Source organism: Panthera pardus, unplaced genomic scaffold (assembly GCF_024362965.1).
Source record: "Panthera pardus isolate Hobbes unplaced genomic scaffold, ASM2436296v1 HiC_scaffold_23, whole genome shotgun sequence".
NCBI lineage: Eukaryota > Metazoa > Chordata > Mammalia > Carnivora > Felidae > Panthera > Panthera pardus.
In genome coordinates, this window is record NW_026526799.1 from 5,368,907 (window position 1) to 5,492,106 (window position 123,200).

General features: G+C 50.8%; 7 protein-coding genes and 2 long non-coding RNA genes across 32 annotated transcripts; 4 read left to right on the forward strand and 5 right to left on the reverse strand.

Moving 5' to 3' along the window:
• The first annotated feature begins 1,219 nt into the window (after window positions 1-1,219).
• On the forward strand, window positions 1,220-19,951 carry MAN2A2 (mannosidase alpha class 2A member 2). Of its 3 annotated transcripts, XM_053888657.1 has the most exons (25): window positions 1,220-1,427; window positions 1,684-1,885; window positions 2,733-2,882; window positions 3,431-3,688; window positions 3,759-3,903; window positions 4,020-4,191; window positions 4,636-4,763; window positions 4,962-5,135; window positions 5,540-5,726; window positions 7,948-8,125; window positions 8,444-8,646; window positions 8,855-9,037; window positions 9,193-9,307; window positions 9,535-9,602; window positions 9,752-9,917; window positions 10,439-10,675; window positions 10,899-11,021; window positions 11,341-11,455; window positions 11,700-11,833; window positions 12,003-12,144; window positions 13,706-13,839; window positions 14,134-14,208; window positions 16,014-16,208; window positions 16,374-16,484; window positions 17,316-19,951. In XM_053888657.1, the coding sequence occupies exons 3-25, from the start codon at window positions 2,751-2,753 to the stop codon at window positions 17,466-17,468; spliced, it is 3,528 nt and encodes a 1,175-aa protein (XP_053744632.1). In that variant the 5' UTR covers window positions 1,220-1,427; window positions 1,684-1,885; window positions 2,733-2,750; the 3' UTR covers window positions 17,469-19,951. The 3 variants fall into 3 exon arrangements, with proteins under 3 accessions (XP_053744632.1, XP_053744633.1, XP_019315845.2); XM_053888658.1 differs by lacking the exon at window positions 1,684-1,885; XM_019460300.2 differs by lacking the exon at window positions 14,134-14,208 and having other exon boundaries at window positions 1,222-1,427.
• LOC109273472 (uncharacterized) lies at window positions 19,453-25,791 on the reverse strand. The gene is made up of 2 exons (XR_002083069.2): window positions 25,563-25,791; window positions 19,453-23,438 (listed from the first exon to the last, which is right to left on the reverse strand). It is a non-coding gene; the product is annotated as an uncharacterized LOC109273472 (long non-coding RNA).
• Window positions 25,792-26,178: 387 nt separating this feature from the next.
• On the reverse strand, window positions 26,179-27,826 carry HDDC3 (HD domain containing 3). The gene is made up of 4 exons (XM_019460322.2): window positions 27,671-27,826; window positions 27,304-27,359; window positions 26,953-27,193; window positions 26,179-26,646 (listed from the first exon to the last, which is right to left on the reverse strand). Exons 1-4 carry the CDS (start codon window positions 27,780-27,782, stop codon window positions 26,516-26,518), a joined length of 540 nt encoding a protein of 179 aa, XP_019315867.1. The 5' UTR covers window positions 27,783-27,826; the 3' UTR covers window positions 26,179-26,515.
• Window positions 27,827-29,182: 1,356 nt separating this feature from the next.
• Window positions 29,183-30,451, forward strand: LOC109273471 (protein shisa-like-1). Its single transcript, XM_053888581.1, has 3 exons — window positions 29,183-29,367; window positions 29,575-29,785; window positions 30,274-30,451. The coding sequence occupies exons 1-3, from the start codon at window positions 29,265-29,267 to the stop codon at window positions 30,449-30,451; spliced, it is 492 nt and encodes a 163-aa protein (XP_053744556.1). The 5' UTR covers window positions 29,183-29,264.
• A 97-nt stretch (window positions 30,452-30,548) lies between these two features.
• On the forward strand, window positions 30,549-44,586 carry UNC45A (unc-45 myosin chaperone A). Of its 2 annotated transcripts, none has more exons than XM_053888660.1 (20): window positions 30,549-30,654; window positions 30,881-31,042; window positions 31,275-31,311; window positions 31,614-31,789; window positions 34,349-34,441; window positions 34,913-35,080; window positions 36,310-36,478; window positions 36,766-36,936; window positions 38,081-38,252; window positions 38,854-39,154; window positions 39,958-40,052; window positions 40,283-40,424; window positions 40,806-40,946; window positions 41,149-41,276; window positions 41,455-41,521; window positions 41,935-42,048; window positions 42,266-42,381; window positions 43,231-43,348; window positions 43,455-43,610; window positions 43,762-44,586. In XM_053888660.1, the coding sequence occupies exons 1-20, from the start codon at window positions 30,649-30,651 to the stop codon at window positions 44,017-44,019; spliced, it is 2,790 nt and encodes a 929-aa protein (XP_053744635.1). In that variant the 5' UTR covers window positions 30,549-30,648; the 3' UTR covers window positions 44,020-44,586. The 2 variants fall into 2 exon arrangements, with proteins under 2 accessions (XP_053744635.1, XP_053744634.1); XM_053888659.1 differs by having other exon boundaries at window positions 30,583-30,699.
• LOC128772719 (uncharacterized) lies at window positions 37,402-43,304 on the reverse strand. The gene is made up of 2 exons (XR_008416880.1): window positions 43,209-43,304; window positions 37,402-41,792 (listed from the first exon to the last, which is right to left on the reverse strand). It is a non-coding gene; the product is annotated as an uncharacterized LOC128772719 (long non-coding RNA).
• Window positions 44,587-45,094: 508 nt separating the features above from the next.
• RCCD1 (RCC1 domain containing 1) lies at window positions 45,095-79,938 on the forward strand. 10 transcript variants are annotated; one of them, XM_053888662.1, is made up of 10 exons: window positions 45,095-45,197; window positions 46,397-46,601; window positions 46,694-47,090; window positions 47,249-47,370; window positions 49,519-49,617; window positions 49,956-50,123; window positions 50,637-50,666; window positions 51,259-51,344; window positions 70,850-71,080; window positions 77,760-79,938. In XM_053888662.1, exons 2-9 carry the CDS (start codon window positions 46,427-46,429, stop codon window positions 71,045-71,047), a joined length of 1,275 nt encoding a protein of 424 aa, XP_053744637.1. In that variant the 5' UTR covers window positions 45,095-45,197; window positions 46,397-46,426; the 3' UTR covers window positions 71,048-71,080; window positions 77,760-79,938. The 10 variants fall into 10 exon arrangements, with proteins under 10 accessions (XP_053744637.1, XP_053744638.1, XP_019315865.2 ...); XM_053888663.1 differs by having other exon boundaries at window positions 70,850-70,931; XM_019460320.2 differs by having other exon boundaries at window positions 70,869-70,931.
• Window positions 70,922-97,279, reverse strand: PRC1 (protein regulator of cytokinesis 1). Of its 9 annotated transcripts, none has more exons than XM_019460308.2 (15): window positions 97,104-97,279; window positions 87,713-87,845; window positions 87,356-87,478; window positions 85,358-85,591; window positions 85,110-85,280; window positions 84,512-84,661; window positions 83,563-83,710; window positions 82,669-82,805; window positions 80,676-80,771; window positions 78,371-78,517; window positions 78,047-78,157; window positions 74,708-74,818; window positions 73,968-74,144; window positions 73,608-73,646; window positions 70,922-72,064 (listed from the first exon to the last, which is right to left on the reverse strand). In XM_019460308.2, the coding sequence occupies exons 1-15, from the start codon at window positions 97,112-97,114 to the stop codon at window positions 71,993-71,995; spliced, it is 1,860 nt and encodes a 619-aa protein (XP_019315853.1). In that variant the 5' UTR covers window positions 97,115-97,279; the 3' UTR covers window positions 70,922-71,992. The 9 variants fall into 9 exon arrangements, with proteins under 9 accessions (XP_019315853.1, XP_019315854.1, XP_019315852.1 ...); XM_019460309.2 differs by having other exon boundaries at window positions 70,922-71,492; window positions 73,608-73,649; XM_019460307.2 differs by having other exon boundaries at window positions 73,608-73,649.
• A 4,538-nt stretch (window positions 97,280-101,817) lies between these two features.
• VPS33B (VPS33B late endosome and lysosome associated) lies at window positions 101,818-119,407 on the reverse strand. 4 transcript variants are annotated; one of them, XM_053888666.1, is made up of 24 exons: window positions 118,775-119,407; window positions 118,404-118,646; window positions 117,014-117,094; window positions 116,592-116,653; window positions 115,450-115,499; window positions 114,952-115,019; window positions 110,577-110,622; window positions 109,483-109,577; window positions 109,099-109,203; window positions 108,595-108,691; window positions 108,296-108,373; window positions 108,020-108,093; window positions 107,655-107,741; window positions 107,374-107,464; window positions 106,915-106,989; window positions 106,573-106,637; window positions 106,396-106,450; window positions 105,130-105,176; window positions 104,489-104,621; window positions 103,821-103,894; window positions 102,960-103,061; window positions 102,684-102,759; window positions 102,473-102,589; window positions 101,818-102,193 (listed from the first exon to the last, which is right to left on the reverse strand). In XM_053888666.1, exons 2-24 carry the CDS (start codon window positions 118,497-118,499, stop codon window positions 102,114-102,116), a joined length of 1,854 nt encoding a protein of 617 aa, XP_053744641.1. In that variant the 5' UTR covers window positions 118,500-118,646; window positions 118,775-119,407; the 3' UTR covers window positions 101,818-102,113. The 4 variants fall into 4 exon arrangements, with proteins under 4 accessions (XP_053744641.1, XP_053744644.1, XP_053744643.1 ...); XM_053888669.1 differs by lacking the exon at window positions 118,775-119,407 and having other exon boundaries at window positions 117,014-117,168; window positions 118,404-118,518; XM_053888668.1 differs by lacking the exon at window positions 118,775-119,407 and having other exon boundaries at window positions 117,014-117,296; window positions 118,404-118,515.
• Between the last annotated feature and the right edge of the window lie 3,793 nt (window positions 119,408-123,200).

Genomic DNA, 123,200 nt, shown 5'->3' on the forward strand with positions numbered 1-123,200 from the left:
AGAGAAGGAGACCCAGAATCTGAAACAGGCTCCAGGCTCTGAGCTGTCAGTACGAAGCCCGACCTGGGGTTCAGACCCAGAACGGCAAGATCATGACCTAGGCCAAAGTCGGATGCTTAACCTGCTGAGCCACCTAGGCACCCCGGGGAATGTTTTGTCTTGATCTGGGTACTGATTATACTAGTGTATACAATTATCAAAACTTATCCAGCTGTAGACTGAAGACTTGTGCCAGAAACTATAAATTATACATCAATTTTTAAAAAACTCAAAAAAAAATCATTAGAGAACAAACGAACTCTTGAAAGTTATGATTGCCAAAATGAAAAATTCAGTAGTAAGGTTGGGAGAGAAATTTCCCAGAACACAGGGCAAATCACAGAAACACAGGGAATGATGAACCTAGCCTAAGTCTAACACCTGAGAACCAGGGATTCCGGTTCCTAAATAAATCTAGAAAAATGTCTGTGGTAATAAAAGAGACAGGAGTGAAAACAACGAGATGACAGTGTAAATCTGGCTAATCAAACAAAAAATTGTGTAAGCAATATTCACCAGTTTGTAATTGACAGCACAATCCTTTGGGGGAGCAAAAGAATGCCAAGTATCATCAGTCACATGGGTCTTTACCTTTTGCCCAGGAAACCTCACTGCTGGGACTCTGTCCTAAGACAGTTAACATAAAAAGAGAGCAAATGTGGAATTAATGGAGATATTCACTGCGGTAGGGGTTTTGATGCTGCAAAAGTATGACCCACCCAGATGCCAGGTAAAAGGAGAAACACCACGAAAATGATGTCTTTCTCAAGGGGTGGCAAGTACGCATAGGCATCGTGATCGCACCCACGGGCGGCAGCACCCCTTGGCCTGAGAAGCGTAACTGCATCGGATTAAGGGGACGTGGAGCAGAACAGGCGAGTCCGGAGACCGGGCTTCACTGCTCGGCGGATGAAATGGAGGAAGAATGTTTCTACTACTGCTTGGCAATGCGCTTACGCTAGTGAGATCCGGAAAAATGAAGTTACTCGCCCCTCGCGAAGCTGTCGCAGCGAGTCGAGGCCCGGCCCGGGCTGCGGCTGCGCACTGAGGCTCCGCTGCCGGCGCCCGGGGCCGGAGGCGGGGACCACGCTGGAGGGGCCGGCCGGCGGGCGGGGCCGGCGCGGAGGAGGCGGGGCAGCTGTCGGCGCAGCTGTCCCCGCCCCGCGCGCTAGTCGGCGGGAGGCGAGGGGGGCCGGCGCGGGGCGGGCGCAGCAGAGCGCGCGGGCGGCCCCGGCCCCGCGGGAGCGCGGCTACGGCGCGCGGAGCCGGCGGCGACGGCTGGGCGGACGCCCGCCTTCGCCTGCGTCGCTGCCTCCGCGCGGGCCGCCGCCCCCGGGGATGTGAGGGGCGCAGCTCGGCCGGCGGGGCTCGGAGGCCGGCTGCGGACGGTAACGCGCCGGGCGGACCCGTGGTGGAGGAGGGGTTTCCGTCTGACCCCGGGCCGCGGCCGGGGTGGGAGGCAGGAGCGCGAGCGGCGCTTGGGCTCGGAGGCGGCCCGGGGTCCCGCACCCGGCCGTCGTCGTTGCGGTCCCGGGGCTGGGAGGGTCGGAGAGGGCCTCGGCCGGGAGGGCCGGGAGGGGGCTGGGCCGGCGGGACCCGGCGGCAGGTGCCTACCCACCCTGTGACCCAACTCCCTCCCCGCAGCTCCACCCACTCTGGCCTAGACCCAGCCTCCAAGGGCTAAAAATATTGCCCGGAGGCTCCTGTGCGGAATCAGATCGCGCTAAGTAGGGCAGACGGCGCAGAGGCGACAGAGCTCCTCGGCCCCGGGGCCGGAGCAAGTCTCCGGGGCGGCGGTTCCGCCCACGCTCGGCCCAGCAGCTAGCGGCCTCCCTCCACCCAGCAGGCAAGTAGGCTTCCGCGGGCGTTGGTAGCGGGCACTGGTCTCCCGAAGTTGACCCACAGCGGGGCAGCTGTGCCCAGCCTCCCCATAGCCAGGGAACATTCGGCACCAATCACTGCTGGCTTCCCAGGGGGTGCCCCGAGTGCTGTATAAGCAAAGGCCGAAAGTTACCCACTGCAGGAATCCGAACTGGCCGGGAGAAGATGCAGGGCCCTCTTTATGTTAGAAAGACAAGCCACTGCTGCTGCCTTTTAAGCTCATTATGTTTTTCTTAATGAGAGAGGTGCTGTGCCAGGCACTCTTTCTGGTGAGTATCAGTCTGATCCAAGAGGGCAGGGAGAAAGGCTTCCCTGTCCGTTTCTTTAACTGGATGCCCGTTTCTTCCTCGGAAACTAGAAGCACGTGGCCAAGGAACCTGGACACTCACCTCCTTTGATTGGCTGTATCTTTCTGGTAGGCAAGCGATGCAGAAAGCCGGTTAGAATCAGGAGGTTGTGAGGTGAACTCTGGAGGCAGAGCTGGGAAGTTTGTTATCCGGTCGTGTTTTTTATGGCATTAGCCTGGGAGACGGCATCCTCTGTACCCTAGGGGCAGAGCTCCCACCAGGACCAGGCAGGACCAGCTTTACATACTCGTGCTTTCTGTGTCTCAGCTAAGAGAGTAGGATCCCGGTTGGGTCAGGATCCGCAGCCGGTGTTGGGATTTGGGGCTTAGAAACTTGCTTTTCTTTGGAGTCAGGCAAATAGGTGTTCCTTGAGAGTAACACTCAGGCACTCACTGGGGCATTTGGTGGAAAGACCAACAAAGGGATTTTGTCTGCTGGAGCTGCATATGGTGTTCCTCCTGCCAGGTGTGTGTGGAGGCCAGTATGAAGCTGAAAAAGCAGGTGACAGTGTGTGGGGCTGCTATCTTCTGTGTGGCCGTCTTCTCGCTCTACCTCATGTTGGACCGAGTGCAGCATGATCCCACCCGTCACCAGAATGGTGGGAACTTCCCCCGGGTGAGTCATGCCTGGTTGCTAATCTCTTCGTGTACCAGTCCCTGAGCTCAGGCTGAGAGTCCGGGTCAGCCCAGGACAGGAGGGTTTCTTCCCAAAGGGCAGATTTTCCAGAAGCCCAGAGATCAAAAACAGTGATGGCAAAAAGAAAGAAGGAAGGGAAAAGACGAACTGCCGGCTTGTCCTCCTGAATTCTTGGCAGACATTGCTAATGGATTGCAGCATTCGTTCCCACTAAGCCCGGATGCAGTCCTTGTCAGCACAGCGCTCCTGACAGGCCACACTGGTTGTCGAGAAGAGGCACGCAAGATGAAATCTTTGCCGTCCACGAGCCAGGGAGTGGGGGCACTCCCAACCCAAGCGGATCGCAGTTCTCTGTAGTGATTTGCACATCTTTCCTCACCGGACCAGAGCCATCCAGCCCCATAGGCTCGTGGTTCCGCCTTCAGTTGGGGAGGGAAGGACCACAGGCCCTGGGTGATGGGCCCCACGCGGAGATCCTTCCTGTGGCACAAGGGGCCGTGGGTGATTGCTTTCTGGTCTTTCGGCAGAGCCAGATTTCTGTGCTGCAGAACCGCATTGAGCAGCTGGAACAGCTGTTGGAGGAGAACCATGAGATCATCAGCCACATCAAGGACTCTGTGCTGGAGCTGACGGCCAATGCGGAGGGCCCGCCCGCCATGCTGCCCTACTACACGGCCAACGGCTCCTGGGTGGTGCCGCCAGAGCCCCGGCCCAGCTTCTTCTCTGTCTCCCCCCAAGACTGCCAGTTTGCTCTGGGGGGCCGGGGCCAGAAGCCAGAGCTGCAGGTAGGGGTCAGAGCCGGCAGGGACCTCTGGTGGCTGTGGATGGGCACTGAGCTACTCTCTGGCCTGGCAGATGCTGACTATATCGGAGGAGTTGCCGTTTGACAACGTGGATGGCGGCGTGTGGAAGCAAGGCTTCGACATCTCCTACAGCCCCCACGACTGGGACGCCGAAGACTTGCAGGTGTTCGTGGTGCCACACTCTCACAATGACCCAGGTGAGGACCCAGCAGGGCCCCGGGGGCCGGGCTGTGCGGAGAGCTTTGTGATGGCAGAGGTAAGGGAGGGGCAGAAGATGCCGGCATCCTCAGGGTATCCTGTGCTGGTGCCCTAGGCTGGATCAAGACCTTTGACAAGTACTACACTGAGCAGACCCAGCACATCCTCAACAGCATGGTGTCCAAGCTGCAGGAGGACCCCCGGCGGCGCTTCCTCTGGGCGGAAGTCTCCTTCTTTGCCAAGTGGTGGGACAACATCAACGCGCAAAAGAAAGCAGCCGTGCGAAGGCCAGTGCCCGCCGGGGAGGCATGGGAAGGCTGGCCTCTGGGCCCTGGACTGGGTGCCAGAGCAGCTGGGTGCCACACTGTGGGTGGCAGGGGGAGGCAAGGGGAAGCAGGGCCGAGGGGAAAGGGCATGGTGGAGGGGCCGAGAATGAGAAGGCAGGGACTGGTGTGATGGCCACTGGGTCACCGGTGTCGGGAGAAATCAGAGTTAGGTGCAGTCGTACGCACAAGCCAAGAGGGAGCGTGGGGCCTGGTCCGGAGAGAGGCAGGGCCGGGACAGCATGGAGGCTGTATGGAGGGAAAAGAGAGTGCCTGTTTGTTCTGTTGGTCCCGGGTGTGGGTGAGCGGGCTCGGTAAGGCCTGTGCGCACAGGTCCCCGCATCTTCTGGTTGGCGGGACTGGGCAGAGCATCCCTGCCCCACGCTGAGTGTGAGTCCTTCACTCCAGGCTGGTGGGAAACGGGCAGCTGGAGATTGTGACAGGAGGCTGGGTGATGCCGGACGAGGCCAACTCCCATTACTTTGCCCTGATTGACCAGCTCATTGAAGGACACCAATGGCTGGAGAAAAACCTCGGTGAGTCTGGGCTCAGGAAGGAGAGTCTGCCCCTGTAGCTGGACCAGGGAACAGCAGGGGCTGGGCACAGGGATTGGCAGGAGGGTGGTTCCTCTCTAGGCCGATTCCACCAGGCATGGGCTCAGTATGATGGCAGGAAAGGAGCTGGGTCCCCAGGACCTGAACCCCTCAGGACCTCTGGCTTCCGTGCCCTCTCAGGAGCAACCCCACGCTCTGGCTGGGCCGTGGACCCCTTTGGACACAGCCCCACCATTCCTTACCTGCTGCGCCGTGCCAACCTGACCAGCATGCTGATTCAGAGAGTGCACTATGCCATCAAGAAGCACTTTGCTTCCACCCACAGTCTGGAGTTCATGTGGAGACAGAACTGGGGTAAGACCAGGTAGGGTGGAGGGTCACAGGAGTAGTGCTCACTGCGGAAGGGAAGGGCAGGGTATGAGGGTAAGACCCACATCTTTCAGAGCAGACCAGCAAGCACTTACACAGACCACCAGAAGTACTGTCCTCCTTCCGGTTACACTGGGGATCGATCACATTGACCTCTGGCCTCTACAGAGCCCTCGTCTATACTGAGGGTCTGTCCCAGGAACTGTGGGCTCCAGATCCCTCCCTGTGCCCCTTGGCCTGCCCGTCTTCTGCAGCCTTAAGTCTGGTCCAGGCCTCACCTTCTGCCAGAGCTGCACGTGGCTGGAGCAGATCCCCAGTCTCCTGGCATCTCCGTGACCCGCTCCGGAGGCTGCCTGCTGGTGGCCGACTGCCCGGTGTGTCTTCTACAGACTCGGACTCCAGCACAGACCTCTTCTGCCACATGATGCCCTTCTACAGCTACGATGTGCCCCATACCTGTGGCCCGGATCCCAAGATCTGCTGCCAGTTTGATTTCAAACGCTTGCCTGGTGGGCGCATAAACTGCCCCTGGAAGGTGCCGCCCCGGGCGATCACAGAGGCAAACGTGGCTGAGAGGTATTTGCTCCCGGCCTAGGCTGGGCCATTTTCACTCCACAGGGGAGCCAGGAGACCTGGCCTTGGTGTGGGCTCTGCTGCACGGGGGTGCTTCTGGTTGTACGTCTGTAAAATGGCAGGCGGGGGCAGTGGGGCTCAGGTGGTGAGTTCAGGTCCACAGCCGCTAAGGTGGCGGCTCCTTCACTGAGCCTCCCTGGAAAGCTGGAGCAGCTCTAAGGAACCACCTTTGCCAGAATGGTTTTATTTCCCCAAATGAGTGTGTTTCCCAGCGTCCTAACAAACTGCCAGAGCCGGCTGACCGACTCAGAAGTGAATAATTCTCAAAAAAGGTAGTTTCTTGTACCATGTGGCCTAATATGCCTTTGGTTACTGCAGGCGTCTTGCCTTAGCTTGATGCAGGCCAGGACCCCCCAGTGCTTGTGGACCATTCACAAGCACGTTCAGTCCTGCCCAACAGCCCCCAGCATCAGAGAAAGCACACCTGTCCCCCTGGGGGGTTGTTAGGGACCCCTAAAGATGTCCCTGTGGCTGAAGTCTGCCCCCGCCTCCGCCCACTCTGGAAAGAACAGATTACCAGTGACCTGAACCGTGGGTTAGCTAGAACCCACTAGCCTTGACAATATAACAAGTTGAGCTGGTTTTCATGAGGCAATACTCTGATTTCCATGATGTCCACGAGGTGCAGCATGTGACCAAAAGGGAAAGAAAGTGGTCTTTTGTTTCTGAAAGCCAGAAATCTAAATGCAGATTCCAAGCAAGAATCCAGGACTATTAAGGGGTGATTTTTCTTAAAGCAGCAGCTGTGATCAGATGCCAGCCCAGCTTTGCAGAGAGCAAGTCATGAGAGTAACTTCGTTTTCTCCTTTGAAAGGCTTACAAGGCTGATAAATTAGAGGGAAGTGGTATTCTAGGAGTCCTCTCTTGAGAACAAAGTAGGAAAGTACAAGCTGGATCAGCACAGTTAAGTAGCTTAGTGGCAGGCTGACCTACAATACCTATAACATGCCGACGACTGGGTTGGTCTAAATGGAGAAAAAGCTTTAACGATACGCTACAAGGTTTTGGTTTCCTATTGATTTGACCAGTAACTTCGATGAAAAAGAAAGTGATAAACGTGTGTATATAGTTCCTACTGTGTACCAGGCGCTAGTCTGAATTTTATTTATTTATTTATGTTTTTGTTTGTTTTTTTTGAGAGCAAGAGAGAGCACAAGTCGGGGCGGTGCATAGAGAGAGGGAGACACAGAATCCAAAACAGACGTCAGGCTCTGAGCTGTCAGCACAGAACCCGACTTAGGGCTCAAACTCACGGACCGTGAGATCATGACCTGAGCCAAAGTTGGATGCTTACCCCACTGAGCCACTCAGGCGCCCCTACCAGGTGCTGTTCTAAGTATGTAGCAAATAGTAATTTATTTAGTTCATTTTAGCTTTCACAACATTATGATGGTAGGTATTGATGCTATTCTGATAAAAAACCGAGGCCTAGCAAGGTTAAGTAGCTTAACCAGGGTCACTCAGCCAGTACACGTAGAGCTGGTATAGTATGGTTCTGCTTTTAGGTCTTCAGAGCTGTGCTAACTTGTGGGCAAAGTGAAGCTGGGGTGTCAGAATGAGGACCCCCCCCCAACCAAAAGATCTCAGTAGGTTGTGTGTGACGTGGGTCGAATCCAACCAGATAGGATTTATCGGATGTAAATGTAAAGTTCCATCCTTAGTCTCAGGAAAGAGAACAGGAAAGGGTCGGGATGGGGAGAAAGGCCCTTGCTGAACCACACGTGTGGGAAACCCGCGTGGTGGCCGAGGTCGGCACTGGTGTGACCGTGGGGCTGCCGGAGACGCCCCCGTACACGCACGCGGCACACCGGGCTGGCCGAGGTGTGTGTCCTGCCTTCTGTTTGCCGGTCGGCCCACCCCGGAGTCCCGCATCAGCGCCAGGCCCCTCACCCTGAGGGACGTGGGCAGAAGGGCGGCTGGAGAACCGCTGGTGATGCAGGGGTGGGGGGGGGAGGTGTCGGGCCTGTAGAGCCTGAAGGGAGGCACAGGGGAATGCGGGCACGTCTGTGGTGTGTGTGAAGGACCCCGGGGCAGGGGTGTGCTGTCGTGCATGGTGTCGGCCTGGAGTCCGGGAACTGCAGCCGAGCATAGGAAGACCTGGGCCCGCCCGCTCCCTTCCTCTGCGCCGAGCCTCTGTGTCGGGCCCGCGCCCTTCCGCCCGCAGGGCAGCGCTGCTCCTGGACCAGTACCGGAAGAAGTCCCGCCTGTTCCGAAGCAACGTCCTCCTGGTGCCGCTGGGGGATGACTTCCGATACGACAAGCCCCAGGAGTGGGACGCCCAGTTCTTCAACTACCAGCGGCTCTTTGACTTTCTCAACAGCAAACCTGACCTCCACGTGCAGGTGTGGGGGGGCGGGAGGGGGGACGCTGAGCTGGGGAGGGGGGAGGCCCACGGTGCTGCAGCCTGGCCCTTCCCGAAGGCGCCGTGCTCCCCGTTCCCGACTCTCGGGCAGGGTCTCCCTTTGGTGTGAGAATTCCTTGCCAGCCCCCCGGGCTTGGCGTGCGGTGGGAAAGAGTGGGATATAGTGATTGCAGGTGGGGCGCGTAAGCAGAATCCTTGCCCCTGGCACTGGGCTGCAGCATGGTGGCGGGGGAGGGGGAGTTGACAGGTCCCAGAAGACTCCGGAACTGATGGAAGCGGGTTTTTGGGGTCCCCACAGGCCCAGTTTGGCACCCTCTCTGACTATTTTGACGCTCTGTACAAGAGGACAGGGGTAGAGCCAGGAGCACGGCCCCCAGGGTTTCCCGTGCTGAGCGGGGATTTCTTCTCCTATGCCGACCGAGAGGACCATTACTGGACAGGCTATTACACTTCCCGGCCCTTCTACAAGAGCTTGGACCGGGTCCTGGAAGCCCACCTGCGGTGAGACTCCCACCTTCCACCTTCCTGGCTGGAAGGAGTAGAATCGGCTGTGGGATTTAAGGAAGGGCTGGATTGGCTCAGAAGGCCCTAGAAAGGCTTGGAGACCAAGGCAGGCAGAGATGTGGTGGAAAGGAGGGAATGGGGCTTGCTGAGCGAGGGCGGGCCTGGGAGTTGTGTGGGCAGGAGGCTGACCTCTGTCTCTGGGCAGGGGCGCGGAGATCCTGTACAGCCTGGCTGTAGCTCACGCGCGCCGCTCTGGACTGGCTAGCCAGTACCCGCTCTCCAACTTCGCCCTTCTGACGGAAGCTCGGCGCACCCTGGGGCTCTTCCAGCACCACGATGCCATCACCGGCACTGCGAAGGAGGCGGTCGTGGCAGACTACGGCGTCAGGTGGGGGCCCTCTCCTGCTCCCCGTCGGCTCCACACCCTTGCCCGCTGTCCCAAAGAAAGGCCGTGCTGGCGGTCAGGGGGCAGGCCTGCCGGTGAGGTGCACAGTCTGTGGCCATCTTCTCCATGGTCCCTCTCCCACCCCCTGTCCCCCGCAGGCTCCTGCGCTCCCTCGTCAGCCTGAAGCAGGTTATCATCAACGCGGCACACTATCTGGTGCTGGGGGACAAGGAGGCTTACCACTTTGACCCTGAGGCTCCCTTCCTCCAAATGGTGAGCCCCCTCCTCCATCTGCTCTGGGCGCCCTCGGGCGTGTGCGGTCCCATCCAAGAGCAGCGGTGTGAGGGTGTCGCTCTTCTTTTCCTTCCCTGCCCTGGGGTGAAGGATCTGTGCCCAGGGAAGCTGGTGGTCCACATCCGGGACAGGTAGGGGAGGAGGCAAGACTCCGAGCCAGGCCAAGGCCCATGACGGTTCTTCCCTTCCCACCCCCTTAACTCCAGGATGACACCCGCTTAAATCACGATGCCCTGCCGGAGCGCACAGTAATCCAACTGGATTCCTCGCCCAGGTGAGCCAGACCGGGCCAGGCACAGAGGCGAAGCCACTCTGGCTCCCGACACCGTCTCGCCCCCTCGCCTGCCCAGATACTCTTGGCCTCTGTTTCTGCCTCCGTTGCCCAGGAAAAGCCTGCCTGGGTGAGCCTGCCTCTGCCTGCAGGTACGTGGTGCTGTTCAACCCGCTGGAACAGGAGCGGTTCAGTGTGGTGTCCCTGCTGGTCAGCTCGCCCCGGGTGCGTGTCCTTTCTGAGGAGGGTCAGCCCCTGGCCGTGCAGATCAGCGCACACTGGAGCTCTGCCACTGACGTGGTCCCTGATGTCTACCAGGTAAGGTGGGGGCCCGGGAGGTGGGCCCCAGCCCTCCGTGCTCATCCTCGGCCTCTCCCCGGGGCCTCCCTCTGCCTTGTGACACCCGCCTCCCGCCCTCCTGCTTACGCCCCAGGTTGGGGACAGCCGTCTTGGGGAGAGGGGTTGCCCAGAGGACAAGCACTGTTGGCATTTGGGTCTGTCCTCGAAAGGCAGGTGAAGTTTGATAAACTATGATAATAGTGAGAATGGGGGCCAGGGTGTCGTGCTATTCCTTCGTTCATCAAGTGTTTATGGGGAGTTAATGTGCGATTGCCATTTCCTAGTTTCTCAAATAGCATTTGAGACTCCTAAAAGTCTGACCCGAAGCAAGTAATGTCACTTCCACCGTCAGAGGAGGGGACAGAGGCCCCAGCAGGTACAGGGATCTGCTCAGACTTTATCAGTTAGTAAGAAAGCCCCAGGACTAGAATCCCGGGCCTGCATCCAGAACCGGTGCTCGTGCCGTGGGCCGCGCTTCCTCACCCTTCCTGTGCCAGCAGGTGTCTGTGCCCATCCGCCTGCCGGCCCTTGGCCTCGGCGTGCTGCAGCTGCAGCTGGGCCTGGACGGGCACCGCACCCTGCCCTCCTCTGTGCGCATCTACCTGCACGGCCGGCAGCTGTCCGTCAGCAGACAGGACGCCTTCCCTGTACGTGTCATTGACTCTGGCACCGGTGACTTCGCCCTCAGCAACCGCTACATGCAGGTCTGGTTCTCAGGCCTTACCGGGCTCCTCAAGGTAAAGGGCCAGGGCGGGGAGCCGAGGAGGGTGTGCGTGGCGGTGGGGCGGTGCTGAGCCAACACCCGACTGACGGCGGGCCTCGGAGCGGGCCGTCTTGGCTCCGGGCTGACGGCACGGGGAAGCTGGGCTGGCTCCTTGGGGAAGTTCGTCCGTGCCCTCCCAGGGGGCAGGCCTGACATGCTGGTGTGGGGCCAGGGGTCAGGGCTGTGTTTCTTGGCAGAGCATCCGAAGGGTGGACGAGGAGCAGGAGCGGCGGGTGGACGTGGAGTTCCTCGTCTATGGCACCCGCACGTCCAAAGACAAGAGCGGAGCCTACCTCTTCCTGCCTGACGGGGAGGCCCAGGTACCCTAAAGACTCCTCAGAACCCCCGCAGGCCTCGGGAGGCCCCGCCAGCGGAGGGCACGAGGAGCCACGTGACCCGAGGCGGTGAGGCGGAGGGGCACGGGCCTTCCTCCAGGACGGTGCCTGCTGCCAGGGCCCTCGCGGGGGCCGCCTCCGGGAGGCGGGGTGGCCGAGGAACGGCCGCGGGGGCTTGGGCAGGCCCAGCCAGGGGTCTCGGGCGGAGGCCTGCCGGCAGAAGTACTTCCGCCGAGGCCGGGCCGGTGCCCCCAGGCTTTGCCTTCCGTGCTGCGGCTTCAGCTGCCGCCTGCTCTTTCCCCAGCCCTACGTCCCCAGGGACCCCCCCGTGCTGCGTGTCACCGAAGGCCCTTTCTTCTCAGAGGTGGTTGCGTACTACGAGCACGTTCGCCAGGTGGTCCGGCTCTATAACCTGCCAGGTGAGCCCTGCCGCTCGGAAGGTCCGAGGGGAGGCGGGGGCTGCAGAGGTGTGCGCTGCTCTTCCTTTTGCTCACGGCTCATGCGTCTGTTCCCAACAGAGGTATCGTTTGCAATGGGGTCACGGTAATTCTCTGAGAGAGAAGGTCCTCCAGAAATGCGGGGCGTCGCCGGGGGTCTGGGCACAGCCTCTCCCCGCCCAGTCTCTCCGGCCTCTCCATGCTCGCCCTTTGTCTTTGTGCCCAGGGGTGGAGGGGCTGTCTCTGGACATGTCGTCCCTGGTGGACATCCGGGACTACGTCAACAAGGAGCTGGCCCTGCGCATCCACACAGACATTGACAGCCAGGGTGCCTTCTTCACGGACCTCAATGGCTTTCAGGTGATTTTCGGGGCCCCGGAGAGCGCACACAGCAGGCACTGGGAGCGGTCTGCCCTGAGGGAGGAGGAGGAATCAGAGACGAGAGTGATCAGGGACTCCTTCAGACTGGGGACCCGTTGGTCCCACATGGTGCCCGGATGCCTGTGACCTGCTGGCCTTCCCCTCCCAGGTGCAGCCCCGGCGCTATCTGAAGAAGCTACCCCTGCAGGCCAACTTCTACCCGATGCCGGTCATGGCCTACATCCAGGACGCCCAGAACCGCCTCACCCTGCACACTGCGCAGGCCCTGGGTGTCTCCAGCCTGCACGATGGTGAGCGGGGCAGGAGCTGGTGCACAGAGTGATGGGCGGGGTGGAAGCCCATCTGTGCCCCCGGCCTCTCCCCTCAGCGGTCCCCACCCCTCCCCGGTCCACATCACCTCCATGCCTGTAGAACCATCAACAGCAAGCCGTTAACTCCCGCCAGTCACACACGGGCATGGCAGGAGGGCAGGCCACTGCCGTCACCCTCGCCCCTAGCGGAGGCAGCCTTGGAGGTGACGTGGGGTGGGGGGGTGGTGGGTGCCCTATCGGAACCCTTTAAGAAGCATCATGGTATTGAACAGTTACTCTCCTGGTCAGGGATGGGAGTAGGGACAGTTGAAAAAGTGCATATGATGTTATAACAGCAAAGAAGAAAAACATATGCTGTTTTTAAAAGAGAGAATGGCATTTTTAAGAATTCAAACAAGGGCATGAGGAGTGCTGGCCTGGGGCTGGGCACGCCGGGCCAGCTGAGGTGGCTCCTGCGTCCTCAGGGTAAAATGAACACTTTGCTCTTGGTGGCCTCTGAGGCCTTCAGATGGTTCGTGTTAGGGACAGAGCCTTTATGCAGGACTGAGCCGAGAGGCTTCGCCCGGGGGTTGGTGGCTGGGGCAGTGGAGGCCTGACCCCCTGCTGCAGGAGTGTGGCTCTGATCGCCCCGCTATCAGCCTCTGCCACGGTTCTGTCTACGCTGTCAACTGCTAGCTGAACCCCACGGGATTCTCTCTGCTTTTCTGGAAAATAGCGTGCTGAGAGATTATTGTTATATACGCACGGGTCCGTTTTAGGACTTTCGGATATCTTTCCAAAAAAAGATTGCTCAAGATACAAATACGTAGGAACTACAGAAGTCAGAATGTCAGGCTGGGGAGATGGTTAGGGCCATCTGAGTGGACGCTCTCAAGAGATTCTTAGAAAAACAGGTGCTGGGAAAAATCCTCACCCCAACATATGTCTGCTTTGCGGCCAGCCCTTCCCCAAGCTTATTTTACGAAGAAAGCACAGGCGGTCATCCGCCATCCCTTTTCCCCAGGGTGACCACAAACGACACCTGATTGGAGCTTCTGTCTGATTTGCCATCTGCCTGTTCTCTCCGCACTCTCCTTGTGACGGATGAGGCGGCAGAGCTGGAGTCTTTCCCAGCCTAGGAGGAGGGTGGGAGGGTGCGGGTTCTAGTCCCAGCAAGCTCTGCCCCAGCTGCCTGGACCGGGGCCGCTGCAGCAAGCGCTGCTGGCTGGCGATGGCAGTTTTGTGTTCGCTGGTTTACTCTGTTCAAGTGACCAGTGCAGCTAGCGATCGCCGCCCGAGCTCCCAGGTCTGTGCCCCCTCCTCAGGCACGGAGCGTGGGCGGTAAACTGCCAGGGCCTGCTTGCTCCCTCCGGCCTCTTTTGTTTCCTCTTCTGTGATACCGGCCCTTCGCTCGGTCCCCTTCCAGCTCCAGGCCCCCGCTCTTCCTCTCTTGAGTGACTCCGCGTGAGGCTGTAGCTCCCCGGGCTTTTCCCTCGGGGCCTGTGGTTGGGATTCTTCCAAAGCCCAGTATCTGCTTGGGGCTCACGGTGAACTTCCCCAGGCCAGCTGGAGGTGATCCTGGACCGTCGGCTGATGCAGGACGACAACCGGGGTCTGGGCCAAGGGCTCAAGGACAACAAAAGAACCTGCAACCATTTCCGCCTGCTGTTGGAACGGCGAACCCTGGGCAGTGAGGTAAATTCTGGACCTCCCTCCCGGGGAGCCAGGTCAGGCTGGTCCCTTGGGCGGCAGAGCTAGAGGCGGGCGAGGGGTAGCGAGAGTAGTGCTTCTCCTGGGGTGCGGGGGGTCAGTCTGACGCTCTGCTTCTCCATCTCCGGCAGCCTGGCGCCTCCCTTCTCCCACAGCGTCCTGTCGCCCATGCCCCCGAGCCATCTCCCGCCTTCCTCTGTGCCCCCTCCCCGCCGCCATGTTCTCTAACCCTCTCTGCTCCAGCCCCGTTCATCTCATGGCTTTCTTTGCCCCCACCAGCCTGGCTTTTTCTCCAAACTGGCAGCCATGTTTAGGGGCTTGATCTTTCACAGCAGCAGGAGCGATAACCGAGAGGTAAGGGCCAGCCACGGGGGGTCGAATTAGTACTAGCCACCGGTAGCTGGACTCGGAGCCTGCGGAGGATGGAGCCTGCCACCCAGCCTCCCTGTCTGTGGCTCGGTCCTCACCCACCAAGGAACTACTGATCACACGCTGTGCTTTAGGGCCTGAGAGGGACACAGACTCTGACACTGACCCTGCTCTCCAGGACTTCCCTCGGGAGTAGGGGTGGGGGGTAGGCAGAAGTAGCTTGGCTGGTAGTAGTGGGAGAACGTTGTGAGCCAAGGGGATTGAGGACAGTTTCTGGGGGACATGTTGACCAGGTACAGCTGTGATGGATGGGGTCTGATGTAAACACAAGAACTGGGACGCCTGGGTGGCTCAGTCGGTTAAGCGTCCGACTTCGGCTCAGGTCATGATCTCACAGTCTGTGAGTTTGAGCCCCGCGTCGGGCTCTGTGCTGACAGCTCGGAGCCCGGAGCCTGCTTCGGTTCTGTGTCTCCTTTTCTCTTTGTCCCTCCCCCACTCATGCTCTGTTTGTCTTTAAAAAATGAAGAAACCTTTAGAAATTTTTTTTTTAAAAGCACAAACTAAGGCAGAGGGAGACCACGTAAACAGGGAAGAGCAGTGAGTTCACTCAGCTAGACCACACCTGCTAGTCCAGTGTGGTAGCTTCTAGACACATGTGGTTATTTAAGTTAATTAAAATTAAATACAGGGGCACCTGGGTAGCTCAGTGGGTGAAGGATCCTACTAGATTTCAGCTCAGGTCATGATCTCAAAATTGTTGAGTCTGAGCCCTGTGTTGGGCCCCCCTGTGACAGCATGGAGCCTGCTTGGGATTCTCTCTCCCCCCCTCTCTGCTCTTTCACCGCTCACATTCTGTCTCTTTCTCAAAATAGACTTAAAAGAACTAAATAAGTTCAGTTCTTCAGTCATACTGGCCACATTTAAGTGCCCAGTGGCCACAAGTGGCTAGCAGCTACTCTATTAGTGCAGGTATAGCTTATTTCTATCTCTGCAGAAAGTTGTAGTGGCCGTTGCTGGGCTAGCATGGGGTCAGGGTTCGGTTGGGGCAGACTAGTGGGCCCAGAACGGCTGGCTGTGGGGCCTGGACTTTATGTTGGAGGCCAGTGCAGGATCTGAGCACGGAGGGATGCTGTCGGACTCTGCCCTGAGCTTGTCCATCTATCAGTAGGAATAGGGCGGATCTCCAGGGAGCCTGGAGGCAGGTGAGACTTTGCAGGCTGTTCAAGCGGGAAGTGTTGGTGGCTTGAACTGAGCCGCGGGAGGGAAAGGTTGGGGGTGGGTGTGAGGATACTGCCGAGATGGGGAGAGATTCTGGGTGATTGGAAGGAAGGTGGCACTAGGGACAGAAGTCCAGAGTACAGAAAAGTGGCTGCCTTGGGGGAAGTGCAGCTTAGGCCTGTGAGTGTGGCATACAGGGCAGTCACCCAAGCGGCCGCCCCTGGTCGGAACAGCTTGGGGAGCACTGGGCCCGAGGATCGGGGCCGGCGCTATGGGTGTGGGGCTGGACCCGGAACCGCAGGATCACTCAGGGTACTTGCTCCGTCCGTTACGGGCACACATCTGTCTGTCACCCGTTCTCCCGCACTGAGGATCTGTGATGGGAGATGGATGGCACTCACAGGGCGTGTGCTCACATTAGTGTGAAAGCAGAAACCCCCAAGGTAGAGGAGACGTGTCCCTTACAGGTTGTGGGAGATGGGGAGTGACCACACATGGAGGGTGCTGGAGCCTTCCAGACGCTTCGGGGAAAGCTCTCTTCCCCTTCGCCCACATCTCGGCCGACCTTGCAGGACCAGGATGGCCACACTACCAGCTACCCATCCCTCCTCAGCCACCTGACCTCCACGTACCTGAATACCCCAGTGCTTGCCCTGCCTGTAGCCAAGAGGCAGCTCCCGGGCCCCGGTCTGCGCTCGTTTCATCCCCTGGCCTCCTCCCTGCCCTGCGATTTCCACCTGCTTAACCTGCGGACGCTGCAGGCCGAGGTGAGTACCCCGCCCCGCTCTGTACCTCCAGGACTGGATTCTGGCCTTTCCTCACCCACACTCCTCCTGGTCCTGGTCCCGGTGCTGCCTCGAGGGCAGTGCTGTTGCACCCACGAGCGCTGAGCAGCACCCGCCCCCACCACCCCTTATGTGTCTGTCACCCAGGACGATGCCCTGCCCTCGGCAGAAACCGCACTCATCTTACACCGCAAGGGTTTTGACTGCGGCCTTGAGGCCAAGAACTTGGGCTTCAACTGCACCACGAGCCAAGGCAAGGTGAGAGGGGCCTGGTACAAGCAGGAACACGGTGTACCGGGGCATAGCAGGCATGGGGCTTGGGAGACTGCGGTGAGGTGAGCAGCAGAGAGAAAAGGGAGAAGCCGTTGATGAGTGATTTCAAAGCAACTGAGGCCTGGCCAGGGCACATTCTGTACAAGGCATGTGCTCCGTGAGTAGGGGCCACGGCCAGATGCAGTGGAAAACATCAGATATAAAAATCCAGGGGCGCCTGGGTGGCTCAGTCGGTTGAGCGACCGTCTTCGGCTCAGGTCATGATCTCGCGGTCCGTGAGTTCGAGCCCCACGTTGGGCTCTGTGCTGACAGCTCAGAGCTTGGAGCCTGTTTCGGATTCTGTGTCTCCCTTTCTCTCTGAACCTCCCCCGTTCATGCTCTCTCTCTCTGTCTCAAAAATCAATAAAGGTTAAAAAAGTAAAAAAAAAAAAAAAAAAAAAATCCAAAGCCGTCATGCTGCGACTCTGAAAGCTCTGGTCATGGTTCAGGCAGGTGCTGACAGGTGCCCCCACGTGCCACAGCCCATGCTGGGCACTGGCGATTCCGGAGTGGACCTAACACAGTCCCTGTCTTCAAGGAGTTCGCTGCTCAGTGCAGTGGTTCCTACACTGAGGTCTGTGGATGGGCTTTGGGGTTGAGCAGAGTGAGCCCCTGGCCCGAACACAAGCTCTCGTGCACAGCTGGGCACCATGTTGCCCAGAGGGGCCAGAGCCTCTGTGAGGTTCTTAAAGAGGCAGCAAGTCATACAGAGAAAAGAGCTGTGTCACGTAACGTGTGAACACCCAGCACAGCTTGTGCCATGTTTTCTCTCCACAGGTGGCCCTGGGGAGCCTTTTCCACGGCCTGGATGTGGGTTTCCTGCAGCCAACCTCCTTGACATTACTGTACCCTCTGGCCTCCCCCTCCAACAGCACTGACATCTATTTGGAGCCCATGGAGATTGCCACCTTCCGCCTCCGCTTGGGCTAGCACTTCCTGTGGCCTGAAGAGAAAGTTCATCCACAGAGACTGCCTCTTACATAAGGTCGGGTTGGACAAACCAGATGGGTATCCTGTCCCGATCTACCTCTCAGAACTGTGACAGACTGGGCTCTGCCCTCATTTTCTGTTTCTCGTTGCTTCTGTGTTCGGTGGCAACCCCAAACCCGGTGTCGGGTAGACAGGGCAGATGCTAGTGAGATCTTGGCCAGAGGGTCCTTGGTCAGAGTGGGCGGTGCCAGCCTCTGCTTTGGGTTGTGAGCGGCACCCATTGGGCACAGGCTCAAGCACCCACCTTTCTCCCAAAATGGGATGGAGGAGAAGCAGGGTCAGGAAAGATAGGGGAGGCTGAGTGGGTAGGAGCCCAGCGCCAGGGTCACTGGAGGTGGGAGCTGGTTCTGGGTGGGGGGCGTCCTCTGGTTACGTAGGGACTGGATGTCCCGATGTGAGCGGGAACTGAGTGATGGCTGGGAGGAGGGGGTGGGGACCCAGAGTTAGCAGAGTGGAGGAAGAGGAATCTCCACTTTCTGCGATGACTCCACTGGTAGGACTCCACGCGTCGGCTAGCGGCTGTGGTGCGGCAGGAAGAGACCATGCGTCCCTAGAGACCATGTCATGGCTAGACGTCATAGCACGCTTCAGGTACCAAAACCCCCATCTGGCCCCGGGCGCCTGGTCCGTGTGTTGATGTATGAGATGGTGGCAGGGACGTGGGGGCGTCTTCCGTCCTCGCTGACGCCTCTTCTGTTCCTGTACTCTGTACCCCACTGTCCTCGAGCTCCTTCCCACCCTGGGGGCATCTGGTCTGGCATACTTCCTTTCCCTGGAAGGAAAATGAAGCCTCCAGTCCACCTCCCCTCCCCATGAGCGTGAGCAATTTGAGAAGGCTTTCTGCTCCGTCCCTACGGTCAGGCCATGGAGCTTCAGCTGTGGTACATGCTTCTACAGAGGGATTTGGATCCTGGCACAGGGACTAGGGTTATGTAGAGTGAATTAGGAGGCAGTATGTCTGTTCAGCAGCCTTCATTCCACTTCGATTAATAGAGCAAAGGTTTTGACGGTCTCTATAGCTGCCGAAGCAATATTTGGTAAAGTTTAAAATCTATCCCTTGTTAAAAATCTTAGTAAGTTAAGACTACAAAGAAACTCCTAATCTAGATTAAAAATCTCTATCAGAAACCAGCAGTTAATGACATTCGAAAGAGTCAGACACCACAGGCATTCCTATAAAAGAAATTAGCCAAGGACATACTATTATTTAGCAGGGTCCTGGCACCATAATCCCCACAGTAGAGCAGGCGAAGGAGGGGAAGTTACTACTGTCGTTATTTGGAGACAACAGAATGGCAACCTATAAAATCTACGAGAATCAGCTGGAGACCTAAGACCATTCTGTAAGTGGACATAAATGATAGACATCATGCTCCTGTAAGGATTTCGGTTCTCTCCAAATCAGCCCATAAATTCAGTGTGTTCCAGTGTGATTGAATACTTTTGGAATTTTGATGAGTTCTAAAGTTCATTTGGAAGAGTAAATACATGAGAGTACTAACAAATTCTGAATGGTGGTGAGTTGGGGGTGGGGGGGCGCCGAGGGGAGGAAAGGGCACATGTCCCGTGGCATTGCCCCAGGGACTGTCAGGCAACCACACATGGTCCATGTGACCTGGAGTGGGATCGGAAAGACAGGCTGATGGAACCAAAGTCAGAGTCCAGAAGCAGACCCAGGTAGATGGGAATTTAGTGGGATAAAAGGATTATTTGAAGTGGGAAAAAGATGGATTGCTTTAAATAGTACTTGAAGTCACTGGCTATCAAAGTAGGAGATCTGTAGCTCACAGTTTCCACAAAAATTAGTCCCAGAGAAAGGAACAAAAAAATTAAACTACAAAATTACTGAAGAAAATACAGGGTATTATTATACCTCTGGTGTGGAGAGCTGTTCTAAACATAACACAAAACCTGAAAGATGTAATAAGGGAAAAGATTAAACAGATTTTATTACCAAAAAATATTGAAAGTTTTATGTATGGCGGAAAACATCAAGGTTAAAATACAAATGGCAACCTGGGAGAAGATGTTTGCAACACCTCAAAAACCGGTGAGTTAATCATTTTGGGTGAAAGCTTGCTTTGGGGTCCTCAGAGAAGGTCCCCTGGGCCTGCTGGGCCCCTACCTGAATATCAAGAGTCCTTCCAGATCATCCAGGGCTGTTGGCAGCTTCAGGCCAGGGCACACAGAATCCTTTCTGTATCACTGTGGAAGAAATAAGATTATTGATGTGAGGTGCTCAGCAGAGTGTCTGATGCATAGAGGAGCTCAATAAATAGGAGCTATGATCTTACTAGTAAAGGATGCTAAACAGTTATATTATAGCAGGTGTCAATTACTCGTATAAGATGGCTTATAATCACATGATAAGGGAGATTGTGCCTCCTAGGAAATGAGCAAAATAAAGGCTGTTTATCTTTGGATATCTTAGATGTACCATGAAATCATTTATCTGCCAGGAACAATGTTTAATGCTACACACTGGCCTTTTAAAACGACCTAGCGTTGTTCAAGGTGTGGTCCGGGATCACCAGAAATACTTGTTTCAAGTCCGGCTTTTTGGCCTCTCCTCACTAGGGCTGCTCCTTCAGCCTGGACGTAGGACTGAGGGCCTGTGGAGCAGAGACTAAGACTCTCTAAGACAGATCTGTAACAGGAACAAGAAACAAACGTTCCTGTAGAGCGTCGAAGAAAGTAGAAGGAAAAAGCCGATTCCTGGGCACAATCTACCGAACCAATTTCTGGGATGGCAGTCAAAGGATCTTTTTTAACAAGCTTCCAGGTGATTCTTTTGCACACATAATTTAGAAATGGGCCTGTGATTTTAAGGCACGCAGCCATCCTTTACCACCACGTGCTGGCACTGAGGCCTCAGTTCTGAGGGTTGTAATCATCGTTAGAATCCGGATGTGACACAGAAGCAACTCAACCACCGGAAATAGCATTCTGTTCCTCCCGGGAACCCTCCATGCACTTAGAACTTAAAATACAAAGTTCTAGCCCATTTCCACGAAGAGAGGACTGTATGGCCAGTTGGAACCATGGAAGGGAGACTGAAACTAAGAACCCAGTCCTCCCATGCAGGTTGAGGCAGGCGCAGGTGGTGCTCTGATTCAGCTTGCCTAGGAGGTGGGCACAGAGAAACCTGTAGAAAGAGCGACCTCTCTAACCTCCGAGTTCACCTGCCTACCCCACGGTCACCGAGGTCAGCTAACTGCACTCATGTGCTCACAGAGGGGGAAATCCCAGTCTGGGTAGCAGGACTGAAGCTTACCATCCAAAATGGAGCACCCTGAAAAACATGTTTGTTTTTCACTGACAAAAATACGTACAAATAACAAATACCTCAAGGGCGAGAACAGGCAATGGAGGAGGAGACCAGATCCTTCAGAGCAAACCAATTTTACATAAAGTCCGCGGGAAATAATTCAGATCTTAACAGTTACCCGGCCCAAGTGGGTCTGCGAAGAGTCTCTGTCCATTATGGGGCCTGACCTTGCACCTTCCTAACCGAGAATAAACCTGATCTGAAAGTCCACTCTGGGCACAGGAAACCCTAGGGGTTGGAGATGAAGGCTTCCCAGCGTTTGGAATGTGACAGAGTTGAAGATTGAAAACACAGCACCGAGTATGGAAGCCTCGAGAAGCTCTCTCAGTGGAGGAGGAAAGATGGGTCTCCCTGTCAGCCTGCCTGGGGACTTGCACTCAAACCAGAGCAGTGAGTGCACCTACATCTGCCTCCTCAACTCCTAATGCCTACGAATGGCAAGTGAGATATTTACAATGCCAAAGCATAGAGTAAAACAAGAGGAATTCTCCTTTGACCAAGAATGGAGAGAACAGCTACAGGCCTGAGCAGACGGGAAGCTCGCAGCTCGAGACAAAGCCCAGCAAAGGGCAGCAGCACTGGCACAGACAGGGCACCAAGACTGACCCAGGAAGGCCAGAACCAGGCTGAGCAAAGAGCAGAGGAAAGCAAAGCAGAGGCTGCCAGCAAAACATGACAAAATAGAAGCGACCCCAAACAATGCTTTATTGAAATACAGTCTACGTATGGGATAAACACTGGATTCTGTGCAAATGGTATGGAGACTTTGTGGATTTGGAAAACAGAACTAAGGAATCTACTTGACCACACCACAGAGATAAAAGGAAAACCTAAAAGAGAGGTTAAGAAAGATGGCAGATCGGGGCGCCTGGGTGGCTCAGTTGCTTAAGCGTCCGACTTCAGCTCAGGTCATGATCTCACGGTTCGTGAGTTTGAGCCCCGCATCAGGCTCTGTGCTGTCAGCTCAGAGCCTGGAGCCTGCTTCAGATCCTCTGTCTCCCTCTCTGCCTCCCCCATTCTCTCTCTCTCTCAAAAACAAATTAAAAAAAAGAAACATGGCAGATAGATTTAGAAGCATTACCATAATGTTTAGTAGCTCTTTTAGGAGAGACTAGTGAATAGGGAAGAGGAAGCCTTCAAAAGGAAAGTGGAGGCACTCTTCAGACACGAAGACAGGTGTGCGTCCTTGTGAAAGTACTCACCCAAGTTCCAAGAAAGGTACATTAAAAAAAACAATCCTCACCTACATATATTGCAAATAAATCCCTAAAAATCAGCCAGATTTTTAGGAAAGAAACTCCATAAGGAAAGACTATCAGATGACAGCAGACAGTTAGCAACAGTGAACAGGGTACCTGAAGACCAGGAAATAGTACATTCACACTTAGAGAACATAACCACTAACTCTGGATTTGGTATTAGCTACACTGTCATTCAGAGTGAGGGGGAAATGACATTTCAAACATCCAAAGGCTGAGAGTTTGCAGTGTGCAAAACTTCAGTGGAAGAAAAAAGGTGTACTTGGGAAAAAAATCCAGGGTGCATCAACCAAGGGGGGGTATACCTAATAAGCACTGGCTATAAATTATAATATAGCTTAAAAAGAACCAGAATGAGAATTCTAGATAGCAATAATGTTAAGTGTTATTCCAGGGGTCCTTGTTCGGAAGAAATATAAGCACACCTCAAGATTCACACGCACAAAGGAATTTTTGAGGATGAGGATGTTCACTGGAGCATTACATGGTGTAGTGAAAAGCTGAAAACAAAACTTAATTGTCTATCAGAAAGGGGAATGCATAAAAATAAAATACTGTCCATTCATATGGCGAAATACTATAAAGTAGTTCAAAGGAGTGAGCTAAACACTTATGAGCATCAACATGATACACCTCATGAGCATTGCTAAAGGAAAAGAAAGTTACAGGGGTGCCTGGCTGGCTTAGTTGGTAGAGCATGTGACTCTGGGTCTCGGGGTTGTGAGTTCGAGCCCAGCGCTGGGTACAGAGATTGCTTTAAAAAAAAAAAAAAAAAAAATTTACAGAGTGATATATACTTAAGATAAAATACTCCAAGTACTCTAAGGACAGTCTTTTCAACAAATGGTGTTGGAAAAATTGGATAGCCACATACCAAAGAATGAAGTTGGAAGCTTATCTTACACCATATACAAAAATTAAAATGGATCAAAGGCCCAAATGTAACAGCTAAAACTATAAAACTCTTAGAAGAAAATAGGAGGAAATCTTAATGAGGAATCTGGCAGTGATTTCTTAGGACACCAAAAGCACAGGCAATAATCCTTCTGGAAAAGATTCACACCACTCTAGATGCCATTAAGAACATGCAAGGTTCATGGGAAGAAACCAAAATATCAACATTAACAGGATTCCAATTGGGAAATACTGATGCCAAACTCTCGGATGACTTTGAGAGGGTCAAGACTTCCGTGGAGGAAGTCACTGCAGACGCGGTGGAAACAACGGCAAAAGAACTAGGATCAGAAGTGGAGCCTGAAGATGGGCCTGAGTCGTCACTGCAATCTCAGGATCAAACGTGACTGGGCGAGGAGGAGTTGTTTCCTGTGGATAAGCAAAGAAAGTGGTTTCTTGAGATGGAATTTACTAGTGCGATGCCGTGACGACTGTTGAAATGACAACAAAGGATTTGCAATATTACTTAAATCTGGGTTGACTCCCATTTTAAAAGTACTACTGTGGGTAAAATGCTATCACACAGCATTGTCCACTACAGAGAAATCATTAGCAGGGTCAGTCAGTGCGGCAAACTTCACTGTCTTATTTTAAGAAACTGCCGCAGCCACCCCACCTTCAGCAACCAACACCCTGGTCAGCAGCCATCAAGACAGATACTTCACCAGCAAAAAGATTATGACTCACTGAGGGCTCAGATGATGGTTAGCATTTTTTTTGGCAATAAAGTATTTTAAAATTAAGGTACATATACTATTTTCTTAGAGACCTGATGCTGTTGCACACTTAATATGCTGCAGTATAATGTAAACCTAACTTTTATAGGCACTGGGAAACCAGAAAGTACATTTGACTCGCTTTATTGTGATATTCTCTTTATTGTCGTGGTCTGCAACAGAACCCACGATGTCTTCAAGGTATGCCCGTAATCTCAAATGGCTCAGGGGAAAAAGTTCCTTATTCTGTACTTCGAACTTTGAAGTTTCTGGTTGTTTAAAAATACATATTTAACAGATTAAAAAAACAGATACCTACTACATCGGCTCAAATCAAACATCTAGGGAGGCCTTGGACTCATCATCCATCCAGCCCCACTAGCCACTTCAGACCTGATCTTTACCATGTCCAGTAGTTGGAGCTGATCTCAGTGTGGTCACTTTTGTCTGGTTAAAAAGGCCAGGGGCAGAGATGGGGGGGGGGGGGGCGAGGGCCCAGTAGGGGGTGTCTGGCTGGCTCAGTCAGCAGAGCAAGACTCTTGATTTTGGCATGGTGAGTTCCAGCCCCATGTTGGGTGTAGGGATTACTTAAAAATAAATAAATTAATTTAAAAAAATTTTTTAAAGGCCCAGTAGTGTGGCAAAAAGAGAGGGGATTGTGGTCTTCTGTTACTCTCTATTTGATCTCTCTCTCTATTTGATCTCTATTTGGTCTCTCTCTCTATTTGATCGTTAACAAGTCTTCTCACCTCCCTGAGCCTTGCATTTTGTCTCTGTGAAAGGAGAACAGGATCCCTACCCTTCACTGTCTCGTGTGGTTATTATAAAGAACAGATGAAGTAACACAAGTTAAAAGGTGTTTTTGTAAAACAGCAAGCACCTTGTGACAATTTACCCCTGCATTCAGTAGGGTGATTTTTATTGTCCTGAAGGTTTAATTTTAGGTCACTTAAAAACTGTAGATTTATTACATATGCGTGTGTATATATGTGTATGTGTGTGTGTATATATATATATATATAAAGTTTAAGGGAATAAAATTTTTAAAAATCCTGTAATCCTACCCCCCCAAACTAATTTATTAAAAAACTAAAACCAAAATTCTCCAAAACATACCACACCCCAGTCTGCCTTAAGAGGATTACATTGAACTCTGCTGATCTGTTTACCTGGGATGGTCCTGAAACTCGATTCCTTTATACTTTTAAAAAAAATGTTTATTAAAATTTTTTTTTATTTATTTTTGAGAGAGACAGAGTGCGAGCGGGGAGGGGCAGAGAGAGGGAGACACAGAACCCGACTCAGGCTCCAGGCTCTGAGCTGTCGAATTCGGGGCTCGAACTCAAAAACCGTGAGATCATGACCTGAGCGGAAGTGGGAAGCTCAACTGACTGCGCCACCAGGCGCCCCAATAAACTCCTTTCCTTTTATAATTTTTTTTTTAACATTTATTTTCGAGAAACAGAGTCAGACAAAGTGTGAATGGGGGAGGGGCACAGAGAGTAGGAGACAGAATCTGAAGCAGGCTCCAGGCTCTGAGCAAGCGGTCAGCACAGAGCCTGATGCGGGGCTCGAACCCACGAACTGTGAGATCATGACCTGAGCCCGACACTCAACCGACTGAGCCACCCAGGTGCCCCACTCCTTTCCTTTTAAAGGCCACCTTGTTGCCCTTCACCAATGTCCCCCCGACAGACACCGCGATGGGCGTTCGTTGGGTACGTAACCATCGTGGTCTAGCACGAAATGGCCTTTGACCTAACAACGATTTCCTCACCTTCCAGGCGTACCCTTTCCGAGGGGCCAATAAGCCCCAGCTGCTCAGCAGTGACTAAACACCCTTCACCGGAAGACCTCTGCCCGCGGCGCCACGAAGCGGCCCGCCCCCTACCCTAAACTCCGCCCACCCCAGGGCTCGCGGGCTGGGCCGCCCCGACCACTTCCGGAGGTGCCCGGAAGTCCATGTCACTTAGCAACCCAAGGCACTGGCAGAAGGCTAGCGCTGAGACCTGGGACGGGCTGCGGTCTGGGACCCGCAGTCCCCCACCGGCCCTGTCATATTGCTCCTGGGGTCTCTCCAGGGCTCAGCAAGAGCAGCCAGTAAGCAGGTGGCATTCCTTTCCAAAACGTCAGTCATCCCGTCCCGTTTTCTTAAGGAGGACGACGACTACCATTTTTTGAGCGCCTATGTGTCAGGCTCCATCTGAGACGTCACATAATCTAAGCCTAATAATTACACAGCCTGTCTCACTGTTACGGAAACCAGGCTCAGAGGGGTTGAGGCGCTCAACCTGAGGAACCTTTCCCCGGGGGACACACAATTGGAACCCTGCCATGCTGAATCCCGCATCCCAGTTCCCCATTCAGGAGGTTGGGGAAGGAGCAGCAAGAACTTAAACCTTTACCCAAAATGTTTTATTTTCCATAATGACTTATGAACGAGTGTTTATATAAGCCCAAGTCCCTGGGGGGGGGGGGGGGGGCAGGGTTTTGGCCCGTGCAAAATAGCAAAGAGACCCAAGGAGAAGGGGCAGTAAATGCGTTAGAAATGGATGAGCTGCATCTGATTTCCTCAATCCAGGGCTCAGCTTAGTTGGCAGGAAACCTTGAGAGATATCTGGGCTGAATAAATCAGGGAGTGAGATCCAGAGGCACCAAAAGGTTGGAATATGATTCCTTTCTGGCCGGAGGAGGCTGAAGTCTGGGCCACCTGGTGGCTGCAAGCACTGCTCAGAGTGTCAGCCCCCGCTCCTTAAACAGCTGCTTTAGAGCCTCTTCCAGCTGTCGGTTTGTTCCCTGAAGCCCCTTCACCACTTGCGCTGCCCACTCGAAGTATTCCTGGACTCGATGTTCAGACCATCCTGCATGAGAACGGACAGAAAACTGCTCATAGGACATCCAGGACAGTATTGGATTTTGCCCACTTCCTGGAGGGCGTGATGCACGGCCATGAGATGAGTGCCTGATGGGATCTGTCCAGAACACTTGCCCTGGGCCCAGTTACTGTTATTTCTACGGTGTGAGAGGAGACCAGAGTGGTCTAGTATTAGCTTGGGGAGTCAACAAGAAAGCCCAGGCTCTTTTCTTTCCAGGGGAACTGACCAACCTGTGCCTGGGGAAGGTGGGCGTCCCTCCCCTTCCCCTCAGGGCAGGTGGGGGGAGCGTACCCTCTGGGGTGCAGCGATTCAGGTCCCTCAGATTGTACAGCTTGTCTGCCAGCTTCACCAGTTTAGCCCCGGGACTGCTGTGGGGAGCCTGCTCCACCTGCAGCCGCTTTCTCTCCAGCTTGGGCAGAGTCTTGTCATCTGTTACCTCCTCCACCAGGCGTCGCACTTGTGCCCCGAAGTGCAGCTCCACCTCATCCAGGGTGGTGTCTGTGTCCTCCACTGTGTCATGGAGCAGCGCTGCCTGGGGACAGGCTTCCACTTAGCCCTGCGGCTCCAGCCAAGGGGTGCTCAGGGCTGAATGGGGCCCCCGATCCCCACCCTAGCTCCTAGTGGAGGAACGACGAGAGTTACCTGTAACACCACAATGTCAGTGACTCCCGCCTCATGGGTCAGGATCCGAGCCACACCTGACGGGGCAAAGCAGGAAGTCAGAACTGAAGGAGTCCCAGGCTGCGTGTTGTGGATTCTGTAGAGCCAGATGTGGCTTCTCACTAGCCAGATGACCTTGGGCAAGTCCTTTACTCTCTTTGGGTGTCAACTGTGCAGAGGAACAGTGATGCCTACCGCCCCGGGTTGTTGTGAGGCTTAAACACGAAAGGTGCCTGGCACAAAGGCTGGTACAGAGCAGGTGCTCAATGAGGTGTAGGCCCTCCGCGTTCCCGTCCCGGTCCCCACCCCCTAGACGCCGCTGCGGCTGCTCCCGAGGCGGTGCGCCCACCGATAGGGTGGTTGATGTAGGGTGTCCCTTCGGGGTCCTTCCGCCGCTGCAGTCGGTGCTTGCGAGCTGCGAAGTCGGCAGCCTCCACTAGCTGCGTGGCCTCGGAGCCCATCGCCGGGGTGGGGCAGGCGACTGAGGTCCCCAGAGCCCCTGGAGCCCGGGACGGAGCGTTCACAGCGCCCCCTGGCGCCTCGGAGGCCGGGGGGGGGGGATTCTGGCTCAGACTGGTTCTCTGCAGCTAATATCCTGGCGTAGAGAGTAAGGGAGTTTGGGAGCTGCCCTCAGCATCGCAGCCCCTGGCGCAGACGCTCTCCGGAAGGTGCAGGAAGAACATGGCGGGGCTCCCTGGGAGGCCACAGTCTCGGGGAAGGAGGAAGACAAGAAATAAGACAGTGTCCTCACAGTGTGCCACATCCAGGGCTGGAAGACATAGGGGGCTATGGTACCTTGGAGGAAGGGCGGTTCACCTAGCCTCTGGGGTCAAAGACAGCCTCTCCCAGGAGGATCCTCTCCTCCCATGAAAAGACGACCTTCAATCTGTCAATGCTCTGAAAATTCTCAAAGTGGTCCAAAAGTGGTTTTCCCTGCAGGGATGGGACTGGTTGCTATGGGAATGGGAGCCTCACCTTTGGGCCTGATCTTCTGGAAATTAGAGCCTACACTAGAAGCCTGCCCAGTAGACTCACAGGCGGCAGTGATGTTTCTGCAAGAACTGTCTTCTTTGTTCTCAGGTGCCTGGACAAAATGTTTGCATTTCTTTCTTGTGCCATAAGTGTTCCTGCTTCAGTCCCCAGGTACCTGCTGTGGGCCCCTCGGGTGCTAACTGGTGTCTTGCTGTTCTGGGAGCATTGTCAGGCCTCAGTAGGCCCTAGGATAACACTTAACACTGCTGGCTGGTGGCCATCAGCCTCCTAGAGAAATCCCCTGTCACAGCAGATGGTATCTACGAGGTTTAAGGGGCAAGAGAGACCCGGAGACCCTGGAAGAGCTTCTCCTGTGCACTGGGACTGGCTAGTTGTGAGGTACAGCTCTCCAATCAGACTGGTAGCTTTTGTGCTTTGGGCTGGTAGCTGGGGCAGATGAGGGCTCAAGGGAAAAGTTAATGGAAGGACTTGCCCTTGTTTTTCAGCTAGTCTTGGTGGTTGTCATGATGCAGAAGTTAGGGAGGAAAGCTCCAGAGCTGTCACTGAGGTCCCTGGGGCCTGAAATGGAACGATCAGAATTCCCAAGGCTTCCACAACAGCCTGGAAGGTGAGAGTGCGTAGACAGAAACGCTTGTCTGTTCGTCAGGCTCATGGCTCAGCTTCTCTCTCATGCTTGCTTCTGCCCTCTGGTCTTCTGAGGCTTTCCCCCTTCAGCTCAGAAAACCTTAGGCAGCTTGGAGACACAGTCCCCATGTTTTCCATCAGAAGATAGAAACTCAGTCCCTTTCATCTCTCTCTAGAGGTTGGTGACAGAAGAGCTTCAGGTTTGTATTAATGGTGCCCAGGGGCCTTGTGGTTTTGATTTTTATTTCCTTACTGTCTGCAGCCATGGCTTAGAAAGAGAGATGTCGGGGTTCCCACGGCTAGGACCAAGGTGGAGGTGACCGCGCATGGACTTTCAGAGGAGGCTGGGCCTTTTGCTCACAGCCCTCAGCGCGGGGCTACTGCTGCTTTTCAGCTGGGTGACGCTTGCTCAGCCCATCTCTCTTTCAGGTACAGCGCTCTCCTCTCCACTCTGCGCGGTCCCCTCTTCGGATCCCCTGTCATTTCAGCAGGGGTTGGGCTGCTCTGGGGAGCTTGTGGGGAGAAAGGAGTCTGCCCTTTTGAGAACGGTCCTTTTCACTCTCCAGAGCGGTCGAAGTGGGGTGTGGGCAGACCATGCTTGCCCGTCTCCATCCCCCTTGCTCCTCCTCCCTTCAGCACTGGCCCACCACCCCCACTTGTGCCAGACTAGCTGGGATGCTGATGGCCGCCACTACCCCGGTTTTTTCTGTCCTCGGCTGTCGGATACCCCGGAGGAAGCTTACTGCTGTCACCTGCAGGCTGCAGGGGGCTCCTGCTGCACCCGGGCTGAATTTGAGGCCTTGTACCAGGTCAACCTGTCCGCCCTTCCGCCCCCACCCCTCCTCAGGTGAGAACACCAGCCCCAGAGCCACTGGGATCCTGACAGGGTGTTCCAGCATCCGGGGCTCTGTTTTTAAATTCTGGGGCGAAAGGCTTAGTACAGGCTAGTGGAGGGGCCGACTTCGAACAGAAAATCGCGTGAATGCATGATTACAGTTTTGTGGAGGAAGTTCAGGAGGCTGTGTAAGCGGGTAACAGGGAGCCACTGCATGCATCTTGGGGCTGGGGCGGGGTGGGACGGGTGTCTAGACTAAGAGGATTTTGTAGTCCGCGGATTACACCCGTTATGGGTGGGGTTTCCAATCCTGAATCCGTCCATGAATGGTTTCACCGCACCTGCGAGCCCCCTGAATTTCTAGTTAGGAATTCTACATTTATCTGGGGAGAGGGGTGTCCCGAGCTTTCTCCGGACTCTAAGGGGCTCAGTAACCCAAAGGCTGCAGCAGTGAGCGCGCGGCTGGGGCCAGCACCTTGATACTCTCGCCTCTCCCACAGGGGCCGGGGTCCGCTCCTAGCGCTGGGCCTCTATACCCTGCTGCTCGTGGCCCTGATGACCGCCGACCTCGTGCACTTCTGCCGCAGTCGGGCAGGAGGTCGGCGCCCAGGCAGCCTCGGGCCTCCCTCTGGGTCCTCTGCCGCGCGCCCCCTGCGGATCTCTGCTGGAACACACTAGGCGCGCCCACGGCTACTCTGCGCCGCGGACCCGAGCCCCGCCCACTCGCCCGGCGCGCTCTCGCGTTGGCCCCGCCCCTTCCCTGACACCCGCTCTGACGCAGGACCGGGGCGGGGCCGCCGACGCCAGATTCCGGAGCCTGATCCCACCCCGCCCCAGAGACTGCGCTTGCGCGCGCCTTGGACTCTGGCTCCGCGATGACTGTGAGTGGTCCAGGCACCCCCGAGCCCCGGCCGGCTGCCCCCGGGGTGCGTACCCGTCCCGCCCGCGCCATGGCTACTTCCCACCTGTTCTGACCGTTCCCGACCCTCCTTCTCCCCAAGTCTTGGCCCTCCATGGGATTTGCCCCTGACCCCCAGTCTCCTCTCTCCCAGCTCCCCGGCCCTGGCTGGAGCCCACCCCCAGTGTTTCCACCCATTCCCTCCACAGGCCAGCTCAGTGGAGCAGCTGCGGAAGGAGGGCAACGAGTTGTTCAAATGCGGGGACTACGAGGGCGCCCTGACGGCCTACACTCAGGCCCTGGGTCTGGGTGCGACGCCTCAGGACCAGGCGATCCTGCATCGAAACCGGGCCGCCTGCCACCTGAAGCTGGTGAGGGAGCCCACTGCCCTTCCTCTGCCCTGCCACGGCCCGGTTTCCCCGTCTCGCTGCTGCTTGGGCCCCGGTTGGGCATTCACCTTCCCAGGCCACCACACTGGTCTGATGTCTCTTGGGCCAACGGGGGGTGGTGAATCGAGTGGCTCTAGGGAACTACCCTGCTGCCCCGCTAGTGCTGGGAAAGGGAGATGACCAGCCTCTCAAGCCCCTGAACCTCTTCTTGCAGGAAGATTACGACAAAGCCGAAACCGAAGCATCCAAAGGTGGGGGACTGTGGGCGGTGGTGTGGAGCTGTGGGGCTTCTCCTGGGGGGCAGGGATTCTGGGACCACCGCATGTTCACATTCTCCTTTTCCTTTGGCCCCTGAAACACCTCTGCTTTCTTTCTTTCCCACTTCCTTGGGCATTTCCTTTTCAGCAGCTACCCTCACCTTTTCTGAGGCTGGATTACTGAGTCCCACATCTGTCCCCCCACCTTCCTCTGGCCCTCGAGATCTTTCCCCTACTGCTCTTGCCTGGAGATTGGTGGCCTCATGGGTGCTGACGGAGCTCCCGTTTGTACTCAGCCATTGAAAAGGACGGAGGGGATGTCAAAGCACTTTACCGGCGCAGCCAAGCCCTAGAGAAGTTGGGCCGTCTTGACCAGGCTGTCCTTGACCTGCAGAGATGTGTGAGCCTGGAGCCCAAGAACAAAGTTTTCCAGGAGGCCCTGAGAAACATCGGGGGCCAGATTCAGGAGAAGGTATGTAAATGACATGGGGTGGAGGAGAGAGAGGTGGTAGAGGGACATCGGCCAATGGATCTGGGCAAAGGGTGTAAACACAGAGAGGAGATACTGATGGCAAATGAGCTTAGGGAATGAGGCTCAGTCTTGCAAGTATTTAGGGAAAAGCAAACAGAAATAACAGCAACGTGCCGTTTTTTGGTTGTCTCTTTGGCAAGCTTTTTCTTCCTAATGTTTATATATTTTTGAGAGAGAGAGAGCACGCGAGCGAGCGGAGGAGGGGCAGAGAGCGAGCGAGACCCAGAATCTGAAGCAGGCTCTAGGCTCTGAGCTGTCGGCACAGAGCCCGAGGCAGGGCTCGAACTCATGAACCGCGAGATTATGACCTGAGCTGGAGTCAGACGCTTAACCAACTGAACCACCCAGGCACTCGTTTGGCAAACTTTTTAAGCTTTTACACTCTGCTAGAATTAGGGAGGCAGACAATAAGTGGTGGGCTTGCTCACCCACTGCTGGAGTTGGTATAAATTGGTACATCTCCTTAGCATATGTCTTAAAATTTTAAATGAGCATTCTCTGTGATCCAGTATGTTTACTTCTTGTTGCCTTCCCTAGAGAAGCCTTGCCCATGTATGCAAGCAGGCGTGTGTATGTTTATTTCAGACTTGTTTGTAGTAATGAAAAATTAAATTGGAGCTTTGTCTTACCGCCGGCAGTAGGGGAATGGCTAACTAAACTGGGTGCTGCCCTTACTATAGACTCCTATGCCGTCGTCACCAAGAATAGGTAGATCCACGTGTGTAGAGGTGAAAAGAGGCTACTTGTTAAATGAAAAAGCAAAGTGGGCTGTAACACACACCGTATGATACCGTTTATGTCAAAACACTACCCCACATACACCCTCAAAATGATACCATGTTTTTTCTGTGGGTCCGTTTGGGTGTGTAAATATGAAGAAAAATCTTTTTAAAAATATACGTCAGAATGATAACAGCATGACTCCTTGGTAAAGGAGTCGATTGATGTTTTGTTTGAGAGAGTGCGCTCATGCGAGTGGGGGAGGGGCAGAGGGAGTAGGAGTGAGAATCTTAAGCAGGCTCTGTCCACGCTGAGTGTGGAGCTCAAGGTGGGGCTCGATCTCACCACTGTGAGATCATGATCTGGGTTGAAATCAAGAGTCGGACCCTTAAGCGACTGAGCCAGTCAGTTCCCCCCTCCCTCCCGATGGGGTTTTTCAAAGGAGATTTTGCTTCATCCATTACCTTTATGATCTAGGAACAGACATTGTTTGTATAGTACATATGTTTAAAAGTTACCTTAGGAGAAAAAATATCTGAAGACCATCTTGAACAATGTCCAAGCTCGAATTAATCAGATAACGTGATGTTACAACGCTGGCATAGTGAAAGCAGGAAATACCATGGCAGACACCTTACTGAAAGCTTGAGACCTGGGAAGGCACATTATTTCGTCTCCATGACAGCTCTGTGTGGTCAGCAGGAGCTGCCTAGGGCCCTGTGTTGAGAAGGATTAGGAAGCAGATGGCCCGGGGCTAGCAGAATGTGCCATGACAGATCTGTCCGTCTGCCCTGAATGCAAAGGGGGAAGCCGGGAGTGGTGCGCGGGCTAGGTATATGCCCCTGTCCGTAACCCTGGGTGGGGGGAGGGCCTAGGATGGTCTTAATCAGATTATTTTATTATTTCATTTATTATTTTTGAGACAGTGAGCAGGGAAGGAGCAGAAAGAGAGAGGGAGACAGAGGATCTGAAGCGGGCTCTGCACTGACAGCAGAGAGCCCGATGCGGGGCTCGAACTCACGAACCTTGAGATCATGACCTGGGCTGAAGCCCGATGCTTAACTGCCTGAGCCATTCAGGTGCCCCGATTTCTGACAAGTTTTTTTAAATAATCTGATTGAGGGGCACCTGGGTGGCTCAGTCGATTAAACATCGGGCTTCAGCCCAGGTCATGACCTCATGGTTGGTGAGTTCGAGCCCCGCATCAGGCTCTCTGCTGTCAGTGCAGAGCCCGCTTCAGATCCTCTGTCTCCCTCTGTCTCTGTCCCTCACCTGCACCCTCTTTCTCTCAAAAATAAATAAACATTAAAAAAAAAAGAAAGAAGTTGTCAGAGGAGAGTTCTGGAGCCACAGGGAGCATTAGCAACTACCTCCTGATCTCCTGGCTCCCTTGCAGCAGGCGTCAGTGCCGAGTTCTGTGTCGTGGGCAGAGTACCCATGCTGCCACAGCATAGAGGGTAGCAGTGGGAATGGGTTGCCTCATGGCCAACAGGATGCCCGCCCTTCTGAATGGCACTGCCTTCAGCATTGGCGCCACCTGTCCTGCCCAAGCGGGAAGCCGCTCAGAAAGGAAAACAGCCGCGGGAAGTTTGGGTGAAGCTGCCAGGCGAGTCTCTTCCTGCCCAAGGTAGCTTGGTGCCCGCCCTAAACCCAAATGTCCTAGCTGTGCCTCCCGGAGACCGGAGCCAGGCCGTGGGAGGAGCCGAAGAGAACAAATAGGGAATGTGATGTCTCTGGCTAAGAGAGTGATTTCTTCCATGCCTCGTTGGTTTGTCGTAGGTGCGGTACATGTCCTCGACGGACGCCAAAGTGGAACAGATGTTTCAGATACTCTTGGACCCCCAAGAGAAAGGCACCGAGAAAAAGCAGAAGGTATATCCATGTCTGGACTGAGTGAGTGGGGGCTGAACTCCCACTGGAGCTGCCCCTCCCTGTGTGCTGATGTTGGCCCAGAAGCTGCCGCTGTGCCTCTGGCAGCCGAGCTCCCAGAGCCTGAGCGACAGCTTCGGGGCCTGGGGCCTGGGGCCTGGGGCCTGAGTGTGAGGCACGGAGAGGGAACCTGTGTTCATTGAGCGCCTCGTTGCCAGGGGCTAGGGCCATGGAGGTGACTGAGGCGGGCTCTGCCAGGGACTCAGGATTCCGTTTACTCTAACCATCAATCCCGAGAGCAAGCTCTTCCTTCTACTTACAGAGGAGGAAACTGCAGTTCAGAGAGGTTCAGTTTATGGCCAAGGTCACTCAGGTGCTGAGTGGAAGCAGTGAGGCCCAGAGCTCAGGGTCTCTGCTTGCCCTGGCCTGTGCTGCCTGTAGTGTCCACAGTGTGGCGCACTTCCTTTGACACAGGCTTCCCAGAACCTGGTGGTGCTGGCCCGGGAGGATGCCGGGGCGGAGAAGATCTTCCGGAGCAATGGGGTTCAGCTCTTACAACGCCTGCTGGACACGGGTGAGGCCGACCTCATGCTGGCGGCTCTGCGCACGCTGGTCGGCATTTGCTCCGAGCACCAGTCTCGGGTAGGTGGGGCGGAGGGGCGGGGTTGCTACCTCAGTCAATCTGTCTGTCCCTCCCTCCACCCACCCAGCCACCCACCCCTCATCGTATTCCCAGAACTGAAGGCAGAGTTCAAGGAGACCTGTAACAAGAGAGGAAAAATTAAAATAGCTCGAAAAAGCCCAATGTGATTTGGGATGAGCTGGGGCCTGAAAAGAGCAAAAGCAGCCCACCGGTACCCCAAGCCCTTGCTTTTGGTGGGCTTAAAGTGTGCGGCGGGCTCAGAGATGCCTGGCCCCAGACTCACGCACCGTCCACACGGTGAGAGAAGCTTGGTACCAGGAGAAGGGTCCCTGTCCTTCCCTAACCATCAAACTGGCATTTCCCCTGTGGGGCATCCTCCAGCGAATGATGTGGTCAGTGATGTTACCCACAGCATCTGGACCATCGAGACAGTGACCACATATGTGGGGCTTGACCCTGAACGGATTCTCAGCATAGACGGGGCACATCCAGTACAGACAGTTCCACAAGAACGGTCCTACCCCGATGAAGTCTGCGCCCTCGCTCTTGCCTGAGCAGGCTGGACTCAGGGGACAGGGACTGGAGCCTTGGTTCCTTCCAGAGGCACCCGTGATTCCTAGACCAGGGATGGAGCTGTGGGACATTCTGTGAAAGATGTTTGGGCCAAGCTCAGGCTGTATTTCTGGGTCTCCCAAGACTAAGAGTGGTGAAACCATGCGAATTGCATCTACCTCCTTCTGCCTTCCTGCCTGTGCCAGTGTGAATATCCAGCCTAGAAATGGGGTAGAGAGACCTTGCAGTCTGTTCCATGCATGTCCACATGCCCAGACTGTAGACAGAGCCTCACACTTGGCATTGGAAAGGAACTAGGTGTCCCTGGAGCTGAGTCCCAGAGCTTGTCCGGACTTATGTGACTCCTTGCTAGGGAAACACGAACCAAAGCAGCTGTTCTTGGGGCCACAGTGTCCCTTGTCTCCTCTCACTGGAGCCGAGGAGAGGAGAGGTAGTGGTGGATGCCTCTGGAATGCTTTCTTTAGGAAGCCTTTCCAGCAGAATAATCCTGGCATTACCCCTGGTCACACCCTCAGGCCCACTTTGATTCCACTTGGAGCTGGTCCTTCCACCCAGATGTCTTCTCCCCCTCTGGCCACACTCACAACTCACACTTAGGGGTCTCTGTAGCTGCCCTTCACCAACTGGAGGCTCTGTCCCTCTCTGTCCCACACAGACAGTGGCAACCCTGAGCGTGCTGGGAACTCGGCGGGTAGTCTCCATCCTGGGCGTGGAAAACCAGGCCGTGTCCCTGGCTGCCTGCCACCTGCTGCAGGTTATATTTGATGCCCTCAAGGAAGGTGTCAAGAAAGGCTTCAGAGGCAAAGAAGGCGCCATCATTGTGGGTGAGTAGAATCAGGTCCACGGTCCTTTGGGTGTTGCGATCGTGGAGGGGAAGGGGCTCAGCCAAACAAGCCAGCTCTTTGCAGCTGCAGGTTGTTGAGGAATGTGGCTTGGGGACAGTATTTGACTCTAGGTTCTAAGCCAGGGTACCTACAGGGAAGGCTGGAGCCCAGGCCAGAGCCCAGGATGCAGGTCTCCCTTTTCTGTGTCTCCCTGGCCTACTGGGGAAGTTCAGGGGCCGGACAGGGCTGGGCCACTGTGGAGCCCACTAATGTCTTTTCATTGCCAGATCCTGCCCGGGAGCTGAAGATCCTTATCAGTAACCTCTTGGAACTACTGACTGAGGTGGGGGTCTCTGGTCAAGGTCGGGACAACGCTCTGACCCTCCTGATTAAAACAGTGCCCCGGAAGTCTCTTAAGGACCCCAACAACAGCCTCACCCTCTGGGTCATTGACCAAGGTTGGTGATCAGTTTTAAAGAAGGACAAGGACACTGAGCATATGTGTTACATCTTGCTTGGGTGACTGGGCCGAGTTATCCCCAGTGGGGACTGTTCCCTGCCATATGTCTGCACTGAAGTGTACCCTGTGGCTGCGTCGTATCCTTAGAGAACTCAGAGTTAGACTCTTCAGCCGTGAGCATGTGCACATGCTTGTACATCGAGCAGACGTTGCACGCAGGTTAAGGGGGAGGCTGGACCAGCTTTCTGCGTTTGAAGTTTTTTCAGTGAGTGTAAATTACTTCTATACTCAGAGAAAAAATGCTTAGAAGTTTACTATATAAATTCATACTTCTCAGGGCGCCTGGCTGTCTCAGTTGGTGGAACACACCAACTCTTGATCTTGGGGTCATGAGTTCGAGCCTTGCATTGGGCAGAGAGAGTACTTTAAAAGAGTATTACATACGTACGTACATACACGCATATACTCATTAACTAATTCGTACTTCTCTTTTCCCTTAAAACAGAAGTGAGGAAGGTTTGGCAAAGTCCCTGCATGAATACATTTATCGGGGGCTCATCCTTCAGTGTCCCAGTCATGGTGTGAGCCATGGGTGTTATTTTCCCCTTCAGTTTTACAGACCAGGAGCCTCAGAGTCCCCAGAACATTTGGCCCCATGGGTAGGGCCACCATGCAGTCCTCACTTCTTTAGTTTTATTTATTTATTTTTTAATGTTTCTTTTTGAGAGAGGGAAAGGAGAGACAGAGCATGAGTGGGGGAGGGCAGAGAGAAAGGGAGACACAGAATCCAAAGCAGGCTCCAGGTTCTGAGCTGTCAGCACAGAGCCTGACGTGGGACTCGAACTCACGAACCTGAGAGATCATGACCTGAGCCGAAGTCAGATGTGTAACTGACTGAGCCACCCAGGTGCCCCCATGCAGTCCTCACTTCTGAGTTCCTTCCCCGACCCCAGAGCCGCCTCCATAGGCAGTGGTGGTTAGCTGGCCATGCTCTCTGAGCCTGCTTTGCGTGTGGCTGTCCACGCCCTATGCCCTTGTCCCTGAGAGGTCCCTCTTCTCCGTGCCTCTCCCAGGGAGCATCCTCCCTTTGCCGCTAGGGGTTGGAACTAGCATTCTGCTGCCTAAATAGTGTGTCTTTTCAGGCCTGAAAAAGATTCTGGAGGTGGGGGGCTCTGTGCAGGACCCTCCTGGGGAACTCATGGTGACGGCGAACAGCCGCATGAGCGCCTCCGTCCTCCTCAGCAAGCTTTTCGATGACCTGAAGTGTGATGCTGAGAGGGAGAATTTCCACCGACTCTGCGAAAACTACATCAAGTAAGGGAATTGGCCCCTTGTCTCATTGCCGGGGGCTCCGACAGGAGTCCTGACCCCTCAGGGAAGGGTGGCAGGGAAAGGTTTTCGGCAGGGAGAGCAGCCTGGGGGAGGCCCAGCCGGGGACAGGGACACTTCTTTTCCCAAAGTGGCCTCCCCGGGGACGTTCTGTGATCCGTTCTACGATGCAGCAATGTCCTCGAGCACTCCCTGTGCTTCCTGAGCACTTGTGTGTATCCGTTCCCACACGGTGGTGCAGCGTGATAGTCCTCCTACCCTTAAGGAGGCGACAGGTGGGGCTGAAGACACATCGTAAACTACGTAGAACAATTTCAGGTCTTGATGAGTACAGGAAAGGCAATGGACGGTGGTGTGAGCGAGAGTAACCTATGTCAGGCATATAATCAGGGGAGGCCTGGAAGCCCAGAGAGAGAAAATGGGCAGCTGGCCTCCTGGGGAACGTCCTAGTCTGCCCATTGGTGGCTTTTCTTGCTGTTCCCGCCCAAGTAGTGCAGATGCCTGGCCGGTGGACGGGAAGGGCGGGGGGAAGGAGGGTCCCATTACGTCAGCTTTGGTGTGACAGCTATCACCCTGTGCCCCTCAGGAGCTGGTTTGAGGGCCAAGGGCTGGCCGGGAAGCTGCGGGCCATCCAGACGGTGTCCTGCCTCCTGCAGGGCCCATGCGAAGCCGGCAACCGGGCCCTGGAGCTGAGTGGCGTCATGGAGAGCGTGATCGCTCTGTGTGCCTCTGAGCAGGAGGAAGAGCAGCTGGTAGCCGTGGAGGCCCTCATCCACGCGGCCGGCAAGGCCAAGCGGGCCTCGTTCATCACCGCCCACGGCGTCTCGCTGCTGAAGGACCTGTATAAGCGCAGCGAGAAGGACAGCATCCGGATCCGGGCGCTGGTGGTGAGACGTGCCGGCCGGGGCTGGGCACACGGGTGGGTGGGCAGGCGGGGGTATCAGGTGGCCCGTATCTCAGGGTGCGGCTCCGGCACATGCTGGTGAAAATATGGGATGTGCGGGGCCTCGTCGAGGCCGGAGGCATGAGCCCTGGCTCCTTCTACCACGCGGCTCATGGTCCAGTCGGGGAGATGAGCCTTGTCCTGAGAGGACTCATGCCGCCCCCTGGAGGTGGTAGGAGAAGCTCCAGGAGGAGATGGTGGAGGAGGAAGAGGACCGCGGGGCCAGGCTAGTCAAAGGGGCCATGCGGAAAGGCGGGGCCTGCAGGCGGCCCCAGGTGCTGGTGGCTTGAGCACTGGATGGCCTCCATGCAGCTTGGGAGAGCCAGTCCTCCTCCTTGGGGAGGCCTGAAAACCCAGAGAGAGAAAATGAGATTAGTCTCGGACTTCTCCATCCCGGGAGGATGTTGCCTTGGCCGAGGCACCTGTCTTCTCGCCACACGTGTCACAGCTCCACCTGTAAAGAGCTCTTTGTCTGACACGGAAATGAACAGAGCAAGTCCAGGTGTAGATCTGGAGGGGCTGGGATCCAGGCCTGCGCAGGGGACGATACGCCAGTCTCTCCAGATGTGTGTCACGTGGCCACCCCAGTAGCTGATTTGCTGCCGGTGCTGCAGGTGGTAGCCTGGGGTGGATGTGCGTGGCCTCCAGAGGGCCGGGCCGAATGTCAGGGAGAGAGCCGGGCTCAGAGGAGCCCAGCTCTGCCTCCATCCGCGGAGACCGACAGCTGGTTCTCGCCGCCTCCTCCAGGGGCTGTGCAAGCTCGGCTCGGCTGGAGGGACGGACTTCAGCATGAAGCAGTTTGCCGAAGGCTCTACTCTCAAACTCGCCAAGCAGTGTCGAAAGTGAGTTATTTGGTGTTGCCATGGCTTCCCACCTTCGAGAGAAAGGTCTGGGTGGAGGGTGGGACCTCCTCATGACCCTGCTGTCCTCCAGGCAGACCCTCCTGGATCCTGCCACGTGAACTGCTTCGTGCGCGGAGGGGGTGCACAAGCCTGTGGCTTTGCCCGCTCGGTCTTGGCGGCCCCTTCCCCCAGCCCTTCTGATGGTCATCCGCCACCCCACGTGTCCCCAGGTGGCTGTGCAATGACCAGATCGATGCAGGCACCCGGCGCTGGGCAGTGGAGGGCCTGGCCTACCTCACCTTCGACGCCGATGTGAAGGAAGAGTTTGTGGAAGATGAGGCCGCCCTGAAGGCTCTGTTCCAGCTCAGCAGGGTAGCTCGTGGCTTCCCGTAGTCCTCTGGGAACAGCGTCTAGGATTAGAACTTACCGAGCTCTTTTGGCAGGTCTCGGCCAGAGGCTCTTGTGGCCTCGGATGGGTGGGGAGGGCTGGCAGCCCGCGTGGGTGCTCCGTGGCGTAGACCTGCTGGGCTGCACCCGCGGCATCAGACAGGATGGATGGTCTGTTTGGAGGAGTTCGGGGGGTCGGGTGTGTGAGCTCCCAGAGTCTGGGGCCAGCTTGGGCCTGGGAGGTTCCCACGTTCATCCCGGAGCCCGAGCAGTCCTGCTGGGGGTAGAGTCGGTGACCTGGGCAGCATTTGTCCCATGCTCCTTTGCCCCGGGATGGCCGGCTGACCGCCCCTCTGCTGCCGGCAGTCCGAGGAGAGGTCGGTGCTCTTCGCGGTGGCCTCGGCACTGGTGAACTGCACCAATAGCTACGACTATGAGGAGCCGGACCCCAAGATGGTGGAGCTGGCCAAGTACGCCAAGCAGCATGTTCCGGAGCAGCACCCCAAGGTGAGGGAGCCTGAGAGGCTTTGGGGGCCTCTGTGCCTTTGGGACCAGTTGACCTGGGGCATCCACAGCAGCTTAAACGTCCGTGTGAGCAAGTTTCTTTCCCTTTGTACTCCTGTTCATCGGTTTGTGCTGTACGGAGGGTCCCCCTTTTCCTGTCCAGTCAGCCAAGGCTCTTCTGCTAATAAGCTGCCTCCCCACCCAGGACAAAGCAGGTTTCGTGCGGGCTCGGGTGAAGAAGCTGCTGGCGGCGGGCGTGGTGTCGGCCATGACGTGCATGGTGAAGACCGAGAGCCCCGTGCTGACCAATTCCTGCCGAGAGCTGCTCTCCAGGTGAGGCCGCCTCGGCGCAGCCAGAAGCCTCGAGACGGTCCGTGTAACTGCAGAGGAGCAGGTCCCCGGGCCTCTGGGAGTGAGGGGCCACCGCGTAGCTTCCTGCCTTCGCTGAGCCCAGACGGTGCGGTGTGAGCCAGAGCCCCCGCCCCCGCCCACCTTCACCCTCTCCCCGCAGGGTCTTCCTGGCTTTGGTGGACGACGTAGAAGACCGCGGCACTGTGGTTGCTCAGGGAGGGGGCAAGGTAAGCTTGCACGCTCCTTCCTGGTGGTCTGTAAAACGTGACTCAGCGGCCGCCACACTGGAGACGAGGCCGGAAGGCATTACGAATGACCGGCAGGAACATCTTCCTGCCGAGTGAGTGATGCCGACGAGGGCAGGTTTGTGCCCATTCGGGTCCCAAGTTCTCCTCCTTTCCCTCGTGTCACTGACCTGCATGGTCTGGGGCCCAGCACAAGCCGTGGCTGGCCCTTAATAGGTGTTTCCCGAAGTGTTTGGGCAGCTTAAGGGGATGCCTGGGAGACATGAAGAGATCTGAGCAATGTGGTCAAGCCTGGGGGAGGAGAGAGGCGAGCACCCGGTCAGGGCTCAGGGCCTGGTGGTTTGGGCCTGATCTGCTAGGACACATCTCGGACACTCATGGGCTTGTCCCCACAGGCTCTGCTCCCACTGGCCCTGGAAGGCACTGATGTGGGGCAGACAAAGGCTGCCCAGGCTCTTGCCAAGCTCACCATCACCTCCAACCCAGAGATGACTTTTCCTGGAGAGCGGGTATGTGTCCTGCTGCCCCAGCCCTGGCCTCTCCTCCACCTCTCACTGGGTCCTGGTGGCCTCTGACCTGGGCTATGGCTCCTCCTTGAGACTGACAGGACGTGGCAGCTTTGCTGAGCCCTGGTGTGGGGAGGGTGGCCTTCTCTCTGAGGGCGGGCTCTGCCCCTCAGGGCGGTGGGGGCGGGGCGAGTGGCCCTGACAGGTGGATGTATCACAGATCTACGAGGTGGTCCGGCCCCTCGTCTCCCTGTTGCACCTCAACTGCTCAGGCTTGCAGAACTTCGAGGCACTCATGGCTCTGACCAACCTGGCGGGGATCAGTGAGAGGCTCCGGTAAGGTCCCTCGGGACAGGGGGCCTGGGCAGGGAGGGCATTTACCCCAGGACTGCACTTGACAGCGTGAAGGGCACTCTTGGGTCATTGCTTTATTTGAGCCTCGCGGTGACCTCTGTGTATTATGTAGCTGGGGAGACAGGCCAGTTTTGACTAGGCCAGCGTTCCACGAGTGGGCAAGGCATTGGGCAGCGACAGTGCGAGCTCTAGAGTCAGACTGCCCGGGTTTATTAAATCCTGACTTCACTGGTTACCGGTGTGCAACCTTAACCTCAAAGAAGTGCTGCTCTGTGCCTCCGTTTTCCTTCTGGGAAATGGGATGGTTATAGTACCCATAGGTACTACAGGGGTAGTAGCAAGGAGAGGTAAATGAGAAAACGCAGGCAAAAGCACTTCGTACACAGAACGTGGCTCCCAGCAACGTGCCCAGTCAACCTGTGTCAGCTGTTACTACTAATTGTGATATTGGCCCCGTTATCCACTACTCAGCCTTGGTCTCTTCTTGTGCAAAACAGTTGTAATCATACCTGAACCTACACCATAGGGCCGTGGTGAGGACTAAGAAAGATAGTCCAAGTTCGGGGTCAGGGTAGGTGCTTAAATGTTAGCTGTTAGCATCACCATCACCAGCCCCCTGGTCTCTTAACTCCCACTGTAGAGCATTTTCCACGGTCCCATGCTGTCCCCCAGGCCTGCTTAAGAAGCTGGAAAGCAGTGCCATTCATACCTGGTGCAGGAGGGTCTTTGGATACCCCCTGGGAAATCCTTGGCCTGGGGCTCGATTGTGTGGGGACGCTGGGGTGGGGGAGGTGGATGCGGAGGCTCACCTTTCCACCCTCGGCCCTACAGGCAGAAGATCCTGAAGGAGAAGGCCGTGCCCATGATCGAGGGCTATATGTTCGAGGAGCACGAGATGATCCGCCGGGCAGCCACAGAGTGCATGTGTAATTTGGCTATGAGCAAGGAGGTGAGGGCTGGTCCGGGTAGTCCAGACGGGCAGGCATGCAGAAGTACCTGTGTCCCGCCAGGCTTTGCCCCAGCCGACTCCGTCCCCTCCCCTCTTCTGGCTGCAGGTGCAGGACCTGTTTGAAGCCAAGGGCAACGACCGGCTGAAGCTGCTGGTGCTGTATAGCGGGGAGGACGACGAGCTGCTGCGACGGGCAGCTGCTGGGGGCCTGGCCATGCTCACCTCCATGCGGCCCTCCCTCTGCAGCCGCATCCCCCAAGTGGTCAGTGCCTCGGTGCGGGAGGGAAGGTGGGCCAGGAACTCCCTGCATGCTGGCGGTTGGTGGGGTGCGGGGGGGATCCCAGGGCACGCAGATGTGCTTCTGCCAGGGTTGAGCCTGTTGCTCGGTGGTGGCACTGCCCTGTTTCCCGCAGACCACGCACTGGCTGGAGATCCTGCAGGCCTTGCTTCTAAGCTCCAACCAGGAGCTGCAGCACCGGGGTGCCGTGGTGGCACTGAACATGGTGGAGGCCTCGAAAGACATAGCCAGCAGCCTGATGGAGAGCGAAGTGCTGGAGATCCTGTCGGTGCTGGCTAAGGCCAAGGAAAGCCCTGTCACAAGGGCTGCCGCAGCTTGCCTGGCAAAAGCGGTGGAATACGGGCTTATCAAACCCAACCAGGATGGAGAATGAGGGGCTGCCTCACGCACACGTCACCTGTTGCAGCAGAGGAGTGAGGACATACGCAGCTTGGGCTGGTGGGGGCTGGGATGCTGCACACTGGCTTCTCTGTAGCTGCCCTTTGACGTCCTCTGCTAAGTCAGGGATCACCTTCAGTCACACTGCCTCCGGCCTCACGCAGCAGAGCCCTTTTCCTGTACTACTGTAGAGAGCTGGGAATGGGGAAGGTGCATCCTAACCCAGCCTGTGGGTTCCCGGCATTGGGAAAAGGGCGCATCAAGCAGCCTCACCAGCTGGGAGCAACTCCTGAGCCTGCTAGCGGGACTGCCTCGACCCTCTAAGTATAGGAAGTGAAATGTGTGCCCTGTCCCGAGGCAGGGAGGGCTGGCTGTGAGCCAGGCCTGGTTGAGTCTACAGCAGAGCTACACAGCACAGCCCCCGGGACGGAGGGAATCCAATGGCTTCTCCACCCTGGAGCCTGCTGAGTTGCTTTTTAATTCTGCTCGAGGGTCAAGGGGTAAACCTAGGAAGCTAATAAAAATCTGTTCCGTCGCTTGGGAATAAATGGGTTTGGACTCCCAGATGCTGCCCCTTCAATATTTTTGTCTTTGTATTGAAACTTCCCAGTGGCCTCCACTCGGGCCTTGCTCCGGATTTGGGGTGGGTGTGTCCTCGGGGCATGCTCTTCCCTCCTGGAAAAAACCCTCAGCTGAAACAGGTGAGGGCCAGAGCTCCCCGACCTGCCGCCGGGGCGGGGAGTCCGCGAGAAGCCTGCTTCCGTTCTGGGAGCCCAGATTGAGGCTCATTGGTTCACATAGATGAGTGACAGGCCCCGAGCCAATGGAAGGTTAAGCTCGCCGAGGCTCCCGCCTAGTAGGCTGCTTCCTGTCGGGCATCGGTCCCGCGCGTGTGGGTGAGCTGCCGCCGTCCCGGAGTGAGGGGAATGACGGGGAGCACGTGTCTCCGCAGTGGCTCCTCGCCAGCCCTTCGACTTGGATTCTGACCCGAGTTCCGCGGCCCCGCGCGTGGCTGCGTAGGGCGGGGCCGTCCGACCCGACCTCTGCCTCGGGCCCGCGCCCACCGGAAGTTACCTCGTTCACACCGAGGGCGCGGCGGCCCAGCGCAAGCCCCGGGGCCGGCTTGACGGAACTCGAGCAGGACAGACCTCAGCGCTGACCGCGGCGGGCGAGGTGAGCGCCGCCCCAAACGCGACGTCACCTTCATCTCCGGCGATTGGCCGGGGGAGGCTGCGGCAGCCAATGGGCGCCTCGCTCGGGGCGCGGCTCTTCAAAGCTTTCCTCCGCGGCGGCTGTCAGCCGGGTCCTTCCAGGGCCTGGCACGCCGTTCCTGGACGGCTGCCCTGCTCCCCAGCTTTTCCTCCCTCTAGAGTGCTGGTCGGAAGGAGCTGCCCGAGAGGATGGAGGGCACAGGGTCAGGAACGAGGTCAGAGACTCCCTTGGGTTGGGACTACACGGAAGGGATTAGGAGCCCGGGTCCGGGTCAAGGAGGTTTGGTCGCAGGAGGGACCCAATAGCTGACGTACAACGCTTGAAAATGTGAAATTCTGATCAGGCCGAGCATGCTGTACGGAAGAAGCGGCGTTGCTTTTGTAACCACTGAACTGTGGATTTGTCTCCCCTTTATGTGTGAGCTCCTCGGGGACAGACAGCTGTCTTTCTCATCGGCCCCGAGCAAGGAATCAATAAATGCCTGTAGAACGAATACATGACTAGGTGAGGTCCAGTTGAAATTATTTTTATATAGGTCCCTGGAAAACCAGTACCACTCGTCTTTTTTAAATCCACTCTAAGTACTGGATTTAATAAACCAATACTTCCCTTGTGCCTATCGTGATATGTACCAGTACTTAAGCCCGTTTTTCCATCTGTTCCACGCAGACGGGGTAGGTACAGACAGCGCCCTTTCCTACCCCTTGCTTTTGTAAAACTGAAGAAACGGAATCGGACTCAGAGACCTTAACTGGCCAAGGACACAGACACGGCCACCTGCAGAGGCAAACGTGGGAACCCTGGAGCTGGTTGTAACCTGCACAGGGCACTGTCTCCCAAGCGCTCCGCTTTGCGCTGGTGGGAGGAGCACAGTGTGGTTGTAAAGGCTACTTTCTCTGGGAGTCTCCTCTGTCAAATGGGGGGAATTCTGCTTCCCAAGGTTACACGGGATAACGTGCCTGACACTGGGAATTTGGAGCTGGAGGGGCTCAGATCCTAGGTCAACGTCTAAGGGAGAGGCCACTTAAATACCTGGTGCCCACTCTGGGCGACGCCGAGCTTGCTTGAGTCCAAGGGAGGACAGGGAAAGTGCCTCCATTCTAGGCAGCCCCTGAATCTGGTAGGATTCCTAACCCTGTCCCGCCGCCCACCCCATTCAGGTGGCGGCCAGCAGAGGGCGCCGCCCGAGCATGGCCGAGGAGCGCCGAGGATCCTGGTTCGGCTTCGGTTTCTGCGGCTTCGGGCAGGCGCTGGGCTCGGGGCGCGGGCGCCAGGTGCACAGCCCCGAGCCGCTGCAGACCCCGGGCGAGGACGCGGACGTCTGCCGCGTGAGCGCGAGCTGGAGCTACACCGCCTTCGTGACCCGTGAGCGTCCCCCCCCGCCCTGCGCCCCCCATCCGGCCACGACCCCGGGTGAGTGGCCTACCCGCTCCCCAGCCCCCTCTCCGTCCCCACAGGTGGAGGCCGGCTGGAGCTGTCGGGCTCCGCGGGCTGCGCGGCGGGCGGCTGCAGGGACGCGTGGGCCTCGGAGGCGCTCCTCGTGGTGCTGCGCGCCGGGCCGGGACGCGGGGCCGGGACGGAGCTGCAGGCCTGGGCGCCGGGTTCGGCGCTGAGCGGAGAGCCCCTGTGGGCCCACACCGTGGGGCCGGAGGCCGAGGGGGAAGACGCACCGGGCGGTGAGCCCCAGGCCGGGGCCCTGCCCCTGTTGCCCGGCGCGCGGGCCTACGTGAGTCCGCGGCCGCCCTTCTACAGCCCTCTGGCCCCCGAGCTGCGGGCGCGCCGGCTGGAGCTGGGCGCCGAGCACGCGTTGCTGCTGGACGAGGCGGGCCAGGTGTTCTCCTGGGGCCAGGGCCGGTGAGTGGGGGGCGTGGCCGGGCGTGGCCCGTGGGCCTCTTGCGGGGGCGGGCGGGGGCAGATGACCGTGGCTCCGCGAGGGAGGTGACCGTGTGGGGGCAAGCCGAGTGGGATTGCGGTAAGGAAGGGGAGACCTGACCGGGGTCTCCCTTGCTCAGGCATGGACAGCTGGGCCACGGGACTCTGGAGGCCGAGCTGGAGCCGAGGCCGCTGGAGGCGCTGCAGGGCGTACCCATGGCTGAGGTGGCTGCAGGGGGCTGGCACTCCGTGTGTGTGAGTGGTAAGTGACCTAGCGCCTCTCCAGACAAACTCGGGGGCTCCAAGGCTCCAAACCTTTCTTCTTTTCCGGTGTGGGTGGGTGGCCTAGCCGGGCCTCCTTCCAAGTTCATCCTGCCTTAATCAGCTCAGTCATTCGGGACTCCTACATGCCTTTCGAGTTCAGCCCCTCTCGGGCACCTGGGTGGCTCGGTCCGTTAAGCATCTGACTGTTGATATCGGCTCACGTCATGATCTCAGGGTTTGTGAGATGGTGCCCGGCGTCTGGCTCTGTACTGACGGCGTGGAACCTGCTTGGGATTCTCTCACTCTCTCCCCCTCTGCCCCCCCCCCCCCCAGGAGTGCATGCTCAAGCACTCTCTCCCAGAAATAAATAAAACACTAAAAAAAAATTCAGCCCCTCTGCCACAGCCATTACCCACTCACACCTGTACTGTTGTAGTTGTTTTCTACCTTCTGTTGTTGGCCTCCCACCTCTCCCATCCCTCCGCCTCCAGGCAGGGCTGCCTTCCTAAAACACTGCAAGGGTGCGTGAAGGGGTGAGGGGTCAGCTGAGCCAAGGAGAATGGAGAAGAAAGGCTGCAGTGAGTCAGGTGGCCATGACGCGTGGCCCACAGGGGACGCTCAGATGCCCGCAGGGAGGATGAGGGTGGGGAGGGTGAGCCTAGAGTGAGGACCCTCGCTTCAGATTGTAAGTTCGCCGCCCTGGCAGGGCCCTGGCTGCAGCTGATTCCTGGGGTGTTGGGTGGGGCTGGGAGCAGATCTAGTCAAGGGTCTGCATCTGGGGCTCTGGCTGCCACTTACATCTCCGGGGGTCAGGGCAGCTGTAACAACTTATGCCTGCACCTCCGCCCCCATAGTCTCATGTAATGGCCCTGGGTTGGCAGCCAGACCTGAAAACTGCTGGGCCAGAGGGAAGAGAAGAGAGGAGCTGGATGGGAAGTCTCACACTTATGGGTGGGAAGGAGCTGGGAGCCTTGTTTCCTAGAGTGTTTGGAGCACAGGTGCTTCGGAGCAGACATCCTTTTGCCCCCTGTGACCTTGGGCAGGGCACTTAACCCGTCCATGCCGCGTGTCTTCTCGTAAATCAAACAGGATGTGGTCATGTGACCCTCTGTAGGGCTGTCACGAGGAGTGGGTGATTATATTTGAAAAGTGCTTGAAACACTGGCATAGATCGAACGCTTGATAAAAACGAGCTACAGTCGTTAGTGGGTTTTTACAGGAGAGTCATTGCCCCAGCCAACAAACTGTAGTGTTGTGGGAGACGGGGAGGTGAGAGCTTCCAGAAAACGCCTTCAACGGTACCTGGGTGGGGGGAGGGCGGATTAACAAAGGGATGTGGGCTCAGTGGGTTTGAAAGGGAAACGTTGGGAACTTCCAAGGGCACATTTCTGAAGTGTGTGTTGTGGGACGTTCCGTGAAAGGGAAGTTGGTGCAAAATGACCTCCAAAGAAGTTGTGGACCAAAGAAAAGGCCTAGTCCAGCTTGACGAGAAACAGTTTGCTTCCGGACGTGTGTGGTGGGCAGCTGCAAGTCGGCTGCGACCCCACCTCCCACCCCAGCCCTCGAGGCTGGGGAGTCCACGCTGGGGGACCACCTGGAGGAGACTGAGAATAGTTAAGTGTCAGACTCCTTTCCAGAGCGGATCCAAAGACCTTGCGCCCCAAGGCTGTTCTTAAGGGCTTTTGTGTGCACGATCTAAAAAAGAATGTGTCAGGGGGCTGTGCTCAAGAAGGCTTCAGGCCACAGGGCTGTTGTCATGGCAGGTTTGTCCAAGATGGTGTTAGTTCAGGGGCGCCTAGGGGGCTCAGTCAGTCAAGTGTTTGGCTCAGGTCATGATCTTATGGTTCGTGAGAGGGAGCCCCGCGTTGGGCTCTGCACTGACAATGCGGAGCCTGTTTGGGATTCTCTCTCCCCCTCTCCTTGCCCCTCCCCCACTCGTCTCACTCTAAATAGATAAAAAGAAATAAAAGACCAGGAAACTGCTGGGGGCTGAGGGAGGCTCTGCCCCGTGCTAACTTGGGCAGGGCAGGCATTTGTTGTCCCCAGGGAGCTAGAGGGTACAAGGGAGTTTGGATGGATTCAGGGGTCCTTGGAGGTTGTGGGGGTTTACAGTCTATTTGATGGGTCCCCTTTATCTCTTTTTCAGAGACTGGCGATATTTATATCTGGGGCTGGAACGAATCCGGGCAGCTGGCCCTGCCCAGCAGGAGCCTGGCAGAGGTTGGCAAGACCGCTGCAGGGGAAGGTGAGAGTCAGTTCTATGCGTGTTTCTGTCAGTCCGGACTCCTGGCCACGTGCTGGCCTGAGACCCCACGGTGTTCAGAAGGGACACATGACAACGTGGGACCCCAGGCCCCGCTGCAGGACCCTTGGCCCCTAGGGATGGGAGAGCGGTGAGGCTGGTGCGTCAACACCACACTCCCTGCGGACCTGTCGAGCCCAGCACGTCCTGGGGGTGCGGGGGGTGGACAGAAGGTGCTCCGTGGCGCTTTTGTGCCAGAGGAGCTAATGTGTGGGTAAGGGGTAGGTCCATGCTCCCTGTGAACCGCCATTATCCTCATCACGCTCCCTGCTTCCCTGAAGCCAGTGGACCGAAGGAAGACGGTTCTGACGTGAGGACGGCCGAGGGTGAGAGTGGAGGCCTGGCCCCCTTCATAGCCATCCAGCCCTTCCCCGCTTTACTGGATCTCCCCCCGGGCACAGATGCAGTCAAGGCCAGCTGTGGATCCCGGCACACAGCAGTGGTGACCAGTGAGTGGGGCTGGGCGGGCTGGGTCACAATGGAGCAGGAAGTCCCTCTTCCCGGTCCCACACCCGCTCCGGGAAAGAGTGTGATCACCTTAAACACTGCTATTTTCAGGGTCTTCGACGAGTGCTGAGTAGCTGCCTCACTTCAGTGACTGCGGCCCCAGCCCCCACGGGGTGTCAGCAGTAGGTCCCCAGCCGGCAGGCCCCGAAGGTCCCCCCTCCTGGAGGGAGGCTAGTGTTGGCCTCCTTTGTCTGAGAGCAGGGCCTGCCCGGTCCAGCCTCTAAGACTCCTGAACTCGGTGGCTGTGAGATGTAGCCCCTCAGCTGGCAGAAAGGAGGGTAGACTGGTTCAGCCTGCGTCCTTTACCACCCTGAGTGCCATCACACAGTCGTTAGAGAGTATGTTTTGCTGTGCCCAGCAGAGCTCGTGACACGTACAAGGTGCTGGCTGGGGGTTGTGGCGGGCCGTGTAGACAAGTGCCTTGTGACAGCCCCTTCCTGTCTTTCTGGTTGTAGGAACGGGGGAGCTCTACACCTGGGGCTGGGGTAAGTAAGGGCTTGCTCGGGTGACGCTTGAGCCAGTGGAAGGGGAAGGGACTGGGAAGGAGAGGGCAGGAGACGACAGCCATGCAGCCGTGAGGAAGCAGGGGCCTCGGCCTGACCACTGGGGCCACAGGGTCTGAACTGTGTATCCCCTTGTCCAGAACCGGTCCAAGCACACCAAAGCTCAGAGACCAGACAGGAGAAAAAGAGACGCTGTTAGTACTTCCCATTTATCTTTCTGAAAAGTTGTCTTAAGGGAATAGTTCGGCAGCGTTGATGACCCGTCTGTTGGTCTGCACCGGGCAGAAAAAAAGGTTCCAACAGAAATCTCTGCTCCGAGTATCTGGGGTGAGGAGCAGCCTGCCCAGAAGAGCATCTTGCCCGGAATGGCTGGTTGCAGCTGCCCCCTTGGGGGCCTGGGGGTTCGCCTGGCCCTGAGGACTCTGTGGCCCGGTCTCCTGATCTCCCAGAGCAGACCCCAGCGGAGTGGAGGATTAGACCCAGCACTGTGGTGCATGGACTGAATTTCCTTCCTGGAGGGGGGCAGCCCCAAGGTCGAGCGGCGAGGATGGCCAAGGGGCTCGTTTCACTTTAGGTAAATACGGACAGCTTGGCCACGAGGACACGAGCAGCTTGGATCGGCCCCGCCGAGTGGAGTATTTTGTAGACAAGCGGCTCCAGGTAAGGGCTGTGAGCTGTGGGCCCTGGAACACCTACGTGTATGCTGTGGAGAAAGCGGAGGGCTGACGGCTCCAGATAAGGGCATAAGAGAAACGTACGGTAAATTCTACAGTTAACATCTGTGAGACTCCCACCCCCGGCAAGGAAGCCAGCAGCCCAGATGCCCGCACCCGCCCCTCCCGCCTCACCTCAGGGCCGCGCCTTCCACTTTGTCCTCATGTTAGAAACACCTGGGAGCTTTGGAAGCGAAGCCCAAGGCCAGCACTGCAGACGCTGTGGGATCAGACCCTCCACGTGGGGAGCCTAGGCTGGGGTAGATTTTGAAGCTCCCCCACCTGGCCCGAGGTGACTGAAGTTAGGGTGGAGATTGGGTACCACTGGGGGTCATCTTTTGTTACTCCCTCCCCTATTCTCTCTTAGAATTGTGTCACCCTTGCGCGTGTCCTTATAGTTTGTCTGCCTTTGAACTTTATGTAAATGGAACCATTCTGCGTATGTTCCTTTGTGTTTTGTGTTTTCATTGAACGCGGTATGATCCATCCATGTGGTGTCCTGTGTGCGGTTTGTTAATTTGTATTGTTATGCGGGCTTCCATCATGTGAAGCCAACACAGGGCTTGAACAAACCTTGAGATCGTGACCTGAGCCAAAATCAAGAGTCAGACACTTAACTGAGCCACCCAGGTGCCCCAAAACTTTTTACCCTATTGAACAATGAGTCCCTACTCTCCCCTGGAAACTACCATTATACCTTCTGTCTTTCTGATTCCGACTAGTCTAAGTACCTCATATAAATGGGATCTTATATATTTTTTTGTCACTAGCTTCTATTACTTAGTATAATGTCCTCAAGGTTCATCCATGTTATAGCATATTGCAGGATTTCCTTTTTAGGCCAGAAGAGTATTCTATCTCATGTACATACCACATTTTGTTTATCCACTCCTCAGTTGATGGTCGCAGGGTTGCTTCTGTGTTTCAGCTGTTCTGGATAATGCTGCTATGAACATAGGTGTACAAATAGTTCTTTGGGGCTCTGTTTCCGATTCTTTTGGGTGAATACTCAGAAGTGGAATTTCTGGGTCATATGGTAATTCTCTTTTTAATTTTTTGATGAGCCTACATACTGCTTCCCACAGAGGCTATACCATTTCTTTAACTTTTTTTTAAGATTTTATAGATTTTAATATTTATTATTTTGAAAGAGAACAAGCTGGGGAGGGGCAGAGAGAGAGAGAGAGAGGGAGAGAGAGAATCCCAAGTAGGCTCTATGCTGTCAGTGCAGAGCCAGACCCGGGGCTTGAACGCAGGAACTGTGAGATCATGACTTGAGCTGAAACCAAGAGTCGGGTGCTTAGCCACCAGGTGCCCTTAAGATTTTACATATTAAAAAAAAATTTTAATGTTTATTTTTGAGAGAGAGCATGAATGGGGGAGGGGCAAGGATAGGGGGACAGAGGATTGAAGCAGGCTCTGTGCTGACAGTAGCAAGCCCCAAGTGGGACTCGAACTCATGAACCATGAGATCATGACCTGAGCCGCCCAGGTGCCCCAAGATTTTATATATTTTTTAGGGTAATCTCCACTCCCAACGTGGGGCTTGAGCTCACAATCTTGAGATCAAGAGTCGTGCCCTCCGCTGAGTGAGTGAGCCAGGAGCCCCGTATCATTTTTAGTTCCTGCAGCAGTGCACGAGCTTCCATTTTTCCACCTCCTTGCCCGACACTTGTTTTCTGTTGTCCTTGATGATCACCATCCTAATAATGGTGTAAGGTGCGATCTCCTTGTGATACTGATTTGCATTTCCCTAATGATTAGCGATGCAGAGCATCTCATGTGCTTATTGGCCATTCATGTATCTTTGGAAAAAGGTCTATTCAAGTCCTTTGGACATTTTGAATTGCACTATTTGATTTTTGTTGAGTTTTAGGAGTTCCCTATGTATTGTGGATATTAATTCCCCATCAGATATGTGATTTGGAAATATTTTCTCCTGAGGGTTGTTGTTTTACTCTTGTGCATAGGGTCTGGTGATGTGAAAAAAAAAAAAAAAAAAGTTTTAATTTTCATGAAGTCCGACTTGTTTTCCTTTTGTTGCCTGTGCCTTTGGTGTCCTATTAAAGAAATCATCGCCAAATCCAATGTCCTGAAGCTTTTTTCCTGTGTTTTCTTCCAAGAGTTTTATTGTTTTAGGAGCTGCATTTAGGTCCTTTCTTCACTTTGAGTTAATTTACAGGCCTGGTATTAGGTAAGGATCCAACTTCGTTCTTTTGCATGTGATTGTCCAGTTTTCGCGGCACCATTTGTTGAAAAGACTGTTCTTTTCCTATGGGCTGGTCTTGGCACCCTTGTCAAAAATCACTTGCAAGGGTTCACTTCTGGGCTCTCTGTTCTGTTCCATCGATCTCTGTATCTGTCTTTATGCCAGGGCCACACCGTTGTGATGGCTGTAGCTTTGTGTAGTAGCTTTTGAAATCAGGAAGTATGTCCTCCACTTTTGTTTTTCTATTTCAAGAATGTTTTGGGGGTGGGGTGCCTGGGTGGCTCAGTCGGGTAAGCATCTGAGGATTCTTGATTTCAGCTCAGGTCATGACCTCGTGGTTTGTGGGTTTGAGTCCTGCGTTGGGCTCTGCACTGACGGCATGGAGCCTATTTGGGATTCATATTTTCTCTCTCGCTCGCTCTCAAAATAAATTTTTAAAAAGGCGGGGAGAGTGCCTGGGTGGCTCAGTCAGTTAAGCGTCTGACACTTGGTTTCAGCTCAGATCGTGATCTCATGGGCTATTTGCTGACAGTGCGGAGCCTGTGTGGGATTTTGTCTCTCCTCTCTCTCTGTCCCTCCCTTGCTTGTGCCCCCCTCTCCCAAAATAAACTTTGAAATGTTTGGGGAGCACCTGGGTGGCTCAGTTGGTTGAGCATCCAACTCTTGATTTTGGCTCAGGTTATGGTCCCAGGGTCATGGGATGGAGCTCTGGGTCAGGCTCTTAAAAAAAAAAAAAAAAAAAAAAAGAGGAAAAAATAATTTTTTGACTATTCAGGGTCCCTTCAGGAATGCATGTGAATATTAGGATGGTTTTTTTTGTTTTTTGTGTTTTTTTTTGTCTTTTAAAGTTTATTGGGGCCCCTGGGTGGCTCAGTCAGTTAAGCATCTGACTTCGGCCCAGGTCATGATCTCATGGTCCGTGAGTTCGAGCCCGGTGTCAGGCTCTGTGCTGACAGCTCAGAGCCTGGAGCCTGCTTCGGATTCTGTGTCTCCCTCTCTCTCTACCTCTCCCCTGTTCATGCTCTGTCTCTGTCTCAAAAGTAAATAAATGTTAAAAAATAAAATAAAGCTTATGTATTTATTTTGAGAGACAGAGTGCACGTGTATGCACAAGCAGGGGAGGGACTGAGAGAAGGAGGGAGAATCCCAAGCAGGCTCCACACTGTCAGCACAGAGCCAGATGCAGGGCTTGAACTCATGAACTGTCAGATCATGATCTGAGCTGCAATGCAGAGTCAGTTGCTCAACTGAGCCACCCAGGCACCTTGGGTTTTCCTATTTCTGCAAAAACGTCACTGGGCTTTTGATAGGGATTGTATTGAATCTGTAGATCACTTTTGGTAGTATTGACATGTTTGCGATATTAAATCTTTCCATGAACATGGGCTGTATCTCCGTGTATATACGTCTTTTTAAATTATTTTCAGCAGTGTTTTGTAGTTTTCGTTGTACAGGTCTTTCACCTCCTACGTATTTTATTCTTTCTGATTTTATTGTAAACGGAATTGTTTTTAAAAATTTTTTCTTTTTTTAACATTTATTTATTTTTGAGACAGAGAGAGAGCATGAACGGGGCGGGGCAGAGAGAGAGAGGGAGACACAGAATGGGAAGCAGGCTCCAGGCTCTGAGCCATCAGCCCAGAGCCCGACGCGGGGCTCGAACTCACAGACCGCGAGATCGTGACCTGAGCTGAAGTCGGACGCTTAACCGACTGAGCCACCCAGGCGCCCCCGGAATTGTTTTTATAATTTCCTTTTAAGATTATTCATTGTTTGGGTATAGAAATGCAGTTGATTTTTGTGTACAGCTTTGGTATCCTGTTACTCTGCTAAATTCATTTACTCTGATAGTTTCCTTGTGGATTCTAGGGTTTTCTATATAAGATCATATTATCTGCAAACAGATAGTTTTGCTTCTTTTTTTCCAATTTGGATGCCTTTTATTTCTTTTATTGCCTAATGACTCTGACTAGAACCTCCAGTACTGTGTTAAATAGAAGTGGTGAGAGTGGGCATCCTTGCCTTTTTCCTGATCTTAAAGGAAAAACTTTGTCTTTGACCATTTATTCTGTTTGCTGTGGGTTTCTCATATGCAGCTTTTATTACGTGGAGATAGTTTCCTTCTTTTCCCTATTTTATTGAGTGCTTTTATCATGAAAGGGTGTCGGATTTTGTCAAATGCTCTTCATTGATTGAGATGATCATGTGTTTTTTTTCTTCATTTTGTTCATGTGGTGTAATCATCCATCGTCCTTGCATTCCAGGAATAAATCCTACTTGGTCTTGGTGTGTAATCCTTTTTAAATGCTTCTGAATTCTGTTTGCTTGTGTTTTGCTGAGGATTTTTGTGTCAATGTTTAAAAGGGATATTGGTGTGTAGTTTTCTTGTAATGCCTTTGGCTTTGGTGTCACAGTTATGCTGGCTTCATAGAATGAGTTGGGTAGTGTTCTCCCCGCCCCCACTTCATTTTTTTTTGAAAAAGTTTGAGAAGCATTGGTATTAGTTCATCAAATGTTTGGTGGAATTTATGAGTGAAGCCTTCAGGTCCTGGGCTTCTCTTTGTTGGGTGAGATTTGATTACTGATTTAATGTCCTTACTAGTTATATGTCTATTCAGATTGTCTATTGCTTTGTAATTTAGTCTCAGTACGTTTTGTGTTTGTAGGAATTTGTCCATTTCATGGAGGTTATCCAACTCGTTAGCATACAATTTTTCATAGTATACTCTTCAAATCTTGTTCATTTCTGTAGAATCAGTAGTAATGTCCCCACTTTCATTTCTGATTTTAATAATTTGAGTCTTCTCTCTTTTTTTCCTTAGTCCATCTAGCTCAAAGTTTGTCAATATTATTTATGTTTTCAGAGAGCCAACTTTTGGTTTTGTTTCTCCCTATTGGTTTCCTTTATGTGTGCTGTAGTCTTTACTGTTTTCTTCCCTCTGTGAGCTTTTGCTTTAGTTATTTTTTTTTTTATCCTAGTTTAAAGTTAGGTTGTTGACTTCAGATCTTTCTTGTTTTTATTTTTTTTAATTTTATTTATTTATGTATTTATTTTTAACGTTTATTTATTTTTGAGACAGAGAAAGAGCATGAACGGGGGAGGGTCAGAGAGAGGGAGACACAGAATCCGAAACAGGCTCCAGGCTCTGAGCTGTCAGCACAGAGCCCGACGCGGGGCTCGAACCCACGGACCGTGAGATCATGACCTGAGCTGAAGTCGGACGCTTAACCGACTGAGCCACCCAGGTGCCCCTATTTTTAAGTTTTTAATTTAACTGGAAGATAGTTAGCATACAGCGGTATATTAGTTGCAGGTGTACAATATAGTGATTGGGCACTTCCATACGGCACCTGGTGCCCCTCGTGATAAGCTCACTCCTTAATGCCTGCTACCTATTTCGCCCCTTCCCCCAATCCACGTCGCCTCTGTTAACCATCAGTTCTCTATAGTTTAAAGTCTGTTTTTGGTTTCTTTTTTTTTTTTTTCCTTCCTTAGCTTGTTTTGTTTCTTCAATTCCACATGAGTGAAATCATATGGTATTTGTCTTTCTCTGCCTGACTTCACGTCCCATCATATCCTCTAGCTCCATCCGTGTTGTTGCAAATGGCAAGAGCTCATTCTTTTTCATGGCAGAATAATATTCCATTGTGTATGTACACCACATCTTCTGTATCCATTCATCTGGGTTTTTTTTAATTAAAAAAAAAATTTAATGCTTATTTCTGAGAGAGAGACAGAGATAGAGGGCAAGTGGGGGAGCGGGGAGAGAGGGAGACAGACACAGAATCGGAAGCAGGCTCCAGGCCCCGAGCTGTCAGCACAGAGCCTGACGCCAGGCTCGAACCCACAAACCGTGAGGTCATGACCTGGGCTGAAGTCGGACGCTCAACCGACTGAGCCACCCGGGCATCCCATCTGTTTGTTGATGGACATGTGGGCTGTTTCCATAATTTGGCTATTGTACATAATGCTGCAGTCAACTTAGGGGTGCATGTATCCCTTTGAATCAATTAGTGTTTTTGTATTTGGGGGGTAAATACCCAGCAGTGTGATTTCTGGATCGTAGGGTAATGATTTTTTTTTACTTTTTGGGGACCCCCATACTGTTTTCCAGAGTGGCTGCCCCAGTTTGCGTTCCCACCCACCGTGCACAAGGGTTGGTTCCTTTTTCTCCACGTCCTCGCCAACACCTGTTGTTTCTTGTGTTGTTGATTTTAGCCGTTCTGAACAGGTGTGAGGTGACCTCTCCCTTGTGGTTTTGATTTGCATTTCCCTGACGATGAATCGTGTTGAGCGTCTTTTCATGTGTCTGCTGGCCACATGCATGTCTTCTTTGGAGGTAGGCTGCCTTCTAGTTTTGTTGATTGTTTCCTTCGCTGCGCAGAAGGTTTTTTATTTTGATGTAGTCCTGATAGCTTATTTTTACTTCTGCTTTTATTCCCCTTGCCTCAGGAGACCTATCTAGAAAAATGCTGCTACAGCTGATGTCAGAGAAGTTATTGCCTGTGCGCTCTTCTCCGGTTTTTTAAGGGTTTAGGTCTCACATTTAATCCATTAATCCAATCTTTAATCCATTTTTTAAGTTTTTATTTATTTACTAAGAATTCTTTTTTTTTTAATGTCTATTTTTGAGAGGGAGAGACACAGCACGAGCAGGGGAGGGGCAGAGAGAGGGAGACACAGAATCTGAAACAGGCTCCAGGCTGAGCTGTCATGACAGAGCCTGACGCGGGGCTCGAACTCACAAACCACAAGATCATGACCTGTGCCAAAGTCAGATGCTTAACCGACTGAGCCATCCAGGTGTCCTGAGTTTATTTTTGTGTATGGTGTAAGAAAGTGGTCCAGTTTCATTCTTTTGCATGTGGTTTCCAGTTTTCCCAACGCCATTTGTTGATGAGACTTTTTCTTGTTGCGCATTCTTACCTGCTTTGTCAAGGATTAACAGAGCATGTAATTATAGGTTTATTTCTGGGTTTTCTATTCCGTTCCACTGATCTATGTGTCTATTTTTTTGTGCCAGTACCATACTGCTTTGATTACTACAGATTTGTGATATAACTTGAAGTCTGTAATTGTGATGCCTCCTGTTGTGATGGCTTTGGCTATTCTGGGTCTTCCATGGTTCCATGGCAATTTTAGGATTATGTTCCGGTTCTGTGAAAAATGCTGTTGGTATTTTGATAGGGATTGCTCCGTATGAGGTCTTTGAGACTTAATTTGTGGCCTAATGTATGGTCTGTTGTGGAAAATGTCCCATGTGTACCTGAGAAGAATGTGCGTGTTGCTCTCGGGCGGAGTGTTGTGCACGTGTCTGTTAGGTCTATTGGTTTACTATGTTGTGTGAATCCTGTTTCCTTCCTTTGGTCTGGTCTGTCCATTATTGTGAGTGGGGTACTGAACTTTCCACCTGTTACTGTACAACTATTTCTCCCTTCAGTTCTGTCAGTTTTTGCCTCCTATATTTTGATGGTCTGTCATTAAGTGCATTTTTTACATATTTTCTTGTTGTATGGAGCCTTTTATTAATAATGTCCTTTGTTGACTCCTGTAACGTTTTTTTAATGTTTAGTCTGGAAAGACCGTGAGCGGGGGAGGGGCAGAGAGAAAAGGAGACAGAGGATCCAAAGCAGGCTCTGCACTGCCAGCAGACAGCCGGACGCAGGGATCGAACTCACAAACCGTGAGCTCATGACCTGATCTGAAGTCGGATGCTTAACAGACTGAGTCACCCAGGCTTCCCCTTTTTTATTTAAAGTGTATTTTGTCGGGGCCCCTGGTGGCTCAGTTGGTTAAGCGTCCAGCTTCAGCTCAGGTCGCGATCTCATGGTTTGTGAGTTCGAGCCCCACGTTGGGCTCTGTGCTGGCAGCTCGGAGCCTGGAGCCTGCTTCCGATTCTGTGTCTCCCTTTCTCTCGGCCCCTCCCCGCTCACGTTCTGTCTCTCACTCTCTCAAAAATAATTAAACATTTTTGAAAAAGTAAAATAAGTGCATTAGTCTCCCAGATCGTGTAGAAAACAAGATTGGGAGTTATAAACCAAAGGTACGGGAATACTAGCTTTTATGTTAGTTTTCTTTTTTCTTTTTTTGATTTTTTTAATGTTTATTTTTTGAGACAGAGACAGAGTGTGAGCAGGGGAGGGACAGAGAGAGAGGGAGACACAGAATCTGAAACAGGCTCCAGGCTCTAAGCTGTCAGCACAGAGCCAGACATGGGCTCGAACTCACAGACTACGAGATCATGACCTGAGCTGAAGTCGGACGCTTAACCGACTGAGCCACCCAGGTGCCCCTAATTTTCTTTAAATGAATTAGTCTCTTAAATTACACAGACAACAAAAAGTACAATTGCAAGCCAGACGCTACAGTAATACGAATTTTTGTCATTGCCTATGTTTACCTTTACTGAGATCTTCGTTTCTTTATATGGCTTCAGGTTACCTAATCTTAAAGACGATGCCTTGTAGGTGATGATTCACTTCTTTCTCTCTTGCTGCTTTTAAGTTTTGCTCTTTGTCTTTTGAAAATGTGACTGTGATGTGTCTTAGCGTGGGTCTTTGAATTCATCTTACTTGGAGTTCATTGAGCTTTCTGGATGTTGAGGTTTTTCTTCAAATTTGGGAAGTTTTCGGGCATTATTTCTTCAAATGTTCTTTTTGCCCCTTCCTCTCTTCTCTTTCCGGGACGCCTGTGACCTGCGCCTCGCCTCGGTCCCTGTGTAGGTCTCTGAGGCTCTGGTCACCGTTGCCTAGTCATTTTGTTTTCTCCCCCTTCCTCAGCCTCGGTCATTTCCATTGTCGTGTCTTCAATACCTGACTCTTGGCCCTGCCTGCTCAGGTCTGCCTTTGAATCCCTCCAGTGAAGTTTTCATTCGAGTTACTGTGCCTCTGAGCTCCAGAGATTCTTCTTGGTTTCTTTTCAGGTTTTCTGTTTCCTTAATATTTCCATTTCTCTTCACACTTTGACTTTCTCCACATCTTCCTTTAGCTCTTTAAGCACATTTAGATCATTGTTTAATTTATCTATTTGTTTTTAAATGTTTATTTTTGAGAGCCACAGCCCAAGCTGAGGAGGGGCAGAGCGAGAGAGAGAGGATCTGAAGCGGGCTGTGTGCTGACAGCAGAGAGCTCGATGCACGGCTCAAACTCACGAACCAGGAGATGGTGACGTGAGGGGAAGTCGGACACTCAACCGACTGAGCCACCCACGTGTCCCTTTTTCCTTTGAATGATGGGCCATATTTACCTATTTCTTGGTATACCTGGTGACTTTTTGCTGAACACTGGACATGTGAATCCAGCCGTGTGGTAACTTTGGGAATTGGATTCTCCCACTTCCCCAGGGTTTGCTGTTTTTTGTTACTGCTTTTGCTTTACTGTAAGCTGTCTCCGTAGCGAGGATCAGCGTGAGGTGTAGACTTTGTCTTCTTATGTCTTTTCTAAGCCTTTCCTTGAGCATGCGCAGCGACTTGCTAATTTTTCCCATATATGCGGATATTTGTGAATGTGCTAGTCTTTTCTCCTGAAAGGGGAAAAGTGAAAAACGAAGAGGGAACAAAAGGGCGCCGGCCCTTTGAATCACCTGGAAGTCACTTGAACCGGAGTGGGGACAGGCTTGCGACTCTGAGGGGAGGTACCACAATAACAGCTGCCTGCCTCTCTGCGATCAGAAGCGACGACCAGAACACGAACCCCTGGTGTTCCGAGGACGGGTGCCTCTCGCCCACCCGGACCGCCGGACGTCGCGTGCGGCCGCATCAGGGGGTGGGGGGTAGGGAGCCGCTACTGCGCAAAGCGCCGAAACCGCCCAGAACCGGTCAGTTTTGACCCTCCAAGCCTTCCCCTGGAAGTTGCAAGCCTCCGGCAAACCCGCCTTCCGAAACTGGCGCCTCGGTGCGGAGCCGGGCGCTTTCCTGCCTCTTCCGGAACCCTCCCTGATGGGTCATGTACGTTTCTGATTCGGGGTCAGAAACCTCGCGTGCGCGGGCACAAGTTCATCTGCGCAATACTCGGGAGCCCTGGGCGGCCGAGGCGTCTCTGCCAGCGGGTCCGGTTCGTCGCGGCCCAGACACCAGGTGGACACGTGGCCGAGGCCGCGTTTCTCCACGTGCTGGCGACGTCGGGCAGCGTCCGTTTCATCCGCCCTTTGGAGTTGTTCTGTCTTCGAGTGGCTGTTGAAGTTTTCCTAACCTTCTGAAGCTTTCTGTATTTTTCGTAGTGACTTGTTTTCCTCGTAAATGTTAGCCGCAAGTCCCTTAATAGTTACGGGTTCAAAATGTCTTCCGCCGCCGTTTTCTCAGCCTCCGGTATCTTTTGATGTTAGCCTTTTGTTTTAAACATTTATGTGGTGCTACTCTGTGCCAGGCAATGCTCAGAGTGCTTTACAAATACCTTATTTTGGGGCGCCTGGGTGGCTCAGTCGGTTGGACGTCCGACTCGGCTCAGGTCATGATCTCGCGGTCCGTGAGTTCGAGCCCCCCGTCGGGCTCTGTGCTGACAGCTCGGAGCCTGGAGCCTGTTTCGGATTTTGTGTCTCCCTCTCTCTCTGACCTTCCCCCATTCATGCTGGCTGTCTCTGTCTCAAAAATGAATAAATGTTAAAAAAAAAAAAAATTAAAAAAACCAAATACCTTATTTTGACAAACATGAGTTCTTAATGTGCTCAACTTCATCAGCATTTCCTTTGTTGTTAATTTGTGTGTATGTAGGTGATTTAAGAAAATTTTCTGACTGTGGGGGAGGACTTTAAGATACTTTTTTTCTTCTTGTGGTAAAATATACTTACAAATGGTTAAGTGGTAAATTTTATATTAAGTGTATAATTCAGTGGTATTAAATACGTTCACATTGTTGTCCAGCGAGCACCGTCCACCTCCAGGGCTTTTTTAAACTCTCTACACAAATTCTATCCCCATTAAACACTAACTCCTGGTACTTGCCCTCCCCCACCCCCCCACCCCCCGCAACCATCATTCTACCTTCTGCCTCCTTTGTATCCTCTTTCCGATGGCTGGCCCTTATCCCCACATCCAGGGGCGTGTGATGCCAGCATTGTCCTCTACCTAAGTTCTGTATGTGTTTGGGTCTATTTCTAGACCTTCTGATCTGTACCCCATTGCACCACAGAAGCTTTGTGGAGGATATTTTGTTCTGATTGGGCTTGTACCCTTCCCCCTCCTGTAGTCCAGCTGTTTCTTAAGTTTTGGAAGTTCTTTATATATTCTGGATACACGTCCTTTATCAGATACGTGATTTGCAAATACTTGCTTCTAGTTGGCGGTTTGTCTCTTTGGTCTGTAAGTATCTCATGCAAAGCAAGTCTAAAAGTTCAGGTCCAACTTACCAATTTTGTTTCTTTTATGGATCATGTTTTTGATGTCATAACTAAGAACTTTGCCTGGCAAATACCATGAGTGTTTTTTCTTCTTCTAAAAGTAGATTTTGTGTTTTGATCTTTGAGGGTTAATTTTTGCCTCAAGAGGAATGAGGCATAGCTATAGCTCTCTTTTATTGCCTAAGAATATCCAATTATTCAACACCCTCTGTTAAAAACACTATCCTGTCTTTACGCCCTTTTCAAAAACCATTTGACCATGTTTGTGTGTCATTTTAGACTTGCTGTTCTGTTCACTGACCTATGTTTCTGTCTTTTCACTCATCAGTGGCACAGGCTAGTCTCAGATGAGATAGGGTGATAGAACCAGCCTCCAAGTTGGTTCTTTTAAAAATCCTTTGGCTGTTCTCGTTGGTGTTTCCATATAAAGTTTAGTGTTAGCTTATCTGCTGGAATTACATGAGCTCTACAGACCATTGGGGAGGACTGCTGTCTCACTTTGCTGAGGATTCCGACCCAAGAACACAGTATGTCTATTGAAACAGGTCTTGTCTCTTTCATCAGTAGTTTGCAGTTTTCAGCATACAGATAACATGTTTTGATTTGTACCTAGGTATTTGTTTTGGAGTTCTTTTAAATGCTTTTTTGCAAATTTTAGTTTTAATTGTTGATTACATAGTATGTAGAAATGAGGTTGATTCTGTAGGTAAACCTTGTATCCTATAGCCTTGTGGAACTAATTGGAGCTTTTTGTAGGTAGGTTCCTTGGGATCTACACAACCATGATCCCTGTGAATGAAGATGGTTTCGTTTCTTTTTTCCAATCTGTGTGTCACTTATTTCTTCTTGCCTTATCGCACTGGTTAGGAATTCCAGTATACTCTTCAATAGGAGGAGTACAAGTAGACAGCTTTGCCTTATTTGTAATCTTACGAGGAAAACATCCAGTGGTTAGTTTTATATGTTACCTGTAAGTTGACTCTGGTAGATGCAATTTATCAGGTTAAGGAACTCTCCTATTATTCCTCATTTTCTGGAAAATTTTATAAATTTTGTCAAATGCTTTTCCTACATCAATTGATAGGATCACGTGGGTTTTTTTGGTTAATATGGTAGGTTACGCTGGTTTTTAAAAATGATACATAATTCACATACTGTAGAATTCACCCTTTTACTTATTTTAAAAAGTTTATTTTGAGAGAGAGCACGCATGTGCAAGAGGGAGGGGCAGAGACAGAGAGAACCTCAAGTAGGCTCCGCGCTGTCAGCCCCGAGCCCAACACGGGGCTTGATCTCCTGAACCACGAGTCAAGAGTTGGACGCTTAACCGACAGAGCCACGACACGGTTCAGTGGCTTTTAGTCCATTCACAATGTTGTGCAACAACCATCACCACAATTGAATTTCAGAACATTTTCATCACCCCCAAAAGAAACCTCTTACCAATTAGTAGTCACTGCCCATTTACCTCCTGTCCCTGGCACCACTAATCGACTTTCTTTTCATAAGGATTTGCCTCCTCTAGGGGTTTCATATAAATGGAATCCTACAACGTATGGCCTTTTGTGTCAGGCTTCTTTGACTTAGCAGTGTTTTCAAGGTTCATCCATGTTGTAGCATGTATTCCTTTTTTTTTTTTTTAAATTTGAATGTGTGGGAGCGGGAGAGAGAGAATCCCAAGCAGGCTCCACGGTGTCAGTGCAGAGCCCAACGTGGGGCTTGGACTCAGAAACCTGAGATCATGACCTGAGCTGAAACCAACAGACACTTAACCGACTGAGCCAGCCACGTGCCCCACATGGATCCCTTTTTATGCTGCATAATATTCTGGGTGGAGATACTTCATTTTGTTCATCTTTCTGTCAACTGATGAACAGTTGAGTGGTTTCCACTTTTTTGCTATGAGGAATAATGTAAACATTTGTGTACGTGTTTTTGTAGGAACATTTAAAAAAAATATATCCTGCCACCTTTTTGTAAAGTTTATTTATTTTGAGAGAGCAGGAGTGGGGAGGGGCAGAGGGAGAGAGAGAATTCCAATCAGGCTGTCCGTGCAGAGCCCAATGCAAGGCTCCATCCCACAAACTGTGAGATGGTGACCTGAGGCTGAGTCGGATGTTCAACTGACGGAGCCACCCAGACGCCCCAAACATGTTTTCAATTGGGTATTAATACCTAGGAGTGAAACTTCTGGGTCCTATCTTACATTCCCAAGCCGGCCTTGTCTTGCTGGGGTAAACCCTACTTTGTCATGATGTATTCTTTTATGTTTTGGGATTCAATTTGCTAATACTAAGGATTTTTGTATCTGTTCACAAAGGATATTAGTCTGTGGTTTGTTTCGTGTTTCTGTGGTTTTGGGACCAGAGTCATTCTCATAAAAGGAGTGAAAAGTGGTAGGTCTACTGTTTTCTGGAAGAAATTGCATAGAATTGTGGTGTTCCATCTAATTTAAATGTTTAGTAGAATCCACCAATAATGCTGTCTAGGCCTAGAGTTTTCATTTTCAGGTTTTTAATGATGGGTTAAATTTCTTTGATTGCTATACGACTATTCTGATTCTTCCTTTTGGGGTGAGTTTGGTAATTTGTGTCTTTCAAGGAATTTATCTGCTTAAGTTGTCAAAATTTCTATGCAGAGAGTTTGTAACTGTCACTCATGATCCCTTTCAGGTTTGTGGAGACTATAGTGATAGCCCTTGGGGTGCCTGGGTGGCTCAGTCGGTCAAGCATCTGACCTCGGCTCGGGTCATGATCTCATGGTTCGTGAGTTCAAGCCCCACATCGGGCTCTGTGCTGACAGGTCAGAGCCTGGAGCCTGCTTTGGATTCTGTGTCTCCCTCTCTCTCTGCTCCTCCCTGCTCATGTTCTGTCTTTCGCTCAAAAATAAACATTTAAAAATTTACAGTGATAGCCCTACTTTCATTCCTGATACTAATCTGTTATTTCCTTTCTTTCCTTATCACTAAAAGTTTACTTTTTTTTTTTTTTTTTAAGAATCCGATTTTTTATTTATTTCCTCTATATTGCTTTGGTCTTTTCAATTTCATTGCTTCCTGCTCTTACGTTTATTTACTTCCTTTCTCCTTTTCAGGCTATTTTGTTGTTTTTAGTTTCTTAACATAAAAACTCATTGCACTGAGACTTTTCTTCTAAGATAAGCATTTAGTACTGTAACATTTCCTCTAGTGCTTTAGCTGCATCTCAAACGTTGATATGTAGTTTTTTTTTTCAGTTTACAATGTCTGCAAATTTCCTTTGAAAATTCCTTTCCTTTCTGTATATTTAGATGTGTTATCTAATTGCCAAGCATTGGGGCATTATCTGAGAGTTTGTTATAGTTAAGTTTAATGGAATTAAATTTTTCTTAAGATTTTTTTAATTCATTTTGAAAGAGGGAGCGTGGGGGGGGGGGGGCAAGAGGGAGAGAGAGAATCCCAAACAGGTTCCACACTGTCGAACAGTGAGATCATGACCTGAGCCAAAACGAATAGTTGGATGCTTAACCGACTGAGCCACCCAGGTGCCCCCATCATTTAAAGTTTTTAAAAACTTAAGGTTTATGCCCCAGACTGTGGTCTATTTTCATGACTGTTCCATATGCACTTTGCAAAAGAACGTTTCTGCTGTTGCTGGATGTTGTTCTACAACTGGGTCCAACTGGTTATTGGTGGGAATTGTTTTCTCTATAGCCTTGACTTTTTTTTTTTAATTTTTATTTTTTTTAACATTTATTTATTTTTGAGACAGAGAGAGAGCATGAACGGGGGAGGGTCAGAGAGAGGGAGACACAGAATCTGAAACAGGCTCCGAGCTGTCAGCACAGAGCCCGACGCGGGGCTCGAACTCACGGACCGCAAGATCGTGACCTGAGCCGAAGTCGGCTGCCCAACCGACTGAGCCACCCAGGCGCCCCTAGCCTTGACTATTTTTTTATCTAGTTCTATCATTACTGAGAAAAGTGAAGTCTAATGGCAGATTTGTCCATTTTTTCCTTTCAGTTCTATCAGTTTTGCTTTGTTATATTTCAAAGCCATTTTAGGTGTATAAACATTTAGAATTGGGATGTCACTGAAAATGGTGTAGGGAACTCCAAGGCTCTGCCTTTCCACAAAAGCAGCTAATGAACTGGTGGTGGAAACCGTCAGAATCTACTTTTGCAGAACTCTAGAAAGCTCGTCGGAAACTTCCCACGACCCAGGGAAGAAAGAAGCGGATGCTTTGCGGTGAGTGTGCTAGGACATTTCCAGTTGCCTGCCTGCTACACCGCACGTGGGGGGCCGTAAGGAGGACAAGAGCTCACGGTTTTGGTGCGTGCTGTTAGCACCAGCGGGAGGAATATAGTCCTTCTCAAAGCTTCGGGACTGTGGGCTTCAACACATCTGGCACTTGCCTGAAAGACCAACCTAAGAGCTGGCCTTTGTTTCGCCAGACTCTGTGTTCCCAAGGCTGGGTGGCTCTGGCCAAAAGTGTTCCATGGCCCTGGAATTGGCTGCAGCAAATTGGACAAGGGACGATCGTTGGGACAAGCAACAGACCTATAAGAAGACTGGAAAGAAACAAGGTGGGAAAGGAGATACTTAGGGAAAGGCCTTTCCGAGCTCCCACAGGCATAATGACGAACTGGGGAAACGTAGCCCATGCCCAGTGCTGGTGTACTCCAGGAAAGGCCTGACAAATCACTCAGCTCTCACTCTGGCTCGTCTTCAGGCTCCACACAAGCAGAAGTGGAGGCTGAGGGGCGCCCTGGGTGCTTCAGTCGGTTGAGCGTCCGACTGTTGATTTGGTTCAGGTCATGAACCCAGGATTGTGGGATGGGGCCCCGTGTTGGGCTCTATGCTGAGAGTGGAGCCTGCTTAGGATTCTCCTTCCCCAAACTCTGCCCCTTTCTTTCACTCTCTCTAAAAAAAAAAAAAAAAAAAAGAGGCTGAAACAGAGTGTGAATAGCCTGGCTGAGCCATGAAGCAATGGTCCACAAAGCAGAGCCAATTGATTAAGAGGGTATTTTTTCCCTCCCTTTTTTTTTTTTTCTTTTAAATTAAGTTTATTTCTAGTAATCTCTACACCCAACAAGGGGCTCGAACTCAGGACCCCAAGATCAAGTGTTGCATACATCAACTGAGCCAGCCAGGTGCCCCTTATTTTTCTTTTAGTAAGTGAGTTTAGCAAGGTTTCAGAATATAAGAGCAATATACAGAAATCAACTGTGTTCCTACAGGCAGGCAATAACCAGAAATTGTAAGTTAAAAATCTCACAGTGGCATCAAGAAATATGAACTACTTAGGGATAAATCTGACAAAGATGTGAAAGATCTGGATATATGACCTATAAAATACTGCTGAGAGAAGACCTAAATAAATGGATAGGTCACTTCTCCCTAAATTGATCAATAGATTCAATAACGCTAGATTCTTTTGTAGAAACTGACAAGCTAATTCTGAAATTCATCTGAAAAAGCAAAGGACCTGGAGCAGCCAAAGTAACTTTTACAGGTATAAAACTGGAAAGCTAACACCACCTAATTTCAAGAATTAGTATGAATCTACAGTAATCGAGACCATGTTGTATGGCCATTAAGACAAATGGATCAATGGAACAGAAACTCGAGGCAACTGATTTTTGACAAAGGTACAAAAGCAATACGGTGGAGAAAGGGACAGCCTTTTCAACTAATGTTGCTAGAAACTGGATATCTATATGCGAAGAAAAGGAACTGAAAGTCCTAGCTGGAGCCATATACGTGGATACAGAGCCAAAATGGATCACAGACATAAACACAAAACCTGAGATTTTAAACTCCTAGAAAACCTTTACCTTTTGGGTTAGGTAATGGTTTCTTAGAACAACAAAAACACAATCCGAAGAAAAATGGAATTCATCAAACTTAAGCCTCTGCTCTTCAAAGACACTGTTAAAAGACTGGAAAGAGAAGCCACAGACTGAGAGAGAATCTTTGCAAAACGGGACCAACAGACTTGTATCCAAAGCATACACGCATGCCTCGTTTTATCACACTTCGCGGATACTGTGTTTTTTACAGCTTGGAGGTTTGTGGCAACCTGCATCCATCAAGTCTCTCAGCGCCATTTTTCCAACACAGTTTGCTCACTTCTGGTCTCTGTGTCCTATTTTGGTAATTCCCTCAATATTTCATACTTGGTGATCTGTGATGAGTGATGAGGACTTACAGCTCATGATGGCTATTAGCTATTTTAGCAATAAAGTATTTTTTAATTAAGGTAAGTACTTTTTTTTTTTCCCTTAGAACTAATGCTATCGCACACGTAAGGTTTCACTATCCTGTAGTAGTTTATTAACTTCTGCATGCTCTGGGAAACGAAAAAATTCATTTGACTTGGTTTATTGTGGTGGTCTAGAACCAAACCTGCATTGTCTAAGGCATGCTTGGATAGAGAACTCTCCAAACTCAATTTTAAAATGGGCAAAAACCGCGAATAGGTACTTGCCCAAACAAGGTAAGGATGGCCAAATAAGCACGTGAGAAGATGCTCGACATCATTAGGGTAGCGCAAATTAAAACTACGATGAGATACTGCCTCCTACCTCCTACCTCCTAAAATGGCTAAAATTATAAAAACAATACCAAGTAGTGGAGAAGAGGTACAGGAACCGAAACCTTCATCTGTTACTGGTGAGAACATAGAATAGTTCAACCACTTTGGAAAACAAACGTAGAGCTACCATTCATCTGACCTAGCTGTTCCACTCCTTGGTATTTACCCCCCAAAAAGTACAGCTCCATACAGAGACTTGTACGTGAACGTTCACAGCAGCTTTATTTTTAATAGCCCTAAACCGGAAACAAGCCAAATGTGAATCAACATAAAAAGTGAATAAACTGTGGTCTCCCCATACCACGGAATGGGACTCAACCATAAAAAGGAAAGAAATATGGACACAACAATACGGATGAAATTCAAAATCAAAGTCAAAAGAGCCAGCCCCATGCATAGGGGCACTTGTACCCCAATGTTTATAGCAGCACTCTCAACAATAGCCAAATTATGGAAAGAGCCTAAATGTCCATCAACTGACGAATGGATAAAGAAATTGTGGTTTATATACACAATGGAGTACTACGTGGCAATGAGAAAGAATGAAATATGGCCCTTTGTAGCAACATGGATGGAACTGGAGAGTGTGATGCTAAGTGAAGTAAACCATACAGGGAAAGACAGACACCATATGGTTTCACTCTTATGTGGATCCTGAGAAACTTAACAGGAACCCATGGGGGAGGGGAAGGAAAAAAAAAAGGTTAGAGTGGAAGAGAGCCAAAGCATAAGAGACTCTTAAAAACTGAGAACTGAGGGTTGATTGGGTGGGAGGGAGGGGAGGGTGGGTGATGGGTATTGAGGAGGGCACCTTTTGGGATGAGCACTGGGTGTTGTATGGAAACCAATTTGCCAATAAACTTCATATATTGAAGAAAAAAAAAAACAAAAACCACACACACACACAAAAAGAGCCAGCCCCCAAAAAGAATATATACTGCAGGATTCTACTTAGCTAAAACTCTAGAAAATGCAAACTCCTCCACAGTGACACAAAGCAGATAAATGGTTGGTAGGGGTGGGGAGGGGAAAACTGTAAAGGGGCAGGAGGAAATTTTGGGGGTAATGGTTATGTTCAGAAAGTGGATTGTGGTGATGGTTTCACAAGTGTGTGAAACTGTGTCAAAATTGATTCAAGTGTATACTGTAAATGGGCATTTATTTTCTAATAAAAATAAAGGCTGTTAAAAAACCAAAAAGCCAGGCCTATAAAAGATGTCCTGTTAGGGACAGAGAGCAGTGCAAATGGAAATTTACATAAATATTTAGAAATAAATGCACAGAAGAACATAAAACCATACTCCCAACAAAAAAATCTTATATTTTCTTTTTAGTCTTTTCTGTTTTCCACAGACCAAAGCAACCAAAATGTGAATTGTCCGGGGAGAAAAAAAAACCAATATATCTTTTTGAAAGGTAAGTATACACATTTTAATTTATTTTTAAGAATATATTTATATTTTAAAAACAGGACATGTATACGTCTAAGCAGCATGGCGGACACAGACCAAATCCACGCTGGTGAGTTTTGAGAACCATTGAACGTGCTGACAGAGGCAGACAAGGTAAGAATAAATAGTGCTTTGGGGAGAGCAGTAGTGATCGGTAGGGTAGGTAAAGACGTGGACGCCGGAGCAGAAACAACTCCCCGATACTGATTTGTGCAAAGTTCCAGATCTCCACAACAGAAATGGCCCAACCCATCCAAACAGCCTCCCAGCCCGGCAACTGCCGGGGTAGATGAACTCGGACCTAGCGGGCAGAGGGATGGGGGGACTCAACCCAGAGGAAAACTGCAGAAACAGAGTTCAGACAGGCACGTGTTCGCACACACGTCCCCACAAAGGGCATTGCACGGTAACAGGACTGTACACAGTTTAACAAAGGAGCTCCCAGCCTCCCTGTCACCTCTTTGGCAGTAGGTCAGGCCATCTCCACTTCTGACACACACACATCCTCAGCAGGAGGAAGGCTGTCCTGTGTGGTGGAGACAGATCTTTAGGTGAGAGCAAAGCTACTGTAGCCAGAGCGTTAACTCCGCGTCCCTCCACAAAAAAGATGTTAATTACTAGTGACAGCCCTCGAGCCAATATTGCTTCAGGTCCCTACCCCAAGGACCGGCACACTCCTTTTCCCACACCCTGGTGAAATACGACACGCCCTTGCTCGTGCTTCAGCAAGCAGAATTACGGGGTAGAGAAAAATTAGGTTCCATATGCTAAAATTTGCACTTACTGCTATGAACTAAGTTTTAATGTATTTCTTGGGTCAAAACAAAATCAAGTCTTTGAAGACCCACTAAGCCTATGATGGACTTCGCTCTGTGACACTCATTCACTTCTGTAAGTTAGGCCCGTGGTAGTGGAACCTGTCCAGATTCTCAAGCACACCTAAACTCAAGAAAAATGAAAGCCACATAGATAATTAGATCTAGTCTAGGCACAGGAAGCCACAGCTGGCTGACCGCTCAGGGCCTCTCAGGACTGGATGTTGGTCGAATTGAGGATTCGAGAAGTAGCATCAGATTTGGAAGCCTTTGAAAGTTCTCGCTGTTGAAAAATAAATAATGTCAGTGGCAGTACTGTCCCTCCTCTGCATGCCCCGCCCTTGTAAGCATGGGTAAATGTCAGCACAAGGTCCCCTGAGGGCTGTTTCTCTGAGACAGAGGTCCCTCTCCAGCACAGGTTGTTAGGAACACAAGATGAGAGGCTCTGAGCCCCGTTCTATTAGTCGGAGATTAAGCATGTGCACATGTATGCCCGGGACCTCGTCCTTAGTTCGTTCTGTTACAACCGCACAGAATAGCAGTCCCTCAAGTTTCACAAAGTACTCTATCGAGTTGTCAAGCTAGGCAGGCAACAACCTTTGGTCTTTTGAGCCCTTAATAAAGCAAGGGGCCAGACCTTTATCTACCAATCCCTGGGGCTGAGGGCCTTGTAACCTGCTGGTGATATGATCTCATGCTGGAGCACATGGAAAAGAAGATAAAGCACGAATAGCACTGAGAAAGAGGTTAGCAAAGGTTAGTCTACCGGCTTTGGTGCTGCCTGGTGGAGTCTATTACCAGCCAAAGCAGCCAAAACCAGATTAGAGATAAGCAGGGTACATTTAAGCCCCACGGGGATGATACGGGGCTTGGCTAAACAAGCAAGGAAGAGAAAGTTGGACCCTCTGTCCAGCAATCAGCTAGCCAGAGCAACGTACGCTTCTGTATATAAAACCATACCAATCATTTAATTTGAAACAAGTGCCATAATATGAAACTGTTTCAATGCTCAAAAAAAGCTCTTGCCTTGGGCAACTGCCCCGTTCTGTCACTGCAGTAGTAAGAGCGGGCACCATGGCTTTAACGCAGTGTCCCCTCACCCACGGTGAGGAACAGCCTCGCTTCCCAGCAGGAAGATACGGAGGGCAGAGAGAACGCACACTGGTAAGTAAAGGGCACTGCAGTTAAGTGTTAGTAAACACGGAGTAGGTTACTAGGAACTAAAGAGCATCTGGAAAAATCTCCCAATGCCACATATACGCGCTAAAGCAGCTTAATGAGGTAGAAACAGGCAGAGGCGAGGAAATGAACACTGGCCAGCTCACAGAAGACAGAAAGTTGGCAATTCAGCCCTCAGGGGTTAGTAAGTCATATACTCCAGGAAACAATCAGCACACAGGCCAAGAACCTCATGATGGGCAGCACACAGCTGGGGCTCCCCTCCCCACGTGATGGGGCCTCTATTCTTTCCGGCACATTGGAGGCCTCTGATGTCACAACTGGGGAGGGTGAAGGTCTTCTGTTGTGAAAGACAGGATTAAAAAAAAAAAAAAACAACTTTGCCTGACTTTAGGTAGGGCTGAGAATCCAATTCAAGTCTGAACAAGTTTTCTTGTTAATCAGCAGATTAGTCTGTTGGGACTGAAGTCAGGTATCCTTGAGGTCCGCATTAGGACTTCTGCTCCTTTGTCAAAAAAAGGTTCCGTGGTAGTCCAGCTGAGATTATTGGTTAGTGTAGCCCCGTGCCCAGACGGGAATTAAGCCAGCAGATGTGACAGGTGAGTTTGGAAAGCGGACATGGGACATGCAGGGGTTGCCATACAGACCTGAAGCCCGACAGTGGAGCTGTCAGAGAGGGACGGATCCTTCTAAGAACAAAGAATTAAGACAATTACCAAGAACTCCACCAAGAGAGCACCAGGGCCGTGATCAGAGGGTCACCTCCTGCAGCCAGGGAATGGTATTTCTGAAGCAGAAGGATCCAGGCTAAACGTCTAGTTGCTGCTGCCAACTTCCTTCTTGTATGCTCCTTAAACCGGCCCGCCCCATGCCATGATCAAGGCAGGAAAGGGATTCTCAGCCTCCAAAGAACCGTCCTCACGGCCCGGGTGCCCTTGGGAAGATACCCACTCTGCCCCAACTGTGTGCTCCCCAGAGACTGGCAGATATTAGAAAAGGTGAATTACCGCAAACTCAGAATAGGTGCTGGCAACAGAATTAATGCTGAAGTTGCGCTGGAGGGGGGCCGAGGCAGGGTACCCACCACTCAGGATGCTGCCGTTGAGCTCCAGGTTCTCCTTGTTGGCTCCATGCCTGCCAGCACGGGGCGTTTTTTTCCCCGAACAAGTGGAAGTGACGACCGGCTGCAGAGAAGGGAAAGAGAGCGATCCGCGCACCATCCTCAGAGTGACCACACACACGCGCAAATGGCTAAAGGCTGATACCGTCTTTGTTATTCATGGGCCTATAACCCGCTACTTGTGGGTTCAAAAAATACATGAATTCTTAATGGCTTGCAAAATACCTACCTTGAGCATAGGCTGTAAAATACTTGAAAGACACACTTAGCACAGATTCCCTACCTCTCCTGGTGTGAGAGTACCCGATTCCGTCTAGTGATCCAGTGTCGCTGGGCTTGAACCCACACACAGGGACCTCACTCAGCAGCAGCTGAAGACCAGGCTTTGCACTGAACCTAGTTCCATCCCAGTGATTCCCATGATACTACCGGGGTTCAGAATGACCGCTGGGTGTATTTGGTTGTTGTTGGTTTCTTTTTTTGGCAGATAAGCTGGCTTACTCGCAGCATCTCACTGAAAACCGAATCCAGGGCTCTCAGAAACTCGAACGACGAGGTGGGGCCCCTGGGTAAATGGGCTGGAGGTGTGCTGGGGATGTCCCTTGTACACGGAGCATACATACTAACCTTGCTGCCAGAAGGTGGAAGTCGAGACACAGGGGAGCGGTAGATTGTCCCCCCAAAGACAGGCCGAATGCTGCTGTTGGCCGTAGCGTTGGACATGATGGTAGTGTTCAGCTAAGGGGAAGAACAGAGATTATGGAGATGGGGTAACATGCCTGGCAGCCCATCCCTACACTATAGAGAAAGGAGTATGGGAAATAGTCTAAGAAAGATGGGTTTACATGGTTAAGAGCTTTGAGGAAAATTGTGACAAGTGTTGAAAGTATTTCTATCCGGACTGCACTGTAAAATGGTAGCCATTTTGTTTGTAATTCTATCATATTTAGGTATTTACCCAAGAGAAATGAAAGCAGAGATCCCTACAAAGACCTATACATATATAGAGAGCAGCTTTATCTGTAATAGCCAAAACACTGCCTACAAGCCAAGTGTCCATCCGCAGGCAAATGGATAAGCAAACTGTGCAATGGAATACTGCTCAGTAGTAAAAAGGAGTGGCCTATTATACATGTAACAACATAGATGAATCTCAAAAAACCTATGCTAAACGAGAGAAGCCAAACCAAAAGAAGAATACATACTGTATAATTGTATTTGTATAAAATGTTAAGAGGGGCGCCTGGGTGGCTCATTTGGTTAAGCGTCCGACTTCAGCTCAGGTCATGATCCCACAGTTTGTGAGTTTAAGCCCGCATCGGGCTCTGTGCTGATGACTCAGAGCCTGGAACCTGCTTCAGATTCTGTGTCTCATTCTCTCTCTGCCCCTCCCCCACTTGTAATGTGTCTCTCTTTGTCTCTCAAAAATAAATAAATGTAAAGAAAACATTTTTTAAACGTTAGAAATGCAAACTGGGGGCGCCTGGGTGGCTCAGTTGGTTGAACATCTGACTCTTGATTTCAGCTCAGGTCATGATCTCATGGTTTGTGGGTTCGGGCCCCATGTCCAGCTCTGCACTGACAGTGTGGAGCCTGCTTGGAATTCTCTCTCCCTCTCTCTCTGCCCCTACCCCACTTGTGCTTTCTCTCTTAAAAAAAATTTTTTTTAAATAAGTGAACAAACAAAACCATAAAACCCTTTTCGTTCATCAACAAAACACCATAAAGAGTAAAAACACAAACTACAGAAGACACAAATGCTGCCAGTAGACATGGCGAGAGGTTCAATTTCCATTAGTAAGGAGGGAGATACAAACTAAAATCATGAGACATAACTTCATACCCTCAGATGGACAAAGACTTAAAGTATGAAAGTATCACCTGTTAACAAGGATCAGAGTCTGACACTTAGGCACTGGCAGCACAGATCATTAATCAGTGCAACCAGGGCTTCAGAAATGTCTGATCAGAGGAAACTTTCCGATTTTATTTTTAAGCAATCTTTATGCCCAGTATGGGCCTGAAACTCACAACCTGGAGATCCAGAGCTGCTCTACCAGCCGGGCGCCCCTGACTTCACTCTCGAGAGCAAGGGCCTCTCGCTTCTCTTTTATGCTCAGCGTGTAGCACAGAGGTCTGCAAACTTTTAATTAAAACAGATCTTTCCATAATTGATTTTTAGCGTTCTAGGTTTTTAAAAGCTTATCACATTTTTTTTAAGTTAATTTTGAGAGAGAGCGCTCTCGTGCACATGCATGCCAGGGAGGAGTAGAGAGAGACAATCCTAAGCAGGCTCTGCCCTGTCAGCGTGGAGCCCCATGCGGGGCTTAGACTCCTGAACTATGAGATCATGACCTGAGCCGAAAGTGAGAGTCGAATGCTTAACCAACTGAGCCACCCAGGTGCCCCATCACATGATTTTCATAATAAAAAACTACCTATTATGGGGTGCCTGACTGGCTTAGTAGAGTGTGTGACTTATCTCAGGGTTATGAGTTTGAGCCCCAAGTTGGATGTAGAGATTACTTAAAAATAAAATCTTTATAATATCTAATATTGGGGCACCTAGGTGGCTCAGTCAGTTAAGCATCCCACTCTTGGTTTCAGCTCAGGTTATGGTCTCATGCTTCTGTGAGTCAGAGCTCGTCAGACTTGGGATTTTCTGTCTCCTCTCTCTGCTCCCCCAACCCCGTGCCACTTGCACCGTCTCCGTCCCTCTAAAAACAAAAGTGGGGCGTCTGGGTGGCTCAGTCGGTCAAGCATTGGAATTTGGCTTGGGTCATGATCTCACGGTTACTGAGTTTGAGCACTGCATCAGGCTCTCTGCTGACAGCTCAGAGCCTGGAGCATATTTTGGATTCTGTGTCTCCCTCTCTCTCTCTGCCCCTCCCCCACTCATGCTGTCTCTCTCTCAAAAATAAACATTAAAAAAATTTTTTTTAATCAAAAATAAAGTAAAATCTATCAACAATAGGGAACTAGTTTAATAAGTGATGGTATGTCAAGAGAATAGAATATACAGCTAATAACGAGCATGTATTTGAAGAAAGTTTGATACTATGAAAAAAGAACCACAACCAATACCAAGTAGGGGAAAGGCAGAAATCCAAATCATATGTGACCTCTGTTTTGTAAAAATACATTATTTAAAAACGAGGAAAAACAGGGGCACCTGGGTGGCTCAGTTAAGCGTCTGACTTCAGCTCAGGTCATGATATCATGGTATGTGAGTTGGAGCTCTGAGTCGGGCTCTGATCTTACCGCTCAGAGCCTGGAGCCTGTTTCAGATTCTGTGTCTCCCTCTCTCTCTGCCCCTCCCCTGCTCGTGCTCTCTCTTAAAAATAAGTAAACATTTAAAAAAATTAAAAAGCAGGAAAAACAAATACTCTCAATAGTTCTCTTGGAGTTACACTACAGGTGATTTTTTTTTTTTTTTTTTTTAAACTCCCTGCAACGCAGGGCTCACATTCACGGCCCTGAGGTCAAGAGTTGTACATTCTGAGTCAGCCAGGTGCCCCTGCAGGTGCTTTTTAAAAGGTCTATTGGTTATAAATATGAGCTGAGGAAAGAGAAAGGAAATACTGCTCTATTTCATTTATCAAAGGAAAAGTTAAACTATCCCATTTACTAAACATGAAAGGCTCTCACAGAATATCATTGTCACTTGTTGGAATTCTAGGATGAACCTCTGAAGGTCTTCATCGTTACGGAATGGTGACGGCTATGGTCTCCCAAGATTAATCCAAGACCTCAACCACAGGCACACATCAAAGCCAGGTTCTTGACTGTCATTATCAAGTTATTACTTGGGATTAAGTACTGCCTTCTGGTCACACTTTCAGATGGACTCAACCTGGAGGGTCCCCAAAACCCTTTCCCATCTGCAGGGCAGAAGGCGAAAGGTGGCCAAGAGCCCCAGCCTCGACAACCCCTCACAAACGGTGGTTCACAAAGCCTCACGTTCACCTTGCGCACTTTGCCCGGTGTGTTGGGTACCAGTCCTCGCCGCTTGCTGGGGGTTCGGGGAGCACTGCCATAGAGCATCTCTGTCTCTGTCTGCTTCTTGTTCTTTAGTTGCTGTATGAAAGTCAGAAGGAACAGTGAAAACTCCCAGGAAAGGAACAGGTCTGGGATGGGGCAGAAGCTGGGCCAGATATCTAGAGCCAAGTGCCTGAACCCAGAGCTAAAAGAGGTGCGGTGGGCTAGCCCTTCAGCCAACCCAGATCCCTGGAAGAGACCCTGGGCTGCTCACATTACCATCGTCCTCTTGCCCACACTGTGCTCGCTTACTCTCTCTTGCTTGGCTCGCTCCTTCTCCATTCGATGCATCTCCCATTGTTCTGTCACATACTCCATGAATTTCTGCCCATTCACCACAAATGCCTGCGAATGCTCCTGTTCCCACATTTCAATCCGTGCCTTCAGCTCCTCTTCCAGCTGAGACCATAAAGAAAGAAATGTTAATCACTTCAAATCCTTGGTATGAAGCCCGAATGAAAGTATCCTCCCAAAGGAAGACTCCCGCCCCAGAGCACGTAAGCCTAATTTCAGGGAGCTGGACTCACGTGGGCCCAGGTCAGAGTGACCAGGAAGCAAATCCTAGGGACGATTTATTCGTAACACACATGAAGGTGGGAAACAGCAAGAACCCAGAGTCTAACTGGGTTTTGGTGCCTAAAGCTGGAGGCACTGGGGAGGACGAGCAACATGAAATGAACAATGTACATTATGGGGCGCCTGCGTGGCTCAGTCGGTTGAGCATCTGACTTAGGCTCAGGTCATGATCTCGCAGTTTATGAGTTCAAGCCCCGCGTCTGGCTCTGTGCTGACAGCTCGGAGCCTAGAGCCTGCTTCAGATTCTGTCTCTCTTCCTCTCTCTGCCCCTTCCCTGCTCATGCTCTGTCTCTCTCTCTCAAAAATGAATAAATGTTAAAAATATATATATATAAAAAAAAAAAAAACACGATGTATATATTAAGAGCACCCCAATCTGGGTCCCGATCTAGAATCTACCTCTTATAGGCTATGAAAAGTTACCTAAGTTCTCAGGACCTCAGTCTCCTGATGTATAAAAATGGAAATGAATAAAATAGAACTACCCTACGACCCAGCAATTACACTACTAGGTATATATCCAAGGGATACAGGGGTGCTGTTTCAAAGGGGCACGTGCACCCCCATGTTTATAGCAGTACTATCAACAATAGCCAAAGTATGGAAAGAGCCCAAATGTCCATCAATGGATGAATGGATAAAGAAGATGTGGTATATACATACAACGGAGTATTACTCGGCAATCAAAAAGAAGGAAATCTTGCCATATGCAACAATGTGGATGGAACTAGAAAGTATTATGCTAAGTGAACTTAGAGAAAGACAAATAAATGACTTCACGCATGTGGAATTTAAGATACAAAACAGATGAACAGATGAAGCAAAAATAATATAAAAACAGGGAGGGGGCAAAACATAAGACACTCTTAAATACAGAGAACTGAGGGTTGCTGGAGGGGCCGTGGGTGAGAGGATGGGCTAAATGGGGAAGGGGCATTAAGGAAGACACTTGTTGGGATGAGCACTGGGTGTTATACACATAGAGGATGGATCACTGGAATCAACTCCTGAAATCATTACTGCACTACATGCTAACTTAGATGTAAATTTAAAATGAATTAATTAAGGGGCACCTGGGTGACTCAGTCCGTTTAGTGTCCCACTTCAGCTCAGGTCACGATCTCATGGTTTGTGAGTTCAAGCCCCACATTGGGCTCTGTGCTGACAGCTCAGAGCCTGGAGCCTGTTTCGGATTCTGTGTCTCCCTCTCTCTCTGCCCCTCCCCTGCTCTGTCTCTCTCTCTCTCTCTCTCTCTCAAAAATAAATAAATGTTAAAAAATATTTTTAATAAATTAATAAAAATTTTAAAAAAATTTTTAATGGAAATGACTAAATGGAAAATACCTTGGAATAGTATCTGGCACTTAATTCAATAAACACTATTACTATTAAAATAGAGAACAGTAACAAAGCCCACAGCACTTTCTCAAAAGTTTGTCTTTTGTTATAGGCTGAATTGTATCCTCCCAAAATTCCTATTTAAGTCCTAACCCCCACCCCCCAATACCTCAGAATGTGACTTTTTTTTTTTTCCCACAAACAGGTAACGAAGTTAAATGACAAATGAGGTCATTAGGGTCAACGTGACTGGTAGCTTTGTAAGAGAAAAATCGGGACAGAGATACATACAGAAGGAAGACCATGGAAAGACGTAGGGAGGAAGAAAGTCATCCTCAAGTCAAGGATAGAGGCCTCCGAAGAAACCTACCCTACTGATACTTTGATCTCACACTTACAGCCTCCAGAATTGTGAAAAAATAAATGTGTTGTTTAAGCCAGCCAGTCTGTGGTACTTTGCTACACCGGCCCTAGAAAGCTATTAAGCCTTGATATTCAGTCAGGAGGAAGGCTCAGTATGTACTTATCCTGGCCCAAGCTTTAGAAGAGAAGACGGTTCTGGGGCAAGATGTTTCAAAGCCAAGGATACACAAAAAGTGAGGTGTTTTGTAGCCAAGCAACAAAAACTCAGTGGCAATATTACCTTAGGGAGTAGTTTTTGAAGTTTGGCTCGTTGCTTTTCTTCTTTTAGAAGATTTCCTCCGCGGTTTGTAAATCGACTTGGATCTGAAGCTTTTCTCTGTGAAAAACAGATTTTAATTAGAGTAAGCCCTGAGATGGTCAGACCAGTTCTGCTGAGATTCCTTGCTTTCGTAAACTGATCCATACTAAGGAGAGTTCTGCATTCCATCCACTGCAGCAGAGAGAAGTGATGGTGTTCCAAGGCAAGGGGAGTGGGGGGTGAGCTCCGTGGGCATATGCGAGGTCATCCACTGGGGTGCAGGAAGACTATGGTTCGGTTCCTTTCTAATCTAAGAGTGAGGTAAGCTTTAATATGGAGTGCACAATGTCACTGGCTCCCTTACTTGGTCCAGATGTCAGACATGACTTGTCACCTACAGGGAATGAGGTATTTGGAGGGACAAGGGAGAGATCTACACTCGGAGGGCTTGGTGGTGACAACCCTGTGTACCCACTCAGCTCTGGCGTACTAATGATGCAGGTTAAATGTGCCCAGTTAAGAGGTTCATAATCTGGTTTTTATGAAATTAACACTCACAAAATGGGCAAGTTAAAATGTAAAGTGTTAGGCTTCTTACTCTTTTTAACAATTTTTTTAAAAAGTTTATTCTTGAGAAAGAGAGAGAGGAGAGAGATTGTGAACAGGGGAGGGGCAGAGAGAGAGAGAGGGAGACAGAGAATCCCAAGCTGGCTCTGCACTGTCAGCACAGAGCCAGATGCAGGGCTCGAGCTCACCAAGTATGAGATCATGACCTGAGCCGAAACCAAGAGTCAGACACTTAACTAAGCCACCCACCCAGGCGCCCCCATTTCTGGTTTTTGTTCCTCTATCATGCATATATTATATCAGAACAGTAATCTAAATGTGTAATTTGTAAGTGTAAATTAGGTTTATACACTCAACAGTAGGAGCAGATCATCAGAAAAGTTTAGAAACAATCTTGACAATCTGGGGGCTGAGCTTGTAAAGAAATCCTATCTCCCTTCCAGACCCCTTGATTGATGACGGTCTGTTAAACACTAACTAAAGGGACAGTAATCAGTTTCTCATCTCCTTAAATACCAGCATATCAACAAGACTTGCTTAATACTCTTCTTTCTTGCTTTCAACCAGAAGTTAAGGAGTAACCGAGAACTAGGACGTCTGTTCTGAAACAGCTGTAAGACCTCACGTATCTCTCTCTCCACGTGTGAGTCCTACTTTCCCACCTATAAACCTGAAGGAGTTGAACTCGGGATTCTCTTAGGACCCCTTTGAGCTCTGAGAAGGACTCTCCTTGTGCCCTACATGTCTTGTGTGGCTCACCCAGTCCCAGTCCCGAGCTCTGAAATGCTTTGAGTGCCCAGTCTACCGGAAGAAAAGGAATTCAGACTAAACAAATGTGCCCTGATACCCAGGCAAACTTTCTAAGAAGACAGCAAAAGTTGGAGTGGTAGTGAATATTAACTGCCTGCCCCAACATCCACTCTCTCCCTCCTACTAGTACTGAGAACCTGAATGTATCTGTGGCAGCAGGTGCCCCAGGCACGCCAGTGCTGGTGTGGGGAGCTTAATACTGGAAAGAGCCCTTAGAGGGGCTGAAGGGGCAATGCTTGAAGTGCAACGGTGGGGGCTCTAGAGCCACTTCGGACCACCCCTTAGTGGTCGGGGAGCCGTGGGCTGGAGAAGCCTGGGACACCACTGAGTGTGGAACAGCCATACCTGCTCTGGATGCTCTACCTCTAGACTTCCTTCAGGTAAGAAATTCCTACCTTACTTAAGGCATTAATTTTGTTCTTCCACGTTCCTGCATATAAGCTTCCCAAGTACAGATAGGTCAGCAGTAACTCAGACTTACTGATAAAGACAGGGTTTTAGAAGCCTGGTAAAGGGCAGAGGAGAGTGGACTCTGACTGTCCAGGGCAGGCCTTCTTAACACTTGATCGCACTCTAGGGAAACAAGCTAGGGCGGTACCTCAAACTCCAAAAAAAGCCTCCAGCTTTCTTCCCACTTCTGGACACCTTCGAAGAGTTCTTTGTGAACCTCATAGTAGTTTCTTAACCGCACGATCTCGGCATCATGGAGCTGAAGCAGATTTTCTGTGTAGTCCTCTGCAAGAGACAAGCCCAGGAGATGAAAAACTTCTAGTGTTTAGTAACCCTCATCCTCCTCCTCCTAGAATGGAAATCAATTTTTCTTCCGTAGAGTAAAAGTGATACGTGAATGAGCATATATCGTGGATAATAAAAGCCAGCTTGGTCACATGATCAGTCTGGGAGGAGAGGAGGGGCTAAGGGATTAGGATGCAGGCCACAGCGATGAAGATTCTCAAAGCTCTAGGTCATCTCTTGCCTTGTCCTTGGTTTCCTTCATATTCTTCCTTTGCATCCTGCCCACAATTTCTAAAACCACTGCTGAATTTAGTACAGTCTCGTCTGTCCGACTAGAATTCTGCTGAGCTCCTGGGGACAGGCTCTGTGGGCTCGAATGTGGGCTCTGCTGCCTATGTGCTGCCTCTGGGTTAAGTTGCTGAGCATTTACGTGCTTCTGTGTGCTCATCTCTTGACATGAGGACTAAGTGAGATAATATCATTAAGGGTCTGACACTGCACCTGGCCCAGAGTGAGCACCTGACAGACTTGAGCCTCAGCACCACAGGCTACAGTGATTTACTGCTTCAGAAATCGAGAGACCCCTCACTTCCTAGTAGCATTTGCAAATGTCTGTTTATTCAGGAATGGCAACTGACGCTAAATGGCTTGAAAGGGGAGCCCTATCTGTTGGGTAGAGGAGACACTTCCCAGCAGACGTCTGCCCTCATAAAGACAAGTGAGCAGGCCACACGAAGACCACCACTTTTGTACGGACCAGCATAGTAAGGGGCAAAAGCCTGTCTCTGCTCCTGGCTGTAGAAACACTGGTCCCAGTACTGAGCCAGCTCCACTCGAATCGCCTCAATCACTTTCTTCATGTTCTGCATCTTCAGTTCCTCCAACCGATCCACTTCCAATTGCAGCTGAAACAAGGAGCTTTGGTAAAGGCGCTTGCCACACATTCATTTTCCCCCAGGAATGCAAAAGCTCCCATGCCCCTCCCCCCTTTAAACAAAATTATAACACAAAGCAACAGAGGTAAATCAATACTCTTTACAACAATGAGCTCATGGGAGCCAGAAACCTAAGAAAGGCACACAAAAGGACAGAAGATGAGCAGCTATCACCACCCTCGTCTGATGCTTGTCTTTTTTTTTTTTAAGTCATTTTTTTTCAATGTTTATTTATTTTTGACAAAGAGAGAGAGACAGAGCATGAGCGGGGGAGGGGCAGAGAGAGAGGGAGACACAGAATCCAAGGCAGGCTCTAGGCTCTGAGCTGTCAGCACAGAGCCCGACGTGGGGCTAGAACTCACGGACCGCGAGATCATGACCCGAGCCGAAGTCGGACGCTTAACCGACTGAACCACCCAGGCGTCCCTTGTCTTTTTAAAAAAAAAAAAAATTTTTTTTAAATGTTTATTTATTTTTGAGAGAGAGAGAGCGCGCGCACGCAAATGGTGGAGGGGCAAAGAGTGAGGGAGACACAGAATCCGAAGCAGGCTCCAGGCTCTGAGCTGTCCGCACAGAGCCCGACGAGGGGCTCGAGCCCACGAACCGTGAGATTGTGACCTGGGCTGAAGCTGGACGCTTAATCAACTGAGCCACCCAGACACCCCTGATGCTTGTCTTTAAAAACAGGCTCGCTTGAGGCAGGAAGCTGGTAAGGACGACAGACTTGACACTTGTAGAGACTGCTGACCTAGCACCCACTGGATTTCTTACCGCTTTCCTGACCTTGGCCTTTGACCCAGTCATAACCGTGGCCACAGCTTCTCTCTCTTCTGCAGGTATTTGTAACCTGTCCCAGAGCTCTCGGATTTGAGCCCGCAGACCCTCACACACTGCTTCATTTTGTGACTTTCGCATTTCCAGCTGTGGGGAGGAGAGCTGACAGTTAGGGCAAAGACAGAACAAAGAAGCCCAGCCCGCTGCCTTCCCACAAAGAAATGTCTGGACTCACAAGAAGTACTCTGACTGGATTGAGAAGAAGTGTATTTTTGTGATTCTGAACACAAACTGTATGGCTGTCATTATGGTAGGATCTCAAACACCAAGAACCAAGAATCAAATTTTTAACTTAAAAAATTAAACACTAAGCTAATTCACAGACGGATAGTGTCTCATTCAAAATTTCAATTTCACATTCTTTGAGCTATATATAAATTTTTTGCTTAAAAAATGCAAATCAAGGATGTTCATATCATTTGCTATCTTTATCCTTCCCCTTTTTACTTATATGGGCTTCTTATTTAAGACTGAAGGAAGAAACTGTCGGCTTTTTCAAACTGCTGGACACGATGGAGTAGGGAGTGGCCATTACCTGCCGTAGCAACTTTTGTAGTGTTGCGATATTCTCCAGAGACAAACAAAAGGCATCTTCATCTTCACACACCACATCTCTTTCAAAGCTTGTGTCTGGGGTGTGATCTAATTCTTCCATACACAGTATGATCTGTCTCTTTATGTTGACAAACTCGTCACGTCTAGAGGCCTATAAAATAAAATGATTACGAGCCCCTCCAGGAAAGTCCAACCGACCTTTAGGAAGTATGAGTGCAAACAGTATACCTTTGTCTCCCTCAAAGTGGCCACGTGCTGTCTGAACTGGCTCAGCTCCTCTAGGCTGGGAACGGACGAGCTGTCCACGTCATAGTGGGGCAGGCAAAGAATTTCACACAGTTCTTGATCTTGTTCCTGAAGTAGTTTCAGTTCCTGTTTTCTCTCCTTTTTCTGCTTTCGCATCAGTTCTACCTGAGTGCGCAGATCCTTTTCTAGTTGCAAGATGGTCGTCTCTCCTTCCTCCTGCAAGAGACAATGTGCCATTGTTACAAGGCTTCAAGTGGATTTATTCACATGAAGAGAAGGACAATGGAAGAAGGCTAGAGTGACAAACTTTTTTTTTTAATGTTTATTTATTTTCGAGAGAGAGAGCACGTGAGCAGGGGAGGGGCACAGAGACAGGGAGACAGAGGATCCGAAGCAGGCTCCACACTGATGTCAGTAAGCCCTGATGTCAGGGCTTAAACTCATGAACTGTGAGATCATGACCTGAGCCGAAGCCGGATGCTTAACCTACTAAGCCTTCCAGGCACCCCTAGGGTGACAGACTTTTAGTTAAACTTAACAGTACATCAACTCACGGCCAACAAAATATGGCACAAGGAGGGTCCCCTAAGGAAGGTCTCTGGTAAAGGAAACGTACCAGGGCACTTTGGCAAGAGGTGAAAAGTGGTTGGAAAGCTTGTTTTGAGTTAGCTATGGGGTAGTCTATTTAGCTCATAACTTGATGCTCATCCTAAAAAGCCTACAAACATCACCTAACCAATACAAATCAATAGTCCTTGCTTTACTCCAACAGATAAACAGGTGGCGGGGGGTAGGGGAGAGTGGCAGTTAAAGGTCTTAAAAATTTATAGAATTTTATTCCACACCGGTGAACTAATAAAAACTGTCATGTAATTTAAGGGAGATATATATTTATCACCGTATATCTAACTTCTCACCCGATTTCACATTGAAAGTTAAAAAAAAAAAAGACTAAAGAAACTATTTGTTTAAAATCAATGATATATATGCCATTTCTGTAGATTCCACAAAACTACACTGATGTCATGATCTGACTGCTCTTGGCTGCCAGGTATGAATTATCATTAACCCCTTAAAGGCGGTCTCCCCCCTAGCCTGATTCCATCTAGATACCCACGTAGTTCTTCCTGTAGCAGAGAGAGGGACCCAAGAATCTTACTGGCACCACATTATAGCCATCCTGTGCTGGCCCTGCACTCACATCTATTCTAATTACCTTGCCAAGCTCCACAGTGGTTTTCACTTCTATGATCCCAACACTACTTATACGGGATCTAACCAGGGACATGTTTTGGAGTCCTGTTATTCATTCCATCCTTGCTGGTGTCCTCATTCAAGCTCTCCCTTGTGCTGGACCACAAAACAGCAACCTGTCAGCGCGGTACAGAGATAATCATGCTCTGAATTTGACTATGCTCTCCTGACACTCCAGCTTTTGAGACATTTCTTCCCAAGTAGCCATTTTGGCTGGTTCACTGGTGTGCAGCTACTGGGTATAAAAAAACCACAAAGGCAGGTCTTTTGGTAACTTTCCCTTGTATCACTAGTCCCTTTTGCTTCCAAGGTAGTGCTTTGAATTTTTTTTCAAAGAAAGAATAGCATGGTACCATCTGTACTTAGCTCTTCCTTAGAATTAAAAAAGAAAAAGTACATTATATATTATTTATATATATTAATATCAATATTATATATTAATAATATAATAATATACATAATATGTATATATATTATACACACACCCCACAAATATAGGGCTTGTTTTTGATCAAAGCATTGCACCACTTATTAGCTAGTATCTCTCAACAGGGCAACTCTTCACATAAGTGAAAGGTACTTTGGTGAAACTAAATAACTAGGTGACAAATTCTCCCTGCTTTCATGGCCAGGATTTCACAAGGACACCTTCCACCTGTAGCCCCAAGTCAGAGTTCCTGCCTAATCTCAGACCCCAGCAGGATCCCCTGAGACTCTGCCATGTACCTGAAATGGCTCGACATGTAACTCGCTGCACAGGGTATTCAGCTCTTTTTGACAGACGGATATGCTTTTGATGAGCCTTTCCTTCAGGCTCTCCTCTTCAGCAATCATCATATCCAGGAGGTCCTACAAAAGAGAATACAGTCCCATAAAAGTCTGAGGCCAATGGGGGAAAAAACCCCAAACCAACAAACGACACCCAAACCTTCATAATTTCAAATTCTTAAGAAAGGACTTAAATACAAAGAAAACCAGGAAGAGCCTGTGACATCTTCGTGTCACTTCTGTAGCTGTGTCAGATGAGACACCAGTATCCTTACCCCTGAACCGCCGTAAAGAGACCAGTACTACCCCACTCACCTTGATATGCTTCTTTACAACCTCCGTTCTTTGTAACCGCTGGTCCTCTGGAATCCCAATTAATTCCCATATTTCCCGAAGGTGATTCAGAGCTTTCTGGAGACATACTATTGACTCCTCCGCCAGCACCTCACTGAAAAGCAAAAGAGAAGCCAGTAACATGAGCCACTGCCTCCAGACTAAAATAAAAACTTACTGAAACTAAATATACTAGTTTCTCAGTGGCCTGAAGGCTAAAAGAAATTGAAAACAAGCATTCAGCTTAACCACTCTTCTCTCCAAAACACAACACTGGCAAAGCAAAATTCAGTATTGCCTTACTCTGGAAGTTCAATCTTCTGAATAATACTCAGAATGTGGACTTTCATCAACAATTCTACCCCCGGCAGTACAATACAGAATTATAAAAGAAAAACCAGACAGGAGCGCCTGGCTGGCTTAGTAGAGCATGTGATTCTCGATACCAGGATTGTGAATTCGAGCCCCACGTTGGGTGTAGAGATTACTTAAAAAAAAAAAAAAAAAAAAGTAGGGGTGCCTGGTGGCTCAGTCGGTTGGATGACCGACCAGCTCAGGTCATGATCTCACAGCCCATGAGTTCGAGCCCCGTGTCGGGCTCTGTGCTGACAGCTCAGAGCCCGGAGCCTGCTCCAGATTCTGTGTCTCCCTCTCTCTCTGCCCCTCCCCAACTCACACTCTGTCTCTCTCTCTCCTCAAAACTAAATAAACATTAAAAAAAAAAAAAAAAAAAAAAAAAAGTAAAGATAAACCAGACAAAATAAAATCCCACCAACACAAGAGCTTGCTTGGTGAGAAGATCCTATAAAACAGGTGGCAATTTATCACACTCATTTCTTGTTCTTAAATTACAACTACTGACTTATAGAATGGCTAAAATTACAAAAGATAAACATCATGTTTTGGAGAGGAGGCACCTGGGTGGCTCAGCTGGTTAAGCGCCTGACTCTTGATTTCAGCTCAGGTCATGATCTCGTGGTTCCTGGGATCGAGCCCAGGGTCGGGCTCTGCACTCACGGTGTGGAGCCTGTGTGGGATTCTCTCTCCCTCTCTCTCTGCCCCTCTCCAGCTCATACGTGCACACACGCTCTCTCTCAAAATAAACAAACATCAAACACGAAAGTGATGGTGAGGATATAGAAAAGCCAGAACTTTCATAAAGTTGGAGCATAAACCGGTACAACCACTTTAAAACTGTGGGCAGCACCTATTAAACCTGAACATAGCAGTTCCACTTTTGCATGCAGGTCCAGCAGAAACGCACACATGTGCACTAAAGGCAAGAACAGGAATGATCAGAGCAGCACTCCTCATAATAGCCTGAGAGTAGAAACACCCCAGACGTCCATCAACACAATAAACAGTACATTCCTATCATGGAATATTACAACAATGAATACACAACATGGATAAATCTCAGAAACATTATGAGAAACTATGCTAAACGAAAGAGGTCAGATGCAAAAAGACTACGTACTATATGATTCCATTTTATGAAGTTCTAGAAAAGCAGAACTATGGTGAAAGAAAGCACATTAATTGCCTGGGATCAGGGCAAGGGATCAATTGCAAAAGAGCACGAGGAAATTTTTTCAGGGTGATGGAGTGGTCCTAGATCTCAACGGTGATGACCTAACTGTATACAATGACCAAAATTTGAACTGTACATGTAAAATGAGTCAGTTTTACTGTATGTAAATTATACCTCAAACCTAAAAGAAAAAAAAGGAAGTAAAACAAACTACTGTGGAAAAACAAACAAAAGTTGGAGAAGAAAAGGAAAAACAGTCTTGAGTGAAAAAAGCCAGACAAGAAAGCATATATCACTATGTGATTCCATTTATATAAACTTCAAAAAACAGGCAACACTAAGGTGTACTTTCAGAAGGCAGGACGGTGGTCCATTATCCTGGGAGGTGGTGACTGGGACGGGCTACAAGGAACACTGGTTACCTACGTGTGTGCTGACTTTGTGAAAATCCATTGAGTCTGCATTTGATTTCTGTATGTTATTCTTCAATTACACAAAGCTCATTTAAACATTTCATTGTTTATCTGAAATACGAATTTAACTGGGTACCCTGCATTTTATCTTTAAAAAAAAAGTTTACTTTAAAAATGATAACCAGGGGTGCTTGAGTGGCTCAGTCGGTTGGGCATCCGGACTTTGGTTCAGGTCATGATCTCGTGGCTTATGGGTTGGGGCCCCACACTGGGCTCTGTGCTGACACCACAGAGCCTGCTTGGGATTCTCTCTCTCCCTCTCTCTCTGCCCCTCCAGTGCATGCACCCTCTCTCAAAAATAACATTCAAAGAACAGAGAAATTTTCTCTCCTTTCTTAGATACAAATGGATAACAAAGACATTGCTCTGGCACCAGGCAAACTAGAATCTGGATGTGCTTTGCCACCAGTCAGCAGTGAGGCCCAGAACAAGTCACTTAAACTGAGGGTGTGCCATCTATAAATGATGGGGCCAGGGGCTCTCACTGGCCCCCTTTGTGCCTCAGGGTATTCAGTGGCTCTTATGAATCACCAGGCTAGATCTCCAAGAATAGCAGTTTCTCCATAGGCTTCAATATTTTCTAGGGTTCTACTCGGACAGTTCAGAGCCTGGAGCCTGCTTCCAGCAGAGAGAGCCCGTCTCCCCTTCTCTCTGGCCCTCCCTGGCTCATGCTCTGTCTGCCTCTCTCTCTCTCTCTCTCTCTCTCTCTCTAATATAAATAAACATTAAAAAAGATTTTTTTTAATACATAAATAAAATAAAGGTTGCCTGTCCTAGGTGAAGAGAAGTTTTGGCACAAACACCAGTTGCCTATACCAGATGGCCAGTATCAATACCCAGATAATGAATAGCATTTCCGAGAATTTATTGTGGGGCGCCTGGGTGGCTTAGTAGGTTAATGTCCAACTCCTGATTTCGGCTCAGGTCATGATCTCAGTTTGTGAGACTGAGACCTGCACTGGGCTCTGCTCTGACAGCACAGAGTCTGCTTGGGATTTCTCTCTCCCTCTCTCTGCCCCTCCCCTGCACATGCTCTCTCTCTCTCTCAAAATAAATAAAGATTAAAAAATATTATTCATATCCATTCATTTTAGAAACGCTAACATGTAGGGACCCCTGGGTGATTGAGTCAGTTAAGTTTCTGACTCTGATTTCAGTTCAGGTCTTGATCTCAGGGTTGTGAGTTCAAGCCCATGCTGGGCATGGAGTCTACAAGGAAGGAAGGAAGGAAGGAAGGAAGGAAGGAAGGAAGGAAGGAAGGAAGGAAGGAAAGGGAAGAAAGAAAAAAAGAAAGAAAGGTTAATATGTAATTAAGGCATTTATTTCATCTCAATTAACTAAAGTTAATTATTTTAATCTCAATTAACTAAAGTTCAACTACAGAGTTTTCCCAAATAATCCCTTTGCACTCCAATCTTAAGATAAAAGAATGCATAAACCAAAAACCTAATTTTCACATTTTATTAAAAATAACCTACATGGGAATGCAAGCTGGTGCAGCCACTCTGGAAAACAGTATGGAGGTTCCTCAAAAAACTAAAACTGGAACTACCCTACGACCCAGCAATTGCACTACTAGGCATTTATCCACGGGATACAGGTGTGCTGTTTTGAAGGGACAGACACATCCCCATGTTTTTAGCAGCACTATCGACAATAGCCAAAGTATGGAAAGAGCCCAAATGTCCATCGATGGCTGAATGGATAAAGAAGATGTGGCATATATATACAATGGAGTATTACTCGGCAATCAAAAAGAAGGAAATCTTGCCATTTTCAACTACGTGGATGGAACTGGAGGGTATTATGCTAAGTGAAATTAGTCAAAGACAAAAATCATACGACTTCACTCATATGATGACTTTGAGACAAAACAGATGAACATAAGGAAGGGAAACAAAAAAAATATAAAAACAGGGAGAGGAACAAAACAGAAAAGACTCATAAATATGGGGAACAAACTGAGGGTTACTGGAGGGGTGGTGGGAAGGGGGATGGGCTAAATGGGGAAGGGGCACTAAGGAATCTACTCCTGAAATCATTGTTGCACTATATGCTAATTTGGATGTAAATTTTAAAAAATAAAAAGTAAAATTAAACTAAATAAATAAATAGAAGTGTAAAATATAAAAAAAAATAATAATAACCTACAAGATCTGGGGTACCTGGGTGGCTCAGTCAGTTGAGCGCTGACTCTTGATTTCAGCTCAGGTCATGATCCCAGGGTTGTGGGATCAAGCCCCATGTCGGGCTCCACACTGAGTGTGAAGCTTGCTTAAGATTCTCTCTCTGGGGCGCCTGGGTGGCTCAGTCGGTTGGACGTCCGACTTCGGCTCAGGTCATGATCTTCCGGTTTGTGGGCTTGAGCCCCGCGTGGGGCTCTGCGCTGACAGCTCAGAGCCTGGCGCCAGTTTCGGATTCTGTGTCTCCCTCTCTCTCTGTCCCTCCCCTGATCTCTCTCTCTCAAAAACAAAGCATTTAAAAAAAGAAAAAGATTCTCTGTCCCTCTCCCTCACTCACACTCGTTCTCTCAAATTAAAAAAAAAAAAAAAAAAATGATCTACAAGATCCAATCTGTGGTCAATATTCAATTTGAACGTAAAACCCTGGTGTTGAGCCAGACCAGCATGGGGCACTGCTCTGAGTGAGGGTTACTACTTCAGAGAACGCTCTCCAGTCTCTTCCAGGCTGCCTGGCCCACTCCACTCTAGCCAATCTCCACAGGACAGCTAGGTTCTTGTGAAAACAAAATCCAGTCAGGCCTCTGCTTAACTGCTCCCTTCAAATTTTCCCATTGCCCTCAGGAAACACTTCAACCACTTTCAAAGGAAAGGCTTTCTAAAACCTTTCTCCAGGTTTGTCTCTTAATCTCTCCTACCCCTCATTCCCTAAGACTCCAGCCAAGGGGACTTCCGGAACATTCCATAGATGTGTTGCTCCTCACTCAACCATGTGTAGCTTTCAGTTGTTGATGCTGCCATGCTTCTGCCCATTACCTTCCACCTGCCATCACCTTCTTCGGACAGCTGTGGATTCCTCACGGTCATTTCTACCAACCCCCCACCCCCACCCCACCCTGTAGACCATAGACTCAAGGACAAGGACTGCCACATCTTATCATCTTCATTTTACCAGGCCCGAATGCACAGCAATTATTCAATAAATGTAATATGAATGGCCTTCAGTTCCTGCCAAAGGTTCATTACGCCTCTAACGTCTAGTTACAATTCAGAGGAGATTTATAAGCAGGGCTGCCTAGCTCCGTAAAACATCCAGAAGGTAAAGCGATCATTTTTCTGAACAATAAAAATCTAGCACAACAGGAAAGGAATCTGAATAGACATTTCTCCAAAGAAAGATACACAGGCCAATGAGCACGTGAAAGCAGACTCGACAGCACCAGCCACTAGTGCAATGCAAACCAAAACCACAAAGAGATACCTTCACAGGCACCAAGATGTCTGTAGTAAAAGACAACAGTAAGTGTTGACAGGCAAGTGGAGAAATCAGAAGCCTCGTACGCTGCTGGCGGGAATGTAAAATGGTGCCGCCTCCTTGGAAAACAGTCTCACAGTTTCTCAGTTAAACACAGTTACCGTATAACGCAGCAATTCCATTCCTGGGTATTTACCCAAGAGAAATGAAAACATGTCCACACAAAACTCGCGTGCAAGTGTTTACAGCAGCATTTTTATAACAGCCAAAAAGTACAGACAACTCAAAATGGCCACCAACTATTGAATAGGTAAATGTGATTTGCCCATCCAGTGGAATATTATTTGACAATAAACCTTGAAAACATTATGCCAAGGAAAGAAGCCAGTCACAAATGACAAAGTATCCTATGATTCCAAATAGGCCAGTCTACAGAGATAGAAGTAGATTGGTAGTTCTGTGGGGCTGGGGAGTGGGCAGGGAGGGTGGGAAAAGGGAGTGACTGCTAATGGGTATGGGCTTTCCGAAAGGAGGCTGAATATGTTCTAAAACTGACTGTAGTGGTAAGTACAGCACTCTGAATATACTAACACCTGTCAAACTGTATGCTACACAAAGGTAAGAAATCGTTTAAAAGACCATTTGAGATCTTTTCCAGGCCAGTGACTTAGGTTCAAGAGACTGGAAAAACCAGACCTTTTTACAACCTTTTGCGTCCTTGGGATGTATTCTTGTACGTGTCCTCAGCTTTTCAGTGATGTGCTAGAAGAAAAAAATCTCAAATTTCCACCTTCTAGGAAGTTACCTGAATCTATTTACAGGCAGTATATAATTGCACCAAGAGAATTATATTCACAGTGAATGTGCTAAGGCATCTTATGATCATACTTTTTTGAAACGTCCAGTTATTCATTCAAATATACTACTTGAATGTTTATTATATACATGGTGCATCCTAAGTATTGAGGATTCAGCACTGAACAAAACTGACATCCCTGCCATTTTGAAGTTTACATTCTAACAACAACAACAACAACAACAACAACAACAACAAAAAGTGACAAGCGAATCTCACATTAAATGGTAGTAAGTGGTGTGGAGAGAAATCAAGCAGAGAAAGGGCACAAGGAGTACTGAAGGTGCAGGAAAGGGGAAGTGCGGTTTTAAAGAGATTGGCCGGGAAAGACCTCCCTGAGAAGGTGATCTCAGCAAAGACCTAAAGGTGGTAAGGAGTCAAGCCACAGGACATGTGGGGGAACAGAGACCTGGGTGGGGGAACAACAGATGCCCATGTCTGAGGTAGGACAGTGCCTGGGGTTCCAAAACAATCAAGGACTCTGGTGTGACTAGAGTAGAGTACAACAGGACTCCAGAGGCTTTTACTCTAAAATACAGAATATTGGGGGCGCCTGGGTGGCGCAGTCGGTTAAGCCTCCGACTTCAGCCAGGTCACGATCTCACGGTCCGTGAGTTCGAGCCCCGTGTCAGGCTCTGGGCTGATGGCTCGGAACCTGGAGCCTGTTTCCGATTCTGTGTCTCCCTCTCTCTCTGCCCCTCCCCCGTTCATGCTCTGTCTCTCTCTGTCCCAAAAATAAATAAAAAACGTTGAAAAAAAAAAAAAATTTAAAATACAGAATATTGGAGGATTCTGAATGGAAGACAGGGCATCCAGCCTTGTGGCTCCTTGTCTTGTGTTGACAATAAGCTTCAGGAGGCCAAGGCAGAAGCCGGGAGACCAGGCAAAAGATAATGGTGGTGACTTGGACCCGGGTGGTGACAGCCGAGGTGGGGAGGAGTGAGATTATGGCTGGTTTTTGAAAGTAAAGCTAATCTTAGGAATGAAAGAAAGGGTTGTCAGAGTGACAGAACAATCAGCATGAGTGCTCTGAAGAGTGGAACACTTTTTTTTTTTTTTTTTTTTAAGTTTATTTAGTTTGAGAGAGACAGAGACAGCGTGAGACAGGGGCAGAGAAAGAGGGAGACAGAGAATCCCAAGCAGGCTCTGCACTGTCAGTGCTCGAACGTGGGCTCGAACCCATGAAACCATGAGATCATGACGGGAGCCAAAACCAAGAGTGGAACACTTAACTATCTGAGCCACCCAGGCTCCCCAAGAGTGGAACATTTTTTAATTCCTTGAAACTTACACTCGTGTGAGAACACTTCTCCAAGTAGAAGATTTGTAATTCCAAACACGCATTTTCCAACAGGCCCAATATTGTTAAAGTAGTCAACCCCGAGGGATGGTTAACAATTACAATTGTGTCCATACTGCTTTTAGTTGGCGGCCCTAACCTCGCCAGAGGTTAGCAGTCCATGTAGTGTAGATATTGGTTTTGGTTTAAATTGGATTTGCGATCTACAAAGCTCATGTCACTTAATTTTGTGAAAGTAAGGTGGCTAAATTAATTAGTAAACAGCTAAGTTTTTCAGTCAAGTCACAACCCCTCCCACCCCCCAAAAAAGCCCTCAGATGATTGCCAAAATTTTTTAAATACCAGCTTTATTGAGATTATTTTTATTCTTTTCAAGTTTATTATTTATTTATTGGAGAGAGAAAGAATCCCCAACAGGCTCGGCGCTGACAGCACAGAGCCGGACGCGGGGATCCATGCCACTAACAGTGAGATCATGACCTGAGTGTAAATCAAGAGTCTCACATTGAACAGAGCCACAAAGACGCCCCTATTGAGGTTACTTTTAAAGCCCCGCCTGTTTTTCCAGTGGTACCATTCTGTGTACTAAATTCCCATTCTGTGGAAGGCAAGCATTTGAAAAAGAACGATGGGATTAGTAATTATGGAAGGAAAAGCCTCCTACAGCCACAAAGCAGCCATTCTGACCAAGAACTGCAGACTAGCCATGAATCATCACTGCCTCACCCACTGCTTACAGAAAAGTAAGGTCAACGTTTTTATTACTCTTAACACAAAACCTGTGCCCTGGTTTTATTCTTATTTTAGAACAAATTTGGCATCTCTGCCCTTTTGGAGGTTACAGTCTAATAGCAAAAGAAAGGTGATAAACCAGCACAGCACACATTAAGTGGCAGTAAGTGCTATGGAGAGAAATCAGGCGGAGAAAAGGGGATAAGAGAATAAGAGAACACGGACATTCACCGTCCTGTCGCAAGTCACAAGGCTGGTGAGTAGCAGTGTGGTGAGTCTGGTCCCAGCACTGCATGAGGAGTTGTTAAAACCACCGGAAAAGAATTCCTTAATGGAGTTCCTTCCTTCCTTCCTCTCTTTCTTTCTTTCCTTAGCGTTTATTTATTTTGGGGGGAGAGAGAGACAGCACGAGCAGGGGAGGGGCAGAGAGAGGGGGAGACACAGAATCCGAGGCAGGATCCAGGTTCCAAGCTGTCAACACAGGGCCGGACGCGGGGTTCGAAACCGTGAACCGTGGATGACCTGAGCCCAAGTCCAACGCTTAATCGACTGAGCCACCCAGGCGCCCCCTTAAAGGAGTTTAAGTTGCAAGGAGACCCGGCTACTTTCCTATTCAAGTAAAATGTTAGCACTAGAGCCCCGACGCCGCGGAAGCCAAGGAGAAATGAGAACGGGCCGGCCTTATTTAAAGAGAACCGAGAAACCGGCGCACAGAAGAGCCGGGACTTGGAACGAGCCGCCGGGCCGAGCGGCAGCACCTGAGACGCGGCGGGCGGGGCTCGCGGTCACCCGGCGCGTCGGGGCCTCGGGAGCGCGCGGCCCCGGCCGGTGAGCTCCGGGCCCGGCCTCCGCCCCGCCGGCGCCCTCGGGCCGGGCGCCGGCTCTGCGCTCCGCGGCCCTGCCGGCCGCGCCGGGGCCTCCCCCGGCGCGGGCTAACATGACACCCGCGCCCGGGCCGAGGGTCGTCTCGGGGACCCCGCACCGGCCCGCACCCGGGACGGGTGTCGCTCCCTCCCGCGTCCCCCGGACTCCCCCGCAGCCCGCACCTTCTCCTCATGGCGGACGCTCCAAGCAGCCGGGCGTCGAGGCCCCAGACCTCCACGCAGGGCCGAGCGCAGCAACCTCCCGCAAGCACCGGCGGGCTTGCTCCGGGTCGCGGCTCCGCGAGCCGTTAGGCCCCCGCGGAATTTCAAACCGAGCCCGGAGGCGGAGCGGCTCCACGATTGGCGCCCTGACCTGACGCTCCTCGCGAAGCCCCGCCCCTGGCGGCGCGCCGCGAAGGCGCACTGGGTCCCCCGCGCCCCGGGGCTGACGCCGGGGGTTCCAGGGCTGGGCGGGGGAGGCGCTCGCCCGCCCGCTTGGGTTGGGGTCTGTGTCTGCGCGTGCGCCGGGTCTCGCAGGTGCGCGGCTCCCTCTCTCAGCTTCGCGGTGGCCGGGAGTCCGGTCCCCCCCACGCAGCCCCGCCCCGGCCAGCCGCCGAGTCCCGGCCCCACCCCGTCCGGGCGCAGTTTGGATTCGAAGTGCGCGCCGCCGCCCGGAGGCCGCCGGGAAGGGGCGAGAACCGCCGGGGGCCGGGGGACGGGAGCACGTTCCGCGTTTTAACTCGTTTCCCAGCGCGTCCAGAAGGCGAGCCTGGAGGTGATCTTTGGTGGCGGCCTTCCCCACGTCTGGGAGCCGTGGCCTGCAGCGGAAGGGGAGGAACGCTGCACCCGTCTCACAGGCCGGCACCTTTCTAGACGGTGGTCCCATTTAATCTCCACGACCGCCCCGTTTGGTATTATCGCATCACCATTTCACGCAGGAGAGAACGGTCTCTGAAAGCTTGAGGGGCTTGTCCAGGTCACGTAATTGGCACACAAATGGAGATCGCCTGGGCATGGTTCTTTCAAATAACAGGGGTTATATGGTTGTATGAAAATTTTTAAACTCAAAAGTCGGGGGTGCCTGGGTGGTTCAATGGGTTAAGCATTGGACTCTTGATTTTGGCTCAGGTTGTGATCTCAGTTGAGAGTTCGAGCCCCACCTTGGGCTCTGTGCTGGCAGGGCAGGGCCTGCTTGGGATTCTCTCTCCCTCTCTCTCACCCTCCCTTGCTCTGTGTGTGTGTGTGTGTGTCTCTCAAAATAAATAAACAACAACAAAAACTGAAAATGGACAGTAAAGCACTTTTGTAACCCTTTTTTCGCTGAACATATGATACATCTGTAAATGCTAATATATAGCTTGGTTTTCAGTGATTCACAGTTGCGTGATATTATGGCTGGAAAGTTCTCATAATTCAACTGTTTTGCTAACAACCGTTATTTAGATTGTAATTTTTACAAATAAATGTCTTCATACATAAATCTTTGCATCTTGCTTTATTTTCTTACAGTTGATTCATAGCAGAGGAGCTAATGAATACTCCCCTTCCCATGATGGCAGCCTCCCCAGAAGCATACCTTCCTCTCACCCTCCACAGCTCCTACTGTCCTTTTAAATCTCTGCTAATTTCACGGGTAGAGAGTGTCATTTCCTCATTTGATCCGCACTTGCTGGATTACAGATGAAAGTGCACATTGTGCCTGTGTCTATTGGCCATCCATAACTTTGATGACTCCTTTTCATTTGCTTTTCCATTAAGAAAAAAGTAATGGTGGGGCGCCTGGGTGGCTCGGTCGGTTAAGCGTCCGACTTCGGCTCAGGTCACGATCTCACGGTCTGTGAGTTTGAGCCCCGCGTCGGGCTCTGTGCTGACAGCTCAGAGCCTGGAGCCTGTTTCAGATTCTGTGTCCCCCTCTCTCTGACCCTCCCCTGTTCATGCTCTGTCTCAAAAATAAATAAACGTTAAAAAAAAATTTAAAAAAAGAAAAAAGAAAAAAGTAATGGATGCTTGTTTGCTTCGTGTGCAGGATCATGTATCTCTCACTTTCAGAATTTAATTGGTGCTTTCAACATCCTTTAACTTGTCAGCAGCACACCAGACATTCACATGGTTCATGGAGCGAACCGCAGACACATTTAAAATTTTTTTTAATGTTTATTTTTGAGAGAGAGCGACAAAGCGTGAGCGGGAAAGGGGCAGAGAGAGAGGGAAACACAGAATCTGAAGCAGGCTCCAGGCTCTGAGCTGTCGGCAAAGAGCCTGATGTGGGGCTCAAACCCATGAACTGTGAGATCATGACCTGAGCTGAAATCAGCCGCTTAACTGACTGAGCCAGCCAGGCACCCTGACACCACATTTTTAAAAAAGTGTATTTATTTATTTTTGAGAGAGTGTGCATGAGTGGGGGAGACGCAGAGAGAGGGCAACAGGAGACAGAGAATCCCAAGTAGGCTCCTGGCTGCCAGCACTGAACCCAATGCTGGGCTTGATTTCACCAACAGTGAGATCATGACCTGAGCCAAAATCAAGGGTCGGATGCTTAACCCACTGAGCAAACCCAGGTGTCCCTAGATACCACTTTTTAAATTTACTTGCACTCTCTGTTGATTAACTTGAAACTTATTCAGAAAGCTTCAAAAATTTGTGATCTTCAGACATGCTCCCGGGGCCAGCATTGTAAGTACCCAGAGATAAGGAAATGTTGCTATCATGTCCTTTACTCTGTAATTCTGAAGCCAACAAAGTCATAGGACCGTTGGAAGATAACCAGAGTATATACCCACGTGTAAAACACCATGTAATTTGTGTTTAAATAGGACCCTTTTACAGGATCATGTATTTCTGTTGGACAGCACTGTTCTAGAACAATTATGTTCCAGAACGTAAGTGTGGTGCCGCCGTCTTTTCCCTTGGCCATACAATCATTGTCCTACCACCACATATTCTTTATACAAACAGCCCTGTCAGCGGTGTCTTTGATCTTGTACACTAGCTTGACATGGCCCTGTAAGAATTCTAGCTGGATACCTGAGGTATGCATTTTCCTTGGAATATGCACTGACACAGCATTCTGTGTCTTGAATAGTCTTGATGATCCAACAACACAGATTTGGGTCTTTCTTCCAAGATCTTTCTTCCACAGTGGCAGCACTGTGAATTGGGGGACAAATAGGAAGGAGAGCCACTGGAATGGACAGTCTTGCAAAAACCCAGGCAAAAAATATTAAGTATCTCTGCCATGGGGACAGTTAGGAAAAGATGAGTCACAAGCGTTTAGAAATAATGGAGGGGCACCTGGTGGCTCAATCCATTAAGTGTCTGACTTCGGCTCAGGTCATCTCATGGTTTGTGAATTCCAGCCTCACGTCAGGCTCTATGCTGACAGCTCAGCACCTGCTTGTGATTCTAGGTCTCTCTCTCTCTCTGTGTCCCTCCCCTGCTCACACACTCTCTCAAAAATAAATGTTAAAACAATTTTTTTTTCCAAGAAATAACGGGTAGTGGGACCAGCTGAATGTGGGGGATAAAAGAAAGCATCTGGGGTCTAGGATAAAATTTGTTGCTTGAACAAAACTTGGGTAGACAACGAGGATGTCAATTACAGGATTACAGGAAAAGGAGCAGATGTAGGGATTCAAAGTGAGGACAGGTTCACACTCATAAAGTGCCTATGGAAGCAGTGAGTTGGAAATACTAATGTCAAGTTCAGCAGCAAGATGAAAGCTTGAGATCTGGAAGTGGATGACAACAAAGGATGGAGAGGGGATAGGCAGAGAGATGTAATCCAAGAAGACAGAAGGACAATCTAGGAGACCACAGGAGGACAACAAAAGAGCATCATGGAAGCTGAACGGGAGAAAGGAAAGGCAGTTATCAGTGAGGTTAAGTTAGAGGAGGACGGAAAAGAGGCTCACAGATGTGGTTACAGCTCACAATTTTTAAATGCTGAGCCTGGCTGGCTCAGTCGGTTAAGTGTCTGACTCTTGATTTCGGTTCAGGTCATGATCTCAACATGAGATCAAGCCCCGCATCGGGCTCTGCACTAACAGCAGGGAGCCTGCTTGAGATTCTCTCTCTCTTCCCTGCTCACAAGTGTGTGCTCTCTCTCTCTCTCTCTCTCTCAAAGTAAATAAATAAACCTTTAAAAAAAAAAAAAAGGTCAAGGGAGAGAAAGGCCACTAAAATCATCAATTGGGGAGCACCGCTGACCTTTTTAGGAGCACCGTTTGCCAATGCCTGATACTGCTCTAACAGGACATGAGCTTTCATTCTGTAATAAAAGACAAATGCTTAAAAGTGAAGTGCCTTCTTAGGTTAAAACAGTTAACGGACACATTTTTTCTAAAAGGATAATGAATCACAAGAAGTGCCTGGCTGGCTCAGTTGGTGGAGCACGCAACTCTTGATCTTGGGGTCATGAGTCTGAGCCCTGCGTTGGATGAAGTTTTATGGAAGGAAAGGAAGGAAGGAAGGAAGGAAGGAAGGAAGGAAGGAAGGAACAGAAAGAGAGAAAGAAAGAAAGAAAGAAAGAAGAAAAGAAGGAAGGAAGGAAGGAAGGAAAAGGAAGGAAGGAAGGAAAGAAGGAAAGAAAGAAAGAAAGAAAGAAAGGAAGGAAGGAAGGAAGGAAGGAAGATGGAGAGAGGAGGGAAGGAGGAAAAAGGAAGAAAGGATAATGAATTACAGATTTTTAGAATTGGAAGGGTGCTTACTGATCACCTATCTAATCCATCCCCCTCATTTTAGGGTTGGGGAAACTCTGGTACAGGGTGAGTTTCGGGGAGCACCAGACCGGCCCCAGAGCTCCTGCACAGTCCAGGCCACAGAACACACGAACCCCCAGTGGAAGGCGCCCCTGTACTCCACGGAGCAGACAGAAGTGCATGGCAAGGACTAAACATGACATCTGAGAGCAGAGGTTTTATTTACAATGATACTCAAACAGGATTTAGCAAAAGGTACCTCTCCCTCCCCCTCTTTTCAGCACAAGCTGCACTTCATCAACAAAAAAGAAATTTCCTGGGGGCAGGAAGTGAACGCTCTGCTCAAGTAACTTTCTGCTAAAGCCCACACAAGTTCCGCGCTCCCCGGCTCTGAGTAGGGTGGTTGGTGGACACTACATTAGCAGCTGGGACCAATTCCTGCATCCCCTCGGGAACGTGTCCAGGGAAGACGTGGACAGCGGCAGGGAGAACGTCAGGCTTTCACCTCACTCATGGCTTCCATGAGGCGAGCACTGTTTGTGACTGCCGTGGTCAGAAAAATGAACCTGTACCCTATGGAGTCAAAAGCACCGGCGTCCGTGACTAAGAGCAGGTCGCGGGCCCCCAGCACCAGCCACGTCAAGCCCTCGGGTCCACGGTCCCGGCTGGATCAGACACAGACGCATCGGCGCCCCGGCCCCGCACACGCACACGACGACTTGCAGCACTCGGTGGAAAGGGCGCCCTGCTATCCGCCCACAGCCAGACCGGCGAGCGGTGCCGGGGCCAGTCGAGGAGCCTTCCTGAGCACTGCCCCTTGTCCCCCACATCCCACCTTCTGCTCCCTCTTACCTTTCTCTCTGCCCAGGAAGCGGAGGGCTGAGATCTCAGAGAACGTGCAGCCACCCAGGAACACCGCCAAGATGAGGCGCAAGGACTCGCCGGAAGCCTTGTCTCCCTTGGTCATGTCTGCGAAGATCAGAGCAGACGCTCGCGTGCGGCGCGGTGCCCGCCCCCACCCGCTGCCGGCGCCCGCCCCGCCCGCACGGTCAATGCCACGCACCTGTGAACGCCAGCTCGCTGCAGTTGAGCAGCCTCAGCACCTCGTCCAGACCCTGCCAGCTCCGCCGCTCCAGCACCTGGGGGGGGACGGGGAGGGGGAGGGGGCACGGGCGCCGCTTTCAAGCCCGAGACAGTGTCAGGCCTGGGAAAGGAGGGAGGCGGCAGGCGAGCGTCGCCTCTCTTGTTGGTTCCGGGGGCGGCTAACAGTCGGGACAGGCCAGGCGGCCAGAGAAAGCAGAGCGCGGAGTATGAGCGGGAGCGGGTCGCCTGTCCTCACCTGCTCAATGACTCGGCAGCTGAGGGGCACGTAAGCGCCACTGAAGACATACGCCATGTCCCGCGGCACTTTCAGGTCATATTCGCCATCCACGCGTGGGATCTAAGGGGCAAAGGGGACTATGTGAGGCGGTGTGACAACTCATCCCTCCAGCCCTCTGTGCAGGCAGGGAAAAGTAGCATATCCCCCAAGACAGTTCTCATTTCAACTAAAGGCAAAACTGGCAAAATCCCTATTAAAAAAAAGAAAAAAGACTCCATAACCACAGATTAAAGCTTTTGTTCAGTATCCACTGATTCCCTTGAATGAGCTCTCCACGTTCCCTGTGAAGGGCTGAAAAGAAAGATGCCCCTTTGCCGATTTCTTGGTGACACGGGACAGGTCTGTCACTGACGTGGCACTCAGCCTATCCTCTGGCATTGGCGGGTGCTCGTTACATGTTTATGAAGTAAATGAATCTCTGTGTCTTGTCTCGTTACTTTTTAATTTTTTCAATGTTTCTTTTTGAGATAAAGAGAAACACACACAGAGTGGGAGCGGGCGAAGGGCAGAGAGCGAGAGACGGAGACACAGAATCTGAAGCAGGCTCCAGGCTCTGAGCTGTCAGTACACAGCCCGACACGGGGCTCGAACTCACGAACTGTGAGATCATGACCTGAGCTGAAGTCAGACGCTTAACCGACTGAGCCACCCCAGTGCCCTGTGCCTTGCTTGTCTCATTATTAAATTAAGCTCATGCTGTAACGCTACCGAACAGAAGGATCTTTGTAAGAACAAAACAACAGAGAGGTCTGTGTGAATTCAAAGCACTCCACAAAGGACCGGACCCACGGCTGCCCCGTCTGTCCTGATCCTACGTACCAAATTCAGCTTCTTACTGATGGCACGAAAATTGCTCCTCTTGGCCAGAGAACTGAAGGCATCAGTAATCTTCCCTGGGAAGGAAATCTGTGCTGGATTTCATTTAAGGTCTACAGGGTCATGACATCGCCACAGGTGAAAGCACTCAGGAAATGGCAAACGGCGGGACCGCTCACGTCTCAAGACTCTCCTCAAAGCCACTCACCTAGAATTCCCTAGACCCGATCAAGACATCACCACCCTTCTCCCCAGCACGGTCTCCCTCCTCCTACAGGGTGCCAACTATCTACTAAGCGCAATCCGCAGGGTGAACCTCGCTTACTGGCTAAGTGTGTGGGCCTTGGAGTCAAACTGACCTGGGCTCAAATCTGAGTTACTGAGGGACATTGAACAAGTCCCATAACCTCTCTATGCCTGTTGCCTTACCTATAAAATGGAGATTATGAACTTACTTTGTGAGGATTGACAAACTGTTACCTAAAGGTCTTAGTACTCAGTAAGTGGACAATACGTGGAGCCTGCTCGCGGCGGAAGCAGCGGTAATGACCGTGAGAGTGAAGAATCCCGTTCTCCTTCCCCAGCTCATTCTCTCCCTCCCGGGGTGCTCTGCCTGTTGTGAGAAGAGGGGACTCGGGCCAAGGAAGGGGCTGCCCGTGCCCCGTGCTCACCTGCAGCCTTGTCCGTCACCAGCTTGCTCACTTTACTCTCCACGGCCGTGAGGGTGTCCCCGGGGGCCTGCTCCGTCAGGAGCCCCGCTCGCCGCAGATTGGAGAAGGTGAGCAGGTGCTCGGGGCCATAGCTCTGAAGAAAATGCAATTCAGCCACTTACTGAGCACCCGCCACACCGTATCACATTGGGTGATATGGAGGTGAGGGACAGAAGGGTCATGTATTCTGTGCCCTGAAGAAATAACCAAACAGCAAACAAAAAAGAAAAAAAAAAGCACGGAACTGAGAGAGAACAGAGAAGGCCACTGATGTAAGGGTGGTGGGAAGGGCTTCACAGATGAGGCAAGACTGGAGAAAGACCTAGAAGTGAGGGAGAGTCCCAGGGGTGAGAACTCAGCTCTATGGCCCTAGTTCTCCCAGCACTGGCCATCCACCAAGAGAACCGAGAGTGGGAGAGACAAGGGCGTGGGAGGGTCTCCACGTGCTGAAAGGTGACCGTCCTGAGACGCTCTAAGAGGGAGGCAGACGGGGAACAAAATGGGGACACAGACAGGAAAGGGGCCATTTCTTCTGTGTCTTTTAGGAACGTCCCATGACCTCCCTCCACCAAGTTCCCCCGAGTGCATTCTCCTGGCCTTACCTGCAGATACTGTGTTTTCAGAGATCGGTAATCCTTGGGAATCAAACCTGGTAAGGAAGAGGAGACAGGCTCCTGCAAACACCAGCTGAAGTGTCCTGAAATCTACAGTCAGACCACCCACCCACCCACCCAACCATCCTCTTGCTGCCAAAAAAACCCTTAATCAGGAGGAAAGGAATCGGTAAATGTTAACCTTGCATCCTATCCAGCCGATTCTAAACTGACTCTTAAATTTAAGTTTGTTCAGTGAGAGACAGAGCCTGGATCTGAGAGTTCGAAGGCAGAGTCCTGCCTGAGCCACCAGGGCGCCGAGGGAGGGACACGGGGAAGCGGGCTGCTCCCAGCGGGGATGTCGGAGGGATGCGGCAGGAGGGGGAGGGGCTCGTGCTTTCTTCCTGCCGTTGGGCCAGCGCTACTGCGAATCACTTTACCGCTACTGAGGAATAGGATAGATGTTCAGATGAAGTCCAAAAGTGCAGCCTGCCATGCTTTCCTCCAGGGAGGTAGGGAGAATGGGCTTGCGACTCTGATAGTCAAAGGAGATGTAGAATAAGCCGACCACTCCTCGGGGCGGAAAGCAGCCTTGAAGACTAGTCCCCACCTGGACGGAGTTGCCGTAAAGGGTGACGGGAGTGGAAGGTGCCTCCGGCCGCGGATGAGTAAGTCACGGGGAAGAATGGCACAGCACGGGGAATAGTCACTGGCACTGTAACAGCGCTGTGTGGTGACAGGCGGTAGCTGCCCTTGTGGGGAGCCCAGCGTCACGCGCACGGTGCCGCACACCTGAAACTAACGGGACATCGTGTGCCAACTATACTTCCCGCTGAAAAAAAAGCAGGCGAAGAGGCTGCATAAGCAGGTTAAAAGGTCTGCCACAAAAGGTCGCAGGATCTGAGCTTTTGGAAATGTTTGTGCAATTCCAAGAGGCTGTCCCCTTTTCCTGGACTGTATCTTCATTAGGAAACCTCGTTGAAGGCAGGAGGCCAGATAGAATAAATGCCACTCTGTGCTAAGCCTCTGCGGTCCTACGATGTGATGGGGCCTGTTCTGGGGGCTTGGCTGTGGTCCTGCTTAGGGTCGGGATGATAAATTAGGACCTGGGGTGTCTCACTCAGAACAAAAACTGCTTTATTTTACGGGGGAAAGAATCCAAATTACTGGGAAACGTTCTGTCTGCTAGGACATTCGTCTCCGTCCTTCAAAACGATTTCTGCCATCCCTAAGGTACAGTTTTGCAATCTGGCGTCTTCGGTTCCAGGGGCTCACCATTCTCAGTGATGGACAAAAGGCACATGAGGCGAAGGCTCTCTATAGGCGACACCTACACGAGAAGAAAGAGTCAAAGACAGTTCAAGTTTCAAGACATACGTTCTCTCCCTTCTGCCCGCTGGAGGCCAACCCCACCGCGAAACACCGTTCCCGGAACCCCAGCCACCTGCTCACCTGCCGGTCTATGTGTTCTTCAATGTAGCTGGTGCTCTCCCGGATGTTGAAGCCCTCCAGCAGCGCTGTGAGTAAACACAGGGGAGCCTGTTACGGGGCTGGGGTGGGGAGGAAGGTAGCGGGGGGGGGGGTTGCCACCTGTGCTAACAGGTGTCTATCTCCCCATCTTTCTCCATCCTTGGGGTGGGTTAAGGACCCTCGGGGACTTCTAGCAGGGAGCAGCACTCCCCACAGCCAGCATCGGCCGAAAGGAGCCAGAAGGCATCTCTGCTGGGTCGGACGGGGCTGGGAGCAAGGGAAGCCTCGGCAGGGGCAGGAGCCCAGCAGGACCGCCGCCGCTACCGTGCTCGGTCTTGATGAGCTCCTGGAAGTCCTGTTTGGTCTTCTTCTTCATGATGGATTCACAGGCCCCGATATCTACAGATAGGACAAAAAGCGAGCTGACGTACTCCTGGTTCTAAAAGGATGTGCCTTTATGTCCAGAAGAATAAAAACTTCTTACTGGCCATGTTGGAGACAGTTATGTGATTACGTGAGAGAGTGCGTATAAATTAGTTAGAATGATACCTGGCGCTTCAACTATGTAATAAAATTATCTAACGTTGTAATCGTTACTGCCGTTAAACCTATAGAAGTATACAAAACAAACGAACGAACAAACAAAACTTCTTAAGGCAAAATGCAGAAGCCCCTCTTCCCACGTCAGACCAAGCAAGATCACTGTGTGCTGGGTGAACAGAGAGCTCCTCTCTTGGGAGAGATCTCTGAGGCATCCCTTCGCCCTCCCCTCATGAAACCTACGGACGCTCAGCAGGCGGTGCTCCTGTTTCAGTCCCTTGAGCTCCTGGGACACGAAGTTCTTCATCTGCTTGATGTCCATGCCTCTCCGGCGCTGGCGGAAGATCCCCTAACGTCAGCCTCTCCCGGCCCTCAGACATGAGCAGCCACCCCCCTCCCCCGGATCCCCCCGATGCAAGAGGAAAGACAGGGGGCTGTCGTCGTATCAGAAGGGAGCCGAAGGGCAGCAGCCTTGGGAAGCCACTGGGGAAACAGAACAGAGGACCCCCGGCCTAGAGCCTCACGTCATACTGAGCCTGTAAGTTCCGGGCCTTCTGGCTCAAAAAGCCAAAGACGTTGGAGAAGTGTTCATTACGAATCTCATTAAACACCTGCAAGGGGAACAAGACGGCAACGACTTACCAGAGGGACACCTAACCAGCGCCTCCTCCCTGAGCAGTGTGATGAGCGCACGAGAGCAGCGCCCAGCTGTTCTAGCAAGATCACGGAGAAAGCTGAGCTGATCTCCTAAGTGTGTGTCAAATACCAGCTCCGTGCTCGGGGTGTGCTCGCTCCCGGTGGGGAATCCCTCTCCCACAGGCTCAGCCTCCCCTCCCAGAGCCGGGGCCCACGCCCCGGGCAAGCCCACAGCCAGCTCCCATCCCCTCACCTTGTCCTCGGCATTGAGTAGCACCTTTAAGCTCCTGTCAGAGGATGTGACTTCTGGGCCAAAATCGACACTCCCTTTGAGAGCAGAGGGAGCAGCTATGAGGACCTCCGCTGAGGCCTTCTTTCTCCTACCCTTTCCTGAACTGCCATTAAAAGTCCCTGAACTATCTGGAAGCTAGCAGTCGGCTCTGAGTCTGGGGCTCTCCCACCAGCCCTGCCCCACGCAAGAGGCCCCGGCCGCCGAGCACCACCTCCATCTCGCCGGGACGCCGCTCACCACACTTGATGCGGAACGTGTCATCCACCAGGCCCTCGTAAACCACCTGGGAGCAAAGTGCCGTCACAAAGTCCACGTCTGAAATGAGATCCCCACCCATGAGGGTCCTCCCGGACCTATACGTCTACCCAGTTCACTCCGCGTCAGCTCCCGTGCCTCCAGAGGGCCCAAGCGCCACGCTCCCCATCAACGATGGCATTCACAGCCCCAACCCGAGGATCCCATCTGGGCCGCCACGTTCGCCATATCCTCACGTCTCCGAGGGTCCAAAGACAACGGGAGTGCTGAGTATAACGTACCTCTGTCCAGTAGGAAGATGTGTCCAATTTCTGGCCTTCGGCCCTTGGTTTCGCCATCCTCCTCCTCTTCCAGTGTCCTCCACAATTCATACGACATCTGCCAGGGACCAGGAAATTCCCAGTCTTGTGTCCAGGTCCCTGTGACAGCCCGCACCTACTGAAGCCCTCTTTTCCACATGACACCTCTATTTGACCCCAGGAGGGAAACTGATTGTCAACAATACGAACTCCTGCACCCGCACCTGTTCCCACCCCTTACCCCTCCCCATGCCCATACAGGCGTGTCCTTGGCCCCAAAGAAGACATGTAGGAGCGTTACCCCTGAGGCCCTGGCCCTGGCCTTTCTGTTAGCCACACAAGTCCTCCTCTCTGAGGATCTATTCCAGAACAAGAAAAGCAAGCTAAAGAATATACCTCTTATCACACATGCCCATGGGCAGTCCTTGGTGGGTAGAGAACGGGTGGAATGGGGGCTATCGGGACAAGATTGCTGCCAGTGCCCACCTTGGCACATCTGCCAATTCCGTAGCAGTTAGGGAAGGGTCCGTACAGAGTGCTGAGGAGGTGTAAGGCCTGCGCCACGGTGTTGATCCAACGCTGATCTCCCTCCTGCAGGGGCCATATGGGCCACAAAGATATGGGCCAAGCCAGCAGACCCATCTGGAGAGGGGCTAGGGCAGGAAGGCAGGGTGTGGGGACTGCTTGAAAGCTTTCATTCTGATTGGCCCCAGAGCAAGTCCTGCGGACATCAACCAGTAGCATTTGATCTAGAAACCAGTATCTCGAGTTGGAGGAAGGTTCCATCAGTATTTCCGGCCCACTGTAGCCCACTGGACTCCATGTTTGTCCCCACCTGTCAATGCCAAGACCCAAGGACCCTGCACTTACCAGGAAGTAGTCCCTGAAAAATTCTGGGAGCTCCATGCTCAACAGATCCACATCAAGAGGTAGCAGAGAAAAGGCCCATTCGTCACAGCTCACATCTGCGGGTACAGACGCCGTGAGTCTCCCTGCCGAAGGCACGGGGCTCCGCGCTCAGAAGGTCGGTCCCCAGTCATGCCGAAATATCGGAGCACCTGCCACATGCCCAGCATGACACGAAGCACGGGACACCCAAAGATAAGTTTAAGACAGAGTCTGTGCCCTGAAGTTCACGGTCCGATAACAAAAGGAGACCCGTAGGCCACAGCCACGCCACGTGGTAGGGGGTGTGTGTGCGTTAGGGCACCAACAAAAGTGCTGAGGAAACCTCACTCCCTAGTGGACAAACACTGACAGGAAGCCACGCAGGCGCAGGCACTGGGGGTACTGTGGTGAACGGAACGGACAAGCTCCCCATCTTCCGCGAGAGAACCTCAATCTAGCGGAAACGCACCAGACACATCTCATCACGGCTGTGCCCCACGGAGCTAGAAGAGGAATCCAGGAGCACAAACGTTCAGGGATCGAACCTCAACTATAGGGGGCATGGAAGAGTATAGGGGTGCCGGGGCAGAGGAAAGACAAGCGACATTTAAGCTTAGAATTTGAGTAAAATTTGGGTATGGAAAAAAAAAAAGCTGAGGGTGGAGAATATTCTAGGCAACGGGAACAGCATGTGTGAAGTGCCCAAGGCAGGAGGAAAGGAGGGAGCAGCCTGCGCGGTGAGGGGGAGGGGGGAGGGAGGGAGCAACCACAGGAGGCCGAGGAGGCCCCCGGGTCCCGGCGCAGGCGGAGTTCGGAGTTCCAGCCAGGAGCACGGGGAGCACTGTGCCGGATGCAGAGGCAAGCGGAATGGAGGGCGCGCTCTCCCTGTGGGAAGGAGTCTCGGAAGGTAGGAACGGCGGCACCTGGCATCCCCTTCGGCCCTCCCTTTAGGGCCCTCTCCGGCCCCCCCTCGTCGGGAGCCTCCCCTCCTCCCAGGCCCACAGGCAGACACGGGGAGCCAGCGATCATTCCCTTCTTCGTGCTCCCCGTTTCCACTCACAGGGGCCTTCTCTCACCTCCATAGACTCCCTCTTCCTCCAGCACCATCTCACACGCGTGAAACTGAAAGACAAGAGGCAGTGGCTGGTGACCGCCGCCTTCTCTGCGCTTCCGTCTCTGGAGCTCCACCGTCGCTGCTGAGGACAATACCTACTGAACCCAGCACCCACAAGGGAACGTGGACTCGGACGGCCAGGGAGGACCACTGGGACCGTCTGGCCCAGGGCTTTGTTTCCCTCTCATCCCCTTTATTTATGTATTCAGTCCAGTGCTCCTCTCTCCCCGAGAAACTGGAAAACTGCACCAAGGAGAAGGTATTTCAGCTGTCACCGAAGGGTGAGTCCCGAAGACAGACGTGCGAGGGAGGGCGCGACCGCGCCTCGGAGGAAAGGGGTGGTGGCATGGAGAGGCTGGTCAGCGCATGTCCAGGGGACCCCTGGAGTCACTGAGAGGGGTCTGGGGATCCAGCCCGGGAGTCAACGGCACAGGGTGTTTAAAGTAAGTGGTGTGTACGAGAGAAGAGAACAGGGAGGGGCACGAGAGCTACGGGGAGGATTGTAGGGAACACCGAAATTAAAAGGGCGCACGGTGCGAGACCTGGAGAGAAGACAAGGATGGCATGGAGGGGGGAGCAGGGGACGCAGCACCTCTAAAGGCAGGACGGTCAGAGTCTCAGGAAGAATGGGCAACAGTGTCAGTGCTGGAGACATTAGGACGCGCGTGAACCAGGCATCACTGGATTTGACAACAGAGCCCTGGGAGGACTCGGCTTAAAGACCGAGGTGGGCGTGAGGGTGCGGGAGCAGCGGCGGCAAGACCTCTTCACAGAAGTATGGACGCAACAGGAGGCAGAGCCCCTGACAGAGAGAAGACACGAAGCAGGGAGGATCATCTAGAAGACACAGACACGGGGGCACCTGGGGGGCTCAGTCGGTGAAGCGTCCGACTTCGGCTAAGGTCGTGATCTGGCGGTCCGTGGGTTCGAGCCCCACGTCGGGCCCTGTGCTGACAGCTCGGAGCCTGGAGCCTGCTTCGGATTCTGTGTCTCCCTCTCTCTCTGCCCCTCCCCTGCTTGCACTTTGTCTCTCTCTCAAAAATAAACACTAAAAAAAAGTAGAGAAAAAAAAAAAAAGAAAAAGTGGCAGACATGGTTGAAGACAGAGAAAGGTCTACCTAACAAAGCAAGAGGGTAGAGAAGGAGCATGGATGTAGGGCTAAGAACACAGGTGAACCAGCTGATCAGGGAGGGGAAGAGGCCAGAGTCACTTCCTCCTTTGAGACCAGTGGGAAGAAGGCAAAATAATTAGAGGCAATGAGAAGAACAGTGAAGCATATCATCTGATACTGACGATGATGGTACCAATGTACATTAAGCATTTTACACGTGCTAGGCATTGTCCTTAGCGTTTTATAAAGATTACCTCTCCCAATCCTAGACTGACTCTACAAGATGTGGAAGATTAATGCTACGTGTCCCTTATTTTACTTTACACAGAAAAATCCTATTCATCCCTCACTTATTTCTTTTTCTTTTTTTTAAAAATGCTTATTTATTTTGAGAGAGAGAGCAGGAGAGGGACAGAGAGAGAAGAGAGAGAGTCCCAAGCAGGCTACACAACGTCAGTGCAGAGCCCGACGTGGGGCTCGAACTCACTTACTGCAAGACCATGACGTGAGCCGAAACCAAGAATTGGAGGCCTAACCGACGGAGCCACCCAGGTGTCCCTTTCTTTTCTTTTCTTTTCTTTTTTTTTTAAAGTAGGCTCTGGGGCACCTGGGTGGCTCAGTTGGTTAAACAACTGACTTCGGCTCAAGTCATGATCTTGAAGCAGTTACTGAGTTTGAGCCCCGCGTGGGGCCCTGTGCTGATAGCTCAGAGCTTGGAGCCTACTTTGGATCCTGTGTCTCCTTTTCTCTCTGCCCCTCCCCCATTCTCGCCCCCTCTCTCTCTCAAAAATAAACATTAGAAAAAAATTTTTAAGAAAAATAAAAAATAAAGGAGGCTCTACACCCAATGTGGGGCTTGAACTCACAACCCCGAGATCAAGAGTCATGTGCCCTATGGACTGAGACAGCCAGGTGCCCCATCCCTCACTCATTTCTGTCAGTAAAACTGAAACTGTAGGCCTACTTTTAGGGCTGAGAGTTCCAGAGGCCAGATCGACAACTGCCAATCTTCATAATTAAGAAGAGGAGTCTCGGGAAGAGAGAGAGATAACCTCTTTGCTATGGCTACTGAGAAAGAGGTGGTTCAGTGACAGAAAATTCGGTCAAAGAACCTGATTAGTTAGGATGTGAGATGGAGAAGATTCACTGAAATACCGATTTTGTTTTCCTGTGTAAGAGGGAGGCTTGTAGGATTATTTGAAACTATTACCAACTTTACCCATTACCCAAACTATTACCAACTATCCCATTTAAACAAATCTGTCCTTGGAAGTACACTTTGAAAAAAGGGGTTTTGTAAGACTCCAAAAACTGGAATTTACTGCCACAGCTCCTTTAGTAACATTAAAAAGTAACCTGTAACTCTGAACAGTTATCACAGTCAATAATTTCTTGCCCTGGTAATGATGCTATACTTGAAATATCTGTATTTCTAAACAGAATAAACAGCTGTAAGACTCTTTGACAAATTTTCAAATGATCTTCAATGGAAGATCACTGACTCTTTCTTCTTATTCCTTTCACATGATAAGAAAACAATTTAAGCCTGTGATTTCACAATAAAAGTTGAAAGCCATTTAAATCAAGTGAGGTAACTACTTGCGATTTGCAACGACACGGATGGATCTAAAAAGTGTAACACTAAGAGAAATAAGTCGGTCAAAGAAAGAAAAATACCATATGATTTCAATCATATATGGAATTTTTTTATGTTTATTTATTTATTTTTGAGAGAAAGAGAGAGAGAGAGAGAGCACGCGGGATGGGGCAGACAGAGACAGAGAGAGAGAATCCCAAGCAGGCTCCACACTGTCAGTGCAGAGCCCGATGTGGGGCACAATCTCACAACCAGGGGATCAAGACCTGAGCTGAAATCAAGAGTCGGACGCTTACCCGACTGAGCCACCCAGGCGCCCCTCACTTGTGGAATTTAACAAACGAATGAGCAAAGGGAAAACAAAAGAGAGAGAGACATGAACCGAGAAACACTCTTAACTACAGACGACACGCTGCTGGTCATCAGATGGGAGGTGCGTGGGGGGATGGGGGGAACGGGTGATGGGGAGTAAGGAGGGCGCTTGCGACGAGCACAGGGTGATGTATGGAACTGGTGACTCACTGCCTTACACACCGAAAACTAATTACGCTGTATGTTAACTATACTGAAATTAAAATAACAAAAAGTGAAAATGCTCAGCCCTGTTATAAAAAAGAGAGGTAAGTACTACTATCAACTCCATCTCATAGATGAGAAAACTGGGACACAGAGCACTGAGGAACCCCATCCAAGATCACACAGTTAACCAGAGCTAAGCAAGGATTCACAGCCACTCTGGCTTTATTAGTCTTAGCTACCGCTTCCATTTTCTCTAGTTTTTTGGGGAAAATTGAAAAAGAATAAACCCCTGTCCTTTCAACCTTAATTTCCATCTGCTCTACATGCGACATGCACTATTTGGTTCAGCTTTATAGGCCTAGGGCAGGCAGTGCAAAGACCTGGTACATCATTCCTTCTCATCAGTAAGACGGAGGATGTACCCATGATGCACCTTGCTGACGTGGCGGTGAGAGCGGAGTTGGACGGACTCAGGGAACGGAGGAGCCACGGCAGGTCACCAAACACCACAAGTACTGAGCTAAAAAGGATGGAAGGGACCTAGCCTGGTCGTGCTAACTCCTGTGGGACCGTGGGCCTTACTTCCCTCTGCTGCTCAAAGCTGGGGTGGAGTTCAATGGTCTCTAAGGTTCCTTTCTCGTGTAAGAAAAGGCTTTTCCAAAGTATATCGGTATAGTTCTAGTAACCCGGAGGCAGCTGGCCACATGCCTTGGATGAGCATGACGGGGGGCACGGGGGGGGGGGGGGGGGGGGAGAGTAATGATTTATTGTATTTATTATTGAAGGGATAGAAGAAGAAAGTCACTGAAACCATAATACAGTGCACCTTACTGTACAGAAATTTGTGTGAGACGGGATACACAGCAGGTTCTACTTCACAAGAAGTCTACGTAGAGGCCACCTCTCACAATTCCACAGTCCTTAACTAGGGCAGTTTGATGACAGACCCTCCACTAAACGGTAAGGACGATGTCAATGACAAGACCAGGACGGGTATTTGTTCGGTCACATAGTTTCCTTCGCAGGAGATACGGCTATTGGGCCCCGGCCCCTTCCCAGCCTTCCATCTCGATCTACCTTCTCCTATTCCCACCAGCACCCAGACTGACCTTCTGAGGGCTGAAGATCACTTTGTATTTCCGGGTTCGCCCAGCCAACTTGTCAGCATTGACGAGACCTACAGACACAAGGAACGCAATCCAGAAAGCCACGGGCCATTTGTTAGACTAGAAGCAAGGAAGCGGAAAGCCTCTACAAGTGGTACCGCCAACTCGAAACATCTTTTCTTTTTAAAGTGGGGTTTTTTTTAAGCTTATTTATTTAGACAGAGACAGAGAGAGACAGGGCAAGTGGGGGAGGGGCAAAGAGAGAGAGAGGGAGAGAGAATCCCAAGCAGGCTCCGCACTGTCAGCCCAAAGCCCGACATGGGGCTCGAACCCATGGAACACATGATCACCACCTAAGCTAAAGTCAGACGCTTAACCGAATGCGCCACCCAGGCGGCCCTCGAACCATCTTTTCTTTTAAAGGGTCCTCACGGCCCAAGCCCTTAATCTCGGCCACTCCTTCCCAGGTCTTAGTTACACGCGGCACCATGGCACACTCACTGGCAACGTATCGCATGTTCTTGATGCGCGGTCTGACCAAGAAGCACAACCTGCGGGAGAGAAAGGGAAAAGAACCAGAAAGCCGCAGTGAAGGAAAGTCATGGAGGCGGTGATGGCAGCTTGGGAGAAACTGAAACGTGAACCCTCTCACCATCTGCTCGTCTTGCCGGGCCTACCGTTCTCAGCCGAGCCAAAGCTCGCCCAGGCTCCCCTGGCCTACTCCCTTCCGTACGACAGCTACACCGGCACTCGGGGTGGGGGTGGGGGGGCGCCAGGGGCTCCTGCTCTCCCATAATTTACAATCTACTGGGCAAAATGAGATGCACGTATGTATGGAGTATATCAATAATCAAGTGTTAAAAAATAACACAAGAAAGTATAGTGTTTTTCAAATTGGGGTATTTTCCTCTAAAGGAGGATAAATGTTACTTACGGGAGAAAAACAAACAAAATAAAAACCTAGGCCAGACAACAGGCTGCATGCGACCGAGTGCCAGGTGAACAGGACAGATACTAAACACCAGGGAAATGCGGAGGAGGAGAAAAGCCCCCAGGAGTGGAAGGGCGACCCAGAGCTTCATGGAGCAGGTGGCACCGGGCTCTGAAGGCTGGGTGGTTTTCGCAGGAGCAGTGAGGGCAGGAGAGAACTGCACGCGGTGAATGGAGTGGCCTGGGGCAGGGGGCAAAGGCATAGCTGGGTGGCATGTGTGCGTGTGCGTGTGCGTGTGTGTCAAGTAGAGGCTTGAGGGGACAAGTGACAGACGAGGCTGGAAAGGCAGCATGAGCCGCGCTGCAGACAGCCTTGGAATCTGTGATGGTCAATCTGGACTTCACTCGGTAAGTAAGGGGAGCCTTGGAGGTTCCTGTGAGGAGCGTAGTGGAAATATTTTTGGACGATTAATCAGTCTGGCTTAGCGACGGCAGACTGGATTAGAGAGAGACGAGAACAAGGGAGGGAGAAAGTGCCGAAAGGGAGACCAGTCACGAGGCCACGGCATGACCTAGGCGTGAGTTGGTAGAAGTGAAGGGAGATGAACCAGAGCGCAAACATGGCGCCAGGCTCCAGCCAAGGCCGGACCGGGGGCAGACGTGCGGGGCCCTCCTCCAGCCTGGGGCCCGGACGGACTCTCCCAGACACTCACTGTTCACTGGAGCTGACGGCTGGCTTGTTCTCCACCTTGTACAGCTTGTCTACTTCATGTTGCTACAGAGAGAAGCCAACAAGGCCAAGGGTGTAAGTGCTTGAAACCCAAAGCATGACACAAAGGGGACTGCAGTAAGGGCTCCTGTTCGTGGTACTTTCTAGGAATCAAACTGCCTCCCTGACAACCATCCCACCGAACTTTCCTCACGCTGGCAACAGAAAAATATAACAAAAAACCGAGATCAAACAATTCAAAAACAGTCCAAACAACAGCATCGATCCCCCTTCATCCACCCGATTCAGCCACTCTGTATTTACTAGTAGGGTAGTCACTCTTTGGTAATTTGTACTGCTCATCAAAAGCAAAACTGCTCAATGAGGAAAGAGGGGCCAGAGTCCACTGGGAAGAGGGGCAGGTACCTTCAAGATGGAGACATTGGCGATACGATCCAAAGGGCTCATGAGATCTGCCTCAATGAACAAGTCTTTTTTCCCCGGGAGCTGAAGGACACAGTATCTTGGGTCACTCACAGGTCCCACACGCTCCCTCAGCTGAGAGCCTGTCCAGCCATCCACTTAATAAAAGCACAGACCGAGTTGGGAGTGTGGGGGGCACCATATCATCTACTCCAGCACCTTATTCATTGTCTATATCCACACTGGACATTTCTTTATATATTCACCCCGTCTGTCTTCTCATTTCCTGTACCAGTGGAAAATTATTTCACCTTCTTTCCAAGGTTAAGGCCTGTCACTCAACACATATATATAAATATATACATTTATTAAGCACATGCCATTGCTTGATTCTTCACTACGGACTCACTGGAGACAGTGTTGAACAAAACAGATGTCCTCAAGGACCTTCTAATCTAGTGGGGAACATGGACATTAAACAAATAAATAAGCATGTAACCCATTACCACTATAGCAACAACCTTATTTTCCAAGTAAGACAAGATAAAAATCTCAAACTCAGCTTTGCTTCTCTCTCCACCTTCATGAACAATCAGTAGATCTTTGAGTCTTCTTCCGCCCCGACTGAAAAACCATCACTTCCCTTCATTCCCACTGTCACCAATTTTGCCTCATCAATGGTCTCCCAGCTAGCGTTTCTCTTGTTGCCCATGTTACCCCACTCCACACATGGCTATGAGCCATCTTCAAGCATTGCTTCACGCAGTTAAGGGCGGAAAGAAAATCTTCACTGGGTCCTAAAGCCTACTGCATAATTTCTGATTGCTCTCTTCCCTGTAAATGCCTTGTCCTTCCCTGATTCCTCAACTTTGCTCCTACCAACCAGTCTATCTGCCTGGAACACGGTCCTCCATTTCCAAGGAGAATAGGCTTATTCCTCACAATGCTAGAATCCTTGAATCTCCTGACCACTCCAACTAGAAATGGCTGCTCGTTCTGAATGCTTCTGACACTCTAGCTGTCACCCGTTTACCACGTGATATCGGCTATGTGGTTAATTTGCGCTTCACAGGGCTCCTACTAGAGTAAATCCCTAACGACGAAGATGTCTTAACCATCTCTCCATCCCCGGTGATGCGGGGCACGACTGGTCTCCCTTGCCTCTACGAAAAACGAGTGACTTTCATGAACTGTCCGTCAGGTCCCAAGCAGCTCTTACTGCCCTCTGGTTTTCCTCCCTAAATGCTTCATTTCTGGACCTGCTATAGAAACTCCAAGGACAATACCAAGGGCCTGGACCCAGACCAAGGGGACTCCGCAAGAAAGAACAACGCGCCCAGCGAGCGCTAAACTGTTGATGCGGAAAAGGCCCCCAGGCGTGGCGGGCACTGACCTGCTCCAGCAGATAGATGAGCTGATCTCGGGCCAGTCTCTTGAGCATGGAGAAGTCAGGTAGCTCTGGGGCGTCCAGCCGATGGGGAAAAGCCATGGCAGCGAAAACCGGAGCCGCAGGGTGGAAGGGGGACGCCCTCCGCTCGGAGAAAGTCGGCAGCAGCCCAGGCTAAGCGCAGGGCGGCGCTCCTTCGGGCTTGGGCACCGTTCGAAAGAGCCCCCCGAAGGGGCTCTCGCTCCTGCACTGGAATGAATGGCCACCTGTCGGTCAGACAGCCGCAGCGTCGGAGGACACTCGTCCAGATCAGCAGCCCCGGGACCGACCCGCCCCTCCCCGGTCCACTCCCCCAGTCCCAGGATGCCGGTCTACACCCGCAGGTTTCTTTCGCGGCGTGCGGGAAGAACCCCGCCTCCTGCCAGAGAGCGAAGCGACTTCCTAGACCTCCCGGAAGTCCCGTGCGCTCGAGCAGCGCTTAGCGTATCGGGAAGGGGACGGCGTCCTGGAAGGGACAGTTCAAAACGCGGGAGCAACGGGCCAACGTTCCAGTCTCATATCTGGCCAGAGGGGAGGGTTCCTATCATAAAAGGATGACATCTTAAACTAATTTTTAAGGGTACACCCAATTCTCCCAGTTCGCGCAAGCGAGGGTTGGACACTTGCTAGATTTTGAGAACTTCGTAAAATGGGCGAGGCCGACTGGGAGTCCGGAGGGCACTGATCTCTGGGGATCTTGGCTGTCAGTCAAATCTATTCCACAAACTTGGCTGCCAACTGGGAGCGCTCTGGCCTCCCAGCTGCAGGAGGCAAGACGCGGAGAGATGGGATGCGGCGGAGAAAAGAAGGGGAACGCGTTAGGATCCAATGGAAGCTAAGTCCCGCCCCCTGTGACCTTTGGCTACCGGAATATGGATAAGTATCCTTCTTGGGAAAACGGATAAATAAGCTGTGGCCTATTCATACAATAAAAATAACGGAATAAATGAAAGAACCCAGATACAGGGTGGCATCTGTATGATGCCATTAATATACAGTTCTAGAACAGGATAACATAATCAGTGGTGGAAAATTTTTCAGAAGAGTGATTGGCTTTGGGGTAAGAATTGCCTGGGAAGAGAAATTAGGGAATTTTCAGGGGTGATAGTAATCATCCATATCCGCCTTGTTTTTTTGTTTTGTTTTTAAGCCATGGTAATGGACGGATCCGCTGAGAATACCTGCACTCACTAATCAATCATAACATCACATCCTCATCTCGTGGTGAGATACATAGAAGTACAAAGCATCACTCAGTACCAAAAATTGAATCTGATCAAGTCTCAAGATCCAACTACCAGTTGATAGGAAATATAGAGAGTAGTAGGGACCTGATAATAGATATCCTAGGAATAAAATGAACTATATCCAAAACACAGGAAATACGTAAGGTAAATAACCCATAAAACAGTGAAGGGAATAAAGTGGAAGAAACCACTTCAGAATATGATACTCCCGGGACATAACCACATCATGCAATGTTGCAAAATGTGGACCTTGTCTGGATCCTAATCCCAAGAAATCAAACGTGGAAGTCATTTATGAAACAGTAAGAGAATATTATCGGGATGTTAGCTGATATTGAATACTAAAACTTTTAAGGTATAGTAATGGCTTATGTGTCTATGTTAAAAAGGAGTCCTAATCTCTTTGAAATACATATTAAAGTACTTACAGATGAAATAATATGAAGTCTAGGATTTGCTTTAAAATAAGCCAGGGGGACCTGTGGGGCAAATAATGAAAAAAGATTGGCCAGATGTTAAATGTGAAACTGAGCAATGGGTACACAGGGGTTCACTGCATTACAATATTATCCCTACTTTCATATGCTTGAAAAATCCTCTAATACAAGATTAAACAAAAAACAAACAAGAAGCTTTTCTGCTCACACTGGGCTTCAAGAGCTCATCTAGTATTTTGTACTGAGCTTTTCCTACTCCCCCACCCCTCAGGAGATTGAATCTCAGCTGCGGAGAGGTGGAAACTGCCCTGAGCAGATTAGTGACACATATACCCTCCGGGGCGCAGGGACTTACGTCCCTTCTGTTTGTAGTTTGCTAGCCTCTTGAGCTTGGCCCCAAGGTTGCAGAGAGTTTCCATTCCACCCACAGCCGCCTCCTCTCCAACTTGGGCAGCGCCTTGTCAACTGTTGCTTCCTCCACCTGACCCTGCACCTATGCCCCCAAAGTGCAACTCCACCTCGTACGTTGTGATGTCAGTGGCTTTCATCGTGTCATGAAATGGGACTCCCTGGGGAGAGGGCACTATAGAGTCCTATGACCCCAGCCCAGTGGAACAGACTGGGTGAATCCCACCTCCCCCTCTCCAGCTTGGGTTGGGGGAAGGGTGCGCAGTTTCCCAAAACACTGCAGTGCTGGTGAGTTAGGATGTGAGACATGCTGACAGAATAAAGCAGGAACCGATCAACTTGGAGAAAGCTTGGGTCTTGTTGTTGGCTGAGGTCTGGATGAGTAGGCTGGCAGAGGTAAAAGGCAGGGCTTTCTGCCATTGTGGACTGGCTGATCAGTGAGGTTCTCCAACCATTTCTTCATTCACTCAACCCATGTTGAAATCTATGTTAGGACCTGAAACTACAGCAATGAACACAGACCGGTCTCGCGCTCCCATGGGGTCTACATTCTAATGGAGGCAAAGTATGTGATGACAGACAGTACAGTAGCGATCCATTTCAAATGGCAGGGAATATTAAACATGGTGATAGAATGTGAACGTGGTGATAGAATGTGAAGGGAGTTGCTTTAGACTGGGTAATCAGGGAAAGCCTAAGAAAGTAACATTTGAGGGGGGCCTGGATGGCTCAGTCAGCTATGCGTCCGACTTCGGCTAGGGTCATGACCTCATGCATCGGGCTCTGTGCTAACAGCTTGGACCTGGAACCGGCTTCAGATTCTGTCTCCCTCTCTTTCCCAATCTCTCTCCCCCACCCTCTCTCCCTCACACACACGCACACATTAAAATATATATATTTTGTAAAAAGTAACATTTGATCTGAGACTTGAAGGACACGGAACCGGCCATGTGAAAATCTGGAGACAAAGAACTAGTAAGGACAAAACCTTAGATTGGCATTTTTAAGAATGGAAAAAAGACTTAAGCTTGGTAAGTAATAGGATGGTAGGGAAGGAGGTAAATGAAAAAATCATTAAGTTTTGAACAACAGCTTCTAATTTTCCGTAGCCAACCGGGGAAAGGGCATGGTCAAATGATTTACAGGAGTTAAAAATGCCCGGGGCACCTGGGTGGCTCAGTCAGTTAAGCGTCTGACTTTGGCTCAGGTCATGATCTAGCAGTTTGTGAGTTTGAGCCCCATGTCGGCCTCTGTGCTGACAGCTCAGAGCCTGGAGCCTGCTTCGGATTCTGTCTCCCTCTTTCTTTGCCCCCGCCCCCTCACGCTCTGTCTCCCCCAAATAAGTATTTCTTTAAATGCCAATTTAATCAAATAGCATCTTCCAAGGCACTTGGCTGTCTTAGTCAGTTGAACACCCAACTCTTGATTTTGGCTCAGGTCATGATCCCAGTGTCATGGGATAAAGCCCTGCATTGAGCAGAGTGCTTGAGCTTGGAGCTTGCTTGGGATTCTACCTCTCTCCCTTGCTCGCTCTCTAAAATAAAAAATATATTTAAAAACTAGCATCTTCTCGGGGCGCCTGGGTGGCTCAGTCGGTTGAGCGTCTGACTTTGGCTCAGGTCATGATCTCACGGTTTGTGAGTTTGAGCCCCATGTTGGGCTCTGTGCTGACAGCTCAGAGCCTGGAGCCTCTTCAGATTCTGTGTCTCCCTCTCTCTCTGCCCCTCCCCAACTCATGCTCTCCGTTTCAGAAATAAATGAACATTGTAAAAAAAAATTTTTTTTTAAGTAGCATCTTCTCTTAAAACTAAAAAGTTCTAAGAGCAAATTACCGTCTGTTTTAATTATAAAAATACTGAGGGGCGCCTGGGCGTCATGATCTCATGGTTGGTGAGTTCGAGCCCCACGGGGCTGTACTGACAGCTCAGAGCCTGGAGCCTGCTTTGAATTCTGTGACTCCCTTTCTCTGCCCCTCCCCCCCGCACTTTCTCTCTCAAAAATAAACATTAAAAAGATTTCTTTAGTGTATTAATAGGCTAGTGACAGAGCAGTGAGAATAGGACCTTATTTGCCCACTGCTGTATTACCAGAAACTGGATTCTCTTTGATTGGCAGGTGATAGGGCCTTGCTATTTATACTGAACAAATGCCCAAGTTAACAGTAATCAATGATACTGTAATGGCTATTAATTACATTTGAAATAGCAAGGAGATTCACGAACACACTCAATGACAGGTTTGGAAAATGGATTATTTTCATTAAACACCCTGCACTTAAATTCTGAATAACCAGTTTTTGCCAGGAAGTTGTTAAAATGAGGCATGGCTGAAAACTGTCATTGGGCTCTTCTGTTGCGTGCACGTGTCTCACTCAATTTTCTACTGATAATCACTCTGGTTATAATGAAAGGTCTCTAAAAGATTCGGTAAATTAACAGAAATTATGCCAGGCAGGAATGGATTCCTGGAATTTTAGAAGCCCTGAACTAAAGGTCAGACCTGGGTTCAAGTCCCTGTGCTACTGCTCAGCAGCAGCCATGTGGCCTCGAGCAGATCTGAAAATGAGACTGTCCTCTAATCTTTGAAAGGGGCCGATAATCTGCTCTTGCCCCCATCACAGCTCCATCGCAAAAATCTGATGACAACAGTGAAGATGCTATTGAAGCTTGTGA

Excerpts from the sequence above, each read along its gene's own strand:
- PRC1 (XM_019460307.2), bottom strand. Across the intron at positions 83,711-84,511 it reads AGGCCAAGGTCAGGAAAGCG|CTGCAATTGGAAGTGGATCG; the intron begins GTAAGAAATCCA and ends TCCTTGTTTCAG. Across the intron at positions 78,518-80,675 it reads TTCAAAAACTACTCCCTAAG|CTGGAAGAGGAGCTGAAGGC; the intron begins GTAATATTGCCA and ends TTATGGTCTCAG.
- LOC109273471 (XM_053888581.1), top strand. The coding sequence starts at position 29,265 with ATGGACTTTCAGAGGAGGCTGGGCCTTTTGCTCACAGCCCTCAGCGCG. Across the intron at positions 29,368-29,574 it reads TCAGCCCATCTCTCTTTCAG|CACTGGCCCACCACCCCCAC; the intron begins GTACAGCGCTCT and ends TCCTCCCTTCAG. Across the intron at positions 29,786-30,273 it reads CCGCCCCCACCCCTCCTCAG|GGGCCGGGGTCCGCTCCTAG; the intron begins GTGAGAACACCA and ends CCTCTCCCACAG.
- MAN2A2 (XM_053888657.1), top strand. The coding sequence starts at position 2,751 with ATGAAGCTGAAAAAGCAGGTGACAGTGTGTGGGGCTGCTATCTTCTGT. Across the intron at positions 4,764-4,961 it reads ATGGCTGGAGAAAAACCTCG|GAGCAACCCCACGCTCTGGC; the intron begins GTGAGTCTGGGC and ends GTGCCCTCTCAG. Across the intron at positions 11,456-11,699 it reads CCGGCTCTATAACCTGCCAG|GGGTGGAGGGGCTGTCTCTG; the intron begins GTGAGCCCTGCC and ends CTTTGTGCCCAG.
- VPS33B (XM_053888666.1), bottom strand. The coding sequence starts at position 118,499 with ATGGCTTTTCCCCATCGGCTGGACGCCCCAGAGCTACCTGACTTCTCC. Across the intron at positions 117,095-118,403 it reads TCATCTATCTGCTGGAGCAG|CTCCCGGGGAAAAAAGACTT; the intron begins GTCAGTGCCCGC and ends TGTGTCCTTCAG. Across the intron at positions 105,177-106,395 it reads TTTGTCCATCACTGAGAATG|GTTTGATTCCCAAGGATTAC; the intron begins GTGAGCCCCTGG and ends CTTCCTTACCAG.
- UNC45A (XM_053888659.1), top strand. The coding sequence starts at position 30,649 with ATGACTGTGAGTGGTCCAGGCACCCCCGAGCCCCGGCCGGCTGCCCCC. Across the intron at positions 31,312-31,613 it reads CGAAACCGAAGCATCCAAAG|CCATTGAAAAGGACGGAGGG; the intron begins GTGGGGGACTGT and ends GTTTGTACTCAG. Across the intron at positions 43,349-43,454 it reads ATTTGGCTATGAGCAAGGAG|GTGCAGGACCTGTTTGAAGC; the intron begins GTGAGGGCTGGT and ends TTCTGGCTGCAG.
- RCCD1 (XM_053888662.1), top strand. The coding sequence starts at position 46,427 with ATGGCCGAGGAGCGCCGAGGATCCTGGTTCGGCTTCGGTTTCTGCGGC. Across the intron at positions 50,124-50,636 it reads GCACACAGCAGTGGTGACCA|GAACGGGGGAGCTCTACACC; the intron begins GTGAGTGGGGCT and ends TTCTGGTTGTAG. Across the intron at positions 51,345-70,849 it reads TTGTAGACAAGCGGCTCCAG|TCTTTTCTGTTTTCCACAGA; the intron begins GTAAGGGCTGTG and ends TTTTCTTTTTAG.
- HDDC3 (XM_019460322.2), bottom strand. The coding sequence starts at position 27,782 with ATGGGCTCCGAGGCCACGCAGCTAGTGGAGGCTGCCGACTTCGCAGCT. Across the intron at positions 27,360-27,670 it reads CTACATCAACCACCCTATCG|GTGTGGCTCGGATCCTGACC; the intron begins GTGGGCGCACCG and ends TTGCCCCGTCAG. Across the intron at positions 26,647-26,952 it reads GAATCGCTGCACCCCAGAGG|GATGGTCTGAACATCGAGTC; the intron begins GTACGCTCCCCC and ends GTTCTCATGCAG.